Source organism: Oncorhynchus kisutch, linkage group LG22 (assembly GCF_002021735.2).
Source record: "Oncorhynchus kisutch isolate 150728-3 linkage group LG22, Okis_V2, whole genome shotgun sequence".
In the NCBI taxonomy this organism is placed as follows: Eukaryota; Metazoa; Chordata; class Actinopteri; order Salmoniformes; family Salmonidae; genus Oncorhynchus; species Oncorhynchus kisutch.
Window position 1 is genome coordinate 52,286,657 of NC_034195.2, and position 127,238 is coordinate 52,413,894.

At 45.2% G+C, this 127,238-nt stretch overlaps 2 protein-coding genes across 5 annotated transcripts; both read left to right on the plus strand.

The window, feature by feature from the left end:
- Positions 1-9,380: 9,380 nt before the first annotated feature.
- On the plus strand, positions 9,381-108,648 carry nptna (neuroplastin a). Of its 4 annotated transcripts, none has more exons than XM_031801585.1 (9): positions 41,676-42,099; positions 74,017-74,364; positions 82,065-82,239; positions 86,596-86,690; positions 92,000-92,133; positions 93,125-93,398; positions 104,778-104,799; positions 106,742-106,810; positions 108,192-108,648. In XM_031801585.1, the coding sequence occupies exons 1-8, from the start codon at positions 42,009-42,011 to the stop codon at positions 106,800-106,802; spliced, it is 1,200 nt and encodes a 399-aa protein (XP_031657445.1). In that variant the 5' UTR covers positions 41,676-42,008; the 3' UTR covers positions 106,803-106,810; positions 108,192-108,648. The 4 variants fall into 4 exon arrangements, with proteins under 4 accessions (XP_031657447.1, XP_031657445.1, XP_031657446.1 ...); XM_031801586.1 differs by having other exon boundaries at positions 41,678-42,099; positions 104,790-104,799; XM_031801587.1 differs by lacking the exons at positions 41,676-42,099; positions 74,017-74,364 and adding an exon at positions 9,381-9,685.
- Positions 9,574-14,836, plus strand: LOC116356321 (UDP-glucuronosyltransferase 2A1-like). Its single transcript, XM_031801569.1, has 3 exons — positions 9,574-9,685; positions 12,887-13,921; positions 14,153-14,836. The coding sequence occupies exons 2-3, from the start codon at positions 12,906-12,908 to the stop codon at positions 14,724-14,726; spliced, it is 1,590 nt and encodes a 529-aa protein (XP_031657429.1). The 5' UTR covers positions 9,574-9,685; positions 12,887-12,905; the 3' UTR covers positions 14,727-14,836.
- Positions 108,649-127,238: the final 18,590 nt, after the last annotated feature.

Genomic DNA, 127,238 nt, shown 5'->3' on the forward strand with positions numbered 1-127,238 from the left:
TGAAGAAGAAGAAGACCCAGCTCTTTTTCACAGAGGGATGAAAGGTTGGTCCTCAAAGCAATCGTCCTTTGTAAGTTATTTTGTTAATAACCACAGTGTTGGCTTTGAATTGCATTCAGAACTCCTACAGATATTGTTTGGCATGACAAACAGATCTGGGTCCCGGCTAGGTACATTCACTTATCTATGGTTTTGATCCTAATCATTAACCAGGGTTGGGGTCGGTCCTGTAAAAATCGAATCTAATCCAATTTTATTGGTCACAAACACATGGTTAGCAGATGCTAATGCGAGCGTAGCGAAATGCTTGTGCTTCTAGTTCCGACTGTAGTAATATCTAACAAGTAATCTAACAACAACTCCCCAACAACTACCTAATACAGACACATCTAAAAGGGTTGAATGAGAATATGTACATATAAATATATGGATGAGCGAGGACAAAGCGGCATAGGCAAGGTGCAATAGATGGTATAAAATACAGTATATACATATATGAGTAATGTAAGATATTTAAACAACATTAAAGTGGCCTTATTTAAAGTGGCATTGTATAAAGTGACTAGTGATCCATATGTTAATGCAGCCAGTGATTGGGTCTCAGTGTAGGCAGCAGCCTCTCTGAGTTAATGATGGCTGTTTAGCAGTTTGATGGCCTTGAGATAGAAGCTGTTCTTCTCGGTCCCAGCTTTGATGCAGCTGTACTGACCTCGCCTTCTGGATTGGAGCGGTGTGAACAGGCAGTGGCTCGGGTCGTTGTTGTCCTTGATGATCTTTTTAGGCCTTCCTGTGACATCGGGTGCTGTAGGTGTCATGGAGGGCAGGTAGGAGAGCCTTGCGGTTTAGGGTTACCGAATCAGGCTGAGATACAGCCTGACAGGATGCTCTCGATTATGCATCTGTAAAAGTTTGTCAGAGTTTTGGGTGACAAGACAGATTTTTTTAGCCTCCAGAGGTTGAAGAGGCGATGTTGTTTCTTCTTCACCACACTGTCTATGTGGGTGGACCATTTCACTTTGTCTGTGATGTGTATGCAGATGAACTTAAAACTTTCCACTTGCTGTCCCTTTGATGTGGATAGGGGGGTGCTCCCTCTGCTGTTTCCTGAAGTCCATGATCATCTCCTTTGTTTTGTTGACGTTAAGTGAGAGGTTGTTTTCCTGACACCACACTCGTGTGCCCTTGCTTCCTCCCTGTAGGCTGTCTCGTCGTTGTTGATAATCAAGCCCACTACTGTTGTGTCATCTGCAAACTTGATGATTGTGTTGGAGGCGTGCATGGCCACGCAGTCGTGGGTGAACAGGGAATACAGGAGGGGGCTGGGCACGCCCCCAGTGTTGAGTGTCAGAGAAGTGGAGATGTTGTTTCCTACCTTCACCACCTGGGCTTGGCCCGTCAGAAAGTCCAGGACCCAATTGCACAGGGTGGGGTTGAGACCCAGGGCCTCCAGCTTGATGATGAGCTTGGAGGGTACTATGGTTTTGAATACTGACCTGTAGTCAATGAATAGCATTCTTACATAGTTATTAATTTTGTCCAGATGGAATAGGGCAGTGTGATGGTGATTGCGTCCTCTGTGGACCTGTTGGGGCGGTATGCAAACTGAAGCAGGTCTAGGGTGGCCGGTAAGGTGGAGGTGATATGATCCTTGACTACTCTAAAAGCACTTCACGATGACAGAAGTGAGTGCTACGTGGCGGTAGTCATTTAGTTCAGCACATGCTCTGAGGACACGGCTAGGGATGCCGTCTGGGCCAGTAGCCTTGCGAAGGTTAACACGTTTAACTGTTTTACTCACGTAGGCCACGGAGAAGGAGAGGGGGGGGGGTGCGCAGTCCTTGTTAGCGGACTGCGATGTTGGCACTGTATTATCCTCAAAGCGGGCAAAGAAGGTATTTAGTTTGTCTGGAAGTGTGACGTCGATGTCTGTGACGTGGTTGGTTTTCTTCTCTCTGGAAGGCAACCCTTGCTCAAATTTTGTCTACCTTCTTGTCAAGAGACTGGACGTTGGCAAGTAGTATACTCGGGAGCGGAGTCTGACCAGGAGGCTGCTTTGTCTGTCCCATCTGCGGCCTGTTGTTTTGGATCGGCTTCTGGAATTAGATCCATTGCCCTGGGTGATGGTCTGAACAAAGGATCCGCTTCGGGAAAGTCGTATTCCTTGTCGTATTGATGGTATATCCAATAGTTGTTCCCGGTTGTATATAATAAGACTCAAGATTTCCTGGGGTAACAATGTAAGAAATAACCAGGGTCGGGGTCGGTCCAGTAGCTAAGTTTGTGGTCGGTCCAGCAACCAGGTTACGGGTCAGTCCAGTAACCAGGGTATGGGTCGGTCCAGTAGCCAAGGTCGGGGTCAGTCCAGTAGCTAAGGTTGGGAAAGCAATGTATGAGATCTCTCCACACCCTCTGATGGATCAGATGGATCAGAAGAAGGACGATGATGGAACTATTCAGTGCTACAAACAATGGGAGATCCTTGGAGCCTGGCTGTCACGTTTACTCCCGCTCCGGCGGTCGACGTCATTACGTGCACCTGACAACCCATCATTACGTACACCTGGCAAACCCATCATTACACACACATAGTTCCCATCCTTCTGCACACCTGGCAACCCATCATTATGCACGCCTGGCAACCCATATTATGCACACCTGGCAACCCTCATTACGTACACCTGGCAACCCATCATTAGACACACCTGGCAACCCATCATTACGCACACTTGGCAACCCATCATTACGCACACTTGGCAAACAATCATTACCCACACCTGGCAACCCAGCATTACGCACACCTGGCAACCCATCGTTACGCACACCTGGCAACCCATCATTACACCACCTGGCAACCCATCATTACCCACACCTGGCAACAATCATTACACACACCTGGCAACCCATCATTACGTACACATGGCAACCCATCATTACGCACACCTGGCAACCCATCATTACGCACACAAGGCAACCCATCATTACTCACACCTGACAACCCATCATTACCCACACCTGCCAATCATCATTACCCACAAATGGCAACCCATCATTACCCACACCTGGCAACCCATCATTACCAACACCTGGCAACCCTCAGTTTTTTGGTTTGCTGAATCTCGGATTGCAACTTTTTGAAGGGTTTCATAACATGTGTTATAAGTAGCACATAAGCACTGCATAAGAAGGTCACAAATGCTTAGAGTCAACAACTGATATTTTCTGTCTGCTATCCCGTCTGTGTCCGCAGCCCCTGCTGGGTCTCAGTAGGTGTACCAGGGCAGACGGTGTGTGAGGCCATCTGCTGTTTGGCAAAGAGAGGTACATGGCAAGACATCACTTATTGGAATCAACACATCATTTGTACCAATGTTTGTAAACGTTCCTATTTATAAATGATAGCTATGCTAATGATGTCAATAAAGCCTGATCCGATCAAACAAAGCTTGTAACGTTTGTTTTATTGGTTGCTATACCTTACATACAAACTTGATGTAACATTTTGACAGTGACGAGTACATTTGTAAGTGTTTAAAGCTAATTACGGACTCCTCTTTAAATCTGCGTATTCCTTCAAAGCTCAGTTGTCCTGAGTCTGCACAACTCTGCCAGGACCTAGGATCAAGAGAGACGCTCAAGTGTTTTAGTACTATATCTCTTGACACAATGATGAAAATAATCATGGCCTCTAAACCTTCAAGCTGCATACTGGACCCTATTCCAACTAAACTACTGAAAGAGCTGCTTTCTGTGCTTGGCCCTCCTATGTTGAACATAATAAATGGCTCTCTATCCACCGGATGTGTACCAAACTCACTAAAAGTGGCAGTAATAAAGCCTCTCTTGAAAAAGCCAAACCTTGACCCAGAAAATATAAAAAACTCTCGGCCTATATCGAATCTTCCATTCCTCTCAAAAATGTTAGAAACGGCTGTTGCGCAGCAACTCACTGCCTTCCTGAAGACAAACAATGTATACGAAATGCTTCAGTCTGGTTTTAGACCCCATCATAGCACTGAGACTGCACTTGTGAAGGTGGTAAATGGCCTTTTAATGGCATCAGACCGAGGCTCTGCATCTGTCCTCGTGCTCCTAGACCTTAGTGCTGCTTTTGATACCATCGATCACCACATTCTTTTGGAGAGATTGGAAACCCAAATTGGTCTACACGGACAAGTTCTGGCCTGGTTTAGATCTTATCTGTCGGAAAGATATCAGTTTGCCTCAGTGAATGGTTTGTCCTCTTACAAATGAACTGCACATTTCGGTGTTCCTCAAGGTTCCGTTTTAGGACCACTATTGTTTTCACTATATATTTTACCTCTTGGGGATGTCATTCGAAAACATAATGTTAACTTTAACTGCTATGTGGATGACACACAGCTGTACATTTCAATGAAACATGGTGAAGCCCCAAAATTGCCCTCGCTAGAAGCATGTGTTTCAGACATAAGGAAGTGGATGGCTGCAAACTTTCTACTTTTAAACTCGGACAAATCAGAGATGCTTGTTCTAGGTCCCAAGAAACAAAGAGATCTTCTGTTGAATCTGACAATTAATCTTAATGGTTGTACAGTCGTCTCAAATAAAACTGTGAAGGACCTCGGCGTTACTCTGGACCCTGATCTCTCTTTTGAAGAACATATAAAGACCATTTCAAGGACAGCTTTTTTCCATCTACGTAACATTGCAAAAATCTGAAACCTTCTGTCCAAAAATGATGCAGAAAAATTAATCCATGCTTTTGTCACTTCTAGGTTAGACTACTGCAATGCTCTACTTTCCGGCTACCCGGATAAAGCACTAAATAAACTTCAGTTAGTGCTAAATACGGCTGCTAGAATCCTGACTATAACCAAAAAATTTGATCATATTACTCCAGTGCTAGCCTCCCTACACAGGCTTCCTGTCAAAGCAAGGGGTGATTTCAAGGTTTTACTGCTAACCTACAAAGCATTACATGGGCTTGCTCCTACCTATCTCTCTGATTTGATCCTGCCGTACATACCTACACGTACGCTACGGTCACAAGACGCAGGCCTCCTAATTGTCCCTAGAATTTCTAAGCAAACAGCTGGAGGCAGGGCTTTCTCCTATAGAGCTCCATTTTTATGGAACGGTCTGCCTACCCATGTCAGAGACGCAAACTCGGTCTCAACCTTTAAGTCTTTACTGAAGACTCATCTCTTCAGCGGGTCATATGATTGAGTGTAGTCTGGCCCAGGAGTGGGAAGGTGAACGGAAAGGCTCTGGAGCAACGAACCGCCCTTGCTGTCTCTGCCTGACCGATTCCCCTTTCCACTGGGATTCTCTGCCTCTAACCCTATTACAGGGGCTGAGTCACTGGCTTACTGGGGCTCTCTCATACCATCCCTGGGAGGGGTGCGTCACCTGAGTGGGTTGAGTCACTGATGTGGTCATCCTGTCTGGGTTGGCGCCCCCCCTTGGGTTGTGCCGTGGCGGAGATCTTTGTGGGCTATACTCAGCCTTGTCTCAGGATGGTAAGTTGGTGGTTGAAGATATCCCTCTAGTGGTGTGGGGGCTGTGCTTTGGCAAAGTGGGTGGGGTTATATCCTTCCTGTTTGGCCCTGTCCGGGGGTGTCATCGGATGGGGCCACAGTGTCTCCTGACCCCTCCTGTCTCAGCCTCCAGTATTTATGCTGCAGTAGTTTATGTGTCGGGGGGCTAGGGTCAGTTTGTTATATCTGGAGTACTTCTCCTGTCCTATTCGGTGTCCTGTGTGAATTTAAGTGTGCTCTCTCTAATTCTCTCTTTCTTTCTCTCTCTCGGAGGACCTGAGCCCTAGGACCATGCCTCAGGACTACCTGATATGATGACTCCTTGTTGTCCCCAGTCCACCTGGCCGTGCTGCTGCTCCAGTTTCAACTGTTCTGCCTTATTATTATACGACCATGCTGGTCATTTATGAACATTTGAACATCTTGGCCATGTTCTGTTATAATCTCCACCCGGCACAGCCAGAAGAGGACTGGCCACCCCACATAGCCTGGTTCCTCTCTAGGTTTCTTCCTAGGTTTTGGCCTTTCTAGGGAGTTTTTCCTAGCCACCGTGTTTCTACACCTGCATTGCTTGCTGTTTGGGGTTTTAGGCTGGGTTTCTGTGCAGCACTTTGAGATATCAGCTGATGTACGAAGGGCTATATAAATACATTTGATTTGATTTGTGTGACGCCTCATTGTTAGGTTTCTGCCATATTCCTTCTCATTCTAGCCTCATTATTAATGGTCAGGTAATGACAATGTCTATTTTATTTAGTATGTAGCTAGTATAATTTGAGTTTTGCATTTTTAATTAAAAAAAATAAAAAATGCTTTGTTTAATTTGTAAGTGATAATGTCACCCAAAACCTATTACTCTGCAGGGATAAATCCATGCTGGATTAAGAATGACCGATTTCTCACATTCCGATGCGACCCAGAACTGTCAGGTGTTAGTGAATATGAACCGGCCCATCTATATAACCCATCTATATAACCCATCTATATAACCCATCTATAAGTGTCGCTGAACGCATCAGGTTCCTGGAGCCTGTGATACAGAATCCGTTACCTTTATTGTTGGTACTTTCGCTTTTAACTCTTTAAGTCTAGCCTTATTCTTCAGAATAACTGTTTCAAGTCAATTCTGATTTGTTGATTTCGATGGTCCATTGAACCTTTACAACACTTGTGTGAGGATCGCCTGTCTATGTCGTCGTTATGATTACCGGACTGTCTGCCTCTGCTTTTGTATCCTGATCTAAGGTAAGTTTACAGATGTGTCATTTCTTCCATTTGACATTTTTTGTTGTTGATGTTTCATTTAACATGCTGTAGTGGATCTAGCCTGGTCCCAGATCTGTTAGCTTCTTTGGTCATTACGATAGGAATTGGCAGGACAGCAGAAGCACTTCTGAAACCAGGCTAGAATTGATCCAACTTGAATATTGTCCAATGGGAAATGCAGTGTCTGGTTGAATATTATCTTCCCAGCAGGGTTGGAGTCAATTCCATTTTTAAGTTCAGTCAATTAAGGAAGTACACTGAAATTCCATAAGGGACATATAAAGGGGAGGTAATGATGAAGGTAATGGAGTCCAGGTGTGAATCATGATGATCTGCAGGTGAGAGTAAGGAAGGATGCCAGGTGTGTGTAATGATGAATCCCAGGACCGGCGACGTCGTGCGCCAGAGGGGAGGCGTGACAGTAGGCACGCCCGTCCCCCCTCACGGACGCACGGCTCCTGCTGCAGGACGACGCCGACCAGGGAGGTGACCCTGAGGACAAGGAGCGGGTCGGTCCGGGAGGCGAAGGTGGAAATCACAGATGATGTTGGAATCCAGAATGTCCTGGAATCCAGGTGGTACAGTGGTTAAGGGCGCTGTACTGCAGCGCCAGCTGTGCCATCAGAGACTCTGGGTTCGCGCCCAGGCTCTGTCGTAACCGGCCGCGACCCGGAGGTCCGTGGGGCGACGCACAATGAGACACATCGCGCACCAGCGACTCCTGTGGCGGGCTGGGCACAGTGCACGCTAACCAAGGTTGCCAGGTGCACGGTGTTTCCTCCGACACATTGGTGCGGCTTGCTTCCAGGTTGGTTGCGCGCTGTGTTAAGAAGCAGTGCGGCTTGGTTGGGTTGTGTATCGGAGGACGCATGACTTTCAACCTTCGTCCAATGCACGGAAAACCAAGCCAGCTCTATATTATCCGTGTCTCGGTGAAACATAAGATCCTACATTTTTCAATGTCCTGTTGGTAGGATAATCTCGAACGGAGATCATGCAGTTTATTTTCCAGTGATTGCACGTTGGCTAATAGAAGGGGTGGTAGAGGCGGGTTACCCACTTGCCGACAAATTTTCACAAGGCACCCCGATCTACGCCCCCCTGTATTTCCGTCTTTTCTTCAGGCGAATGACTGGGATTTGGGCCTGGTCTCGGAGAAGCAGTATATCCTTTGCATCGGACTCATTAAAGAAATGTCTAGTTTGAGGTGAGTAATCTCTGTTCTGATGTCCAGAAACTCTTTTCGGTCATAAGAGACGGTAGCAGCAACATTGTGTACAAAATAAGTTACAAACAATGTGGGAAAAACACATAAAATAGCACAGTTGGTTTGGAGCCTGTAAAACGGCAGCCATTCCATTCGGCGCCATTATTACGGGGGTCTGGACATTGACTAGGCCATTCCAAAACTTCAATTTTGTTGCTTTTTAACCATTTTCACGTAGACTTCAGAGATCTCTTCTATCAATTTATCCTCTGTGGGTGAATATTGAGAATGAGACACAGTAAAATGATTCATAGCTAATCAGAGAAAGAGAGAGAATTTGAGAGTTGACGTACTATACTATTGTTTTAAAGGCGTCACTCACTATTAACAATGCCCCACTTTTCACTATTAAATAATGGTAAACTATTCTGACTTTTTATTTGTATCGCCTTCACAATCCTTGTCTTACACTATTTGCAATGAAGTATACAGTAATTCAAAGTGTGTGCACTGCATTCTGTACCCTCTCTAAGGCCTCATTGAGACCGTCACATGGTAATACAAGGCATAGCACAGTCATGTCACTCACCTTTCCTCTACTACTCTTGTGTTTCAACCCAGTTCAACTATGTGTTTAACATGGTGCGTGCAATGCCCCTTGGCTATGTTATCTAACAGATTAAGATTATTTTGTTGGTCAATTGCAACACAAGGTCAGCCCAAATGTTACTTCCGCTTTTAATCCAAGACGCGCAACAGATAATTTTTTTCTCATCGGATCCTGGATTCGAACTGGCAAGTTTCCAGTTGCTGGCGTTCCTCTCTAACCACTTGGCTATCTGCCACCTTACAATTGCTACCAATGGCGAAGAGAGACATTTCTTAATGTATGGAACTGATTTTTAATTTTATTTAACCAGGCAAGTCAGTTAAGAACAAATTCTTATTTTCAATGACAGCCTAGGAACAGTGGGTTAACTGCCTTGTTCAGGGGCAGAACGACAGATTTTGTACCTTGTCAGCTCGGGGATTTGAACTTGCAACCTTTCGGTTACTAGTCCAATGCTCTAACCACTAGGCTACCCTGCCGATATGCTTATATGCATGCTTGTTGCAAATTGTGGGACTGAACATTTTCACTTGCGCGTGTGAGTCTCATGCAACAACAAAAAAACACACACAAAAAAAATGGTTGCAGAACTTGTTTGAACTTTGAACATGGTTTATGTTCCAAATGGCACCCTTTCCCCTATATAGATAGTGTACAGCTTTTAACCAGAGCCTTGGTCAGAAGTAGTGCACTATATAGGGAAAAGGGTACAATTTGGGACACAAACCATATCTAAAGTTCAAACAAATTCTGGAATGCAGTGTTACACACACTTAATGTATTAGACGATGGTTAAAAACAGTCCACTTGGTAGGGAATATGGTGCGATTTGCCACTGGTCACACAGAGATTGTGTAACCTCAAGACTCCCCAAGTCGTTTTGCGTTTAACAAGGCACTGTTGTAGTAGTGAGGAGGAACCTAACTTACCTTTATGTCACATGTCTGATACCAACAATCAGAGGACACAACCCTACTGGACTGCCTTTCAGTGAGATGTGAATGAATTTGAAGTCGTTGTCTGGGCAGTTGGACAAACTAACACTGAATTGGATTTTAGAGCTGCTTGTGGACTTGGCTGGTTTTGGTAGGTAATCTATCAGTGAGAACACTGTACATTAAGGGTTTATAAAGGCTTTATTTTTTACGTTAACAATGGTTACTTAAACATTTAGTTTAATTCGTTCAGATAGTTTGTTGGTAGTTAGTTAGTGGTTAGTTAGTAAGTTACAGTGCCTTCAGAAAGTATTCATACCCCTTGACTTATTCCACATTTTGCTGTGTTACAGCCTGAACATGTGTTTTGAAATGTTTGCACATTTATTGAAAGTGAAATACAGAAATAACTTATTTACATAAGTATTCACACCCCTGAGTCAATACTTTGTAGAAGCACCTTTTGCAGCGATTACAGCTGTGAGTCTTTCTGGGTACACCTCTAAGAGCTTTCCAAGCCTGGATGGTGCAAAACTTGCCCATGATCTATTTTCTTAATTCTTCAAGCTCTGTCAAATTTCTTGTTGATCATTGCTAGATTACCATTTTCAGGTTTTACCATAGATTTTCAAGCAGATTTAAGTCAAAACTGTATCTCGGCCACCCAGGAACATTCATTGGTTTCTTGGTAAGCAATGCAGTTTAGATTTGGTCTAGTGTTTTAGGTTATTGTCCTGCTGAAAGGGGAATTTGTCTCCCAATGTCTGTTGGAAAGCTGACTGAACCAGGTTTTCCTTTAGGATTCTGCCTGTGCTTAGTTCTTTTACGTTTCTTTTTATCCTTAAAAACTCCCTAGTTCTTGCCGATGACAAGCATACCCATAACATGATGCAGCCACCACCATGCTTGAAATTATGAAGAGTGGTACTCAGTGATGTGTTGTGTTGGATTTGCCCCAAACATAACGCTTTGTATTCAGGACATAAAGTTAATTTCTTTGCTACATTTTTTGTGGTTTTACTTTAGTGCCTTGTTGCAAACAGGATGCATGTTTTAGAATGTGTTTATTCTATACAGGCTTCCTTCTTTTCATTCTGTCATTTAGGTTGTATTGTGGAGTAACTACAATGTTGTTGATCCGTCCTCAGTTTCCCATCCTCAGTTTTCTATCCTATCACAGCCATTAAACTGTAACTGGTTTATGGTCACCATTGGCCTCATGTTGAAATCCCTGAGGGGTTTCCTTCCTCTCCGGCAACTGAGTTAGGAAGGACGCCTGTATCTTTGTAGTGACACGGTGTATTGATACACCATCCAAAATGTAATTAATAACTTCACCATGCTCAAAGTGATATTCAATGACAGCTTTTTAAAAAAAGATTGTTTTTTTAAGTTATATTTTTTTATAACCCATCTAACAATAGGGGCCCTTCTTTATGAGACATTAGAAAACCTCCCTGGTCTTTGTTGTTGAATCTGTGTTTGAAATTCACTGCCCGACTACAGGACCTTACAGATAATTGTGTGTGTGTGGTACAGAGATGAGGTGGTCATTCACAAATCATGTTAAACACTATTATTGCACACAGAGTGAGTCCATGCAATTTATTATGTGACTTGTTTAAGTACTTATTATGTGTGTGTAGAGGGGGGGGGGGGGCATTCCATTTGCATTATAAAGGCAATTCATTATGCAAAGATGGAAAGCAAATTGGAAAAATGATATGTGATCTGTGTAACCTGGAGAAATCTAGTCTCTTTGTGCTAAGATACCACTCCTTGTCATGCCAAACAATGACAAGGAGCACAAGAAGTGGAACGTTTGCACAAAACCGGTTCTGGATTTCTGAGGATGTAGTAAGCAATATGAGTTTCTCCATGGATGCTACTTCTTAGCCTCGTTCCAGGTCTGTTTGTGTTGCCTTGCCAACTCCTACACTTAGAAAAAGGGTTCCAATAGGGTTCTTCGGGTGCCCTCATAGGAGAACCCTTTTTGGACCCTCTGTGGAAAGGGTTCTACATGGAACCCAAAAAGGTTTTTACCTGGAACCTAAAGTGGTTCTTCAAAGGGTTCTTCTATCGGAACAGCCAAAGAACCCTTTTAGGTTCTAGATATCACCTTTTTTCCCCCTAAGACTGTATGGTGATTGTCACACCAAACAAACAGACTTGTCAAGACTGTACAAATAGATCTGGGACTAGAAGGCTTTTATTTTTTTTATTTTTTTTATGTAACTAGGCAAGTCAGTTAAGAACACATTCTTATTTACAATGACGACCTACCAGAAGGCAAAAGGCCTCCTGTGGGGATGGAGGCTGGGATTAATGAAATAGGACATAACACATCAAGAGAGACACCACAACACTACATAAAGAGAGACCTAAGACAACAACACAGCATGGCAGCAACACATGACAACATAGCATGTTAGCAACACATGACAACATAGCATGTTAGCAACACAGCTAGCTGCTCCTCCCATCCACAACCCATTCTATGCTTCCTAATGTGATCTGCAGCAGTCAGAATATTCTGATTGAACAATGAGGTTGCATAACCATAAACCCTCTCCCAGATCAGACCTGGGTTCAACCACCATTTGAAATTGTTTAAATAATTGAAGCGTTTGCTTTTGGAGTGCCTGTGTAACGGATGTGAAATGGCTAGCTAGTTAGCGGCGCTAAATAGTGTTTCAATCAATGGCTAGTTAGTTAGCGGCGCTAAATAGTGTTTCAATCAATGGCTAGCTAGTTAGCGGCGCTAAATAGTGTTTCAATCGGTGACGTCACTTGCTCTGAGACCTTGAAGTAGTGGTTCCCTTTGCTCTGCAAGGGCCGCGGCTTTTGTGGAGCGATGGTTAACGATGCTTTGTGGGTGACTGTTGTTGATGTGTGCAGAGGGTTTCTGGTTCGAGCCCGGGTAGGGGCGAGGGGACGGACTAAAGTTATACTGTTACACCTGCAATGCCAAGTTTGTGCTTTTTGTACTTTTCTACTGGTCCCATTGTCACAGCAAAACTCAATCACAGCTAAACTATTTGAATATGATATCAAATCGTTTTTGAACCCAGGTCTGATTCAGATGTATCAGATATGATCTTGTGCAACTATGAGTCCATCTGAATATGACCCTATTGGATTGGTATGACAGTATGCATTAGCTAGGTTACCTAGTAGATTCGTTGAATACCAACCAATTTCGCAACTTTATAAAAAGGGCCAGAGAGACAATTCAATTCTCTGATTCCTATACAATTGTCAGATGTTACAGAATGTGCTAAAAACTATAGCTGACGGCTAGTTAATTATTGTGATTGATTGTTTGACATCTACTTCCTTGTATCTAATTAAGGTTTCACTTGGACGGAAGGATGTATCAACCAACCCTTATCTCATTGGTCGTATTGCTCATCACCCTGTCCAATATTGTCTATGGCGGTAAAATATTAATCTACCCAATGGATGGAAGCCACTGGGTCAACATGAGAGTCATCATCGAAGAGTTGCATTCCAAAGGCCATGACATCACAGTGGTGCGAGCGTCAAACAGCTGGTACATCAAGGAGAATTCCCCCCACTACACCACCATTACCATCCCCAACACTGGTGGCTTCGATGAAAACTTCTTTGGTGAATTTATATTAAGTAAACATCTGAAGATTCAAAGGGAGCAGGGGAAAAGTTTTTGGACCGAACTCAAGCTTCAGTCATCAATGAAGGAGACTTTTTTCGAGTTCCACAAGAATATGGCTGAAATGACCACTCGTGTCCTTGAAGACAGAAAGTTGATCCAGTCTCTCCAGGATGCTAAGTTTGATTTGGTTCTGACAGATCCTGGGATTGGTGGAGGGACGATCTTAGCCCGCGTCCTCCACCTTCCTCTGGTTTACAATGTCAGATGGACCATTCAAGGTGAAGCTCATTTGGTCATCGCCCCGTCGCCTCTCTCTTACGTCCCATACACACCCACAGAGTTGACAGACAAGATGACCTTCCTCCAGAGAGTCACCAACATCTTAGCTTACATACTCGGGAGTTACACATTGGCATCTATCACAGAACCCAACTACAAACCGATAGTCCAGCGTTACTTTGGCCCTGACGTCGATTACAACGCATTCTTCCAGGAAGCAGATATCTGGCTCATGAGAAGCGATTTTGTCTTTGAATTTCCGAAACCCACCATGCCCAATATGGTCTACATTGGTGGGTTCCAGTGTAAGCCCTCCAAGCCTCTTCCACAGGACCTGGAGGAGTTTGTTCAGAGTTCCAGCGAGCATGGGGTTGTCATGATGACTCTGGGGACTTTGGTGGCAGAGCTTCCTGAAGATATCGCAGATGAAATCGCTGCCGCGTTCGCTCAGCTGCCTCAAAAGGTCATCTGGAGGTATGGATGGATGGATAGATCCTTTAATTAATTAATTAATTGATTGGACAAATTAAAAAATTGAGCCAGTTTTCCAAAAACAATAAGGCCTGGTCCTGGACTAAAAAACGATTTCAAATGTTATTCTCCATTGAGCATGCTTTTAGTCCAGGACTTTATCTGGGCCTAGACTTAAAAACAAAAGTGTCAGATTTCCATGTATATCCACTGTGGTTCTCTTGTGGTTCTCAGGTATACTGGACAGAGACCCTCTACCCTAGGTAACAACACCCTACTGGTGGACTGGCTTCCCCAGAACGACCTCCTAGGACACCCCAAGACCCGGGCCTTCGTAGCCCATGGAGGAACCAACGGTGTCCAGGAGGCCATCTACCACGGCGTCCCGGTAGTCGGCCTCCCTCTCGCCTTCGACCAGTCCGACAACCTCTCCAAGTTGAAGGAGAGGGGGGCAGCTAACACGGTGGATATCGTCACAATGGACAGAAATGTGTTCCTGGAGTCTTTGAAGGCTGTGCTGCATGAACCGTCCTACAGGGAGAACATGCAGAGGTTGTCCAGACTGCACAGAGACCAACCCATTAAACCACTGGACAAGGCAGTGTTCTGGATCGAGTTTGTTATGAGACATAAAGGAGCTCGTCACCTGAGGACAGAGTCCTATAAGATGTCCTGGATAGTATACCACTCGGTTGATGTGATAGCTACACTGCTGGCGTGTGCGTTGCTTGTAACGCTGGTTTGCCTGGCAGTCGTAAGATGTGTTTGGCGTAAGGTGTTTTGCAGGAACAAAGTGAAAAGTGAATGATAATGTGTTTTGAGATGTGAATATTCAAATATTATCTTATCATTGCTCAATCAGCAATTTATCAATAACATTTACATTTGATCAATAAAACATTGTTTTAGGGTATGTGATATCTTTGTCATTCAAATTAGTTTTTTAAATGGGTATGGGATTTAAATAATCTATGCAGTATACTCAGGAGATGGGGGAAGAGATCACGATGACTTTATCATGTCCATTTACGATTGGCCCGAAATTCTGTCACCAGTAAATAGGATCAGGATCATTGTAATCATATGGCTGCTGCAGAGGTAATGGAAAATCCATTTATTTTTTACCCAACATTGTAGAATCAGTAATACTATAAATCAAATTTTATTTGGTCACATACACATGGTTTGCAGATGCTAATGCGAGTGTAGCGAAATGCTTGTGCTTCTAGTTCCGACTGTAGTATTATCTAACAAGTAATCTAACAACAACTCCACAATACAGACAAATCTAAAAGGGTTGAATGAGAATATGTACATGTAAATATATGGATGAGCGAGGACCGAGCGGCATAGGCAAGGTGCAATAGAAGGTATAAAATACAGTATATACATATATGAGTAATGTAAGATATTTAAACAACATTAAAGTGGCCTTATTTAAAGTGGCATTGTATAAAGTGACTAGTGATCCATATGTTAATGCAGCCAGTGATTGGGTCTCAGTGTAGGCAGCAGCCTCTCTGAGTTAATGATGGCTGTTTAGCAGTTTGATGGCCTTGAAATAGAAGCTGTTCTTCTCGGTCCCAGCTTTGACGCAGCTGTACTGACCTCGCCTTCTGGATTGGAGTGGTGTGAACAGGCAGTGGCTCGGGTCGTTGTTGTCCTTGATGATCTTTTTAGGCCTTCCTGTGACATCGGGTGCTGTAGGTGTCATGGAGGGCAGGTAGGAGAGCCTTGCGGTTTAGGGTTACCGAATCAGGCTGAGATACAGCCTGACAGGATGCTCTCGATTATGCATCTGTAAAAGTTTGTCAGAGTTTTGGGTGACAAGACAGATTTTTTTAGCCTCCAGAGGTTGAAGAGGCGATGTTGTTTCTTCTTCACCACACTGTCTATGTGGGTGGACCATTTCACTTTGTCTGTGATGTGTATGCAGAGGAACTTAAAACTTTCCACTTGCTGTCCCTTTGATGTGGATAGGGGGGGTGCTCCCTCTGCTGTTTCCTGAAGTCCATGATCATCTCCTTTGTTTTGTTGACGTTAAGTGAGAGGTTGTTTTCCTGACACCACACTCGTGTGCCCTTGCTTCCTCCCTGTAGGCTGTCTCGTCGTTGTTGATAATCAAGCCCACTACTGTTGTGTCATCTGCAAACTTGATGATTGTGTTGGAGGCGTGCATGGCCACGCAGTCGTGGGTGAACAGGGAATACAGGAGGGGGCTGGGCAGGCCCCAGTGTTGAGTGTCAGAGAAGTGGAGATGTTGTTTCCTACCTTCACCACCTGGGCTTGGCCCGTCAGAAAGTCCAGGATCCAATTGCACAGGGTGGGGTTGAGACCCAGGGCCTCCAGCTTGATGATGAGCTTGGAGGGTACTATGGTTTTGAATACTGACCTGTAGTCAATGAACAGCATTCTTACATAGTTATTAATTTTGTCCAGATGGAATAGGGCAGTGTGATGGTGATTGCGTCCTCTGTGGACCTGTTGGGGCGGTATGCAAACTGAAGCGGGTCTAGGGTTGCCGGTAAGGTGGTGATATGATCCTTGACTACTCTAAAAGCACTTCACGATGACAGAAGTGAGGGCTACGGGGCGGTAGTCATTTAGTTCAGTTATCTTTGCCTTCTTGGGTACAGGAACAATGGTGGCCATCTTGAAGCATGTGGGGACAGTAGACTGGGATAGGGAGCAATTGAATATGTCCGTAAACACACCAGCCAGCTGGTCTGTACATGCTCTGAGGACACGGCTAGGGATGCCGTCTGGGCCAGTAGCCTTGCGAGGGTTAACACGTTTAACTGTTTTACTCACGTAGGCCACGGAGAAGGAGAGGAGTTGCCCAGTCCTTGTTAGCAGGCTAGGGATGCCGTCTGGGCAAGCAACCTTGCGAGGGTTAACTCATTTAAATGTTTTACTCATGTCGTCCACAGAGAAGGAGGGGGGGGGGGTGCGCAGTCCTTGTTAGCGGACTGCGATGTTGGCACTGTATTATCCTCAAAGTGGGCAAAGAAGGTATTTCGTTTGTCTGGAAGTGTGACGTCGGTGTCCGTGACGTCGTTGGGTTTTCTTTTTGTAGTCTGTGATTTCCTGTAGACCCTGCCATATACGTCTCGTGCCTGAGCCATTGAATTGCGACTCCACCTTGTCCCTGTACTGGCATTTCTCTTGTTTGATTGCTTTGCGGAGGGAATAACTAAACAGTTTATATTCAGCCATATTCCCAGACCTATTTCCATTGTTAAATGCGGTGGTTCGCACTTTCAGTTTTTCGCAAATGCCGCCATCCATCCACGGTTTCTAGTTAGAGTAGGTTTTAATAGTCACAGTCGGTACAACATCTCCAATGCACCTCTTTATGAACTCACTCACGAGTCAGCGTATAGGTCGATGTTGTTCTCTGAGGCTGACCAGAACATATTCCAACATGATCTAAACAATCTTGAAGCTTGGCTTCCGATTGGTCAGACCAGCGTTGACTGGTTCTCGTCACTGGTACATCCTGTTTGAGTTTATGCCTATAAAACAGTAGGGGCAAGATGGCGTCGTGGTCGGATTTGTCGAAGGGAGGGCGGGGGAGGGCTTTATATGCATCATGGAAGTTATAGTAGCAGTGATCCAGTGTATTAGTGCAGTCAATATGATGATGGAATTTAGGAAGCCTTGTTCTCAAATTTGCTTTGTTAAAATCCCCAGCTACAATAAATGCACCTTCAGGATATATGATTTCCTGTTTACATAAAGTCCAGTGAAGTTCCTTTAGGGCCGTCTTGTCTGCTTGAGGGGGAATGTAAACAGCTGTGACTATAACTGACGAGAATTCTCTTGGTAGGTAAAATGGCCGGCATTTGATTGTAAGGAATTCTAGTTTGGGTGAGCAGAAGGACTTGAGTTCCTGTATGTTATGATTACACCATGAGTCGTTAATCATGAAGCATACACTCTTCCCCAAGAGGTGTTCACCTCTGTTGGCGCGATGCATGGAGAAGCCCGGTGGCTGAACCGATTCCGACTACCTGTCCCGAGAGTGCCATGTTTCTGTGAAACAGAGAATATTACAATCTCTGATGTCTCTCTGGAAGGCAACCCTTGCTCAAATTTTGTCTACCTTCTTGTCAAGAGACTGGACGTTGGCAAGTAGTATACTCGGGAGCGGAGTCTGACCAGGAGGCTGCTTTGTCTGTCCCATCTGCGGCCTGTTGTTTTGGATCGGCTTCTGGAATTAGATCCATTGCCCTGGGTGATGGTCTGAACAAAGGATCCGCTTCGGGAAAGTCGTATTCCTTGTCGTATTGATGGTATATCCAATAGTTGTTCCCGGTTGTATGTAATAAGACTCAAGATTTCCTGGGGTAAGAATGTAAGAAATTACCAGGGTCGGGGTCGGTCCAGTAGCTAAGTTTGTGGTCGGTCCAGCAACCAGGTTACAGGTCAGTCCAGTAACCATGGTACGGGTCGGTCCAGTAGCCAAGGTCGGGGTCAGTCCAGTAGCTAAGGTTGGGAAAGCAATGTATGAGATCTCTCCACACCCTCTGATGGATCAGATGGATCAGAAGAAGTACGATGATGGAACTATTCAGTGCTACAAAGAATGAGAGATCCTTGGAGCCTGGCTGTCACGTTTACTCCTGCTCCGACGGTTGACGTCGCCGGTTTACTAACAACCGGCCCTGGCAACCCATCTTTACACACACCTTGCAACCCATCATTACGCAGACCTGGCAACCTATCATTACACATACATAGTTCCCATCATTATGCACACCTGGCAACCCATCATTACGCACGCCTGGCAACCCGTCATACACACACATAGTTCCCATCATTACGCACACCTGGCAACCCATCATTATGCACACCTGGCAACCCATCTTTACGCACACCTGGCAACCCGTCATTATGCACACCTGGCAACCCATCATTATGCACACATAGTTCCCATCATCATGCACACCTGGCAACCCATCATTACGTACGCCTGGCAACCCATATTACGCACACCTGGCAACCCATCATTACGCACACCTGGCAACCCGTCATTATGCACACCTGTCAACCCATCATTATGCACGCCTGGCAACCCATATTACGCACACCTGGCAACCCATCATTACGCACACCTGGCAACACATCATTATGCACACCTGGCAACCCATCATTATGCACACATGGCAACTCATCATTATGCACACATGGCAACTCATCATTACGCATACCTGGCAACCCATCATTACGCACACCTGGCAACCCATCATTACGCACACCTGTCAACCCATCATTACGCACGCCTGGCAACCCATATTACGCACACCTGGCAACCCATATTACGCACACCTGGCAACCCATCATTACGCACACCTGGCAACCCGTCATTACACACACATAGTTCCCATAATTATGCACATCTGGCCACCCATCATTATGCACACATAGTTCTCATCATTATGCACACCTGGCAACCCATCATTTCGCACACCTGGCAACGATCATTACACACACCTGGCAACACATCATTACACACACATGGCAACCCATCATTACACACACCTGGCAACCCGTCATTACACACACAAAGTTCCCATCATTATGTACACCTGGCAACCCATCATTATGCACACATGGCAACTCATCATTATGCACACATGGCAACTCATCATTATGCATACATGGCAACCCATCATTACCCACACCTGGCAACCCATCATTACCCACACCTGGCAGTCTATCATTACCCACACAAGGCAACCCATCATTACCCACACCTGGCAACCCTAGGTTTTTTGGTTTGCTGAATCTCGGATTGCAACTTTTTTAAGGGGTTTCATAACCCGTGTTATAAGTAGCACATAAGCACTGCATAAGAAGGTCACAAATGCTTAGAGTCAACAACTGATATTTTCTGTCTGCTATCCCGTCTGTGTCCGCAGCCCCTGCTGGGTCTCAGTAGGTGTACCAGGGCAGACGGTGTGTGAGGCCATCTGCTGTTTGGCAAAGAGAGGTACATGGCAAGACATCACTTATTGGAATCAACACATCATTTGTACCAATGTTTGTAAACGTTCCTATTTATAAATGATAGCTATGCTAATGATGTCAATAAAGCCTGATCCGATCAAACAAAGCTTGTAACGTTTGTTTTATTGGTTGCTATACCTTACATACAAACTTGATGTAACATTTTGACAGTGACAAGAGTACATTTGTAAGTGCGTACCTCTGTTCATACACCTTTGTTGGAGAGGGAGGTACCAGCAGCTGTTGTACTTTTCAAATGTCAATGGAAAGAGATTTGAAGTCTTGAGGGATTTGGAGAGGCGACCTTATACAATGTACTTTCTCCTTGGAGAGGACACATTATACAATGTACTGTCTCCTTGGAGAGGACACATCATACAATGTACTTTCTCCTTGGAGAGGACACATTATACAATGTACTTTCTCCTTGGAGAGGACACATTATGCATAATCTCTCCACATAGCTTCACTGTCACGTTCTGACCAGAGTTCTTTTGTGTTTTCCTTGTTTTAGTTGGTCAGGACGTGAGCTGGGTGGGCGTTCTATGTTTTGTGTGTCTAGGTTGTTTTTCTGTGTTCGGCCTAGTATGGGTCTCAATCAGAGGCAGGTGTCGTTAGTTGTCTCTGATTGAGAATCATACTTAGGTAGCCTGGGTTTCACTGTGTTTTTGTGGGTGATTGTTTCCGTGTCTGTGTTTTACACCAGACGGTACTGTGTGGTGTACTGTTGTTGTTTTTGTAAATTGAAGTGTTCAGTTTGGATTTATTATTAAATAAGATGAACACTAACCACGCTGCGCTTTGGTCCTCTCCTTCAACGGAAGAAAACCGGTACATTCACAAGACAGGTGTTGGCATAATGATCAAATCAAATTTAATTGGTCACATGTACATGGTTAGCAGATGTTAATGCGAGTGTAGCGAAATGCTTGTGCTTCTAGTTCCGACCGTGCAGTAATATCTAACAAGCAATCTAACAATTTCACAACAACTACCTTATACACACACAAGTGTTAAAGGAATGACGTTGTTGAAGTGATGTCATCTCATGCATCTCATAAAGTGTTGTTGACTTCCTGCAGGTCCTCTTCCTGCTGGCAGTTCCTCTTCCTGCTGGCAGTGCCTCTTCCTGCTGGCAGCTCCTCTTCCTGCTGGCAGCTCCCTCTGATCACGTACACTACGAGACAGATGAAGTTCAGCAGAGGAATACTAATAACCTTGAAGAAGGAGACTCCTCCACAAGATAGAATCTTGTGCAGAACTGACATGTGTTTATTTTATTTACAAATCAACTCTCCCAGGAAAAACAAGCCGCACACCCAGGGCTCAGCCATGGTGCAGTGAACCTGGAGAAATATTAGGGGAGCAGTGCACAAGTGCATTGCTCGAGGGCACAATGGCAGGAGACGTATCCTGTCGGACTTGGGGTTTGAAGCGAGAAAAAAAAACTCCAGTTGTCAGGCACCACCTATGCTACCTGCCACCCCATTTGTGCTACCTGCCACCCCATTTGTACTAAGGTCAAGGGTCATGGAGGATAAGCATTTACAGTATACACTTTTGATCATGAACACTTTGTTTTGTATATGACATTACATAGTTTTCTATTTTCCTTGTACTTTCTTTGCTTAATGCCGCAGACATCAATGATAACAACCAGGAGCCGGTTTCACAGACTCAGATTAAGCCTTGTTCTTGATTTAAAAATATATATATATCTCAATGGCATTTCTCCATTGAAAGTGTCTTTTAGTTGAGGACAAGGCTTAGTCTGGGTCTAGGAAACTGACCTCAGTTTAGTTTAGTTGAGGACAAGGCTTAATCTGGGTCTAGGAAACTGACCTCAGTTTATTTTAGTTGAGGACAAGGCTTAATCTGGGTCTAGGAAACTGACCTCAGTTTATTTTAGTTGAGGACAAGGCTTAATCTGGGTCTAGGAAACTGACCTCAGTGTATTTTCTCACCTGAGGCTCAACCCACTTCTGAGGAGCTGCCTTGTTAATGTAGTGGAAAATCGGTTCAAATATGACACAATGAAGAACTTTGAATTCAATTATAGACTTTTAATACAAGAGTATAACAAGCCGGAGTGCCCCACGGGACCCACCCCTTTTCCAGAGCCCTGGCTCCAGTATTTATCCACATATTGCATATGAGCCCATCCTACATGCAAATAAAGTTACATTCCAATCCGTGTATCCTGCTTGTTCAGCCCAATAACGCCCACATCTGCTTTCCATTAGATCCTAATGATGACAAGACCCTTGCTTTGACCCTTCACTCAGCTTAATGCGTTCTCCTGTTTGTGTGTTATCTAGGGTCAGCAGACTATGTGTCTCCGCTGTTTTTAGCGTGCTCAGCTATAATAAAAATACTATACATTCCTCTCTGCTATAGGCTTGCTATAGGCTTGTCTTTATCTCGGATCAAACAGACTTGTGTCTCCCCTGTGATGTGATTGATGTCTGTAATCCATCAGTTGGTCCTTTGGCTGACCCCCTCCTTTGTCTATCCCTCTTATCTTTGTATGTCCAGCTGCCCTAGGCGTCTATGTGTCTGCATTTTTTGTGTTACCAGCTGTCCCATACTCCCATGGCCTTTCTCTGCTTTCTGTCCTATACAATAGACAATACATTTTACCAGAACAGGAAATGAACCCATAAGTGTATCTTTCTCTTGTGTTACTATAGTCATGTATATATTTTCTCCCACGTATATAATTTCTCCCACATTAACAATCACAAACCTGCCGCTCCAGTCAGTCAAGTACTGTCCATCCAGGAAGAGCCGGATCAGTCAGACGATGGAGGGGAACCAGCCTGGAGATGGACACCGTCCTTGGGCCGCTGCCCAGGTTTTACCTGCAGTCCTGGATGACTAGCATCAGCATAAAGACCATGATGGCAGGAATCAGGAAAGAAGGTGGAGGAAAACAGTCCCATCCATTTGGGGGTCGCAGGGACACTCGATCTCTAGCTTCTTCAAGCCAGGACGAAGCCGAAAGCCACATTGGAGACCAGGGCGCTTTTGCCAAATTCACTCTTCAGTCAGGAGAGCCATTGTTGGCTCCTTTCCATACTAGATGACACCGCATAAAGTGTGAACAGAGACTAAGAAGTCGGAGAGAGGAGAATTTGAACACTTTTGAACAGACATGCAGATGTTCCAGTGATGCATGGTTCACACTGGTTTTGTGGGAAGGCTTTCCCCTCAAGGCACAGAGAACACTAATTAGTTGACATCAAAGGAAGGTGTAGCTGCTATGTCTGGGTCTATATGACCTATTGACCCTGTGGGGCTGACAGACATGGTGTCCATGGTATCCAGGGAGATGAACCCTCCCTGAGACCCTGAGAGAGGAAGGGTGCTATAGGGAAACTGGAGGGAAACACAAGTCCCAAAACATATCATTTAAAATGTCACAGGAAGAAATGGCAGCAGTTTTACGGGCGCGCAACCAATTGTACTATTATGTGAGGGGTTTTTCGCGTTATTTGTAACTTATTTTGTACGTAATGTTTTTGCAAACGTATCTTACGGCATAATAGAGCTTCTGGAAATCAAGACAGCGATCACTCACCTCGGATTAGACAAAGATTCTTTTCTACAACAAGCAGGACGCACAGGACATTCTCCAAACACCCAACAGGGCCGACATCCCCGTTATTTGCAAAAGGACGCGACGCAGGTACAGAGGACAAAGAGCCGGATGCCTCGTGAGGACCCGGATAAGGCAACTGGGAAAGAGAGTGGGAAAGCTGCCTTTACCGTCAATACCACTCGCCAACGTGCAATCATTGGACAATAAATTAGACGAGGTACGATCACGAATATCCTACCAATGGGACATCAAAAACGGCTATATCCTATGTTTCTCAGAATCGTGGCTGAATGGTGACATGGATTTTCAGCTAGCGGGATATACGGCAAGATAGAACAGCACACTCCAGTAAGGGGGCATATTTGTAACAACAGCTGGTGCATGAAATATAAGGAAGTCTCTAGATTTTGCTCGCCTGAAGTAGAGTATATTGTGCTAAATTGCAGGCCACACTACCTGCCTAGAGAGTTTTCAGCTATACTTTTTGTGGCTGTTTATTCACCACCACAGACATATGCTGGTACTAAGACCGCACTCAGACAGCTGCATAAGAAAATAAGCAAACAGGAAACCACTCACCCAGAGGCGGCACTCCTAGTGGCCGGAGACTTTAATGAAGGGAAACTTAAATCAGTTCTACCAAATCTCTATCAACATGTTAAATGTGCAACCAGAGGTAAAACAATTCTAGATCACCTGTACTCCACACACAGAGACGCGTACAAAGCTCTCCCTTGCCCTCCATTTGGTAAATCCGACCACAACTCTATCCTCCTGATTCCTGCTTACAAGCAAATATTAAAGCAGGAAGCACCAGTGACTCGGTCTATAAAAAAGTGGTCAGATGAAGCAGATGCTAAACTACAGGACTGTTTTGCCAGAACAGACTGGAACATGTTCCGGGATTCTTCCGATGGCATTGAGGAGTACACCACATCAGTCACGGGCTTTATCAATAATTGTACCGAGGACATCGTCCCCACAGTGACTGTACGTACATACCCCAACCAGAAGCCATGGATTACAGGAAACATTCGCACTGAGCTTGTCAGGTTCTCCCTAGGAGAGGTGGGTGTGGAGTCAGGCCCAGGAGAGATCGAATGCAAGAAAGGGTGTTTATTTACAAGTCCAAAGAACAGGAACAGGACCACAACAGTAGCCACAAAACTGAAAAAAACACCTGTTCAACAGAACAACCAAAACGCAACCCAAACAAAATGACAGCTACACGAACAAACCCGCACAAAACCAAAAGGGTAGGGCGAGATTAAATACCCCACTAATAACCTAAACTAGACATAGGTGAACAATAAGACAGACATAACGAAAAAGAAAAGGGATCGGTGGCAGCTAGTAGACCGGTGACGACGACTGCCGAGCGCCGCCCGAACAGGGAGAGGAGTCACCTTCGGTGGAAGTCGTGACAGAGCTAAAGGGTATAGCTGCCGCTTTCAAGGTGCGGGACTCTAACCCGGAAGCTTACAAGAAATCCTGCTATGCCCTTGTCACGAGAATTTGTATCCCAATGGTTGAACTCAACTATCCTCAAAAGGTTCTACAGCTGCAACATCGAGACGGTACGGCAATTGCACGGCCTCCGGCCGCAAAGCACTACAGGGAGTAATGTGTACGGCCCAGTTCATCACTGGGGCAAATCTGCCTTCCATCCAGGTCCTCTACACCAGGCGGTGTCAGAGGAAGGCCCTAAAAAGTGTCAAAGGCCCCAGCCACCCTAGTCATAGACTGTTTTCTCTACTCCGGCAAGCGGTACCGGAGTGCCAAGTCTAGGACAAAAAGGCTTTTCAACAGTTTTTACCCCCAAGCCATAAGACTCCTGAACAGGTAATCAAATGGCTACCCGGACTATTTTTGAACCAATCCATTGTAGATTTTGATTTATGTTTTGAATCATTGTCTTGTTGGAAGACAAATCTCCGTCCCAGTCTCAGGTTTTTTGCAGACTCCATCAGGTTTTCTTCCAGAATGGTCCTGTATTTGGCTCCATCCATCTTCCCATCAATTTTAACCATCTTCCCTGTCCCTGCTGAAGAAAAGCAGGCCCAAACCATGATGCTGCCACAACCATGTTTGACAGTGGGGATGGTGTGTTCAGGGTGATGAGCTGTGTTGCTATTACGCCAAACATAACGTTTTGCATTGTTGCCAAAAAGTTCAATTTTGGTTTCATCTGACCAGAGCACCTTCTTCCACATGTTTGGTGTGTCTCCCAGGTGGCTTGTGGCAAACTTTAAACGACACTTTTTATGGATATCTTTAAGAAATGGCTTTCTTCTTGCCACTCTTCCATAAAGGCCAGATTTGTGCAATATACGACTGATTGTTTTCCTATGGACAGAGTGTCCCACCTCAGCTGTAGATCTCTGCAGTTCATCCAGAGTGATCATGGGCCTCTTGGCTGCATCTCTGATCAGTCTTCTCCTTGTATGAGCTGAAAGTTTAGAGGGACGGCCAGGTCTTGGTAGATTTGCAGTGGTCTGATACTCCTTCCATTTCAATATTATCGCTTGCACAGTGCTCCTTGGGATGTTTAAAGCTTGGGAAATCTTTTTGTATCCAAATCCGGCTTTAAACTTCTTCACAACAGTATCTCGGACCTGCCTGGTGTGTTCCTTGTTCTTCATGATTCTCTCTGCGCTTTTAACGGACCTCTGAGACCATCACAGTGCAGGTGCATTTATACGGAGACTTGATTACACACAGGTGGATTGTATTTATCATCATTAGTCATTTAGGTCAACATTGGATCATTCAGAGATCCTCACTGAACTTCTGGTCCCACTTGTTGTTGATTCTTCACAAAAAAAGACAGTTTTATATCTTTATGTTTGAAGCCTGAAATGTGGCAAAAGGTCGCAAAGTTCAAGGGGGCCGAATACTTTCGCAAGGCACTGTATATGACAAATCCCCCTCTTCACATCTACTAGACGTGAAAACTATAGCAGAAAGGTGGTGGTTCTATTCGTGGGTATACATAAGGTGGTGCTTCTAATCTTGTCTGGTGTGCATGGTGGGTCTGTAGGTGTAGTCCTACGTTTGGTAAGATTGAAGGGAGTGGTGCTAGGAATGTTATCAGGGATATGGGTTGGGGTGAGAGGGGTTGATGCTTTAGTATGTGTTTGTTGTTCTATTAACCATGTGAGAGTGCCTAAGGACACCCCAAAGATCAGTAGGAATATCACAAACAAAGGGCCAGATATCCCCAGCCTCACCCAGGGAGGGAGAAATGTCCCTCTAACTGGGCGAGGTTCCTTTTTCAGGGGAGGCGGAGTTTGATGCCGCATCACCTGAGGAAGGAGTGTCTTTATTTGGAATCGAATTTAGGCCGCTCAAATCAGCTCTGACTTCAGTCAGTGTTCTGGAAGGAGTTGGGGCTAGGGTGCAATGTGTAAGGTGGTGCCAAGGTGCGCCTGATTTACCTTTGACCTGGACTGAGTGTGAAGTAACCTCCTTCACTTCGTACGGTCCAGTCCACCTGGGTTCCAGCCACTTTATCTTGTGGACTTTAACCCTCACCCAGTCACCAACCTTTACCTTCAGTGGTGGCGTGTCCCCCGGCAGCTCCCCCTCCTGGACCTTGTGAACCTGGGTAGAGAGTGCTGCAGAGAGAACCGTCAGTTTTTTCACATAATTAGACATTACAATTTGTTGTACATCAAGAGCGGGCATATGACCTCCCTCCCTTGGTGGACCAGGCATGACTCTTACCAGTCACTTTTGCTATCTTAGCTTTCAAAATCTGATTTAGCGTTCCACCAGACCTTGGGACCGGGGGGTGGTACACAGAACCGAATCTGTGTGTTATGCCAAATCCTTCTTCAACCAGTCTCAGGTGTTTGTTATTGAAATGTGAGCCATTTGTCAAATTAGATTTTTCTTTGGATGCCATACCTGGGTATTAGTTTGGTTTATTAGCCACTTAACGACTGACCTAGCATCCCCCTTCGCTGTTGGTATTGCTTCTACCCATTTGGAGAACCTATCTACCATAACTAGGAGATAGCATTTGTCTTTAGATACAGTTTGGGGGCCCATGTTGGTGTACTCTATACTAATGTCCTGAAAACATGCATTAGGTACTAAGTATGAACCCATTGGTGTTTGATATGGTTTCTTTGGGTTGTGTCTGTCACAAACATTGCATTCGTCATAAAATAAGTCATCGTCATAAAAATAAAAATACACATTTTTTTATTTATTTTTAAAGTCAGTCATATTTTCATGTGAGGGTGCCACTAGATGTGCGAGACCTTTTGAAGGGTCTTTAGTTTGCCTTCGTGTGTGGGGCCATGTGCTTCTCGTAAAAGTTCTGGGTCCATCAGTGTGGACTGCTCCATGGGCATAGGCTGAGTCTGTATAGATATTCACAGTCTTTCCTTTTCCTCTGATGAGGGCCTGCGTCAATCCGATGATTTCAGCTAATTGGGCCGATGCTGGTTGAGGGATGATGGCTGATTCAAGGGTAACATGTGAGCCGTCTAGGAGTTGCTGCACCATCGCATAGGCTGCTATGTTTCTCTTTCTCCTTTGTAGCAGCAGCCATCAGTGTACAGCCATTGGTCGGGATTGGTCAGTGGTTCATTCTTCAGGTCTGGTCTCAGTTTGACCTTGTAGCCCTTGGTGGCTAGGAAGTCTGGCAGTGTTTTTGTTATTTGTAGACAGAGGTCAGATGTAGGAGCACCTAGTAGTAGATCGTCAACGTATATGGAATCAGATGACAGCATTTGGGGGAACTTGATAGCAGAATAGGTGCATCCTGTGTCTACCAGGAACTGATGGGGGACATCCTCAACTTTGCACATCATTGTTGGTTCAGTGTGCTGTCGAAAGTGTTGTCTCTCTTCTCCTGCCGTGGGTGGTGGGCATCTTTATGGCCAGGGCATGGTGTTCCCTGCCATACTTTGGAACTGTGGTTGGTTGTAATCTTGCTGTTGCTGCTGCATGTGATTAGGAGAGGGTCCTCCTCTTCCTCTTCCTCTTCATTGCTGTTGCTGATGCATGGGTGTGGGTCCTGGTTGCTGATGTTCGTACTGTTGAGGTCTATCTCCACCCCTTCCCCTCCCATATGGACCTCTCGTAGAGTTCCACTGACGTTGTTGTGGTGTGAGTGGGTATGGGCACTCTCGTGAGTAGTGCCCTGGAGTTCTACAGTTGAAACAAACCCCTCCTCTGGGATGGCCTGGTATCCGTTGCGGCTGGTATGCAAGTTGTGGTTGCGGAGGATACCAAGACTGAGGAACTCCAGGTTGCCCCACTGGAGTAGGCCCCGGGTTGGCTGGTTGAGGACCGGCCTGCTGTTGAATCATCTGAGAGACAGTCTGTGCTACGATCTGAGTGATATCTGGCTGCTCCCCTTGGTCTTGAGTTTCTTCTGCAATCATTTGTTTTTTAGGTTTCTCCCCCTTTTGTGCATCTTTTATTTGGAGCTTTAACAGCTGCACCTGCAGAGACTGGACCTGGCTCTCAGCACCCCCTCTTCTCTTGTTGTGCTGGGTCACATGGTGGTGCACATGCGTAATTTTGAGTTTGGGCGTGATGGCTGCAGACATTTTATCTAATTCGTCTGATAATGTGTATAATGCGTTATCTAGGTTTTAGTCAGTCCTTTGTGTGGCTTATTTCTATCTTTGTATACTCAGCCCGTCCTTGGTCGAAACCAAGGATGTATTCGCGGTGCCGGGACAGACTGAACTTGTACCCCACCCTCGTATTCAAAGGTTCTATCGGTATGTGATTACAATTATGTGTGTGTTATTTTTTTTATGTGTTCAGTGTTTCATTCAGGTATTATCTAGAAATGATTCACTGATTTCCCTTTGGAACGATGTATCAGTAAATTTAGGCAATTCTATAACAATCGTCAGAATAATTCTAGTACTCTAGGAAATATGAAAAAATAGACAAATAAAAAATAAAAATCGTTCAGCGAACTATTTAAGTATTTTCAAAAAAATAATTGAGCAATCCCCTCTTGGGACAATATGTTAGCAAATTCAAGCGGTTCTATAACATTTGCAGGATAATTCTTTCTCTTTAGGAAATATCGAAAAATAGAAGAACTAAAAAAAAATCGTTCAAATTATTTAAATACTTTCTGTAAATAATTCAGTAACTTCCTTTATGAACTTATATCAGCAAATTCCAGCGATTCTATAGCAATCGTCAGAACAATTTTAAACTTTAGGCAATATCAACAGGAATGAAAAAAGCGAAAATCAGTGTTTGAGGCCAATGTCAATCAAAGTTGCACGGCGATTCGACTACTAAGGTAGCTTTGTCTATCAGCACGTGTGCGTAATAGCCCAGTTACGTATCTCAACCTAGCGGTTACTCCGCGACAAACGTTTCTCTCAATTTAATTTCCCCGGTCTCAAAATCATGGAACGTCAACTCTGGTTCATATGTTTTCTCAATACTACATTCATTCATGCGAAATTCACATTGAAATTCCAACATCCATAATTGTGTCCATCACGTGCTATAACACAGCCTCTTATTTAACTTCACCTCTATACACAACCTGATAAATATATAATCAGGACAGTTTTCCATGCAGATTTCAGAACAATTAGGGTCCCGAAGGAATTTAACACATTGGTCAATCACAATTCATTTCAGTATCCGTTATACACTAGAACACAGTCTCGGTTCAACACTTCACTTCGTACACAACCTATTCGGTAGGACAGTTTTCTATGCAGATTTTCATGAACGAACCAGATCCCAGGGGGAATCTAACGTATTGGTCAAACAATTCACTTATCCATTATACATAACTCAGTATAGACCAATTAATAAATATATAAAAATAAAAACTAGCAAAACGATCCTCGATCAAGGTTTTTATTTGGGAACGATTCATACTCACGCCCAGTACTTTCTGATAAAAATTTGGTTTAGGCTATAATACAATATGCAGATTTCGATTTAACAGGCTCTGCTTACCTTATTAGTAGAGCACTCTGATCAGATTTCCTGAGGCAAGATGAATGGCTGATTGTCTCCTGGACAGGTCACTATTCCGTCTGATTCGAACCGGATGATTTGTCTCGCCTCTCACACCAAGTTATCATGGATCGAATTTAGGAAAAACCATCCTCATGCTACCAAGTTTGTTGGTGTTCAAATACTGGAGAGTTGAGACCAAATCACGGACGCTGGACAGAGTGGATTTCAGTTGTAACAAAATGAGTCAAAGATATCTTGTCCTGCAGTTTTACGTGCACGGATCTAGTTCATTTAACTTGGTAAGGAGTCAGGTGAAAAAGAGACCTAGACATTGGTCACAGCAGATTTTATACATGGAATATGTAGGTGGAGTCTTGTCGTGTTGGTCTTCTGACTGGTCCCAAAGGGTTGGAGGCGGACCTGCTCTAGCCAGATCAGAAGCCCCATTGGTGCACAGCAGAGTCTTGTTCTGAGCACCCGACCAGTAGAGGGGGTGAGATGTGTGTTTATACAAGGAGATATTTGTGTGTCAGGAAATCTGATACAGGAGAGCAGAGGGGGTCGTGAAAGAAGAGAACAGAGGGGGTCAGTTTTATGGCTGGGTGTATGTGTTCTTGCGATGGAATGTCTTTGTTTCCTGGGGTGGTAAGACAACAGAGCTGAGGGGGGTTAGTTTTATTGCTGGGTGAGTGAGCTGGTTCCTGTTTTAGCAGGGGTAAGTAAGATGACTTGAGTCAGGCGGTTTGGCTTGGCGCTGTATAATATATGAGCTATGTGTATGAATGTTTACATATATATATATATATATATATATGACACCCCCCCCCCCCCAAACCCCTCTTTTACGCTACTGCTACTCTCTGTTTATCATATATGCATAGTCACTTTAACTATACATTCATGTACATACTACCTCAGTTGGGCTGACCAACCAGTGCTCCCGCACATTGGCTAACCGGGCTATCTGCATTGTGTCCCACCACCCACCACCCCCTCTTTTACGCTACTGCTACTCTCTGTTCATCATATATGCAGTCACTTTAACCATATCTACATGTACATACTACCTCAATCAGCCTGACTAACCGGTGTCTGTATGTAGCCTCTCTACTGTATATAGCCTCGCTACTGTATATAGCCTCTCTACTGTATATAGCCTCTCTACTGTATATAGCCACTCTACTGTATACAGTCTCTCTACTGTATATAGCCCCTCTACTGTATATAGCCTCTCTACTGTATATAGCCTCTCTACTGTATATAGCCTCTCTACTGTATATAGTCTCTCTACTGTATATAGCCTCTCTACTGTATATAGCCTCTCTACTGAATATAGCCTCTCTACTGTATAAAGCCTCGCTACTGTATATAGCCTCTCTACTGTATATAGCCTCGCTACTGTATATAGCCTCTCTACTGTATATAGCCTCTCTACTGTATATAGCCTCTCTACTGTATATAGCCTCTCTACTGAATATAGCCTCTCTACTGTATAAAGCCTCGCTACTGTATATAGCCTCTCTACTGTATATAGCCTCGCTACTGTATATAGCCTCTCTACTGTATATAGCCTCTCTACTGTATATAGCCTCTCTACTGTATATAGCCTCTCTACTGTATATAGCCTCTCTACTGTATATAGCCCCTCTACTGTATGTAGCCTCTCTACTGTATATAGTCTCTCTACTGTATATAGCCTCTCTACTGTATATAACCTCTCTACTGTATATAGCCTCTCTACTGTATATAGCCCCTCTACTGTATATAGCCTCTCTACTGTATATAGCCTCTCTACTGTATATAGCCTCTCTACTGTATATAGCCTCTCTACTGTATATAACCTCTCTACTGTATATAACCTCTCTACTGTATATAGTCTCTCTACTGTATATAGTCTCTCTACTGTATATAACCTCTCTACTGTATATAGCCTCTCTACTGTATATAGCCTCTCTACTGTATATAGCCTCTCTACTGTATATAACCTCTCTACTGTATATAACCTCTCTACTGTATATAACCTCTCTACTGTATATAGTCTCTCTACTGTATATAACCTCTCTACTGTATATAGTCTCTCTACTGTATATAATCTCTCTACTGTATATAACCTGTCTACTGTATATAGTCTCTCTACTGTATATAACCTCTCTACTGTATATAGCCTCTCTACTGTATATAGCCCCTCTACTGTATATAGCCTCTCTACTGTATATAGCCTCTATACTGTATATAGCCTCTCTACTGTATATAACCTCTCTACTGTATATAGCCTCTCTACTGTATATAGCCCCTCTACTGTATATAGCCTCTCTACTGTATATAGCCTCTCTACTGTATATAGCCTCTCTACTGTATATAGCCTCTCTACTGAATATAGCCTCTCTACTGTATAAAGCCTCGCTACTGTATATAGCCTCTCTACTGTATATAGCCTCGCTACTGTATATAGCCTCTCTACTGTATATAGCCTCTCTACTGTATATAGCCTCTCTACTGTATATAGCCTCTCTACTGTATATAGCCCCTCTACTGTATGTAGCCTCTCTACTGTATATAGCCTATCTACTGTATATAGCCTCTCTACTGTATATAGCCTCTCTACTGTATATAACCTCTCTACTGTATATAGCCTCTCTACTGTATATAGCCCCTCTACTGTATATAGCCTCTCTACTGTATATAGCCTCTCTACTGTATATAGCCTCTCTACTGTATATAGCCTCTCTACTGTATATAACCTCTCTACTGTATATAACCTCTCTACTGTATATAACCTCTCTACTGTATATAGTCTCTCTACTGTATATAGTCTCTCTACTGTATATAACCTCTCTACTGTATATAGCCTCTCTACTGTATATAGCCTCTCTACTGTATATAGCCTCTCTACTGTATATAGCCTCTCTACTGTATATAACCTCTCTACTGTATATAACCTCTCTACTGTATATAGCCTCTCTACTGTATATAGTCTCTCTACTGCATATAGTCTCTCTACTGTATATAGTCTCTCTACTGTATATAGTCTCTCTACTGTATATAGCCTCTCTACTGTATATAGCCTCTCTACTGTATATAGCCTCTCTACTGTATATAACCTCTCTACTGTATATAACCTCTACTGTTATTTTTCATTGTCTTTTTACTGTTTTACTGTTCTTTACCTACCTATTGTTCACTGAATACCTTTTTCACTGTAAGGTCTACTGCACCTGTTGTATTCAGCATTTCACTGTGAGGTCTACTACACCTGTTGTATTCAGCATTTCACTGTGAGGTCTACTACACCTGTTGTATTCAGCATTTCACTGTGAGGTCTACTACACCTGTTGTATTCAGCATTTCACTGTGAGGTCTACTACACCTGTTGTATTCAGCATTTCACTGTAAGGTCTACTACACCTGTTGTATTCAGCATTTCACTGTAAGGTCTACTACACCTGTTGTATTCAGCATTTCACTGTAAGGTCTACTACACCTGTTGTATTCAGCATTTCACTGTAAGGTCTACTACACCTGTTGTAATTCAGCATTTCACTGTAAGGTCTACTATACCTGTTGTATTCAGCATTTCACTGTAAGGTCTACTACACCTGTAGTATTCAGCATTTCACTGTAAGGTCTACTACACCTGTTGTATTCAGCATTTCACTGTAAGGTCTACTACACCTGTTGTATTCATCATTTCACTGTAAGGTCTACTACACCTGTTGTATTCAGCATTTCACTGTAAGGTCTACTACACCTGTTGTATTCAGCATTTCACTGTAAGGTCTACTACACCTGTTGTATTCAGCATTTCACTGTAAGGTCTACTACACCTGTTGTATTCAGCATTTCACTGTGAGGTCTACTACACCTGTTGTATTCAGCATTTCACTGTAAGGTCTACCCACACCTGTTGTATTCAGCATTTCACTGTAAGGTCTACTACACCTGTTGTATTCAGCATTTCACTGTAAGGTCTACCTACACCTGTTGTATTCAGCATTTCACTGTGAGGTCTACTACACCTGTTGTATTCAGCATTTCACTGTGAGGTCTACTACACCTGTTGTATTCAGCATTTCACTGTGAGGTCTACTACACCTGTTGTATTCAGCATTTCACTGTGAGGTCTACTACACCTGTTGTATTCAGCATTTCACTGTGAGGTCTACTACACCTGTTGTATTCAGCATTTCACTGTGAGGTCTACTACACCTGTTGTATTCAGCATTTCACTATAAGGTCTACTACACCTGTTGTATTCAGCATTTCACTGTAAGGTCTACTACACCTGTTGTATTCAGCATTTCACTGTGAGGTCTACTACACCTGTTGTATTCAGCATTTCACTGTAAGGTCTACTACACCTGTTGTATTCAGCATTTCACTGTAAGGTCTACTACACCTGTTGTATTCAGCATTTCACTGTAAGGTCTACTACACCTGTTGTATTCAGCATTTCACTGTAAGGTCTACTACACCTGTTGTAATTCAGCATTTCACTGCAAGGTCTACTATACCTGTTGTATTCAGCATTTCACTGTAAGGTCTACTACACCTGTAGTATTCAGCATTTCACTGTAAGGTCTACTACACCTGTTGTATTCAGCATTTCACTGTAAGGTCTACTACACCTGTTGTATTCATCATTTCACTGTAAGGTCTACTACACCTGTTGTATTCAGCATTTCACTGTAAGGTCTACTACACCTGTTGTATTCAGTATTTCACTGTAAGGTCTACCTACACCTGTTGTATTCAGCATTTCACTGTAAGGTCTACTACACCTGTTGTATTCAGCATTTCACTGTAAGGTCTACTACACCTGTTGTATTCAGCATTTCACTGTAAGGTCTACTACACCTGTTGTATTCAGCATTTCACTGTAAGGTCTACTACACCTGTTGTATTCAGCATTTCACTGTAAGGTCTACTACACCTGTTGTATTCAGCATTTCACTGTAAGGTCTACTATACCTGTTGTATTCAGCATTTCACTGTAAGGTCTACTACACCTGTTGTATTCAGCATTTCACTGTGAGGTCTACTACACCTGTTGTATTCAGCATTTCACTGTGAGGTCTACTACACCTGTTGTATTCAGCATTTCACTGTGAGGTCTACTACACCTGTTGTATTCAGCATTTCACTGTAAGGTCTACTACACCTGTTGTATTCAGCATTTCACTGTAAGGTCTACTACACCTGTTGTATTCATCATTTCACTGTAAGGTCTACTACACCTGTTGTATTCAGCATTTCACTGTAAGGTCTACTACACCTGTTGTATTCAGTATTTCACTGTAAGGTCTACCTACACCTGTTGTATTCAGCATTTCACTGTAAGGTCTACTAAACCTGTTGTATTCAGCATTTCACTGTAAGGTCTACTACACCTGTTGTATTCAGCATTTCACTGTAAGGTCTACTACACCTGTTGTATTCAGCATTTCACTGTAAGGTCTACTACACCTGTTGTATTCGGCATTTCACTGTAAGGTCTACACCTGTTGTATTCAGCATTTCACTGTAAGGTCTACTACACCTGTTGTATTCAGCATTTCACTGTAAGGTGTTGTATTCGGCGCACGTGACAAGTAAACTTTGATTTGATTTGATATAAATATGTATCTTGTTGATCCAACACATTTTTCAAGGAATGCTAACAGAAAATACTATTTAAATGTTACAGAAAGGCTAAAAAGGATTGTGGGAAAAAAAACATATGTGTAGACCAAATAACTGTCTAACAATAGACGTGTATTGTGTAATACAGATTTTAGAATGTGTATACATTAGTAATTACAATAACATTAAAACGAGTATATTTGAGTTCCATTCAAAAACACAGAAAATCTCATCTCTGAACCTGTATCGGAAGGAAACACCTTCTAGACCCTTCGAACACTACGACAGAGTCATTGCGGAAAATAGTACGCAGCGTCACCTGGATATGTGTGCAACAAAAAGTTCCACATTCACCTTTCTGCGACCATTTCTGTCGAGCCGTCTACGCGTACAGTTTGACGCGTAGGTTCGATAAATCCAACTTATGCACCACCCAGAACGCACTGCAACTGCCTCTGTAACGCAACGCTGCAAGGCAAACGCAGCGGTTTCATTGGAAATTAATGTAATTCTGGTGTACCAATATGCAATGACGCTGTCTCAGTGTCCGGGTCATCTACTGTATCTGTACTGTAGGGGGCAGCAGAGGAATGCTCCGGGTCATCTACTGTATCTCTACTGTAGGGGGCAGCAGAGGAGTGCTCCGGGTCATCTACTGTGTCTCTACTGTAGGGGGCACCAGAGGAATGCTTGGGTCATCTACTGTATCTCTACTGTAGGGGGCAGCAGAGGAATGCTCTGGGTCATCTACTGTATCTCTACTGTAGGGGCAGCAGAGGAATGCTCAGGGTCATCTACTGTATCTGTACTGTAGGGGGCAGCAGAGGAATGCTCTGGGTCATCTACTGTATCTGTACTGTAAGGGGCAGCAGAGGAATGCTCTGGGTCATCTACTGTATCTGTACTGTAAGGGGCAGCAGAGGAATGCTCAGGGTCATCTACTGTATCTGTACTGTAAGGGGCAGCAGAGGAATGCTCTGGGTCATCTACGGTGTCTCTACTGTAGGGGGCAGCAGAGGAATGCTCTGGGTCATCTACTGTATCTCTACTGTAGGGGGCAGCAGAGGAATGCTCTGGGTCATCTACTGTATCTGTACTGTAAGGGGCAGCAGAGGAATGCTCTGGGTCATCTACTGTATCTGTACTGTAGGGGGCAGCAGAGGAATGGTCCGGGTCATCTACTGTGTCTCTACTGTAGGGGGCAGCAGAGGAGTGCTCCGGGTCATCTACTGTGTCTCTACTGTAGGGGGCAGCAGAGGAGTGCTCCGGGTCATCTACTGTATATGTACTGTAGGGGGCAGCAGAGGAGTGCTCCGGGTCATCTACTGTATCTCTACTGTAAGGGGCAGCAGAGGAATGCTCTGGGTCATTTACTGTATCTCTACTGTAAGGGGCAGCAGAGGAATGCTCTGGGTCATCTACTGTATCTGTACTGTAAGGGGCAGCAGAGGAATGCTCTGGGTCATCTACTGTATCTGTACTGTAAGGGGCAGCAGAGGAATGCTCTGGGTCATCTACTGTATCTCTACTGTAGGAGCAGCAGAGGAATGCTCCGGGTCATCTACTGTATCTCTAATGTAGGGGGCAGCAGAGGAATGCTCAGGGTCATCTACTGTATCTGTACTGTAGGGGGCAGCAGAGGAATGCTCTGGGTCAACTACTGTATCTGTACTGTAAGGGGCAGCAGAGGAATGCTCAGGGTCATCTACTGTATCTGTACTGTAAGGGGCAGCAGAGGAATGCTCTGGGTCATCTACTGTATCTGTACTGTAAGGGGCAGCAGAGGAATGCTCTGGGTCATCTACTGTATCTGTACTGTAAGGGGCAGCAGAGGAATGCTCTGGGTCATCTACTGTATCTGTACTGTAAGGGGCAGCAGAGGAATGCTCTGGGTCATCTACTGTATCTGTACTGTAAGGGGCAGCAGAGGAATGCTCTGGGTCATCTACTGTATCTCTACTGTAGGGGGCAGCAGAGGAATGCTCTGGGTCATCTACTGTATCTGTGCTGTAAGGGGCAGCAGAGGAATGCTCTGGGTCATCTACTGTATCTGTACTGTAAGGGGCAGCAGAGGAATGCTCTGGGTCATCTACTGTATCTGTACTGTAAGGGGCAGCAGAGGAATGCTCTGGGTCATCTACTGTATCTGTACTGTAAGGGGCAGCAGAGGAATGCTCTGGGTCATCTACTGTATCTCTACTGTAGGGGGCAGCAGAGGAATGCTCCGGGTCACCTACTGTATCTCTACTGTAGGGGGCAGCAGAGGAATGCTCAGGGTCATCTACTGTATCTGTACTGTAGGGGGCAGCAGAGGAATGCTCTGGGTCAACTACTGTATCTCTACTGTAGGGGGCAGCAGAGGAACGCTCAGGGTCATCTACTGTATCTGTACTGTAAGGGGAAGCAGAGGAATGCTCTGGGTCATCTACTGTATCTGTACTGTAAGGGGCAGCAGAGGAATGCTCTGGGTCATCTACTGTATCTCTACTGTAGGGGGCAGCAGAGGAATGCTCCGGGTCATCTACTGTATCTCTACTGTAGGGGGCAGCAGAGGAATGCTCAGGGTCATCTACTGTATCTGTACTGTAGGGGGCAGCAGAGGAATGCTCTGGGTCAACTACTGTATCTCTACTGTAGGGGGCAGCAGAGGAATGCTCTGGGTCATCTACTGTATCTGTACTGTAAGGGGCAGCAGAGGAATGCTTTGGGTCATCTACTGTATCTGTACTGTAAGGGGCAGCAGAGGAATGCTCTGGGTCATCTACTGTATCTGTACTGTAAGGGGCAGCAGAGGAATGCTCCGGGTCATCTACTGTATCTGTACTGTAGGGGGCAGCAGAGGAATGCTCTGGGTCATCTACTGTATCTGTACTGTAAGGGGCAGCAGAGGTATGCTCTGGGTCATCTACTGTATCTGTACTGTAAGGGGCAGCAGAGGAACGCTCTGGGTCATCTACTGTATCTGTACTGTAAGGGGCAGCAGAGGAACGCTCTGGGTCATCTACTGTATCTCTACTGTAGGGGGCAGCAGAGGAACGCTCTGGGTCATCTACTGTATCTGTACTGTATGGGGCAGCAAAGGAATGCTCTGGGTCATCTACTGTATCTGTACTGTAAGGGGCAGCAGAGGAATGCTCTGGGTCATCTACTGTATCTGTACTGTAGGGGGCAGCAGAGGAATGCTCAGGGTCATCTACTGTATCTGTACTGTAGGGGGCAGCAGAGGAACGATCTGACACCATTCAGGCAGACTACAAATGTGTTCATTTTTTAAAAACCTGGATAACCTGAATTATGGCAGCAATGCATCGATTTATGCTTGACAGATGGCTACGTTTGTGTTGAAAGCTTTCTGGCATGCCTTTCAACCTACGTTTTCAACTTGACCTTGTTATCTGGAAATTGTACGCCTAATTCTTTCAGGGAAGGTTAAAAAGCATTACAAGGTGTCGTGTAAGGTGAACATGTAGGGTTTACAGTAGGCCTACTAGGGTTTATCATGAAGGGTTTACAGTAGGCCTACTAGTGTTTATCATGAAGGGTGTACAGTAGGCCTAGTGTTTATCATGAAGGGTTTACAGTAGGCCTAGTGTTTATCATGAAGGGTTTACAGTAGGCCTACTAGTGTTTATCATGAAGGGTTTACAGTAGGCCTGGTGTTTATCATGAAGGGTTTACAGTAGGCCTACTAGTGTTTATCATGGAGGGTTTACAGTAGGCCTGGTGTTTATCATGAAGGGTTTACAGTAGGCCTGGTGTTTATCATGGAGGGTTTACAGTAGGCCGAGTGTTTATCATGAAGGGTTTAGTAGGCCTACTAGGGTTTATCATGAAGGGTTTACAGTAGGCCTACTAGTGTTTATCATGAAGGGTGTACAGTAGGCCTAGTGTTTATCATGAAGGGTTTACAGTAGGCCTAGTGTTTATCATGAAGGGTTTACAGTAGGCCTACTAGTGTTTATCATGAAGGGTTTACAGTAGGCCTGGTGTTTATCATGAAGGGTTTACAGTAGGCCTACTAGTGTTTATCATGGAGGGTTTACAGTAGGCCTGGTGTTTATCATGAAGGGTTTACAGTAGGCCTGGTGTTTATCATGGAGGGTTTACAGTAGGCCTAGTGTTTATCATGGAGGGTTTACAGTAGGCCTACTAGTGTTTATCATAAAGGGTGTACAGTAGGCCTAGTGTTTATCGTGAAGGGTGTACAGTAGGCCTAGTGTTTATCATGAAAGGTGTACAGTAGGCCTAGTGTTTATCATGAAGGGTTTCCAGTTGGCCGAGTGTTTATCATGAAGGGTTTAGTAGGCCTACTAGTGTTTATCATGAAGTGTAGGAGAGTTCAGTTTGTGGGTCATTGTCGGTGTTCTTCCATTGCCAGGCTGCCATGTTCTCCTGCTGTTTGAGTTCACAGTGAAACAGGCCAACAGTATATATTAGGGTTTATCCTTTAGCCTTGGAGGGGAGATCATTTTGTGGCTCATTCAGACACAAGATAACTTGGCAAGCGTTGCCTGTCTGACTGCCACCTGTCCTACTGCTGTAGTATGAGGGAGTTGACAGTGAAATAGGATTAAAAGTCCCAGTAAAGCCTGGCTGCAAACTGAGGTCAGGGCTTAGCCAGGTGTCTGTGTGTCTGTCTGTGGGGTGGGGTCAGCTTGACCCATTGAACAAGGTAGGAATGAACCAGGTAGATTTGAACCAGGTAGCATTGAACCAGGTAGATTTGAACCAGGTAGCATTGAACCAGGTAGATTTGAACCAGGTAGAATTGAACCAGGTAGCATTGAACCAGGTAGCATTGAACCAGGTAGAATTGAACCAGGTAGCATTGAACCAGGTAGATTTGAACCAAGTAGTATTGAACCAGGTAGCATTTAACCAGGTAGCATTTAACCAGGTAGCATTTAACCAGGTAGCATTTAACCAGGTAGATTTGAACCAGGTAGAATTGACCAGGTAGCATTGTACCAGGTAGAATTGAACCAAGTAGCATTGAACAAGGTAGCATTGAACCAGGTAGAATTGAACCAAGTAGCATTGAACCAGGTAGCATTGGACCAGGTAGAAATGAACCAGGTAGCATTGAACAAGGTAGCATTGAACCAGGTAGAATTGAACCAGGTAACATTGAACCAGGTAGCAATGAACCAGGTAGCATTGAACCAGGTAGCTGGCTGCTGAACATATATGCCATTTAGCAGATGCTTCTATCCAATGCGATTTACCTACCAATACGTCATGTCACATGACCTATTGTATTCTATTCTAGGCTATATGTTTCTAATCTATTCTATTCTAAATCTACTATTTGTTTATTGAACGACCATAATGATAAGAGTGGCTTCTAAATAACTTGGAAGGCATGATATTCCCATCTGAACTGTCCTCTGGCTTTCAGATTCTATGAAAAAGCCCTATAGGGATGTACTAAATGATAATTATTCTACACTGTAGTGTACACAGCAACTAACATATATTGTTCTATCCATGCAGCCTACAAAATGTAATCTCGCGGGATTTGACACAGCAGATGAGAAAGGGTCCCTTCCCAATTGAAGTTGAAAAGTAAAATGGTTAGTGTTTGGTAGGGATTGTGGTTAAAGTAAGGGTTTTACGGTTAGGATTTAGGGTAGGGACGTACCAGGGATCCCAGATAGCACTAACCGACGAGAAAGGTGGTTCCTTCGAGTGATTTCATCACCACGCACCGCCACTGCACAGGTGGCGTGGCGTCATGCACTCGTCGGTTGAGCGAGCGCGCTGCGGTTTTGCGTGACCGGATTGGAGTATTAGAGGAAGCTTCCTTCGGTCAGATTGATATCTACCCGGTAACCTGGTCTCCCCACTCCACACCACCACTATCCCTATTACCGGCATCTACCACCCGAGTCGATGCTACCTGGAAAACGAAGTGCCGAAATTATGTCGGTTTCGGTGGCGTTCATTGGAGTACTGATGCTGCATTCGGTCTCCTCGCAGAACGGTAAGAATGTGAAGTGCACGGTTGCCCTGCCGCTCGGTAGAAATACCGGGACATCATGGCTCCTTGCGGGTTTTTGACTGGACGCTCAATGATCTTGCTTCAAATTCTGTCATAATATCGGGGCCCATGATTTAAATGTTGTGCGTCAAAATCCTTGCGGTGAATATTGATTTATAGGCTATCCACATGATTTTCAGTGGATGTAGTAGAAAATGGCAGCAAATTACAAGGACATATTTCGACCCTCTTATATTTATTTTATTGTATTAATTATGTTCATACCCGAGCAATGCGGTGAATAGAATTTCAGAATTAAGGCTATGAATTTAATAAAATTATTATCGAATAATAGCATATTAGCACCCATGCGAGTCATTTGTTACAAAGTGTCAATAAACCATGTATGGTCATTACTGTCAATTGGATGGATGGTTTCCCGTTATTAATACAGACCTACGATGAATTTATACATTCCTTTAAACTAGCCAAGGCCTATATGTTTATCTACGGCCACAAAATACATGTTTTATTTCCTAATGACATTACATCTTCATTAGAATGTATCAGGGACTTGACCATGAGGAGCCGTGTCTTGTTATAGGTGTACAGTAAGTTGTGATATCATCACATAGCCTATGTCCTACCCTATCATGGCCCTCTCAAATGTAAAAAACAACAACAACCGTTTAGTTCTCCCTCCTTGTCCTCTCTCAAATAACCCTACATGACTCAGGCATTCACCTGGTCTGGTCGTGGCTACATCAAAGCATAATTTCAACTCCTACAGGTTGAAATGAACACAGACAGACGTTGAGAACAGAACGCTATTCAGTCATGTTGTGTGTCCAGATGTAATTGTAAGATGCTTGATGATTGGTATATGCAGCTAGTCAGAGAAGCAGAGAGGCAGGCAGGCAGTCAGAGAGGCAGTCAGAGAGGCAGGCAGGCAGTCAGAGAGGCAGGCAGGCAGTCAGTCAGAGAGGCAGGCAGGCAGTCAGAGAGGCAGGCAGGCAGAGAAGCAGATGCAGGCAGTCAGAGAGGCAGGCAGTCCAGAGAGGCAGGCAGTCCAGAGAGGCAGGCAGTCCAGAGAGGCAGGCAGTCCAGAGAGGCAGGCAGTCCAGAGAGGCAGGCAGTCCAGAGAGGCAGGCAGTCCAGAGAGGCAGGCAGTCCAGAGAGGCTGGCAGTCCAGAGAGGCAGCGAGGCAAGCAGTCCAGAGAGGCTGGCAGTCCAGAGAGGCAGCGAGGCAGGCAGTCAGAGAGGCAGGCAGTCCAGAGAGGCAGGCAGTCCAGAGAGGCAGAGAGGCAGGCAGTCAGAGAGGCAGGCAGTCAGAGAGGCAGGCAGTCAGAGAGGCAGGCAGTCCAGAGAGGCAGGCAGTCCAGAGAGGCAGAGAGGCAGGCAGTCCAGAGAGGCAGGCAGTCCAGAGAGGCAGCGAGGCAGGCAGTCAGAGAGGCAAGCAGTCCAGAGAGGCAGCGAGGCAGGCAGTCCAGAGAGGCAGGCAGTCCAGAGAGGCAGCGAGGCAGGCAGTCCAGAGAGGCAGGCAGTCCAGAGAGGCAGGCAGTCCAGAGAGGCAGAGAGGCAGGCAGTCCAGAGAGGCAGGCAGTCCAGAGAGGCAGCGAAGCAGGCAGTCAGAGAGGCAAGCAGTCCAGAGAGGCAGCGAGGCAGGCAGTCCAGAGAGGCAGGCAGTCCAGAGAGGCAGCGAGGCAGGCAGTGCAGAGAGGCAGGCAGTCCAGAGAGGCAGGCAGTCCAGAGAGGCAGAGAGGCAGGCAGTCCAAAGAGGCAGAGAGGCAGGCAGTCAGAGAGGCAGAGAGGCAGAGAGGCAGGCACTCAGAGAAGCAGAGAGGCAGGCAGGCAGTCAAACCTAATCACATTTTATTGGTCACATGCAGATGTTATTACGGGTGTTGCGAAATGCTTGTGTTCCTAGCTCCAACAGTGCAGAGAAGCAGGCAGAAAGGCGGGCAGGCAGAGAAGCAGGCAGGCACTGACTGACTGTAAATAGCTCCACCAGTCCATTCTGCTGCATGTTGCTATTTTTAGACTGTAGATCACTCAGCACTGGGAACCATAGCTTTGATATGTCCTCTCTTCTCCTGGAACACACACACCACTATGCCTTTAATGTCCTCTCCTGGAAGAGAAGAATGGATCGGTTAACTCTTCACAGAGAGAGATGCAGAACAAGGCACTGTGGAATGCTATTGATTTAAAGTAACTGTCCAGTGTTTCCAGATGTCTATGAAATATGACCTATAATTACTTACAATATCAATGAAATAGTTTTCCTTCCAAAAAAATGGTATGGTAATTAAGTATGTTTATAAATTCTTGATTTGAGTTTGGGGGGGGTACCCCCCCATCCCTTCCACCCACACATAATTATTATTTTTTAAATAGAAAGTGACATATCGTATCAGGCCTAGTCTTTTTGGAAATCTAACTGAAATCTTACTGCTGGCAATGTCATAAAAATGCAACTCAATATTAGGAAGGTGTTCTTAATGTTTTGTCCACTCTGTGTTTATCATTCCTGTAAGACAAAAACAAACTTTTCACAGGCCCTGTGGTTTTAAATTGCGTTCCTAAGGGAATTTATGCATGTTTAGAGCACCACCATTAGGTAAGGAAAAATTTAAACAACAAAATGTTGCACAAAAATATCATTTTAGAACAGTAATTGGCGATAAAATATGTCACCAATCAAGACTTTTAAATCTCTTATCCCCCCCTCACCCCTGAGAAAAAACAACATCTATTGTAGTTTCTGAGACCTTTATCTGAATTCTGTAGTTCACACCTTTCTAACAGTACTAAGTATGTGTTTGTAGGACTTATAGTTTTGAAACCAAAATGTACTTTGTGAGGGTAGTATACAATATTACGTGAAGTTTTGAAAATGCCACAAGGGGGCGGTATTTTAACAGGTGTTAAAAAGCAGCTTTTCAGTGTTAGAATGGTGTGGGCATACAGAAGGGTGTGGGTTTATACCGGTCGTTACAAATATTAATGCAAGTAGACCGCTGATTGGCCAGCTCATCCACCTCAGGAGTATTCCTCATACTCTATGAGGAAATAGCAAGCATTTTTTAAATTGGTCTGTTTGAGATACATTTATTTTTTAAATTTATGCTTTGGTCACAAATAAGACAATAGGGTGAGTCAACAACAGTATTTGGCTATGAGTTAACAGAATATTAACTTTTGTAAGGGCGGCAGGGTAGCCTAGTGGTTAGAGCGTTGGACTAGTAACCGGAAGGTTGCAAGTTCAAACCCCCGAGCTGACAAGGTACAAATCTGTCGTTCTGCCCCTGAACAGGCAGTTAACCCACTGTTCCTAGGCCGTCGTTGAAAATAAGAATTTGTTCTCAACTGACTTGCCTGGTAAAATAAAATAAAAAATACAAAAAGTGAGATTTTCACAGGACAGTTACTTTAAATACACAGTGGAGACAAACTTGGTCTTCAGAATGTATTCACATGCCTTGATTTTTCCCCACATTATGTTACAAACTGGGATTAAAATTGATTTAATTGTCTTTTTTTTGTCAACAAATCTACACAAAATATATTAAAATGAATCCAATCGAGAATCTGTGGAAAGAACTGAAAACTGCTGTTCACAAATGCTCTCCATCCAACCTCACTGAGCTCGAGCTGTTTTGCAAGGAGGAAAGGGAAAAAAATTCAGTCTCTCGATGTGCAAAACTGATAGAGACATACCACAAGCGACTTACAGCTGTAATCGCAGCAAAAGGTGGCGCTATAAAGTATTAACTTAAGGGGGCTGAATAATTTTGCACGCCCAATTTATCAGTTTTTGATTTGTTAAAAAAGTTTGAAATATCCAATAAATGTCGTTCCACTTCATGATTGTGTCCCACTTGTTGTTGATTCTTCACAAAAAATACAGTTTTATATCTTTATGTTTGAAGCCTGAAATGTGGCAAAAGGTCGCAAAGTTCAAGGGGGCCGAATACTTTCGCAAGGCACTGTATATATATATATATATATATATATAGTACCAGTCAAAAGTTTTAGAACACCTACTCATTCAAGGGTTTTTCTTTATTTAAAAAAAACTATTTTCTACATTGTAGAATAATAGTGAAGACATCACAACTATGAAATAACACATATGGTATCATGTAGTAACCAAAAAAGTGTTAAACAAATCAAAATATATTTTATATTTGAGTTTCTTCAAAGTATCCACCCTTTGCCTTGATGCCAGCTTTGGACACTCTTGGCATTCTCTCAACCAACTTCATGAGGTAGTAACCTAGAATGCATTTCAATTAGCAGGTGTGCCTTGTTAAAAGTTCATCTTTGGAATTTCTTTCCTTAATGTGTTTGAGCCAATCAGTTGTGTTGTGACAAGGTAGGGGTGGTATACAGAAGATAGCCCTATTTGGTAAAAGACCAAGTCCATAAAATGGCAAGAACAGCTCAGATAAGCAAAGAGAAATGACAGTCCATCATTACTTTAAGGCATGGTCAGTTAATTCTGAATATTTCAAGAACTTTGAAAAATTCTCCAAGTACAGTCGCAAAAACCATCAAGCGCTACCATCAAGCGATGAAACTGGCTCTCATGAGGACCGCCACAGGAAAGGAAGACCCAGAGTTACCTCTGCTGTAGAGGATAACTTCATTAGAGTTACCAGCCTCAGATTGCAGACCAAATAAATACTTTACAGAGTTCAAGTAACAGACACAACATCAACTGTTCAGAGGAGACTAAGTGAATCAGGCCTTCATGGTCGAATTGCTGCAAAGAAACCACTACTAAAGGACACCAATAATAAGAAGAGACTTGCTTGGGCCAAGAAACACGAGCAATGGACATTAGACCGGTGGAAATAGACCGGTCTAATGAGTCCAAACGTGAGATTTTTGGTTCCAACCACTGTGTCTTTTTGAGATGCAGAGTAGATGAACGGATCATCTCCGCCTATGTGGTTCCCACCGTGAAGCATGGAGGAGGAGGTGTGATGGTGTGGGGGTGCTTTGATGGTGACACTGTGATTTATTTACAATTCAAGACATACTTAACTAGCATAGCTACCACAGCATTCTGCAGCGATACGCCATCCCATCTGGTTTGCACTTAGTGGGACTATCATTTGGTTTTCAACAGGACAATGACCCAACACACCTCCAGGCTGTGTAAGGGCAATTTGACTAAGAAGGAGAGTGATGGAGCGCTGCATCTGATGACCTGGCCTCCACAATCACCCGACCTCAACCCAATTGAGTTGGTTTGTGATGAGTTGGACTACGGAATGAATGAAAAGCAGCCAACAAGTGCTCAGCATATGTAGGAACTGCTTCAAGACTGTAGGAAAAACATTCCAGGTGAAACTGGTTGAGAGAATGCCAAGAGTGTCCAAAGCTGTCATCAAAGCAAAGCGAGGCTACTTTGAAGAATGTGTTTAACACTTTTTTGGTTAATACATGATTCCATGTTATTTCATAGTTTTGATGTCTTCAGTACTATGTAGAAAATAGTAAAAATAAAGAAAAATCCTTGAATCAGTAGGTATGTCTGAACTTTTGACTGGTACTGTGTGTGTGTATATATGTGTATATATTTAATTTTAATTTAATCTTTATTTTACTAGGCAAGTCAGTTAAGAACAAATTCTTATTTTCAATGACAGCCTAGGAACAGTGGGTTAACTGCCTGTTCAGGGGCAGAATGACAGATTTGTACCTTGTCAGCTCAGGGATTTGAACTTGCAACCTTTCGGTTACTAGTCCAACGCTCTAACCACTAGGCTACCCTGCCGCCCCAAATAAATAAACACTAGTACTACAGGGGCTTAAGAAAGTGTTCACCCCCTTGGCTTTTTAAATATTTTGTTGCCTGGAACAACCTGGAATTAAAATTGATTTTTTGGGGGGGATGTTGTATCATTTTATTTACACAACACACTTTGAATACGTTTTTTTTTCTTCTTGTGCAATAAACAAGAAATAAGACAAAAAAACATTAAACTTATTTAACTATTCACCCCCCCAAATTCAATACTTTGTAGAGCTACCTTTTGCAGAAGTTAGAGCTGCAAGTCTCTTTGTCACGCCTTGGTCATAGTGTTTTGTGTTTTCGTTATATATTTTGGTCAGGCCAGGGTGTGACAGGGGTTTATGTTATTGTATTTCGTATTGGGGTTTGTAGTATTTGGGATCGCGGCTGATTAGGGGTGTTGTATAGGCTTGGCTGCCTGAGGCGGTTCTCAATCAGGAGTCAGGTGATTCACGTTGTCTCTGATTGGGAACCGTATTTAGGTAGCCTGAGTTCGCTTTGTATTTCGTGGGTGATTGTTCCTGTCTCTGTGTAGTTTCACCAGATAGGCTGTAGTTAGGTTTCACGTTCCGTTTGTTGTTTTCGTATTTGTATTAGTTATTTATTGTATCGTCATTTTTCTCATTAAAATATCATGATTAACCACCACGCTGCATTTCGGTCCGACTCTCCTTCAACAAACGAAGAACGCCGTTACACTCTTGGGGTATGTCTCTATAAGATTGGTACATCTAGCCACTGCGATTTTTGCCCATTCTTCAAGGCAAAACTGCTCCAGCTCCTTCAAGTTGGATGGGTTCCGCTGGTGTATAGCGATCTTTAATTCATATCACAGATTCTCAATTGGATTGAGGTCTGGGCTTTGAGTAGGCCATTCCAAGACATTTAAATGATTCCCCTTAAACCACTCGAGTGTTGCTTTAGCAGTATGCTTAGGGCCATTGTCCTGCTGGAAGGTGAACCTCTGTCCCAGTCTCAAATCTCTGGAAGACTGAAACAGGTTTCCCTAAAGAATTTCCCTGTATTTAGCGCCATCCACCATTTCTTCAATTGTGACCAGTTTCCCAGTCCCTGCCAATGAAAAACATCCCCACAGCATGATGCTGCCAACCACCATGGGATGGTGTTACAGCATGATGCTGCCAACCACCATGGGAGGGTGTTCTTGGAGTGATGAGAGGTGTTGGGTTTGCACCAGACAGTGTTTTTCTTGATGGCCAAAAAGCTCAATTTTAGTTTCATCTGACCAGAGTACCTTCTTCCATATATTTGGGGAGTCTCCTACATGCCTTTTGGCAAACACCAAATGTGTTTGCTTATTTTTTTTCTCTAAAAAATGTTTTTTGTCTGGCAACTCTTCCGTAAAGCCCAGCTCTGTGGAGTGTACGGCTTAAAGTGGTCCTATGGACAGATATTCCCATCTCCGCTGGGGAGCTTTGCAGCTCCTTCAGGGTTATCTTTGGTCTCTTTGTTGCCTCTCTGATTAATGCCGTCCTTGCCTGGTTTGTGAGTTTTGGTGGGCGGCCCTCTCTTGGCAGGTTTGTTGTGGTGCCATATTCTTTCCATTTTTAAATAATGGATTTAATGGTGCTCCGTTGGATGTTCAAAGTTTCTGAAATCTTTTTTTAAAACCCAACCCTGATATGTACATCTCCACAACTTTGTCCCTGACCTGTTTGGAGAGCTCCTTGGTCTTCATGGGGCCGCTTGCTTGGTGGTGTTGCAGACTCTGGGGCCTTTCAGAACAGCTATATATACTGAGATCATGTGACACTTAGATTGCACACAGGTGGACTTTATTTAACTAATTATGTGAGTTCTGAAGGTAATTTGTTGCACCAGATCTTATTTAGGGGCTACAAAGCAAAGGGGCTGAATACATATGCACACACCACTTTTCCGTATTTTATTTTATAGAATTTTATAGTTATTTTTTTCATTTCACTTCACTAATTTGGATTATTTTGTGTATGTCCATTACATGAAATCCAAATAGAAATCAATTTAAATTACAGGTTGTAATGCGACAAAATAGGAAAAATGCCAAGGGAGATGAATACATTTGCAAGGCACTGTATATCTTGATTAGATCAGTATTCAACCCCTTGAGTCAATACATGTTAGAATCGTCTTTGGCAGCAGTAACAGAGGTGAGTGTTTCTGGGTAAACCTATAAGAGCTTTCCACACCTGGAGCGGTAACAGAGGTGAGTGTTTCTGGGTAAACCTATAAGAGCTTTCCACACCTGGAGCGGTAACAGAGGTGAGTGTTTCTGGGTAAACCTCTAAGAGCTTTCCACACCTGGAGTGGTAACAGAGGTGAGTGTTTCTGGGTAAACCTCTAAGAGCTTTCCACACCTGGAGCGGTAACAGAGGTGAGTGTTTCTGGGTAAACCTCTAAGAGCTTTCCACACCTGGAGCGGTAACAGAGGTGAGTGTTTCTGGGTAAACCTCTAAGAGCTTTCCACACCTGGAGCGGTAACAGAGGTGAGTGTTTCTGGGTAAACCTCTAAGAGCTTTCCACACCTGGAGCGGTAACAGAGGTGAGTGTTTCTGGGTAAACCTCTAAGAGCTTTCCACACCTGGAGCGGTAACAGAGGTGAGTGTTTCTGGGTAAACCTCTAAGAGCTTTCCACACCTGGAGCGGTAACAGAGGTGAGTGTTTCTGGGTAAACCTCTAAGAGCTTTCCACACCTGGATTGTGCATCATTTGTCCATTATTCTTTTTACAATTCTTCAAGCTCTGTCAAAATTGGTTGTTGATCATTGCTAGACAGCCATCATTTTTAGGTCTTGCCATAGATTTTCAAGCAGATTTAAGTCAAAACTGCATCTCAGACACTCAGGAACATTCACTGTGTGTCACCTGTCCTCGGTGGTTTAGATAGGTGTAAGGTATGGTTGTGAAGTAACATATGGGACTCCAAAGTTTCTAAGTGAATAGTGTAGGCCTATAAAGGCTATGTTATAGATGGCTTTTCTTCAACTGTCTCAAAACACATGGGAGGAAAAGGCCTAAGAACAGAACAGAACAGAGCAGAACAGAGGATAGTAGAGCAGAACAGAGCAACTACAGACCACAGGGGAGACACCATTTATATCAACTAATTGCTATTCATATTTGAAGCCTCGCCAGATTTAACCTACTGCTGAGATAGACTCCCCACTGTGCGTGTGTGCTTGCCTGTGTGTGTGTGTGTGTATGTGTTTCACTTGGCCTCAGTGCCACTAATGTATGATGTTTTCAGTCAGTGAGACAGGTTGTCTTTTAATAGATGAATACAACAGGACAGGACTGTTTCAATTCATTTCCCACTGGTGAGAGAATAACATATGATTTGAATATAACAAAGCAAAGTCACCTACAATACATCTAGTAGGTATGGGGGATTAGATGTAATAGAGTAGATATGGGGGATTAGATGTAATAGAGTAGGTATGGGGGATTAGATATCATGTAGTAGGTATGGGGGATTAAATGTAATAGAGTAGGTATGGGGGATTAGATGTAATAGAGTAGGTATGGGGGATTAGATGTAATAGAGTAGGTATGGGGGATTAGATGTAATAGAGTAGGTATGAGGGATTAGATGTAATATAGTAGGTATGGGGGATTAGATGTAATAGAGTAGGTATGGGGGATTAGATGTAATAGAGTAGATATGGGGGATTAGATGTAATAGAGTAGGTATGGGGGATTAGATATCATGTAGTAGGTATGGGGGATTAGATGTAATAGAGTAGGTATGGGGGATTAGATGTAATAGAGTAGATATGGGGGATTAGATTTAATAGAGTAGGTATGGGGGATTAGATATCATGTAGTAGGTATGGGGGATTAGATGTAATAGAGTAGATATGGGGGATTAGATGTAATAGAGTAGGTATGGGGGATTAGATATCATGTAGTAGGTATGGGGGATTAGATATCATGTAGTAGGTATGGGGGATTAGATATCATGTAGTAGGTATGGGGGATTAGATGTAATAGAGTAGATATGGGGGATTAGATGTAATAGAGTAGATATGGGGGATTAGATGTAATAGAGTAGATATGGGGGATTAGATGTAATAGAGTAGATATGGGGGATTAGATATGATGTAGTAGATATGGGGGATTAGATATCATGTAGTAGGTATGGGGGATTAGATATCATGTAGTAGGTATGGGGGATTAGATGTAATAGAGTAGATATGGGGGATTAGATATCATGTAGTAGGTATGGGGGATTAGATGTAATAGAGTAGATATGGGGGATTAGATGTAATAGAGTAGATATGGGGGATTAGATGTAATAGAGTAGATATGGGGGATTAGATATCATGTAGTAGATATGGGGGATTAGATATCATGTAGTAGGTATGGGGGATTAGATATCATGTAGTAGGTATGGGGGATTAGATGTAATAGAGTAGATATGGGGGATTAGATATCATGTAGTAGGTATGGGGGATTAGATGTAATAGAGTAGATATGGGGGATTAGATGTAATAGAGTAGGTATGGGGGATTAGATGTAATAGAGTAGATATGGGGGATTAGATGTAATAGAGTAGATATGGGGGATTAGATGTAATAGAGTAGATATGGGGGATTAGATATCATGTAGTAGATATGGGGGATTAGCGATCATGTAGTAGGTATGGGGGATTAGATATCATGTAGTAGGTATGGGGGATTATATGTAATAGAGTAGATATGGGGGATTAGATATCATGTAGTAGGTATGGGGGATTAGATGTAATAGAGTAGATATGGGGGATTAGATGTAATAGAGTAGATATGGGGGATTAGATGTAATAGAGTAGATATGGGGGATTAGATATCATGTAGTAGATATGGGGGATTAGATATCATGTAGTAGGTATGGGGGATTAGATGTAATAGAGTAGATATGGGGGATTAGATATCATGTAGTAGATATGGGGGATTAGATATCATGTAGTAGGTATGGGGGATTAGATGTAATAGAGTAGATATGGGGGATTAGATATCATGTAGTAGATATGGGGGATTAGATATCATGTAGTAGGTATGGGGGATTAGATATCATGTAGTAGGTATGGGGGATTAGATGTAATAGAGTAGATATGGGGGATTAGATGTAATAGAGTAGGTATGGGGGATTAGATGTAATAGAGTAGGTATGGGGGATTAGATGTAATAGAGTAGGTATGGGGGATTAGATGTAATAGAGTAGGTATGGGGGATTAGATGTAATAGAGTAGGTATGGGGGATTAGATGTAATAGAGTAGGTATGGGGGATTAGATGGAATAGAGTAGGTATGGGGGATTAGATATAATAGAGTAGGTATGGGGGATTAGATGTAATAGAGTAGATATGGGGGATTAGATGTAATAGAGTAGATATGGGGGATTAGATATCATGTAGTAGATATGGGGGATTAGATATCATGTAGTAGGTATGGGGGATTAGATATCATGTAGTAGGTATGGGGGATTAGATATCATGTAGTAGGTATGGGGGATTAGATGTAATAGAGTAGATATGGGGGATTAGATATCATGTAGTAGGTATGGGGGATTAGATGTAGTAGAGTAGGTGTGGGGGAATAGATGTATTAGAGTAGGTATGGTGAATTAGATGTAATAGAGTAGGTATGGGAGATTAGATGTAATAGAGTAGATATGGGGGATTAGATGTAATAGAGTAGATATGGGGGATTAGATGTAATAGAGTAGGTATGGGGGATTAGATGTAATAGAGTAGGTATGGGGGATTAGATGTAATAGAGTATGTATGGGGGATTAGATGTAATAGAGTAGGTATGGGGGATTAGATATCATGTAGTAGGTATGGGGGATTAGATGTAATAGAGTAGGTATTAGGGATTAGATGTAATAGAGTAGGTATGGGGGATTAGATGTAATAGAGTAGGTATGGGGGATTAGATGTAATAGAGTAGATATGGGGGATTAGATGTAATAGAGTAGGTATGGGGGATTAGATGTAATAGAGTAGATATGGGGGATTAGATGTAATAGAGTATATATGGGGGATTAGATATCATGTAGTAGATATGGGGGATTAGATATCATGTAGTAGGTATGGGGGATTAGATATCATGTAGTAGGTATGGGGGATTAGATATCATGTAGTAGGTATGGGGGATTAGATGTAATAGAGTAGATATGGGGGATTAGATATCATTTAGTAGATATGGGGGATTAGATATCATGTAGTAGGTATGGGGGATTAGATATCATGTAGTAGGTATGGGGGATTAGATATCATGTAGTAGGTATGGGGGATTAGATGTAATAGAGTAGATATGGGGGATTAGATATAATGTAGTAGATATGGGGGATTAGATATAATGTAGTAGATATGGGGGATTAGATATCATGTAGTAGGTATGGGGGATTAGATGTAATAGAGTAGGTATGGGGGATTAGATGTAATAGAGTAGGTATGGGGGATTAGATGTAATAGAGTAGGTATGGGGGATTAGATGTAATAGAGTAGATATGGGGGATTAGATGTAATAGAGTAGGTATGGGGGATTAGATGTAATAGAGTAGATATGGGCGATTAGATGTAATAGAGTAGGTATGGGGGATTAGATGTAATAGAGTAGATATGGGGGATTAGATGTAATAGAGTAGGTATGGGGGATTAGATGTAATAGAGTAGGTATGGGGGATTAGATGTAATAGAGTAGGTATGGGGGATTAGATATCATGTAGTAGGTATGGGGGATTAGATGTAATAGAGTAGGTATTAGGGATTAGATGTAATAGAGTAGGTATGGGGGATTAGATGTAATAGAGTAGGTATGGAGGATTAGATGTAATAGAGTAGATATGGGGGATTAGATGTAATAGAGTAGGTATGGGGGATTAGATGTAATAGAGTAGATATGGGGGATTAGATGTAATAGAGTAGGTATGGGGGATTAGATGTAATAGAGTAGATATGGGGGATTAGATATCATGTAGTAGGTATGGGGGATTAGATATCATGTAGTAGGTATGGGGGATTAGATATCATGTAGTAGGTATGGGGGATTAGATGTAATAGAGTAGATATGGGGGATTAGATATCATGTAGTAGGTATGGGGGATTAGATATCATGTAGTAGGTATGGGGGATTAGATGTAATAGAGTAGATATGGGGGATTAGATATCATTTAGTAGATATGGGGGATTAGATATCATGTAGTAGGTATGGGGGATTAGATATCATGTAGTAGGTATGGGGGATTAGATATCATGTAGTAGGTATGGGGGATTAGATGTAATAGAGTAGATATGGGGGATTAGATATAATGTAGTAGATATGGGGGATTAGATATCATGTAGTAGGTATGGGGGATTAGATGTAATAGAGTAGGTATGGGGGATTAGATGTAATAGAGTAGGTATGGGGGATTAGATGTAATAGAGTAGGTATGGGGGATTAGATGTAATAGAGTAGGTATGGGGGATTAGATGTAATAGAGTAGATATGGGGGATTAGATATCATTTAGTAGATATGGGGGATTAGATATCATGTAGTAGGTATTGGGGATTAGATATCATGTAGTAGGTATGGGGGATTAGATATCATGTAGTAGGTATGGGGGATTAGATGTAATAGAGTAGATATGGGGGATTAGATATAATGTAGTAGGTATGGGGGATTAGATATCATGTAGTAGGTATGGGGGATTAGATGTAATAGAGTAGGTATGGGGGATTAGATGTAATAGAGTAGGTATGGGGGATTAGATGTAATAGAGTAGGTATGGGGGATTAGATGTAATAGAGTAGGTATGGGGGATTAGATGTAATAGAGTATGTATGGGGGATTAGATGTAATAGAGTAGGTATGGGGGATTAGATATCATGTAGTAGGTATGGGGGATTAGATGTAATAGAGTAGGTATTAGGGATTAGATGTAATAGAGTAGGTATGGGGGATTAGATGTAATAGAGTAGGTATGGGGGATTAGATGTAATAGAGTAGGTATGGAGGATTAGATGTAATAGAGTAGATATGGGGGATTAGATGTAATAGAGTAGGTATGGGGGATTAGATGTAATAGAGTAGATATGGGGGATTAGATGTAATAGAGTAGGTATGGGGGATTAGATGTAATAGAGTAGATATGGGGGATTAGATGTAATAGAGTAGATATGGGGGATTAGATGTAATAGAGTAGATATGGGGGATTAGATATCATTTAGTAGATATGGGGGATTAGATATCATGTAGTAGGTATGGGGGATTAGATATCATGTAGTAGGTATGGGGGATTAGATATCATGTAGTAGGTATGGGGGATTAGATGTAATAGAGTAGATATGGGGGATTAGATATAATGTAGTAGATATGGGGGATTAGATATCATGTAGTAGGTATGGGGGATTAGATGTAATAGAGTAGGTATGGGGGATTAGATGTAATAGAGTAGGTATGGGGGATTAGATGTAATAGAGTAGGTATGGGGGATTTGATGTAATAGAGTAGGTATGGGGGATTAGATGTAATAGAGTAGATATGGGGGATTAGATGTAATAGAGTAGGTATGGGGGATTAGATGTAATAGAGTAGATATGGGCGATTAGATGTAATAGAGTAGGTATGGGGGATTAGATGTAATAGAGTAGATATGGGGGATTAGATGTAATAGAGTAGATATGGGGGATTAGATATCATGTAGTAGATATGGGGGATTAGATATCATGTAGTAGGTATGGGGGATTAGATATCATGTAGTAGGTATGGGGGATTAGATATCATGTAGTAGGTATGGGGGATTAGATGTAATAGAGTAGATATGGGGGATTAGATATCATGTAGTAGGTATGGGGGATTAGATATCATGTAGTAGGTATGGGGGATTAGATGTAATAGAGTAGATATGGGGGATTAGATATCATTTAGTAGATATGGGGGATTAGATATCATGTAGTAGGTATGGGGGATTAGATATCATGTAGTAGGTATGGGGGATTAGATATCATGTAGTAGTTATGGGGGATTAGATGTAATAGAGTAGATATGGGGGATTAGATATAATGTAGTAGATATGGGGGATAGATATCATGTAGTAGGTATGGGGGATTAGATGTAATAGAGTAGGTATGGGGGATTAGATGTAATAGAGTAGGTATGGGGGATTAGATGTAATAGAGTAGGTATGGGGGATTAGATGTAATAGAGTAGGTATGGGGGATTAGATGTAATAGAGTAGGTATGGGGGATTAGATGTAATAGAGTAGATATGGGGGATTAGATGTAATAGAGTCGATATGGGGGATTAGATGTAATAGAGTAGATATGGGGGATTAGATATAATGTAGTAGATATGGGGGATTAGATATCATGTAGTAGATATGGGGGATTAGATGTAATAGAGTAGGTATGGGGGATTAGATGTAATAGAGTAGGTATGGGGGATTAGATGTAATAGAGTATGTATGGGGGATTAGATGTAATAGAGTAGGTATGGGGGATTAGATGTCATGTAGTAGGTATGGGGGATTAGATGTAATAGAGTAGGTATTAGGGATTAGATGTAATAGAGTAGGTATGGGGGATTAGATGTAATAGAGTAGGTATGGGGGATTAGATGTAATAGAGTAGGTATGGAGGATTAGATGTAATAGAGTAGATATGGGGGATTAGATGTAATAGAGTAGGTATGGGGGATTAGATGTAATAGAGTAGGTATGGGGGATTAGATGTAATAGAGTAGATATGGGGGATTAGATGTAATAGAGTAGGTATGGGGGATTAGATGTAATAGAGTAGGTGTGGGGGATTAGATGTAATAGAGTAGGTATGGGGGATTAGATGTAATAGAGTAGGTATGGGGGATTAGATGTAATAGAGTAGATATGGGGGATTAGATGTAATAGAGTCGATATGGGGGATTAGATGTAATAGAGTAGATATGGGGGATTAGATATAATGTAGTAGATATGGGGGATTAGATATCATGTAGTAGATATGGGGGATTAGATGTAATAGAGTAGATATGGGGGATTAGATATCATGTAGTAGGTATGGGGGATTAGATATCATCTAGTAGGTATGGGGGATTAGATGTAATAGAGTAGGTATGGGGGATTAGATATCATGTAGTAGGTATGGGGGATTAGATGTAATAGAGTATATATGGGGGATTAGATGTAATAGAGTAGGTATGGGGGATTAGATGTAATAGAGTAGATATGGGGGATTAGATGTAATAGAGTAGGTATGGGGGATTAGATGTAATAGAGTAGGTATGGGGGCTTAGATGTAATAGAGTAGGTATGGGGGATTAGATGTAATAGAGTAGATATGGGGGATTAGATGTAATAGAGTAGGTATGGGGGATTAGATGTAATAGAGTAGGTGTGGGGGATTAGATGTAATAGAGTAGATATGGGGGATTAGATATCATGTAGTAGGTATGCAGGATTAGATATCATCTAGTAGGTATGGGGGATTAGATATAATAGAGTAGGTATGGGGGATTAGATATAATAGAGTAGGTATGGGGGATTAGATGTAATAGAGTAGATATGGGGGATTCGATGTAATAGAGTAGATATGGGGGATTAGATGTAATAGATTAGATATGGGGGATTAGATGTAATAGAGTAGGTATGGGGGATTATGCTGTGCTGGTTGATGCCTCTACTACGCTGAACTTCCGGCGCCGACAGAGATGGCCGCCTCGCTTCGCGTTCCTAGGAAACTATGCAGTTTTTTGTTTTTTTACGTGTTATTTCTTACACTAGTACCCCAGGTCATCTTAGGTTTCATCACATACAGCCGAGAAGAACTACTGAATATAAGATCAGCGTCAACTCACCACCAGTACGACCAAGAATATGTTTTTCGCGATGCGGATCCTGTGTTCTGCCTTACAACCAGCGCCACGGGATGGTTCCCATGCAGCGACCCAAAAAAACGACTCAGAAAAAGAGGGAAACGAAGCGGTCTTCTGGTCAGACTCCGGAGACGGGCACATCGTGCACCACTCCCTAGCATTCTTCTTGCCAATGTCCAGTCTCTTGACAACAAGGTTGATGAAATCCGAGCAAGGGTAGCATTCCAGAGGGACATCAGAGACTGTAACGTTCTCTGTTTCACGGAAACGTGGCTCACTGGAGAGACGCAATCCGAAGCGGTGCAGCCAGCGGGTTTCTCCACGCATCGCGCGGACAGAAACGAACATCTTTCTGGTAAGAAGAGGGGCGGGGGCGTATGCCTTATGGCCAACGTGACATGGTGTGATGAAAGAAACATACAGGAACTCAAATCCTTCTGTTCACCTGATTTAGAATTCCTCACAATCAAATGTAGACCGCATTATCTACCAAGAGAATTCTCTTCGATTATAATCACAGCCGTATATATCCCCCCCCCCAAGCAGACACATCGATGGCTCTGAACGAACTTTATTTAACTCTCTGCAAACTGGAAACGATTTATCCGGAGGCTGCATTCATTGTAGCTGGGGATTTTAACAAGGCTAATCTGAAAACAAGACTCCCTAAATTTTATCAGCATATCGATTGCGCAACCAGGGGTGGAAAGACCCTGGATCATTGTTACTCTAACTTCCGCGACGCATATAAGGCCCTGCCCCGCCCCCCTTTCGGAAAAGCTGACCACGACTCCATTTTGTTGATCCCTGCCTACAGACAGAAACTAAAACAAGAAGCTCCCACGCTGAGGTCTGTCCAACGCTGGTCCGACCAAGCTGACTCCACACTCCAAGACTGCTTCCATCACGTGGACTGGGAGATGTTTCGTATTGCGTCAGCCAACAACATTGACGAATACGCTGATTCGGTGTGCGAGTTCATTAGAACGTGCGTTGAAGATGTCGTTCCCATAGCAACGATTAAAACATTCCCCAACCAGAAACCGTGGATTGATGGCAGCATTCGTGTGGAACTGAAGGCGCGAACCACTGCTTTTAATCAGGGCAAGGTGTCTGGTAACATGACTGAATACAAACAGTGCAGCTATTCCCTCCGCAAGGCTATCAAACAAGCTAAGCGCCAGTACAGAGACAAAGTAGAATCTCAATTCAACGGCTCAGACACAAGAGGCATGTGGCAGGGTCTACAGTCAATCACGGACTACAGGAAGAAACCCAGCCCAGTCACGGACCAGGATGTCTTGCTCCCAGGCAGACTAAACAACTTTTTTGCCCGCTTTGAGGACAATACAGTGCCACTGACACGGGCTGCAACGAAAACATGCGGTCTCTCCTTCACTGCAGCCGAAGTGAGTAAGACATTTAAACGTGTTAACCCTCGCAAGGCTGCAGGCCCAGACGGCATCCCCAGCCGCGCCCTCAGAGCATGCGCAGACCAGCTGGCCGGTGTGTTTACGGACATATTCAACCAATCCCTATACCAGTCTGCTGTTCCCACATGCTTCAAGAGGGCCACCATTGTTCCTGTTCCCAAGAAAGCTAAGGTAACTGAGCTAAACGACTACCGCCCCGTAGCACTCACATCCGTCATCATGAAGTGCTTTGAGAGACTAATCAAGGACCATATCACCTCCACCCTACCTGACACCCTTGACCCACTCCAATTTGCTTACCGCCCAAATAGGTCCACAGACGATGCAATCTCAACCACACTGCACACTGCCCTAACCCATCTGGACAAGAGGAATACCTATGTGAGAATGCTGTTCATCGACTACAGCTCGGCATTCAACACCATAGTACCCTCCAAGCTCGTCATCAAGCTCGAGACCCTGGGTCTCGACCCCGCCCTGTGCAACTGGGTACTGGACTTCCTGACGGGCCGCCCCCAGGTGGTGAGGGTAGGCAACAACATCTCCTCCCCGCTGATCCTCAACACTGGGGCCCCACAAGGGTGCGTTCTGAGCCCTCTCCTGTACTCCCTGTTCACCCACGACTGCGTGGCCACGCACGCCTCCAACTCAATCATCAAGTTTGCGGACGACACAACAGTGGTAGGCTTGATTACCAACAACGACGAGACGGCCTACAGGGAGGAGGTGAGGGCCCTCGGAGTGTGGTGTCAGGAAAATAACCTCACACTCAACGTCAACAAAACTAAGGAGATGATTGTGGACTTCAGGAAACAGCAGAGGGAACACCCCCCCCCCATCCACATCGATGGAACAGTAGTGGAGAGGGTAGCAAGTTTTAAGTTCCTCGGCATACACATCACAGACAAACTGAATTGGTCCACTCACACAGACAGCATCGTGAGGAAGGCGCAGCAGCGCCTCTTCAACCTCAGGAGGCTGAAGAAATTCGGCTTGTCACCAAAAGCACTCACAAACTTCTACAGATGCACAATCGAGAGCATCCTGGTGGGCTGTATCACCGCCTGGTATGGCAACTGCACCGCCCTCAACCGTAAGGCTCTCCAGAGGGTAGTGAGGTCTGCACAACGCATCACCGGGGGCAAACTACCTGCCCTCCAGGACACCTACACCACCCGAAGCTACAGGAAGGCCATAAAGATCATCAAGGACATCAACCACCCGAGCCACTGCCTGTTCACCCCGCTGTCATCCAGAAGGCGAGGTCAGTACAGGTGCATCAAAGCTGGGACCGAGAGACTGAAAAACAGCTTCTATCTCAAGGCCATCAGACTGTTAAACAGCCACCACTAACATTGAGTGGCTACTGCCAACACACTGTCAATGCCACTGACTCTACTCCAGCCACTTTAATCATGGGAATTGATGGGAAATGATGTAAATATATCACTAGCCACTTTAAACAATGCTACCTTATATAATGTTACTTACCCTACATTATTCATCTCATATGCATACGTAGATACTGTACTCTATATCATCGACTGCATCCTTATGTAATACATGTATCACTAGCCACTTTAACTATGCCACTTGGTTTACATACTCATCTCATATGTATATACTGTACTCGATATCATCTACTGTATCTTGCCTATGCTGCTCTGTACCATCACTCATTCATATATCCTTATGTACATATTCTTTATCCCCTTACACTGTGTATAAGACAGTAGTTTTTTTTGGAATTGTTAGTTAGATTACTTGTTCGTTATTACTGCATTGTCGGAACTAGAAGCACAAGCATTTCGCTACACTCGAATTAACATCTGCTAACCATGTGTATGTGACAAATAAATTTGATTTGATTTGATTTGATTAGATGTAATAGAGTAGGTATGGGGGATTAGATATCATGCAGTAGGTATGGGGGATTAGATATAATAGAGTAGTTATGGGGGATGAGATGTAACAGAGTAGATATGGGGGATTAGATGTAATAGGGTAGATATGGGGGATTAGATGTAATAGAGTAGATATGGGGGATTAGATGTAATAGAGTAGATATGGGGGATTAGATGTAATAGAGTAGGTATGGGGGATTAGATATCATGTAGTATGTATGGGGGATTAGATGTAATATAGTAGATATGGGGGATTAGATGTAATATAGTAGATATGGGGGATTAGATATAATATAGTAGGTATTGTTGGATTAGACATCATGTAGTAGGTATGGGGGATTAGATATAATAGAGTAGATATGGGGGATTAGATGTAATAGAGTAGATATGGGGGATTAGATATAATGTAGTAGGTATTGTTGGATTAGACATCATGTAGTAGGTATGGGGGATTAGATATCATGTAGTAGGTATGGTTGATTAGATGTAATCGAGTAGGTATGGGGGATTAGATGTAATCGAGTAGGTATGGGGGATTAGATGTAATCGAGTAGGTATGGGGGATTAGATGTAATCGAGTAGGTATGGGGGATTAGATGTAATCGAGTAGGTATGGGGATTAGATGTAATCGAGTAGGTATGGGGATTAGATGTAATCGAGTAGGTATGGGGATTAGATGTAATAGAGTAGGGATGGGGGTTTAGATGTAATAGAGTAGAGATGGGGGATTAGATGTAATAGAGTAGAGATGGGGGATTAGATATCATGTAGTAGGTATGGGGGATTAGATATCATGTAGTAGGTATGGGGGATTAGATGTAATAGAGTAGATATGGGGGATTAGATATCATGTAGGAGGTATGGGGGATTAGATGTAATAGAGTAGATATGGGGGATTAGATGTAATAGAGTAGATATGGGGGATTAGATATCATGTAGTAGATATGGGGGATTAGATATCATGTGGTAGGTATGGGGGATTAGATATAATAGAGTAGGTATGGGGGATTAGATGTAATAGAGTAGATATGGGGGATTAGATGTAATACAGTAGGTATGGGGGGATTAGCTGTAATAGAGTAGGTATGGGGGATTAGATATAATAGAGTACCTTTGGGGGATTAGATATAATAGAGTACCTTTGGGGGATTATATGTAATAGAGTAGGTATGGGGGATTAGATATAATAGAGTAGGTATGGGGGATTAGATGTAATAGAGTAGGTATGGGGGATTAGATGTAATAGAGTAGGTATGGGGGATTAGATGTAATAGAGTAGGTATGGGGGATTAGATATAATAGAGTAGGTATGGGGGATTAGATATAATAGAGTAGATATGGGGGATTAGATATAATATAGTAGGTATTGTTGGATTAGACATCATGTAGTATGTATGGGGAATGAGATATAATAGAGTAGATATGGGGGATTAGATATAATATAGTAGGTATTGTTGGATTAGACATCATGTAGTATGTATGGGGGATTATATGTAATAGAGTAGATATGGGGGATTAGATATAATAGAGTTGATATGGGGGATTAGATGTAATAGAGTAGATATGGGGGATTAGATGTAATAGAGTAGGTATGGGGGATTAGATATAATAGAGTTGATATGGGGGATTAGATGTAATAGAGGAGATATGGGGGATTAGATATCATGTAGTAGATATGGGGGATTAGATATCATGTAGTAGGTATGTGGGATTAGATATCATGTAGTAGGTATAGGGGATTAGATATCATGTAGTAGGTATGGGGGATTAGATATAATAGAGTAGGTATGGGGGATTAGATACATTATAATAGAGTAGGAATGGGGGATTAGATGTAATAGAGTAGGTGTGGGGGGATTAGATGTAATAGAGTAGAGATGGGGGATTAGATGTAATAGAGTAGGTATGGGGGATTAGATGTAATAGAGTAGGTATGGGGGATTAGATGTAATAGAGTAGGTATTGGGGATTAGATGTAATAGAGTAGATATGGGGGATTAGATGTAATAGAGTAGGTATGGGGGATTAGATGTAATAGAGTAGGCATGGGAGATTAGATGTAATAGAGTAGGTATGGGGGCTTAGATGTAATAGAGTAGATATGGGGGATTAGATGTAATAGAGTAGGTATGGGGGATTAGATGTAATAGAGTAGGTATGGGGGATTAGATGTATAGAGTAGGTGTGGGGGATTAGATGTAATAGAGTAGGTGTGTGTCACGCCTTGGTCTTAGTATTTTGTGTTTTCTTTAATTATTTGGTCAGGCCATGGTGTGGCATGGGTTATTGTGGTGTGTTTTTGTCTTAGGGGTTTTGTGGGGTGTCTACGTAGTCTATGGCTGCCTGAGGCGGTTCTCAATCAGAGTCAGGTGATTATCGTTGTCTCTGATTGGGAACCATATTTAGGCAGCCATATTCTGTGAGTGTTTTCGTGGGTGATTGTTCCTGTCTTTGTTTTTGCACCAGATAGGGCTGTTTCGGTTTTCATTATTTCATTTAGTTTGTTTTGTAGTTTCTGTATGTATAGGTTTTCCTTCATTAAAATATATCATGAATCATCATCACGCTGCATTTTGGTCCGATCCTTGTTCTACCTCTTCGTCAGAGGAGGAGATAGAAGAGAGCCGTTACAGTGTGGGGGATTAGACATCATAAGGTAAATGAGAGCATTGAAAAGATCAGCCCAGTCACTTGTATTAATAAGGGGACGGGACACTACAGTGTTATATGGTTACGGAACATTAAACCGGATATGGTTACAGAGTAGGTCGACCGATTAATCGGAATGGCCGATTAATTAGGGCCGATTTCACATTTTCATAACAATCGGAAATCGGTATTTTTGGGCGCTGATTTCCGATGGAAAAAAATATATTTGTATTTTTTATTATGTTATACCTTTATTTAACTAGGCAAGTCAGTGCCAAGAACACATCCCTATTTTCAATGACGGCCTAGGAACGGTGGGTTAACTGCCTTCTTCAGAGGCAGAACGGCAGATTTTCACCTTGTCAGCTCAAGGGATGCAATCTTGCAACCGTACAGTTAACTAGTCCAACGCTCTAACCATTGCACTCCACGAGGAGCCTGCCTGTTACGCGAATGCAGTAGAAGCCAAGGTAAATTGCTAGCTAGCATTAAATTTATCTTATAAAAAAACAATCAATCATAATCACTAGTTATAACTACTAATCCAGTTTAGCAGGCAATTTTAACCAGATGAAATTGTGTCATTTCTCTTGGGTTCATTGCACGCAGAGTCAGGGTATATGCAACAGTTTGGGCCTCCTGGCTCATTGCGAACTAATTTTCCAGAATTTTACGTAATTATGACATAACATTGAAGGTTGTACATTGTAACAGGAATATTTAGACTTAGGGATGCCACCCGTTAGATAAAATACCGAACGGTTCCGTATTTCACTGAAAGAATAAACGTTTTGTTTTCCAAATTATAGTTTCCGGATTCGACCATATTAATGACCAAAGTCTCGTATTTCTGTGTGTTATGTTATAATTAAGTCTATGATTTGATAGAGCAGTCTGACTGAGTGATGGTTGGCAGCAGCAGGCTCGTAAGCATTCATTCAAATAGCACTGTCGTGCTTTTGCCAGCAGCTCTATGCAAGCACAGTGCTGTTTATGACTTCAAGCCTATCAGCCTAATGGCTGGTGTAATCGATGTAAAATGGCTAGCTAGTTAGCTGGGTGTGCGCTAATACTGTTTCAAACGTCACTCGCTCTGAGACTTGGAGTGGTTGTTCCCCTTGCTCTGCATGGGTAACACTGCTTCAAGGGTGGCTGTTGTCGATGTGTTCCTGGTTCGAGCCCAGGTAGGGGCGAGGAGAGGGACGGAAGCTATACTGTTACACTGGCAATACTAAAGTGCCTATAAGAACATCCAATAGTCAAAGGTAAATGAAATACAAATGGTATAGAGAGAAATAGTCCTATAAATACTATATTAACTTGGAATATTGAAGTTAATGTTGAAGTCTCATGTTAAAAGGAACCACCAGCTTTCATATGTTCTCATGTTCTGAGCAAGGAACTTAAACGTTAGCTTTTTTACATGGCACATATATTGCATATTGGCACATATTACTTTCTTCAACACTTTGTTTTTGCATTATTTAAACCAAGTTGAACATGTTTAATTATTTATTTGAGGCTAAATTGATTTTATTGATGTATTATATTAACTTCAAATGAGTGTTCATTCAGTATTGTTGTAATTATCATTATTACAAATAAATAAATAAAAATCATCCGATTTAATCGGTATCATCTTTTTTTGGTCCTCCAATAATCGGTATCTGCGTTGAAAAATCATAATCGGTCGACCTCTAATATAGAGCATTAAACCCTGATAAGGTTACGGAGCATTAAACCCTGATAAGTTTACAGAGCATTAAACCCTGATAAGGTTACGGAGCATTAAACCCTGATAAGGTTACAGAGCATTAAACCCTGATAAGGTTACAGAAACCCTGATAAGGTTACGGAGCATTAAACCCTGATAAGGTTACAGAGCATTAAACCCTGATAAGGTTACGGAGCATTAAACCCTGATAAGGTTACGGAGCATTAAACCCTGATAAGGTTACGGAGCATTAAACCCTGATAAGGTTACGGAGCATTAAACCGGATAAGGTTACGGAGCATTAAACCGGATAAGGTTACGGAGCATTAAACCGGATAAGGTTACGGAGCATTAAACCGGATAAGGTTACGGAGCATTAAACCCTGATAAGGTTACGGAGCATTAAACCGGATAAGGTTACGGAGCATTAAACCGGATAAGGTTACAGAGCATTAAACCGGATAAGGTTACGGAGCATTAAACCCTGATAAGGTTACGGAGCATTAAACCCTGATAAGGTTACGGAGCATTAAACCAGATAAGGTTACGGAGCATTAAACCCTGATAAGGTTACGGAGCATTAAACCAGATAAGGTTACGGAGCATTAAACCGGATAAGGTTACGGAGCATTAAACCCTGATAAGGTTACGGAGCATTAAACCCTGATAAGGTTACGGAGCATTAAACCAGATAAGGTTACGGAGCATTAAACCGGATAAGGTTACAGAGCATTAAACCGGATAAGGTTACGGAGCATTAAACCCTGATAAGGTTACGGAGCATTAAACCAGATAAGGTTACGGAGCATTAAACCGGATAAGGTTACAGAGCATTAAACATGATAAGGTTACGGAGCATTAAACCAGATAAGGTTACGGAGCATTAAACCGGATAAGGTTACAGAGCATTAAACATGATAAGGTTACGGAGCATTAAACCAGATAAGGTTACAGAGCATTAAACATGATAAGGTTACGGAACAAAAAAAATAAGAAAGAAATGTAAAAAATACACCACATGTTTTGGAGAAGCGAAGCATTTTTATTGTGTTTGCGTTGTTCTTCTTCCTGTAATGACTTTATTAACAGCATTCTATCCATATTCATCTTGTAAATATGTTCCTTTTTGTGATCAATGTTTTATTGACATTTTGCAGACACAACAACACTACTTATAACCCCCCCCCCCCCCCCCCCCAAAAAAAAACACCCAGCCGCACTACCCTCCCTTCCACCCTAGTGGTCCCAGTCCCCACCCAGTCCCCACTACCCTCCCTTCCACCCTAGTGGTCCTCCCCCTGCCCTCACGACCCTCCCTTCCACCCTAGTGGTCCTCACCCAGCCTCCACTACCCTCCCTTCCACCCTAGCGGTCCCAGTCCCCACCCAGCCCCCACTACCCTCCCTTCCACCCTAGTGGTCCCAGTCCCCACCTAGCCTCCACTACCCTCCCTTCCACCCTAGTGGTCCCAGTCCCCAACCAGCCCCCACTACCCTCCCTTCCACCCTAGTGGTCCCATCACCCACTCCCCTCCCTTCCACCCTAGTGGTCCCACTCCCCACCCAGCCCCCACTACCCTCCCTTCCACCCTAGTGGTCCCAGTCCCCACTCCCCTTCCTTCCACCCTAGTGTCCCAGCCCCCACTACCCTCCCTTCCACCCTAGTGGTCCCAGCCCCCACTCCCCTCCCTTCCACCCTAGTGGTCCCAGTAACACATGTCTCTGTATTATCATGTGATTATAATGCATTATAAGACTTATCATAAGCATGAATGAGCCCCTTATAATGTTTTATAATGATCTCCTAATGATCCTTGACTAAATAACAGCCAGCAAGAGTACATTTCCTTTACATAAAATACATGACATATTATAAGTCATACATGCTTATAACAAGTAGTGACGCTTTCTACCTGCAGGCCATTGGTTGTCCTGTTTATGCCAGAGGCAACTTGCTTGGTTGCTGTGGTGTTGCTTCTATGGAAACAGAGGGAATCTATCACCATGTGCCCACACACTCCCCAGAGGCACAGAACACTGAGCTGCAGCAAACTATACATCTCTCTGCTCTCTCTCTCTCTCACACACAAATGATCTCTTACTGTCTCGCTCTCATTCTCTCTGTCTTTGTCTCGCTCTTTCTCCATCTCTCAATTCAAATCAATTTCAATTTGAGGGCTGTATTGGCATGGGAAACATCTCTCTCTCTGTCTCTCTCTGTCTGTCTCTGTCTCTCTCTCTCTCTCTGTCTCTCTCTCTCTCTCTCTCTCTCTCTGTCTCTCCACTGTTCTCCCAGAACTCACAACATCTTCATATACAGTTGAAGTCGGAAAAAAAAAAAAAAAAACCTTAGCCAGATACATTTAACCTCAGTTTTTCACAATTTGTGACATTTAATCCTAGTAAAAAGTCCCTGTTTTAGGTCAGTTAGGATCACCACTTTATTTAAAAAATGTGAAATGTCAGAATAATAGTAGAGACAATGATTTATTTCAGCTTTTATTTCTTTCATCACATTCCCAGTGGGTCAGAAGTTTACATGCACTTAATTAGTATTTGGTAGCATTGCGTTTATATTATTTAAATTGGGTCCAACGTTTCGGGTAGCCTTCCACAAGTTGGGTGAATTTTGGCCCATTCCTCCTGACAGAGCTGGTGTAACTAAGCCAGGTTTGTAGGCCTCCTTGCTCGCACACGCTTTTTCAGTTCTGCCCACAAATCTTATATAGGATGGAGATCAGGGCTTTGTGATGACCACTCTAATAGAGTATACTATACAGAATATGCTATACACTATACATTGTATACAATCCACTCTTCCAAAAGGGTTCTGGGCTGTCCCCATAGGAGAACCCTTTAAGGTTTTAGATAGCACCTTTGTTTCCCTAAGGTGTATGGTGAGTGAATTTGCTAAAGCAGTATTTTATGTATAGGATGACAATGTCACTGGTTAAAATGAGTCGGCTATGAATCTCTCTCACCAGCAAAAAAAAATGAAAAAAGAAAGCGAAATCCTTTGTGTACGAGGCTACCGGAGATGGTGTATAATGTTATAGATCCTTTATGTACGAGGCTACCGGAGATGGTGTATAATGTTATAGATCCTTTATGTACGAGGCTACCAGAGATGGTGTATAATGTTATAGATCATTTATGTACGAGGCTACCAGAGATGGTGTATAATGTTATAGATCCTTTATGTACGAGGCTACCAGAGATGGTGTATAATGTTAAAGATCCTTTATGTACGAGGCTACCAGAGATGGTGTATAATGTTAAAGATCCTTTATGTACTAGGCTACCAGAGATGGTCTATAATGTTATAGATCCTTTATGTACGAGGCTACCAGAGATGGTGTATAATGTTATAGATCCTTTATGTACGAGGCTACCAGAGATGGTGTATAATGCTATAGATCCTTTATGTACGAGGCTACCAGAGATGGTGTATAATGTTAAAGATCCTTTATGTACGAGGCTACCAGAGATGGTGTATAATGTTAAAGATCCTTTATGTACTAGGCTACCAGAGATGGTCTATAATGTTATAGATCCTTTATGTACGAGGCTACCAGAGATGGTGTATAATGTTAAAGATCCTTTATGTACTAGGCTACCAGAGATGGTCTATAATGTTATAGATCCTTTATGTACGAGGCTACCAGAGATGGTGTATAATGTTATAGATCCTTTATGTACGAGGCTACCAGAGATGGTGTATAATGTTAAAGATCCTTTATGTACTAGGCTACCAGAGATGGTCTATAATGTTATAGATCCTTTATGTACGAGGCTACCAGAGATGGTGTATAATGTTAAAGATCCTTTATGTACTAGGCTACCAGAGATGGTCTATAATGTTATAGATCCTTTATGTACGAGGCTACCAGAGATGGTGTATAATGTTATAGATCCTTTATGTACGAGGCTACCAGAGATGGTGTATAATGTTAAAGATCCTTTAGTAGGAGAAAAGTATTGGTATTGCTGTCTGGCTGGCTGCATTGTAGATGTGAGCAGCATTACGATCCAGACGCAAGCCCAGAAACGTCATTAGAGGACAAATACTACGTTCCAAAATGACACCTAGTGTATTACATAAAGGGAATAGAGTGTCATTTGTGGATGTAGAAACGGTTTCCAAAGGAGATTCAATGCAAGATGACCAAATTCACCAGTTCAAATCTTGAGTCACTATGACACTACCAAATTTCTTTCATGAGCAAAGTACTAAGTACAGAGTACTAAAACACAAAGGCCAGAAAAGAGGCATTTGCTATGAAAATCATTGAGCTTTTGTGTATAAGGCCAGCAGAGATGGTCACTGATGTTGTATACACATTGTAATCGCCTAATTACTATTAGATAATAGTATTACTCTGGTGCTGTATTGTAAAGGTGAGCAGCATCGTAGGTGAGCAGACGGGTCATTCAAGGACAACGGCTACATTCCAGATGACACCCTGTCCCCTAGGGACCTCACGATAAGATATAATCTCCGTACTTAGGTGCCGAAACATTCCAATTCTATAGGTATCACGATGCGATCTTCCAAACGTAAGTAAGTAGCGTTGCACGAGCTAGAACGGCTCATAGGCTCCTTGTAGTGTTAGGAAGCTTCATGTACAAGTACATCCTCTGGATAGGACGCTAGTCTATCGCAGGGCCTTAGCCACAATCTCCTTAATGTTGAGTGCCAATTAGAGATGCATTACAGAGAGAGAGAGAGAGAGAGAGAGAGAGAGAGAGAGAGAGAGAGAGAGAGAGAGAGAGAGAGAGAGAGAGAGAGAGAGAGAGAGAGAGAGAGAGAGAGAGAGAGAGAGAGAGAGAGAGAGAGAGAGAGAGAGAGAGAGAGAGAGAGAGAGAGAGAGAGAGAGAGAGAGAGAGAGAGAGAGAGAGAGAGAGAGAGAGAGAGAGAGAGAGAGAGAGAGAGAGAGAGAGAGAGAGAGAGAGAGAGAGAGAGAGAGAGAGAGAGAGAGAGAGATATCTATCCTCAGAGTCAGGGGATGAGGATATTGATTGCCAGACATATTGGATTACAATTTACCAGAAATAGCATGAATGGAAGCTAGAGATTGTCCTAAGGTCACTGCCAAGGGATAGACATCCAGTGAATGTTTGCAGTAACACAATATGCCTGGGAAGTCTCTGGTTCTTCACTAACACAATGTTTACAGTTACACAATATCCCTGGGAAGTCTCTGGTTCTTCACTAATACTACAGTGTTTACATTTTAGCAGACGACTTACAGGACAAATTAGGGTTAAGTGCCTTGCTCAATGGCACCTGGGCACATTTGTCACCTAGTCGGCTCGGGGGAATCGAATCAGCGACCTTTCGTGTTAGTCGGCTCAACGCTCTTAACTGACAGGCTACCTGCCGCCAATGCTACTGCTCTATAGGATTTATAAAGCGCTTTACTAATAGAAAACGCCATAATAAGAACCTATTCACAATATAATATGCCTGGGAAGCCTCTGGGTGCTTTAAGAATGTTGCGTATGCTGTGAAATACTGTGTATGCAACATGGTGTGTATGCTGTGAAATTAATTGCCTCATTGAGGACATTAAAGTTCTCTAATCTAATATTAATAGACTATAGAGGATTCAGATTTGCACAGCAGTCTAACCCAAAGACGATATTTCCACCTTCAGAACATTTACAGTCGTGGCCAAAAGTTTTGAGAATGACTCAAATATTAATTTTCACAAAGTCTGCTGCCTCAGTTTGTATGATGGCAGTTTGCATATACTCCATAATGTTATGAAGAGTGATCAGATGAATTGCAATTAATTGCAAAGTCCCTCTTTGCCATGCAAATGAACTGAATCCCCCCCCCCCAAAAAAATCCGCTGCATTTTAGCCCTGCCACAAAAGGACCAACTGACATCATGTCAGTGATTTCTCACATTAACACAGGTGTGAGTGTTGACAAGGACAAGGCTGGAGATCCCTCTGTCAGGCTGATTGAGTTCGAATAACAGACTGGAAGCTTCAAAAGGAGGGTGGTGCTTGGAATCATTGTTCTTCCTCTGTCAGCCCGGGTTACCTGCAAGGAAACGCATGCCGTCATCATTGCTTTGCACAAAAAGGGCTTCACAGGCAAGGATTTTGCTGCCAGTAAGATTGCACCTAAATCAACCATTTATCGGCTCATCAAGAACTTCAAGGAGAGAGGTTCAATTGTTGTGAAGAAGGATTCAGGGCGCCCAAGAAAGTCCAGCAAGCGCCAGGACTGTCTCCTAAAGTTGATTCAGCTGCAGGATCAGGGCACCACCAGTACAGAGCTTGCTCAGGAATGGCAGCAGGCAGGTGTGAGTGCATCTGTATGCACAGTGAGGCGAAGACTTTTGGAGGATGACCTGGTGTCAAGAAGGGCACCAAAGAAGCCACTTCTCTCCAGGAAAAACATCAGGGACAGACTGATTTTCTGCAAAAGGTACAGGGATTGGACTGCTGAGGACTTTTTCTATGATAGGACATTTTCTATGATGAATCCCCTATCCGATTGTTTGGGGCATCCGGAAAAAAAGCTTGTCTGGAGAAGACAAGGTGATCGCTACCATCAGTCCTGTGTCATGCCAACAGTAAAGCATCCTGAGACCATTCATGTGTGGGGCTGCTTCTCAGCCAAGGAAGTGGGCTCACTCACAATTTTGCCTAAGAACACAGCCATGAATAAAGAATGGTACCAACACATCCTCCGAGAGCAACTTCTCCCAACCACCCAGGAACAGTTTGTTTGAAGAACAATGCCTTTTCCTGCATGATGGAGCACCTTGCCATAAGGAAAAAGTGATAACTCATTGGCTCGGGGAACAAAACATCAATATTTTTGGTCCATGGCCAGGAAACTCCCCAGAGCTTAATCCCATTGAGAACTTGTGGTCAATCCTCAAGAGGCGGGTGGACAAACAAAAACACACAAATTCTGACAAACTCCAAGCATTAATTATGCAAGAATGGGCTGCCATCAGTCAGGATGTGGCCCAGAAGTTAATTGACAGCATGCCGGGGTCGGATTGCAGAGGTCTTGAACAAGAAGGGTCAACACTGCAAATATTAACTCTTTGCATCAACTTCATGTAATTGTCAATAAAAGCCTTTGACACTTATGAAATGCTTGTAATTATACTTCAGTATTCCATAGTAACATCTGACAAAAATATCTAAAGACACCAAAGCAGCAAACTTTGTGGAAATTCATATTTGTGTCATTCTCAAAACCTTTGGCCACGATCTATACTAACGGACGATGTAACAGACAGTTATTCAGTTGAGTTCTTTTCTCCATCTAATCTCTCATTTTTATTGAACTCTGTTGACCATTGTTTTCCACCATCATATTATTTGCTATGTCAACTTCTGTTCTTAATATGATTCGTCTAATCTTTTCTTTTTCTTTTTCCAAACGGATTCCTTTTAATTCATCCTTTCATTCTCTTGCCTGTTCATCCATTCTACACCCTCACCCTGTTTTCCCTTCTCCACCTGCCAACGTGGACACGCCACACCGCTCCATACCGGAAACACTCCTCTCCTCCTCTCCTGTGGATGACTCCACTACTCCACCTCTACAGCTGGCTTTGTGAAGTCTCCCCTGTCTGAGACCAAACTAACAGGTGACACCTTTGAGTTGTACTGTGACGTGGTCGGTAGCCCGACCCCAGAGGTTCAGTGGTGGTACTCCGAGATCAACCGGGCCGACTCTTTCCGCCAGCTCTGGGACGGCGCCCGTAAACACCGTGTCTCCATCAACACGGCGTACGGAACCAACGGCGTGAGCGTTTTGGGCGTGACTCGTCTCGGCCTGGAGGATGCTGGGACGTATGAGTGCCGGGCCAGTAATGATCCAAGGAGGAATGATCTGCACCAAAACCCTGCCACCACCTGGATCAGAGCACAGGCCACCGTTACTGTGTTGCAGAGTGAGTGGTCAGAGTAGTAGATGACCCCTGAGTAGATGACCCCTTAGGACGAGGGGCAGCGGCTTTACTAGCTCTCTGTGTGTACACCAGACCCCTAGACTACATTCCCTGTCCAAAATCCCCAGCATTGGCAGCTCATTCATAGAAGCCATCACCTACCGTACATCCTGAAAATTAAGAACCCTATACCTCAGTACCTAGACAGCTCAACTACCTCTACCTCTACCTCAGTCCCTAGACAGCTCAACTACCTCTACCTCAGTCCCTAGACAGCTCAACTACTTCTACCTCAGTCCCTAGACAGCTCAACTACTTCTACCTCAGTCCCTAGACAGCTCAACTACTTCTACCTCAGTCCCTAGACAGCTCAACTACCTCTACCTCTACCTCAGTCCCTAGACAGCTCAACTACCTCTACATCAGTCCCTAGACAGCTCGACTACCTCTACCTCTACCTCAGTCCCTAGGCAGCTCAACTACCTCTACCTCAGTCCCTAGGCAGCTCAACTACCTCTACCTCAGTCCCTAGGCAGCTCAACTACCTCTACCTCAGTCCCTAGGCAGCTCAACTACCTCTACCTCAGTCCCTAGACAGCTCAACTACCTCTACCTCAGTCCCTAGACAGCTCAACTACCTCTACCTCCAGTCCCTAGACAGTCAACGACCTCTACCTATACTTCAGTCCCTAGGCAGCTCAACTACCTCTACCTCAGTCCCTAGGCAGCTCAACTACCTCTACCTCAGTACCTATGCAGCTCAACTACCTCTACCTCAGTCCCTAGACAGCTCAACTACTTCTACCTCAGTCCCTAGACAGCTCAACTACTTCTACCTCAGTCCCTAGACAGCTCAACTACCTCTACCTCAGTCCCTAGACAGCTCAACTACCTCTACCTCAGTCCCTACACAGCTCAACTACCTCTACCTCAGTCCCTAGACAGCTCAACTACTTCTACCTCAGTCCCTAGACAGCTCAACTACCTCTACCTCAGTCCCTAGACAGCTCAACTACCTCTACCTCAGTCCCTAGGCTGCTCAACTACCTCTACCTCAGTCCCTAGACAGCTCAACTACCTCTACCTCAGTCCCAAGACAGCTCAACTACCTCTACCTCAGTCCCTAGACAGCTCAACTACTTCTACCTCAGTCCCTAGACAGCTCAACTACCTCTACCTCTACCTCAGTCCCTAGACAGCTCAACTACCTCTACATCAGTCCCTAGACAGCTCGACTACCTCTACCTCTACCTCAGTCCCTAGGCAGCTCAACTACCTCTACCTCAGTCCCTAGGCAGCTCAACTACCTCTACCTCAGTCCCTAGGCAGCTCAACTACCTCTACCTCAGTCCCTAGACAGCTCAACTACCTCTACCTCAGTCCCTAGACAGCTCAACTACCTCTACCTCCAGTCCCTAGACAGTCAACAACCTCTACCTCTACCTCAGTCCCTAGACAGCTCAACTACTTCTACCTCAGTCCCTAGACAGCTCAACTACCTCTACCTCAGTCCCTAGACAGCTCAACTACCTCTACCTCAGTCCCTAGACAGCTCAACTACCTCTACCTCAGTCCCTAGGCTGCTCAACTACCTCTACCTCAGTCCCTAGACAGCTCAACTACCTCTACCTCAGTCCCTAGACAGCTCAACTACCTCTACCTCAGTCCCTAGGCTGCTCAACTACCTCTACCTCAGTCCCTAGACAGCTCAACTACCTCTACCTCAGTCCCAAGACAGCTCAACTACCTCTACCTCAGTCCCTAGACAGCTCAACTACTTCTACCTCAGTCCCTAGACAGCTCAACTACCTCTACCTCTACCTCAGTCCCTAGACAGCTCAACTACCTCTACATCAGTCCCTAGACAGCTCGACTACCTCTACCTCTACCTCAGTCCCTAGGCAGCTCAACTACCTCTACCTCAGTCCCTAGGCAGCTCAACTACCTCTACCTCAGTCCCTAGGCAGCTCAACTACCTCTACCTCAGTCCCTAGACAGCTCAACTACCTCTACCTCAGTCCCTAGACAGCTCAACTACCTCTACCTCCAGTCCCTAGACAGTCAACGACCTCTACCTCTACCTCAGTCCCTAGACAGCTCAACTACTTCTACCTCAGTCCCTAGACAGCTCAACTACCTCTACCTCAGTCCCTAGACAGCTCAACTACCTCTACCTCAGTCCCTAGACAGCTCAACTACCTCTACCTCAGTCCCTAGGCTGCTCAACTACCTCTACCTCAGTCCCTAGACAGCTCAACTACCTCTACCTCAGTCCCAAGACAGCTCAACTACCTCTACCTCAGTCCCTAGACAGCTCAACTACCTCTACCTCCAGTCCCTAGACAGCTCAACTACCTCTACCTCAGTCCCTAGACAGCTCAACTACCTCTACCTCAGTCCCTAGACAGCTCAACTACCTCTACCTCCAGTCCCTAGACAGCTCAACTACCTCTACCTCAGTCCCTAGACAGCTCAACTACCTCTACCTCCAGTCCCTAGACAGCTCAACTACCTCTACCTCCAGTCCCTAGACAGCTCAACTACCTCTACCTCCAGTCCCTAGACAGCTCAACTACCTCTACCTCCAGTCCCTAGACAGCTCAACTACCTCTACCTCCCTAGACAGCTCAACTACCTCTACTTCCAGTCCCTAGACAGCTCAACTACCTCTACCTCAGTCCCTAGACAGCTCAACTAAGTATCCATGTGTATCCTGTGTAGCTCAGTCCCCTTCCGAGATCTCCAGGACCACCAGTTCCCTCGTAGAAGCCATCACCTACCATACGTCATGGAAATGAATCATTAACACTTCTTTGATCTCCCTGTGTACCTCAGTCCCTAGGCAGCTCAGCTAGCTCTCCCTGTGTATTCTGTGTACCTCGGTCCCTAGGCAGCTGAACTAGCTCTCCCTGAGTATTCTGTGTACCTCGGTCCCTAGGCAGCTCCTCAACTAGCTCTCCCTGTCTATTCTGTGTACCTCAGTCCCTAGGCAGCTTAACTAGCTCTCCCTGTGTATTCTGTGTACCTCAGTCCCTAGGCAGCTCCTCAACTAGCTCTCCCTGTCTATTCTGTGTACCTCGGTCCCTAGGCAGCTGAACTAGCTCTCCCTGTGTATTCTGTGTACCTCAGTCCCTAGGCAGCTGAACCCGCTCTCCCTGTGTATTCTGTGTACCTCAGTCCCTAGGCAGCTCCTCAACTAGCTCTCCCTGTCTATTCTGTGTACCTCAGTCCCTAGGCAGCTGAACTAGCTCTCCCTGTGTATTCTGTGTACCTCGGTCCCTAGGCAGCTGAACTAGCTCTCCCTGTGTATTCTGTGTACCTCGGTCCCTAGGCAGCTCCTCAACTAGCTCTCCCTGTCTATTCTGTGTACCTCGGTCCCTAGGTAGCTGAACTAGCTCTCCCTGTGTATTCTGTGTACCTCAGTCCCTAGGCAGCTGAACCCGCTCTCCCTGTGTATTCTGTGTACCTCAGTCCCTAGGCAGCTCCTCAACTAGCTCTCCCTGTCTATTCTGTGTACCTCAGTCCCTAGGCAGCTCCTCAACTAGCTCTCCCTGTGTATTCTGTGTGCCCAGTTACCTTTCCAAAAATCCTTAGGACCACCAGTTTCCTCACAGAAGCCATCACCTACCAAAAGTCATGGAATTGAAGAAATAAGGCATCAGCTTCATCTAATCCGTCCCATAAGACCACAGTGTTCTGCAGAGACCCCTCCCACCATGTACACAGAACCCTGCAACTCTTGTAGATTCAAACTAACCCAGAGATCTTTAACTTCCTCCATTTTCTACATAGTCTAAACTTTAAAAATTTTTTTGTTAATCTACCCATCATCTCACATGTATTTCTTGTTGAATTCCCTTTTCTTTTGTTGTCTTTCAGATTTCTTTTGAATTGAGTTAACATTTTAATTCGTCACCAGCTTTCAGTATGAGCTGTAAAGTTAATTACGCTCTACATGGGTTTGGACAGAGATATTATATATATATATATATGTAGAGAGAGAGACATGTCCTGTATATTTACCTCCTGTTAGAAACCTATCAAACCCCGGCTTTAAATCACTACCCTGACCCCTGACCTCTAACCTCGAACCCCTACTTGAGAATGTTAACTCTACAAGCTTCTAAGCTGAATTACTGAATGCCTATTGAAATCATTGGAGGTATAGGCCTGCACCATTTATAGACACCCAGAGTGTATGTGTTTATGTACTGATCTGGTATGGGGAAAGTACTAATAAAGATTTAGGATCTGAATTTGATCACCTTGTTGCAGGAGAACTTTCCGGAACTGCAGGACATTTAAAACTTGTAGTGTTTTTGAGGTTTAAAAAGGTTTCTGAAGTTTGTCATTTCCATTGTGACATTTTTTTAAAACGTTATTTTCCCTTTAAGAAAAAATGTATTAACCCACTACAAAAATGTCCAATAATTATTATCCACATAATAATTCACATTTCCTGTTGCTGCAGGATTATTTTCCTGTTGTGGCAAACTGGCTCAAATTAAGATCCTACATCTGTCTATAGCCTACTCATTATGCTTGTCCAGCGTGAACTACAGGGTCATTTAGTAGTATGAGGTAAGTATGTATGTGCTACAGTACATGCATAATGTACTGATAATTGTTTGAAAACTAACATTTGTATTCAATCGTAAGAATATTGATACAGAAAAGCTCAGCAGATGTAACATCACACAGTCGTAACATTTCCTGTGCTTATCTATGTTCTTTCTAATCAGCGTTCTATGACAATAAATGAAGTCTTTGTTCATATCGTCCCGATGCACCACCTCAAACCCACACAGGTTACAATACTGAGAGAGAACACCACCCAGCTGTCACAATACAGGTTAGAATACTAAGAGAGAACACCACCCAGCTGTCACAATACAGGTTAGAATACTAAGAGAGAACACCACCCAGCTGTCACAATACAGGTTAGAATACTGAGAGAGAACACCACCCAGCTGTCACAATACAGGTTAGAATACTGAGAGAGAACACCACCCAGCTGTCACAATACAGGTTAGAATACTGAGAGAGAACACCACCCAGCGGTCACAATACAGGTTAGAATACTGAGAGAGAACACCACCCAGCTGTCACAATACAGGTTAGAATACTGAGAGAGAACACCACCCAGCTGTCACAACACAGGTTAGAATACTGAGAGAGAACACCACCCAGCTGTCACAATACAGGTTAGAATACTAAGAGAACATCACCCAGCTGTCACAATACTGGTTAGAATACTGAGAGAGAACACCACCCAGCTGTCACAATACAGGTTAGAATACTAAGAGAGAACACCACCCAGCTGTCACAATACAGGTTAGAATACTAAGAGAGAACACCACCCAGCTGTCACAATACAGGTTAGAATACTAAGAAAACACCACCCAGCTGTCACAATACAGGTTAGAATACTGAGAGAGAACACCACCCAGCTGTCACAACACAGGTTAGAATACTAAGAGAGAACACCACCCAGCTGTCACAATACAGGTTAGAATACTAAGAAAACACCACCCAGCTGTCACAATACAGGTTAGAATACTAAGAGAGAACACCACCCAGCTGTCACAACACAGGTTAGAATACTAAGAGAGAACACCACCCAGCTGTCACAATACAGGTTAGAATACTAAGAGAGAACATCACCCAGCTGTCATAACACAGGTTAGAATGCTAAGAGAACATCACCCAGCTGTCACAATACAGGTTAGAATACTGAGAGAGAACACCAACCAGCTGTCACAACACAGGTTAGAATACTAAGAGAGAACATCACCCAGCTGTCACAATACAGGTTAGAATACTGAGAGAGAACACCAACCAGCTGTCACAACACAGGTTAGAATACTAAGAGAGAACATCACCCAGCGGTCACAACACAGGTTAGAATACTAAGAGAGAACACCACCCAGCGGTCACAATACAGGTTAGAATACTAAGAGAGAACACCACCCAGCTGTCACAATACAGGTTAGAATACTAAGAAAACACCACCCAGCTGTCACAATACAGGTTAGAATACTGAGAGAGAACACCACCCAGCTGTCACAACACAGGTTAGAATACTAAGAGAGAACACCACCCAGCTGTCACAATACAGGTTAGAATACTAAGAAAACACCACCCAGCTGTCACAATACAGGTTAGAATACTAAGAGAGAACACCACCCAGCTGTCACAACACAGGTTAGAATACTAAGAGAGAACACCACCCAGCTGTCACAATACAGGTTAGAATACTAAGAGAGAACATCACCCAGCTGTCATAACACAGGTTAGAATGCTAAGAGAACATCACCCAGCTGTCACAATACAGGTTAGAATACTGAGAGAGAACACCAACCAGCTGTCACAACACAGGTTAGAATACTATGAGAGAACATCACCCAGCTGTCACAATACAGGTTAGAATACTGAGAGAGAACACCAACCAGCTGTCACAACACAGGTTAGAATACTAAGAGAGAACATCACCCAGCGGTCACAACACAGGTTAGAATACTAAGAGAGAACACCACCCAGCGGTCACAACACAGGTTCGAATACTGAGAGAGAACACCACTCAGCTGTCACAATACAGGTTAGAATACTAAGAGAACATCACCCAGCTGTCACAATACAGGTTAGAATACTAAGAGAGAACACCACTCAGCTGTCACAACACAGGTTAGAATACTGAGAGAGAACACCACTCAGCTGTCACAACACAGGTTCGAATACTGAGAGAGAACACCACCCAGCTGTCACAATACAGGTTAGAATACTGAGAGAGAACACCACTCAGCTGTCACAACACAGGTTAGAATACTGAGAGAGAATACCACTCAGCTGTCACAACACAGGTTAGAATACTGAGAGAGAACACCACTCAGCTGTCACAATACAGGTTAGAATACTAAGAGAGAACACCACCCAGCTGTCACAATACAGGTTAGAATACTGAGAGAGAACACCACTCAGCTGTCACAACACAGGTTCGAATACTAAGAGAGAACACCACCCAGCTGTCACAATACAGGTTAGAATACTGAGAGAGAACATCACCCAGCTGTCACAACACAGGTTAGAATACTGAGAGAGAACACCACCCAGCTGTCACAATACAGGTTAGAATACTGAGAGAGAACACCACCCAGCTGTCACAATACAGGTTAGAATACTGAGAGAGAACACCACCCAGCTGTCACAATACAGGTTAGAATACTGAGAGAGAACACCACTCAGCTGTCACAACACAGGTTAGAATACTGAGAGAGAACACCACCCAGCTGTCACAATACAGGTTAGAATACTGAGAGAGAACACCACTCAGCTGTCACAACACAGGTTCGAATACTAAGAGAGAACACCACCCAGCTGTCACAACACAAGCCCATGTGATGTCTATCAGGGTTCGGGTCAATTCCATTTCAATTCAATTCAGTCAATTCAGGAAGTACACTGAAATCACAATTAAATTGTCCTCGTTGCTTTTCAAGTCATTTTAAATTAACTACATTGAAAAGGAGAAAAAGAAAAACGAAGAGGAAACAATTTGAAGTGGAATTGACCCTAACCCTGGTGTCTTATTGGTCTTTCAGAACCTTCCATCCACTGAAATTCTAATTCAAATTCTCCTCATTTTTCAAGGAATTGACTGTATTGAAATGGAATTGACTATTGGAAGTGTCTTATTGGTGTTTCAGAGCCGTCAATCAACTCGTCGGACCATATCACACTGCCAGTTGATCACTACAGCCTGCCCCTCACCCTGCAGTGCAACCTAACTTCAGCCCACAGCGCCCACAGCGAGAGTTTCTGGATGAAGAATGGGGAGGAGATCAAAGAGACCCGCGGAGAGAGGGCCAACACCGAGTACTAGTATGTCCCCATCTAACACCCAGAACCCTGGCCCTAACCTTAACCAATCCCATCAACCCGAACCTCGTCTAACACCCAGAACCCTGGCCCTAACCTTAACCAGTCCCATCAACCCGAACCTCGTCTAACACCCAGAACCCTGGCCCTAACCTTAACCAATCCCATCAACCCGAACCTCGTCTAACACCCAGAACCCTGGCCCTAACCTTAACCAATCCCATCAACCCGAACCCCATCTAACACCCAGAACCCTGGCCCTAACCTTAACCAGTCCCATCAACCCGAACCTCGTCTAACACCCAGAACCCTGGCCCTAACCTTAACCAATCCCATCAACCCGAACCTCGTCTAACACCCAGAACCCTGGCCCTAACCTTAACCAATCCCATCAACCCGAACCTCGTCTAACACCCAGAACCCTGGCCCTAACCTTAACCAGTCCCATCAACCCGAACCCCATCTAACACCCAGAACCCTGGCCCTAACCTTAACCAGTCCCATCAACCCGAACCTCGTCTAACACCCAGAACCCTGGCCCTAACCTTAACCAGTCCCATCAACCCGTATCTCGTCTAACACCCAGAACCCTGGCCCTAACCTTAACCAGTCCCATCAACCCGAACCTCGTCTAACACCCAGAACCCTGGCCCTAACCTTAACCAGTCCCATCAACCCGAACCTCGTCTAACACCCAGAACCCTGGCCCTAACCTTAACCAGTCCCATCAACCCGAACCTCGTCTAACACCCAGAACCCTGGCCCTAACCTTAACCAATCCCATCATCCCGAACCTCGTCTAACACCCAGAACCCTGGCCCTAACCTTAACCAGTCCCATCAACCCGAACCCCATCTAACACCCAGAACCCTGGCCCTAACCTTAACCAACCCCATCAACCCGTACCTCGTCTAACACCCAGAACCCTGGCCCTAACCTTAACCAATCCCATCAACCCGTACCTCGTCTAACACCCAGAACCCTGGCCCTAACCTTAACCAATCCCATCAACCCGAACCTCGTCTAACAACCAGAACCCTGGCCCTAACCTTAACCAGTCCCATCAACCCGAACCTCGTCTAACACCCAGAACCCTGGCCCTAACCTTAACCAGTCCCATCAACCCGAACCTCATCTAACACCCAGAACCCTGGCCCTAACCTTAACCAGGCCCATCAACCCGAACCCCATCTAGCCAGTTGAGAACACCTTTATTTAACCAGGTAGGCTAGTTGAGAGCAAGTTCTCATTTGCAACTGCGACCTGGCCAAGATAAAGCATAGCAGTGTGAACAGACAACACAGAGTTACACATGGAGTAAACAATTAACAAGTCAATAACACAGTAGAAAAAAAGGGGAGTCTATATACATTGTGTGCAAAAGGCATGAGGAGGTAGGCGAATAATTACAATTTTGCAGATTAACACTGGAGTGATAAATGATCAGATGGTCATGTACAGGTAGAGATATTGGTGTGCAAAAGAGCAGAAAAGTAAATAAATAAAAACAGTATGGGGATGAGGTAGGTAAAATTGGGTGGGCTATTTACCGATAGACTATGTACAGCTGCAGCGATCGGTTAGCTGCTCAGATAGCAGATGTTTGAAGTTAGTGAGGGAGATAAAAGTCTCCAACTTCAGCGATTTTTGCAATTTGTTCCAGTCACATGCAGCAGAGAACTGGAACGAAAGGTGGTCAAATGAGGTGTTGGCTTTAGGGATGACCAGTGAGTAACACCTGCTGTATCTGTATCTGCCCCCTACACATATTCAATCTGCCCCCTACACATATTCAATCTGCCCCCTACACATATTCAATCTGCCCCCTACACATATTCAATCTGCCCCCTACACATATACAATCTGCCCCCTACACATATTCAATCTGCCCCCTACAGATATACAATCTGCCCCCTACACATATACAATCTGCCCCCTACACATATTCAATCTGCCCCCTACAGATATACAATCTGCCCCCTACACATATACAATCTGCCACCTACACATATACAATCTGCCCCCTACACATATACAATCTGCCCCCTACACATATTCAATCTGCCCCCTACACATATACAATCTGCCCCCTACACATATACAATCTGCCCCCTACACATATTCAATCTGCCCCCTACACATTCTGCCCCCTACACATATACAATCTGCCCCCTACACATATTCAATCTGCCCCCTACACATATTTAATCTGCCCCCGACACATATACAATCTGCCCCCTACAAATATACAATCTGCCCCCTACAAATATACAATCTGCCCCCTACAAATATACAATCTGCCCCCTACAGATATTCAATCTGCCCCCTACACATATTCAATCTGCCCCCTACACATATACAATCTGCCCCCTACACATATACAGTCTGCCCCCTACACATGTACATTCTGCCCCCTACACATGTACAATCTGCCCCTACACATATTCAATCTGCCCAGTACACATATACAATCTGCCCCCTACACATGTACAATCTGCCCCCTACACATATACAATCTGCCCCCTACACATTCTGCCCCCTACACATATACAATCTGCCCCCTACACATATTCAATCTGCCCCTACACATATTTAATCTGCCCCCGACACATATACAATCTGCCCCCTACAAATATTCAATCTGCCCCCTACACATATTCAATCTGCCCTCTACACATTCTGCCCCCTACACATATACAATCTGCCCCCTACACATATTCAATCTGCCCCCTACACATATTCAATCTGCCCCCTACACATATTCAATCTGCCCCCTACACATATACAATCTGCCCCCTACACATATACAGTCTGCCCCCTACACATGTACATTCTGCCCCCTACACATGTACAATCTGCCCCTACACATATTCAATCTGCCCAGTACACATATACAATCTGCCCCCTACACATGTACAATCTGCCCCCTACACATATACAATCTGCCCCCTACACATATACAGTCTGCCCCCTACACATGTACATTCTGCCCCCTACACATGTACAATCTGCCCCTACACATATTCAATCTGCCCAGTACACATATACAATCTGCCCCCTACACATGTACAATCTGCCCCCTACACATGTACATTCTGCCCCCTACACATATACAATCTGCCCCCTACACATATTCAATCTGCCCAGTACACATATTCAATCTGCCCCCTACACATATACAATCTGCCCCCTACACATATACAATCTGCCCTCTACACATATACAATCTGCCCCTACACATATACAATCTGCCCCCTACACATACAGTGGGGCAAGAAAGTATTTAGTCAGCCACCAATTGTGCAAGTTCTCTCACTTAAAAAGATGAGAGAGGCCTGTAATTTTCATCATAGGTACACATCAACTATGATAGACAAAATGAGAAAAAATCCAGAACATCACATTGTTGGATTTTTTATGAATTTATTTGCAAATTATGGTGGAAAATGAGTATTTTGGTCACCTACAAACAAGGACGATTTCTGGCTCTCACAGACCTGTAACTTCTTCTTTAAGAGGCTCCTCTGTCCTCCACTCGTTACCTGTATTAATTTCTGCTAATTGTTTACATGAATTGAAAGCAGTAACTCCACTCTACATTGTACATTTCATGGCACTTGGACCAAGAATATTTATTCAGAATAACTTCTGAAGTTTCATAATTGTATGTTCATTAATGTGAAAACATGGATGATCTGTTTTGGAGATAAGAGGTTTTCACCAGACAGCAACGATAATTATTTCCTTGCACATTTCCAAAAAAACAAGTGATTATTGGACGCAGGCAATGCCTCTGACATCAGAGTGCCTTTCATAGTTAGAACTAAATACTGTAGATCTGAACACAGTAGAACAAAACTTTGTAGAACTGAACACAGTAGAACTAAATACTCTAGAACTGAACACTGTAGAACTAAATAACGTTGAACAGAACACCGTAGAACAGAACACCGTAGAACAGAACACCGTAGAACAGAACACCGTAGAACTTAATACTGTAGAACAAAACTTTGTAGAACAGAACACAGTAGAACTAAATAACGTTGAACAGAACACCGTAGAACAGAACACCGTAGAACTAAATACTGTAGAACTTAATACTGTAGAACAGAACACTGTAGAACAAAACACTAGACCTGAACACTGCAGAAATAAATACTGTAGAACAGAACACTGTAGAACAGAACACTGTAGAACTAAATATGGTAGAACAGAACACTGTAGAACTAAATACTGTAGAACAGAACACAGCAGAACAGAACACAGCAGAACAGAACACAGTAGAACTAAACACTGTTAAACTAAACACTGTTTAAACTAGAGGATTGATTGTCTTGTGTTTGTTTTGTGTAAATACAGCCTGAAGAAGCCCAGAGGAGAGGATGCAGGGGAGTACATGTGTGTCTACACCTTTAAAATGGCTCCGCCTGCTAACGCCACCATCGAGATTAAAGGTACAGTACGACGCCCACACACCAGTGTTGAATAGTAATGACTAGGATTGATCCTAGACTGATGAATCATTCACATGAACCATTCAAGGATGCTATGATGACCTAATAGACTGCCCATGGCCACATTTATGTGTCATCTTTAAACAGCACTGTCATATCATCCTAGAAATGACACCTTCGATAGGACCCCCCCCCCCCCTGCCAACACCACCACTGAGATGAAAAGTCATATCAAAGAGCAGTATCAAATCCGGACTTCCATTACAGTAGAGGCCCTTCGATGTGACACAGTAGAGGCCCTTCGATGTGACACAGTAGAGGCCCTTCGATGTGACACAGTAGAGGCTCTTCGATGTGACACAGTAGAGGCCCTTCGATGTGACACAGTAGAGGCCCTTCGATGTGACACAGTAGAGGCCCTTCGATGTGACACAGTAGAGGCCCTTCGATGTGACACAGTAGAGGCCCTTCGATGTGACACAGTAGAGGCCTTCGATGTGACACAGTAGAGGCCCTTCGATGTGACACAGTAGAGGCCCTTCGATGTGACCAGTAGAGGCCCTTCGATGTGACACAGTAGAGGCTCTTCGATGTGACACAGTAGAGGCCCTTCGATGTGACACAGTAGAGGCCCTTCGATGTGACACAGTAGAGGCCCTTCGATGTGACACAGTAGAGGCTCTTCGATGTGACACAGTAGAGGCCCTTCGATGTGACACAGTAGAGGCCCTTCGATGTGACACAGTAGAGGCCCTTCGATGTGACACAGTAGAGGCCCTTCGATGTGACACAGTAGAGGCCCTTCGATGTGACACAGTAGAGGCCCTTCGATGTGACACAGTAGAGGCCCTTCGATGTGACCAGTAGAGGCCCTTCGATGTGACACAGTAGAGGCTCTTCGATGTGACACAGTAGAGGCCCTTCGATGTGACACAGTAGAGGCCCTTCGATGTGACACAGTAGAGGCCCTTCGATGTGACACAGTAGAGGCCCTTCGATGTGACACAGTAGAGGCCCTTCGATGTGACACAGTAGAGGCCCTTCGATACAGTAGAGGCCCTTCGATACAGTAGAGGCCCTTCGATACAGTAGAGGCCCTTCGATGTGACACAGTAGAGGCCCTTCGATGTGACACAGTAGAGGCCCTTCGATGTGACACAGTAGAGGCCCTTCGATGTGACACAGTAGAGGCCCTTCGATGCGACACAGTAGAGGCCCTTCGATGCGACACAGTAGAGGCCCTTCGATGCGACACAGTAGAGGCCCTTCGATGCGACACAGTAGAGGCCCTTCGATGCGACACAGTAGAGGCCCTTCGATGCGACACAGTAGAGGCCCTTCGATGCGACACAGTAGAGGCCCTTCGATGCGACACAGTAGAGGCCCTTCGATGCGACACAGTAGAGGCCCTTCGATGCGACACAGTAGAGGCCCTTCGATGCGACACAGTAGAGGCCCTTCGATGCGACACAGTAGAGGCCCTTCGATGCGACACAGTAGAGGCCCTTTTGATGTGACACAGTAGAGGCCCTTTTGATGTGACACAGTAGAGGCCCTTTTGATATGACCTCCTTCTGCCAAAGACTCCATCAGGTTTGAAGGTAGACGACAGCAGGCTACGACTCCCAACCAGCGTTGAATATCTACTTGTTGTTTTGAGTTGACACATTAACCTATCTACCACATAAGCCTTTGACCTCTTTGGTCTGTCATGTGAAGGCCTTGTAGTGATCTGAATTGTCCCTGCGTTCCAAATGGCAGCCTAGCTACAGTTTCTATCTAACCAGTAGAGGGACAGCTCAGAGGTAGCAGATGGTGGCTGGTCTATCTGATTGGAGGATTACTGTAAAGCTCTATCCATCTACTCTGCATCAGAATCAGAGAATCAGCCCTAGCTTGTTTCACTGGCAGTAACCAAAAGGTAATTGGTTTGAATCCCCGAGCCAACTATGTGATAAATCTGTCGATGTGCCCTTGAGCAAGCCACTTAACCATAATTGCTCCTGTAAGTCTCTTTGGATAAGAGTGTCTGCTCAATGACAAAAATGTAAAACAATGTAACTGGTAAATGGATGCCACAATACCGTGGGGAGAACAAGTATTTGATACACTGCTGATTTTGCAGGTTTTCCTACTTACAAAGCATGTAGAGGTCTGTAATTTTTATCATAGGTACACTTCGACTGTGAGAGACGGAATCTAAAACAAAAATCCAGAAAATCACGTTGTATGATTTTTTAGATAATTCATTTGCATTTTATTGCATGACATAAGTATTTGATACATCAGAAAAGCAGAACTTATTATTTGGTACAAAAACCTTTGTTTGCAATTACAGAGATCATAAATTTCCTGTAATTCTTGACCAGGTTTGCACACACTGCAGCAGGGATTTTGGCCCACTCCTCCATACAGACCTTCTCCAGATCCTTCAGGTTTCGGGGGCTGTCGCTGGGCAATATGGACTTTCAGCTCCCTGCAAAGATTTTCTATTGGGTTCAGGTCTGGAGACTGGCTAGGCTACTCCAGGACCTTGAGATGCTTCTATGATAAAAATAAAAAAAAATTACAGGCCTCTACATGCTTTGTAAGTAGGAAAACCTGCAAAATCGGCAGTGTATCAAATACTTGTTCTCCCCACTGTATAAGGACAGCAGCCTCAGTGAAGGCATGGACATGCTGTATGTATTTATTCACACAGAGATTTCAGAGCAGAGAAGTGTAGTCTGTAATCAATAACTGTAGTCTGTAATCAATAACTGTAGTCTGTAATCAATAACTGTAGTCTGTAATCAATAACTGTAGTCTGTAATCAATAACTGTAGTCTGTAATCAATAACTGTAGTCTGTAATAAATAACTGTAGTCTGTAATCAATAACTGTAGTCTGTAATCAATAACTGTAGTCTGTAATCAATAACTATAGTCTGTAATCAATAACTGTAGTCTGTATACAATAACTGTAGTCTGTATAGAATAACTGTATTCTTTATATAATAACTATAGTCTGTATACAATAACTGTAGTCTGTATACAATAACTGTAGTCTGTATACAATAACTGTAGTCTGTATACAATAACTGTAGTCTGTATACAATAACTATAGTCTGTATACAATAACTGTAGTCTGTATACAATAACTGTAGTCTGTATACAATAACTATAGTCTGTATACAATAACTGTAGTCTGTATACAATAACTGTAGTCTGTATACAATAACTGTAGTCTGTATACAATAACTGTAGTCTGTATACAATAACTATAGTCTGTATACAATAACTGTAGTCTGTATACAATAACTGTAGTCTGTATACAATAACTGTAGTCTGTATACAATAACTGTAGTCTGTATACAATAACTATAGTCTGTATACAATAACTGTAGTCTGTATACAATAACTGTAGTCTGTATACAATAACTGTAGTCTGTATACAATAACTGTAGTCTGTATACAATAACTATAGTCTGTATACAATAACTGTAGTCTGTATACAATAACTGTAGTCTGTATACAATAACTGTAGTCTGTATACAATAACTGTAGTCTGTATACAATAACTGTAGTCTGTATACAATAACTATAGTCTGTATACAATAACTGTAGTCTGTATACAATAACTGTATTCTTTATATAATAACTGTAGTCTGTATACATTAACTGTAGTCTGTATACAATAACTGTAGTCTGTATACAATAACTGTAGTCTGTATACATTAACTGTAGTCTGTATACATTAACTGTAGTCTGTATACAACACAAAGTGATAGCAGAGAGTGTACGTCTGCAAGATCGTGCAAAGGCTGATCATTACACTAAGTGGTATTCACAGTCGGGTTGCAACCCCTAGTGGGGTCACAGGGGAATTGCAGTGGGGTCAGCAAATTATATATATACAGTGGGGCAAAAACTTATTTAGTCAGCCACCAATTGTGCAAGTTCTCCCACTTAAAAAGATGAGAGAGGCCTGTAATTTTCATCATAGGTACACTTCAACTATGACAGACAAAATGATGAAAAAAAATCCAGAAAATCACATTGTAGGATTTTTAATGAATTTATTTGCAAATTATGGTGGAAAATAAGTATTTGGTCAATAACAAAAGTTTCTCAATACTTTGTTATATACATCCGACTGGATGTTTGTTGTTTGTCTCACCGTTCTCAGTAAAACCGTTAGACACCGTCGTGTGTGAAAAGCCCAGGAGGGCTCGTCCGTTTCTGAGATACTTGAACTGGTGCGCCTGGAACCGCTCTTAGTCACTTACGTCACTCGTTTGGTCCATTCTGACGTTCAATCAAACAAGTAACTGAATGCCTGGATGCCTGTCTGCCTGCTTTATATAGCAAGCAACGGCCACGCGATTCACTGTCTGTAGGAGCGAATCGATTTTCGTGAACAGGGTGGTGTACCTAATAATCCGTCCTGTAAATGTATATATCTAATAGGGCACTTCCTGTATTGACATTTTTCAAAATGAAAAGCCTATATAGTGCACTATGCCTCCCCAGTAGCACCCTATTCCCTATATAGTGCACTATGCCTCCCCAGTAGCACCCTATTCCCTATATAGTGCACTATGCCTCCCCAGTAGCACCCTATTCCCTATATAGTGCACTATGCCTCCCCAGTGGCACCCTATTCCCTATATAGTGCACTATGCCTCCCCAGTAGCACCCTATTCCCTATATATTGCACTATGCCTCCCCAGTGGCACCCTATTCCCTATATAGTGCACTATGCCTCCCCAGTGGCACCCTATTCCCTATATAGTGCACTACTTTTAACCAGGGCCCATAAAGTAGTGCACTATATAAGGAATGGTGTACTATTTGGAATTCAAACACTAAAGCATTATTATAAACTGGGTGATTTGAGCCCTGAATGCTGATTGGCTGACAGCCGTGGTATATCAGACTGTATACCATGGGTATGACAAAACATGTATTTTTGCTGCTCTAATTACATCGGTAACCAGTTTATAAAAGCAATAAGGCACCTCAGGGTTTTGTGATATATGACCAATATACCACACCCCCTCGGGCCTTATTGCTTAGTTATGTGATAACATTGTATTAATAGTGAAACTGGCATTGCCTTCATTCTGTGCATTCCAAATGGTGCCCGATGCCCTACATATTGCACTACTTTTGACCAGAGAGCCCTGTGGGCCCTTTTCAAAATAAATACACCATTTGGAACACTAGCCCTGAGACTTTTTTATGTGATAACATTGTATTATTAGTAAAGGTTATCATTGAATTCCTTTTGATTTACTTTGTTCTGATTTGGTTGTGCCCTCATTCCAGCTGGTCCTGACATCACAGGCCACAAGCGTAGTGACAATAAGAATGAGGGCCAGAAGGCCCTGCTCTACTGTAAGGCCACTGGCTACCCCTACCCTATCTGGACCTGGCACAAACTGGACAATGGGTTCTACGCGGTACGTCTTGTTGTTATGGTGGTTGTTGTGGTGGTTGTTGTTGTTGTGGTGGTTGTTGTTGTTATGGTGGTTGTGGTGGTGGTTGTTGTGGTAATTGTTGTGGTTGTGGTTGTTGTTGTGGTGGTTGTTGTGGTTGTTTTTAGTGGTTGTTGTTGTGGTGGTGGTGGTGGTGGTTGTTGTTGTGGGGTGGTGGTGGTTGTGGTTGTTGTTGTTGTGGTTGTTGTTGTTGTGGTGGTGGTTGTGGTTGTTGTTGTGGGGGTGGTTGTTGTGGTTATTGTTGTGGTTGTGGTTGTTGTGTTTGTGGTGGTTGTTGTGGTTGTTGTTGTTGTGGGGGTGGTTGTGGTTGTTGTTGTGGGGGTGGTTGTTGTGGTTGTGGTGGTTGTTGTTGTGGTTGTTGTTGTGGTGGTGGTTGTGGTGGTGGTTGTTGTGGTTGTTGTGGTTGTGGTTGTTATGGTGGTTGTGGTGGTGGTTGTTGTGGTGGTGGTGGTTGTTGTTGTTGTGGTGGTGGTTGTTGTGGTTGTTGTGGTTGTTGTTGTTGTGGTTGTTGTGGTTGTGGTTGTTGTTGTGGGGGTGGTGGTGGTTGTTGTGGTTGTTGTTGTTGTTGTTGTGGTGGTTGTGGTTGTTGTGGTTGTTGTTGTGGTGGTTGTGGTTGTTGTGGTGGTGGTTGTTGTGGTGGTTGTTGCGGTGGTTGTGGTTGTTGTGGTTGTGGTTGTTGTGGTGGTGGTTGTTGTGGTGGTTGTTGCGGTGGTGGTTGTTGCAGTGGTTGTGGTTGTTGTGGTGGTTGTGGTTGTGGTTTTTCTTCCCCCAGGACATTGGCACACTTGCACACACACACACACACACACACACACACACACACACACACACACACACACACACACACACACACACACACACACACACACACACACACACACACATACCATAATCACTTCTCTCTTTTTCTCTCTGCTCTCCCACCCTTGTCTTTCTCTTCTCCCCCTCCCCCCAGGACATTGAAAACTCCTCTGGCCGTTTCTTCATTAACAACAAAGACAACTACACTGAGCTGAGCATCATCAACCTGGACATCGGCTCCGACCCGGGGGAGTACCAGTGTAACGCCACCAACATGATCGGCACCACGTCCGTGGTGTCTGTGCTGCGGGTCCGGAGCTACCTGGCCTGGCTTTGGCCTCTGCTGGGCGTCCTGGCCGAGGTCATTATCCTGGTCATCATCATCGTGGTCTATGAAAAACGCAAGAAGCCAGACGACATACAAGACGGTGAGTGAGGAGTCTGAGACCATATCAGTCATGGCGGCCATTTTGATTTGTGGTTTGTTCTCATTTTTATGTTTTTATTGTTTTTGTGGTCAAGTATAGTTTGCAGATAGCCATTTCAAGTAGTTCATTGTTTTCAAAGTGGAGAAAAACAATAGTCGACGTTCTTCAATGCTACATTTTTAAAACATACTGTAGTTCTCTCTGTATATGTGAATCCTTGCCAACCAGCTGTTGACCTAACAAATAGTGATGTAGTGGAGGGCTAACCCAAGTAATTTTAGTTTACCCACAGCGTTCAGGGTTTACCCTACTATTAACCCACGGTGTTCAGGGTTTACCCTCCTATTAACCCACGGTGTTCAGGGTTTACCCACCTATTAACCCACGGTGTTCAGGGTTTACCCTCCTAATAACCCACGGTGTTCAGGGTTTACCCTCCTATTAACCCACGGTGTTCAGGGTTTACCCTCCTGTTAACCCACGGTGTTCAGGGTTTACCCTCTTATTAACCCACGGTGTTCAGGATTTACCCTCCTAATAACCCACGGTGTTCAGGGTTTACCCTCCTATTAACCCACAGTGTCCAGGGTTTGCCCTCCTATTAACCAACAGTGTTCAGGGTTTACCCTCCTATTAACCCACGGTGTTCAGGGTTTACCCTCCTATTAACCCACGGTGTTCAGGGTTTACCCTCCTGTTAACCCACGGTGTTCAGGGTTTACCCTCCTATTAACCCACGGTGTTCAGGGTTTACCCTCCTATTAACACACGGTGTTCAGGGTTTACCCTCCTATTAACCCATGGTGTTCAGGGTTTACCCTCCTATTAACCCACGGTGTTCTGGGTTTACCCTCCTATTAACCCACGGTGTTCAGGGTTTACCCTCCTGTTAACCCACGGTGTTCAGGGTTTACCCTCTTATTAACCCACGGTGTTCAGGATTTACCCTCCTAATAACCCACGGTGTTCAGGGTTTACCCTCCTATTAACCCACAGTGTCCAGGGTTTGCCCTCCTATTAACCCACAGTGTTCAGGGTTTACCCTCCTATTAACCCACGGTGTTCAGGGTTTACCCTCCTGTTAACCCACGGTGTTCAGGGTTTACCCTCCTATTAACCCACGGTGTTCAGGGTTTACCCTCCTATTAACACACGGTGTTCAGGGTTTACCCTCCTCTTAACCCATGGTGTTCAGGGTTTACCCTCCTATTAACCCACGGTGTTCTGTGTTTACCCTCCTATTAACCCACGGTGTTCTGGGTTTACCCTCCTATTAACCCACAGTGTTCAGGGTTTACCCTCCGGTTAACCCACGGTGTTCAGGGTTTACCCTCCTATTAACCCACAGTGATCAGGGTTTACCCTCCTATTAAACCACGGTGTTCAGGGTTTAACCTCCTTTTAACCCACGGTGTTCAGGGTTTACCCTCCTAATAACCCACGGTGTTCAGGGTTTACCCTCCTATTAACCCACGGTGTTCAGGGTTTACCCTCCTGTTAACCCACGGTGTTCAGGGTTTACCCTCTTATTAACCCACGGTGTTCAGGATTTACCCTCCTAATAACCCACGGTGTTCAGGGTTTACCCTCCTATTAACCCACAGTGTCCAGGGTTTGCCCTCCTATTAACCAACAGTGTTCAGGGTTTACCCTCCTATTAACCCACGGTGTTCAGGGTTTACCCTCCTATTAACCCACGGTGTTCAGGGTTTACCCTCCTGTTAACCCACGGTGTTCAGGGTTTACCCTCCTATTAACCCACGGTGTTCAGGGTTTACCCTCCTATTAACACACGGTGTTCAGGGTTTACCCTCCTATTAACCCATGGTGTTCAGGGTTTACCCTCCTATTAACCCACGGTGTTCTGGGTTTACCCTCCTATTAACCCACGGTGTTCAGGGTTTACCCTCCTGTTAACCCACGGTGTTCAGGGTTTACCCTCTTATTAACCCACGGTGTTCAGGATTTACCCTCCTAATAACCCACGGTGTTCAGGGTTTACCCTCCTATTAACCCACAGTGTCCAGGGTTTGCCCTCCTATTAACCCACAGTGTTCAGGGTTTACCCTCCTATTAACCCACGGTGTTCAGGGTTTACCCTCCTGTTAACCCACGGTGTTCAGGGTTTACCCTCCTATTAACCCACGGTGTTCAGGGTTTACCCTCCTATTAACACACGGTGTTCAGGGTTTACCCTCCTCTTAACCCATGGTGTTCAGGGTTTACCCTCCTATTAACCCACGGTGTTCTGGGTTTACCCTCCTATTAACCCACGGTGTTCTGGGTTTACCCTCCTATTAACCCACAGTGTTCAGGGTTTACCCTCCGGTTAACCCACGGTGTTCAGGGTTTACCCTCCTATTAACCCACAGTGATCAGGGTTTACCCTCCTATTAAACCACGGTGTTCAGGGTTTAACCTCCTTTTAACCCACGGTGTTCAGGGTTTACCCTCCTATTACCCCACGGTGTTCAGGGTTTATGCTCCTATTAACCCACGGTGTTCAGGGTTCAGGGTTTACCCTCCTGTTAACCCACGGTGTTCAGGGTTTACCCTCCTATTAACCCACGGTGTTCAGGGTTTACCCACCTATTAACCCACAGTGTTCAGGGTTTACCCTCCTATTAACCCACGGTGTTCAGGGTTCAGGGTTTACCCTCCTATTAACCCACGGTGTTCAGGGTTTACCCTCTTATTAACCCACGGTGTTCAGGGTTTACCCTCCTATTAACCCACGGTGTTCTGGGTTTACCCTCCTATTAACCCACGGTGTTCAGGGTTTACCCTCCTATTAACCCACGGTGTTCAGGGTTTACCCTCCTATTAACCCACGGTGTTCTGGGTTTACCCTCCTATTAACCCACGGTGTTCAGGGTTTACCCTCCTATTAACCCACGGTGTTCAGGGTTTACCCACCTATTAACCCACAGTGTTCAGGGTTTACCCTCCTATTAACCCACGGTGTTCAGGGTTCAGGGTTTACCCTCCTATTAACCCACGGTGTTCAGGGTTTACCCACCTATTAACCCACAGTGTTCAGGGTTTACCCTCCTATTAACCCATAGTGTCCAGTGTTTACCCTACTATTAACCCACGGTGTTCAGGGTTTACCCTCCTATTAACCCACGGTGTTCAGGGTTTACCCTCTTATTAACCCACGGTGTTCAGGGTTTACCCTCCTATTAACCCACGGTGTTCAGGGTTTACCCTCCTATTAACCCACAGTGTTCAGGGTTTACCCTCCTATTAACCCACAGTGTTCAGGGTTTACCCTCCTATTAACCCACGGTGTTCAGGGTTTACCCTCCTATTAAGCCACGGTGTTCAGGGTTTACCCTCCTATTAACCCACGGTGTTCAGGGTTTACCCTCCTATTAACACACGGTGTTCAGGGTTTACCCTCTTATTAACCCATGGTGTTCAGGGTTTACCCTCCTATTAACCCATGGTGTTCAGGGTTTACCCTCCTATTAACCCACAGTGTTCAGGGTTTACCCTCCTATTAACCCACAGTGTTCAGGGTTTACCCTCCTATTAACCCACGGTGTTCAGGGTTTACCCTCCTATTAAGCCACGGTGTTCAGGGTTTACCCTCCTATTAACCCACGGTGTTCAGGGTTTACCCTCCTATTAACACACGGTGTTCAGGGTTTACCCTCCTATTAACCCATGGTGTTCAGGGTTTACCCTCCTATTAACCCACGGTGTTCTGGGTTTACCCTCCTATTAACCCACGGTGTTCTGGGTTTACCCTCCTATTAACCCACGGTGTTCAGGGTTTACCCTCCTATTAACCCACGGTGTTCTGGGTTTACCCTCCTATTAACCCACAGTGTTCAGGGTTTACCCTCCTATTAACCCACAGTGTCCAGGGTTTACCCTCCCATTAACCCACAGTGTCCAGGGTTTACCCTCCTATTAACCCACGGTGTTCAGGGTTTACCCTCCTATTAACCCACGGTGTTCAGGGTTTACCCTCCTATTAACCCACGGTGTTCAGGGTTTACCCTCCTATTAACCCACGGTGATCAGGGTTTACCCTCCTATTAACCCACGGTGTTCAGGGTTTACCCTCCTATTAACCCACAGTGATCAGGGTTTACCCTCCTATTAACCCACGGTGTTCAGGGTTTACCCTCCTATTAACCCACGGTGTTCAGGGTTTACCCTCCTATTTACCCACGGTGATCAGGGTTTACCCTCCTATTAACCCACAGTGAGCAGGGACATGTGTTCCACATTTTTACCACTACTACCTTGCTAACATCGTCCCAGCTGGCCTAACATCGTCCCAGCTGGCCTAACATCGTCCCAGCTGGCCTAACCTCATCCCAGCTGGTCTAACATCGTCCCAGCTGGTCTAACATCGTCCCAGCTGGTCTAACATCGTCCCAGCTGGCCTACCATCGTCCCAGCTGGCCTACCATCGTCCCAGCTTGTCTACCATCGTCCCAGCTAGTCTAACATCGTCCCAGCTAGTCTAACATCGTCCCAGCTGGTTTAACATCGTCCCAGCTGGTTTAACATCATCCCAGCTGGTTTAACATCGTTCCAGCTGGCCTAACATCGTCCCACCCGGCTGGTTTAACATCGTCCCAGGTGGCCTAACATCGTCCCAGCTGGCCTAACATCGTCCCAGCTGGTTTTACATCGTCCCAGCTAGTCTAACATCGTCCCAGCTAGTCTAACACTGTCCCAGCTGGCTTAACATCATCCCAGCTGGCCTAACATCGTCCCAGGTGGCCTAACATCGTCCCAGGTGGCCTAACATCGTCCCAGGTGGCCTAACATCGTCCCAGGTGGCCTAACATCGTCCCAGGTGGCCTAACATCGTCCCAGCTGGCCTAACATCGTCCCAGCTGGTTTTACATCGTCCCAGCTAGTCTAACATCGTCCCAGCTAGTCTAACATCGTCCCAGCTGGCTTAACATCATCCCAGCTGGCTTAACATCGTCCCAGCTGGCCTAACATCGTCCCAGTTGACCTAACATTGTCCCAGGTGGCCTAACATCGTCCCAGCTGGCCTAACATCGTCCCAGCTGGTTTTACATCGTCCCAGCTAGTCTAACATCGTCCCAGCTAGTCTAACATTGTCCCAGCTGGCTTAACATCATCCCAGCTGGCTTAACATCGTCCTAGCTGGCCTAACATCGTCCCAGTTGGCCTAACATTGTCCCAGCTGGCCTAACATCGTCCCAGCTAGTCTAATATCGTCCCAGTTGAATTAACATCGTCCTAGCTGGCATAACATCGTCACAGCTAGTATAACATCGTCCCAGCTGGCCTAACATCGTCCCAGCTGGCCTAACATCGTCCCAGCTGGCCTAACATTGTCCCAGTTGGCCTAACATCGTCCCAGCTGGCCTAACATCGTCCCAGTTGGCCAAACATCGTCCCAGTTGGCCAAACATCATCCCAGTTGGCCAAACATCGTCCCAGCTAGTCTACCATCGTCCCAGCTGCTTTTACATCGTCCCAGCTAGTCTAACATCGTCCCAGCTAGTCTAACATCGTCCCAGCTAGTCTAACATCGTCCCAGCTAGTCTACCATCGTCCCAGCTAGTTTTACATCGTCCCAGCTAGTCTAACATCGTCCCAGCTAGTCTAACATCGTCCCAGCTAGTCTAACATCGTCCCAGCTAGCCTAACATCGTCCCAGCTGGCATAACATCGTCCCAGCTGGCCTAACATCGTCCCAGCTGGCCTAACATCGTCCCAGCTGGCCTAACATCGTCCCAGCTGGCCTAACATTGTTCCAGCTGGCCTAACATTGTCCCAGCTGGCCTAACATCGTCCCAGCTGGCCTAACATCGTCCCAGCTGGCCTAACATCGTCCCAGCTGGTTTTACATCGTCCCAGCTAGTCTAACATCGTCCCAGCTAGTCTAACATTGTCCCAGCTGGCTTAACATCATCCCAGCTGGCTTAACATCGTCCCAGCTGGCCTAACATCGTCCCAGTTGGCCTAACATTGTTCCAGGTGGCCTAACATCGTCCCAGCTGGCCTAACATCGTCCCAGCTGGTTTTACATCGTCCCAGCTAGTCTAACATCGTCCCAGCTAGTCTAACATTGTCCCAGCTGGCTTAACATCATCCCAGCTGGCTTAACATCGTCCTAGCTGGCCTAACATCGTCCCAGTTGGCCTAACATTGTCCCAGCTGGCCTAACATCGTCCCAGATAGTCTAATATCGTCCCAGTTGAATTAACATCGTCCTAGCTGGCATAACATCGTCACAGCTAGTATAACATCGTCCCAGCTGGCCTAACATTGTCCCAGTTGGCCTAACATCGTCCCAGCTGGCCTAACATCGTCCCAGTTGGCCAAACATCGTCCCAGCTGGTCTACCATCGTCCCAGCTGCTTTTACATCGTCCCAGCTAGTCTAACATCGTCCCAGCTAGTCTAACATCGTCCCAGCTAGTCTAACATCGTCCCAGCTAGTCTACCATCGTCCCAGCTGGTTTTACATCGTCCCAGCTAGTTTTACATCATCCCAGCTAGTCAAACATCGTCCCAGCTAGTCTAACATCGTCCCAGCTAGTCTAACATCGTCCCAGCTAGCCTAACATCGTCCCAGCTGGCATAACATCGTCCCAGCTGGCCTAACATCGTCCCAGCTGGCCTAACATCGTCCCAGCTGGCCTAACATCGTCCCAGCTGGCCTAACATTGTCCCAGCTGGCCTAACATTGTCCCAGCTGGCTTAGCGTCGTCCCAGCTGGCTTAACGTCGTCCCAGCTGGTCTAACATCGTCCCAGCTGGTTTAACATCGTCCCAGCTGGCCTACCATCGTCCCAGCTGGCCTACCATCGTCCCAGTTGGCCTAACATAGTCCCAGTTGGCCTAACATAGTCCCAGCTTGTTTTACATCATCCCAGCTGGCCTAACATCGTCCCTGCTGGCCTACCATCGTCCCAGCTGGCCTACCATCGTCCCAGCTTGTTTTACATCGTCCCAGTTGGCCTAACATCGTCCCGGCTAGTCTAACATCGTCCCGGCTAGTCTAACATCGTCCCAGCTAGTCTACCATCGTCCCAGCTTGTTTTACATCGGCCCAGCTAGTCTACCATCGTCACAGCTTGTTTTCCATCGTCCCAGCTGGCCTAACATCGTCCCAGTTGGCATAACATCGTCCCAGTTGGCCTGACATCGTCCCAGCTGGCCTAACTTCGTCCCAATTGGCCTAACATCGTCCCAGTTGGCATAACATCGACCCAACTAGTCTACCATCGTCCCAGTTGGCATACCATCGTCCCAGCTAGTCTACCATCGTCCCAGTTGGCATACCATCGTCCCAGCTAGTCTACCATCGTCCCAGTTGGCATAACATCGTCCCACCTAGTCTAACATCGTCCCAGCTGGCATAACATCGTCCCAGCTAGTCTACCATCGTCCCAGCTGGTGTTACATCGTCCCAGCTGGTCTAACATCGTCCCAGCTGGTCTAACATCGTCCCAGCTGGTTTAACATCGTCCCATCTGGTCTAACATCGTCCCAGCTGGTCTAACATCGTCCCAGTTGGCATAACATCGTCCCAGTTGGCATAACATCGTCCCAGTTGGCATAACATCGTCCCAGTTGGCATAACATCGTCCCAGCTGGCATAACATCGTCCCAGCTAGTTTAACATCGTCCCATCTGGCCTAACATCGTCCTAGCTGGGCTACCATCGTCCCAGTTGGCCTACCATCGTCCCAGCTGGCCTAACATCGTCCTAGCTGGCCTAACATCGTCCCAGTTGGCCTACCATCGTCCCAGCTGGCCTACCATCGTCCCAGCTGGCCTACCATCGTTCCAGCTGGCCTACCATCGTCCCAGCTTGTTTTACATCGTCCAAGTTGGCCTAACATCGTCCCGGCTAGTCTAACATCGTCCCGGCTAGTCTAACATCGTCCCGGCTAGTCTAACATCGTCCCGGCTAGTCTAACATCGTCCCGGCTAGTCTACCATCGGCCCGGCTAGTCTACCATCGTCCCAGCTTGTTTTCCATCGTCCCAGCTGGCCTAACATCGTCCCAGTTGGCATAACATCGTCCCAGTTGGCATAACATCGTCCCAGTTGGCATAACATCGTCCCAGTTGGCCTAACATCATCCCAGCTGGCCTAACTTCGTCCCAGCTGGCCTAACTTCGTCCCAATTGGCCTAACATCGTCCCAGTTGGCATACCATCATCCCAGCTAGTCTACCATCGTCCCAGTTGGCATACCATTGTCCCAGCTAGTCTACCATCGTCCCAGTTGGCATAACATCGTCCCAGCTAGTCTACCATCGTCCCAGTTGGCATAACATCGTCCCAGCTAGTCTAACATCGTCCCAGCTGGCCTAACATCGTCCCAGCTAGTCTAACATCGTCCCAGCTGGCCTAACATCGTCCCAGCTGGCCTAACTGAATGAGAAGCACGAGGACATGCGTTTCAAATGGTACTTTATTCCCTTTATAGTGCACTACTTTGGACAGTGGGCATATAGGGCTCTGTATAGAGAACAGGGTGCCATTTGGGGAGAAAGCCAAGGCACTTCGACAGTCGTTAATAATAGACACTTCCCTGTTGGCTACAGTTTCATACTACCCAAGAATATTCTATCCCTGAGATTGTCCTGACAAGGTGTCTCCTACAACAACTGAGTTGTGTGTGTGTGTGTCCGCCTGTTGGGTGAAGCTACTCAGACTTAATTATTGAGTGCAGGCGCAGCCAGCATAGTGTCAGGTAATGACAGAGCAGATGTCTACTGCGAAGGTGTGACACATGCACGCACACACACACACACACACACACCCACACCCTTAGTTAATATATATTAGCAGTGCTAAGACAAGTTTAGAGTATACAAGTAGGGTATTACTGTGTAATATTTTCCCCGCCTCTTTCCCAAATTGCATAACCCAACCTATGTTTGGTAAGTGAGAGACTCCTGCATGCCTCTTGAGTTTCAATCAGCATCTATAACATACTATGCCTGGCCCAAGAGCTGTTTGTGTTGTTCAGCTAACTCCTATGGTTGTTGTACCATAGGATATTGGCCAAGACAGCAAATCTGACCCCAGGACATATTCACACAACATTATCTACATGCATCTGTCCACAGTGGGCAAAATTTGGCACAAGACGTCAAACAGACGTAATTCTCTGGTTTTAAACTGATTTTTGTTGTTGGAAATATTGTCATATTACTGGTTTACAACTAAACGGTCTCTGTAAAGATGTTTTTCTTACTGACGGCATCGAGATGTCCTCAAGACGTCATATTTTGGTTGTCATCTGGTCATATTACCAGTTTACAACTAAATGGTCTCTGTAAAGACGTTTTTTTTTTTTTTACTGACGGCATAAAAATGTAATCAAGACGTCATATTTTGGTTGTCATCTGGTCATATCGCTCGTTTTGCACACTGGGTTTTCTTTAGAACCATAAAAGTGTAATGCATCCTAACTTGCTGCTTAGACTACTTCTCTATGGCGTTTCTCAGTCAAAGACTCTGAGCTTACATAAACAAAACAAATGGTATATTGTGCCACGGTCACCTTCAAGGTCACCTTCAAGGGTATCTGCAAGGTCACCTTCAAGGGTATCTTCAAGGGTATCTGCAAGGTCACCTTCAAGGGTATCTGCAAGGTCACCTTCAAGGGTATCTTCAAGGGTATCTGCAAGGTCACCTTCAAGGGTATCTGCAAGGTCACCTTCAAGGTCACCTTCAAGGGTATCTGCAAGGTCACCTTCAAGGTCACCTTCAAGGGTATCTGCAAGGTCACCTTCAAGGGTATCTGCAAGGTCACCTTCAAGGGTATCTTCAAGGGTATCTGCAAGGTCACCTTCAAGGGTATCTTCAAGGGTATCTTCAAGGGTATCTGCACGATCACCTTCAAGGGTATCTGCAAGGTCACCTTCAAGGGTATCTGCAAGGTCACCTTCAAGGTCACCATCAAGGGTATCTTCAGTTTTGAATGTTTTGTATTCTCTAGTTTATGCTAGGAGCATATATACCTTTTGTAAAGAGTCAATGAATATAATATAATACATGCCATGCAGCAGACGGTTTAATAAAAAGTGACATACAGTCATGTGTACGTACATTTTTTCGTATTGGTAGCCCCAGCAGGAATCGAACCCACACTCCTTGGCTTTGCAAGCACCATGCACTACCGATTTAGCATCACAGGACAACAATTGTTTTCTCTGTGCTGGTCAATTTCAATGGCAGTTCGTGAATAGACTTTTGTGCGCAGTCTGTCTGCCTATGCATGATACGGTATGTTTGTAACGAAAGTGAATTTTAAACTTGCATCTGCTCTGCTTGAATTTCATAATCACTTTGTCATCCCATGGTTCTTGTTGGTTTTATTGCTCTTTTTGACTGCATTTGGTGTTAATTGCTACTGTGATTTGTCCGTCTCACGCGAAGTTTTAAGATGGCTTCCATTCAGCATAGGTTCTATTCTCTATTTAACTTCTTCATCTGAGCTTCCATTCCATCAGCATGGTTATGAGGTTAAGTTTAGTTCATTCACTTATGGAATTTAACTGAATTCCACATATGGAATTTAACTGAATTCCACATATGGAATTTAACTGAATTCCACATATGGAATTTAACTGAATTCCACATATGGAATTTAAAGGGACATATAGAAAATGTTTCAACTTCATATTCATCATCTCCAGCACCACCCCAACATCAACATAGGTGAAAATGGCGTGTTTCTATGTTTTGTAGTTAAAAAGAGAGCGGGAAAGGGAGAGGGGGATACCTAGTCAGCTGTACCACTGAATGCCTTCAACTGAAATGTGTCTTCCGCATTTAACCCAACCCCTCTGAGTCAGAGAGGTGCGGGGGGGAGGGGGGCTTCCATAATCAAGATAAGTGTTTTGAATGACATCATTAACCAATATGTAGACATTTAGACAATTGTCCACATCTAGTGGACAATTCGTAGACAATTAGTATGCATTTAGTAGTCGATGCGTACTCATAATTGTTTAAAATCAAAAGATGTGCACCGGTGTCATTGGAAACAACTAATTTCCCAACTAATTTCCCTTTTTTTTTTTACTACTACAAAACATAAAAACGCTCCATTTTCACACACTGCATGTTAATGTTGGAGTGATGCTGGAGATTATGAATATGTGAAATTGCCCTTTTAATTCCACTTATGGAACTAAGTTCAATTCCAAAATGATGGAACTATGGAACTCGCTTTGAACATCGTTCGACCAAGCCTCCAACCAGGCAAGATGTTACAGTCATATTACCACCGTTAACACATTGCTTATTTTTAGACATACTTTCTACCATGACAATTTTCCATTCCACCATCAGCGTGCACCATTTTCTTAATTTGTCTTCATTTCTCTATGTTTTCCCTTTGTGCATCAGATGACGAACCAGCTGGACCAATGTAAGTACATCTATGTTACAATCATTTATTTAGTTAGAAGTCTATGTGTGGTGTTTTACTCTAGTATTTCCATACTGGACCTGTTTCTGTAAACCACTGTAAATCAGCGTTAGGCTCAATTCTATTTGAATTCAGAAAGTCAACTGAAATTGATCTTCAAATTCCAATGTTCCTAATTGACAGCAACAATGCCTCTGAGTCATCCATACGGCATGCTTGAAAAAAAACAACTTTGAATGATCAGTAAATGTAGGGTTCTAACCCTTTTTAATGGTCAGTAGATGTAATGTTCTAACCCTTTTTAATGATCAGTAGATGTAATGTTCTAACCCTTTTTAATGATCAGTAGATGTAATGTTCCAACCCCTTTGAATGATCAGTAAATGTAGGGTTCTAACCCCTTTGAATGATCAGTAGATGTAGGGTTCTAACCCGTTTTAATGATCAGAGATGTAGGGTTCTAACCCTTTCTTTTGAATGATCAGTAGATGTAATGTTCCAACCCCTTTGAATGATCAGTAGATGTAGGGTTCTAACCCCTTTGAATGATCAGTAGATGTAGGGTTCTAACCCTTTTTAATGATCAGAGATGTAGGGTTCTAACCCTTTCTTTTGAATGATCAGTAGATGTAATGTTCTAACCATTTTGAATGGTCAGGGATGTAGGGTTCTAACCCTTTTGAATGATCAGTAGTTGTAGGGTTCTACCCCTTTTAATGATCAGTAGTTGTAGGGTTCTAACCCTTTTGAATGATCAGTAGGATGTAGGCTTCTAACCCTTTTGAATGATCAGTAGATGTAGGCTTCTAACCCTTTTGAATGATCAGTAGATGTAGGCTTCTAACCCTTTTGAATGATCAGTAGATGTAGGGTTCTAACCCTTTTTAATGATCAGAGATGTAGGGTTCTAACCCTTTCTTTTGAATGATCAGTAGATGTAATGTTCTAACCATTTTGAATGATCAGGGATGTAGGGTTCTAACCCTTTTTAATGATCAGTAGATGTAATGTTCTAACCCCTTTTAATGATCAGTAGATGTAGGGTTCTAACCCTTTTTAATGATCAGTAGATTTAGGGTTCTAACCCTTTTGAATGATCAGTAGATGTAGGATTCTAACCCTTTTGAATGATCAGTAGATGTAGGGTTCTAACCCTTTTGAATGGTCAGGGATGTAGGGTTCTAACCCTTTTGAATGATCAGTAGTTGTAGGGTTCTACCCCTTTTAATGATCAGTAGTTGTAGGGTTCTAACCCTTTTGAATGATCAGTAGATGTAGGCTTCTAACCCTTTTGAATGATCAGTAGATGTAGGCTTCTAACCCTTTTGAATGATCAGTAGATGTAGGCTTCTAACCCTTTTGAATGATCAGTAGGATGTAGGCTTCTAACCATTTTGAATGATCAGTAGGATGTAGGCTTCTAACCCTTTTGAATGATCAGTAGTTGTAGGGTTCTACCCCTTTTAATGATCAGTAGTTGTAGGGTTCTAACCCTTTTGAATGATCAGTAGGATGTAGGCTTCTAACCCTTTTGAATGATCAGTAGATGTAGGCTTCTAACCCTTTTGAATGATCAGTAGATGTAGGCTTCTAACCATTTTGAATGATCAGTAGATGTAGGCTTCTAACCCTTTTGAATGATCAGTAGATGTAGGCTTCTAACCATTTTGAATGATCAGTAGATGTAGGCTTCTAACCCTTTTGAATTATCAGTAGATGTAGGTTACTAACCCTTTTGAATGATCAGTAGGATGTAGGCTTCTAACCCTTTTGAATTATCAGTAGATGTAGGTTTTCTAACCCTTTTGAATGATCAGTAGGTGTAGGGTTCTAACCCCTTTGAATGATCAGTAGATGTAATATTTGTGATCAGCAATAAGGTGCATTACAGTAGAATTATTTTGATGGTATCCCAGTCTAACGTGTGTTTATCCTATTGAAGGAAAACTAATTCCACCAACAATCACAAAGACAAGAACCTTCGTCAGAGGAACACAAACTGAGAACACTGGTACGTTTGATTTTTTTTTATTGGTAATGCCAAGATAAGAAACTAAAGCATCAAGCATCTGATTCAGGATCGTTTTTGCTTACAGAACACAATTAATAGGATCACATACATGGAGGGGTGGGGGCTGATCCTAGTTCAGCACTCCTAATCTGAGAAGCTTGATACATATGATCTGTTTATCCAGTTGTATGTTGTTGTTGTTTACTGCATCATGTAGCTACAGTATGTTATGAATAACCTGTCGATCACCACAGATAGCCACATGTTGTACAGGAGATCAATATTGAAAAACAAAGCTAGTCTACTTTATCAAATAAACTGTGACCACACTGTATCTCGTCAATACCACTGACAGATAGATATAATCCTGTCAATACCACTGACAGATAGATGTAATCCTGTCAATACCACTGACAGATAGATGTAATCCTGTCAATACCACTGACAGATAGATGTAATCTCGTCAATACCACTGACAGATAGATATAATCCTGTCAATACCACTGACAGATAGATGTAATCCTGTCAATACCACTGACAGATAGATGTAATCTCGTCAATACCACTGACAGACCGATGTAATCTCATCAATACCACTGACAGATAGATGTAATCCTGTCAATACCACTGACCGATAGATGTAATCCTGTCAATACAACTGACAGACAGATGTAACCCTGTCAATACCACTGACAGACAGATGTACACTGAGTGGACTAAACAATAAGAACGCATTCTCTTTCCGCAACAGACTGACCAGGTGAATCTAGGTGAAAGCTATAATCCCTTATTGATGTCACCTGTTAAATCCCCTTAAATCAGTGTAGATGAAGGGGAGGAGACTGGGTTAAAGAAGGATTGTGAAGCCTCGAGACAACTGAGACATGGATTGTGTCTGTGTTCCATTGATTTAAGTGCCTTTAAACGGGGTATGGTAGTAGGTTCCAGGCGCACCGGTTTGAGTGAGTCAAGAACTGGAAGCCTGCTGGGTTTTTCACGCTCAACAGTTTCCTGTGTGTATCAAGAATGGTCCGCCACCCAAAGAACATTCAGCCAACTTGACACAACTGTGAGAAGTATTGGTCAACACGGGTCAGCGTCCCTGTGTGGAACGCTTTGTCGAGTCCATGCCCCGACAAATCGAGGCTGTTCTTAGTTATATATTATAAACTGACAGATAGTTATATATTATACATGAAATCGCCCCCCTGAAAGTGGTGTGCAACAGCCAGGGTTGTGGGGTCAATTCCATTTCAATAAATCCAGGAAGTGAACCTAATGGACTGAATTCAAATGGAATTATCCCCAACCATGGTGTCATTACAACCTAAGCAATTGAACTTACACGCTAATGACTGACTTCCTGGTTTTCCTTCCACAGATAATACCATATTATACATGTATGTATCGACCATATGAAGGTAACCAGGAAAAGGGATTTATAGAAATGTGTTAATAAAGAATTTATCTGCCAATAAAACGACGTAGAAGAAGAAGAAGAGGAGGAGCTACTGTAAATGTCTGTATTGTATGATGAGGCATGCCTTCTGATTTTGATTATCTAGCTATCGTGTGACAAGGGTGAAGAATGTGATCAATGAACGTGATCCCATAACATTATGAATGATTTATGAAGTGTCTATGGGAAGCATTATAACCATTGTTTGCTGCATGCAGTTATTGATTGTCGCTGTTTATTGATTTGTTTTTGATTTGATTATTTATTCTGATCAAATTCTTATCTCTTTCCAATTTTTACTTAATTCTGAAGTAATGCATGCAAGGTATTCTAACATTCTGTTTGGTCCGGACCTGACATGGCTTTTTGGACTGTGTCCCAAATGACACTCTTTTTCACTATATCCTTCCCCCGCCCCCCCCCCCCCCCCAAAGGTATTTTCGTTGTTTCTACCTGTTAATGCATTTGACCTACCTGGTGTTCCAGGTCTAAACCAGGCCCCTGGATTAAAGAAAAAGAGTGGAAATGGTCTCAAAATCCAGATTTGAATGTGAATGGAATGATATGGAATAGGGTGTCACTTTAGACACAGGCTTGTTTTTTGTTTGTTTACTTAGATAATAGATAATCACTATTTGTGTTGACTATGAGAAGCTAAAGACTTTGCAATGTAAAAAGGGAGGAACCCCCCCCCACCCCACCCCCCCCCCCCCCCCCCACCGCCACCAATTATAATCTGGTATGACAGTAGATCTGTACAGTTTATCATTCTGCTACATACCATTTTATAAATTGGTTACTTAATTCATTCATATTTTATCAGATCACATCTGGTTTCGCATTTTAGTAAGGGCTTTGCAATGTCCCTGTCTTTTTGAATTTGATTGAAAATTCCTATATTTAACATGTACTGTACTGTATTGTATGTATCCAACCACCTTATATAACAATACATGTAGTAATATGAAGGATATTCATTCATGACATGCACTTACACTTTGGAAAAATCATGGAAATAAAAAAAGATCTCTATAAAGTTAATTTAGTATGTAATTGTAACAGCTCCTCCTAATCATTCTAACTGCTGTGTTTAACTGAAATAAAAGTGTGTATTGTGTATAGCATGGCTATTATCCTATGCAATAATAATCCATATGGATATTAATATATACAAATCCCTCTTAGCAGCTTTTAGATTCTCTATGTTGATCTAGAATGAGCTTTAGAGCATTGATAGATAGCGTACTGGACAGCTTGTTGATCTCTATAGTTGATAATGTTATACAGTATATCTATAAGTTGGAGCTAGGTAGGAGGCAGTGCGACAACAGGAACTATGTTATGTATGTCAAGATTGACACTTGTAAAGCAATCTCAAAATCAATCACAAGTCATTTTTAAAAATAAAAACTTAAAAAATAAATGGTTTGTTTCAGTTTGATGACATGATTTTCATCCATTTCTGAGCTTGCACACACACACTAATGCACACATACACTAATGCACACACACACTAATGCACACACACACTAATGCACACACACACTAATGCACACACACACTAATGCACACACACACTAATGCACACACACACTAATGCACACACACACTAATGCACACACACACTAATGCACACACACACTAATGCACACACACACTAATGCACACACACACTAATGCACACACACACTAATGCACACACACACACACACACGCACACACACACTAATGCACACACACACTAATGCACACACACACTAATGCACACACACGCACACACACACACACACACACGCACACACACGCACACACACATACACACACACACACACACATACACACACACACACGCACACACACGCACACACACATACACACACACACACATACGCACACACGCACACGCACACACGCACACACACACACACACACACACAAACACCTCTTCACAACCAGCGCAGGCATGGGCTGTGAACATTGTGCTGGCTTCTTTAGTGTTAAATGTGAAAACAGCACCACCTAGTGGTCACATGAGGAACCAACAACGCTGTGTGAGTAGAAAAGCTACAGGTAGTTAGTTACTGGTTGATGCAGGGAAAAGACTACCAACTAAATAAAGCTAAAACCTCCCAAGATAGGTGTTTTTTTACGGGGTGTGTACGCTGTGTGTACAATGTGTGCGCGGTGTATGTGTGTGTGTGACTATGTGCATCTTTCATTTCTCCATCATCGGGCTCATAATTCTCTCTCTGTTTTTAAGTTCAGAACTCTTCCATCCAGACCCGAACGGCAGAAGCACAACTGAAGGGGGCACTATTGTCTCATTGAACCACTATTGGACCATGTATCCCATATAGAGAGTCAGCTATCTGGCAGAACCATGCATCCCATATAGAGAGTCAGCTATCTGGCAGAACCATGTATCCCATATAGAGAGTCAGCTATCTGGCAGAACCATGTATCCCATATAGAGTCAGCTATCTGACAGAACCATGTATCCCATACAGCTATCTGACAGAACCATTTAATACAACGAAGCACAACATCTGGACTGAGGTTGTCACACAGTGGGCGGAACACACACAGACTGGAGAACAAAGCATAGCTAAGCAAATCTGATTTGTAATCAAGAAGTACCAGTTGGTTTATTCAAAGATAACATTTTAGTGTTTTCAGTAAATAAATAAACATTTATTTGACAGATGCCCCCCCCCCCCTCCCCCACAGACAGACACACACACACACACAGCACCAATACAATGACTCTATCAGACTGTGAGATACCATAATAACAGAAGCAGTTGTTGGAAAGCTAATTTCCCTTCTCTCTCTGCCCCTTAAGACAATTAAACAAAGCCATTTAGACCCTAAATAATGGTACCCTAGTCCCTATATAGTGCACTAGGGTCCATAGGGCTCTGGTCAAAAGTAGTGCACTATATAGGAAATAGGGTTCTATAGGGTTCTGGGTAAAAGTAGTGCACTATATAGGGAATAGGGTTCTATAGGGCCCTGCTCTAAAGTAGTACACTATAGGGCTCTGGTCTAAAGTAGTGCACTATATATAGGGAATAGGGTGCCATTTGGGACTGTCACTTTGTCTGCAATGAGATCATCAGGGATAACACTACCAGTCTCTTCAGTGTTCTCGGTTTATAGTAATCTATATTAGGGAGTAGGGAGCCATTTGGGAGGGATAATCTATATTAGGGAATAGGGAACCATTTGGGAGGAGGTCATTGTCTTTCTGTCACGGTCTTCCTCCTCTTCATCTGAAGAGGAGAGGCGAGAAGGATCGGAGGACCAAAATGCGGCGTGGTTTGTGTTCATCTTGATATTTAATAAAGCAAACGCTGAAACACACTATACAAAACCAATAAACTAAATAACGACCGTGAAGCTATAACGAGAACCGTGCTGACACAAGCAACTAACATAGACAATCACCCACAAAACCCAACACCAAACAGGCTTCCTAAATATGGTTCCCAATCAGCGACAATGACTAACACCTGCCTCTGATTGAGAACCATATCAGGCACAAACACAGAAACAGACAAACTAGACATCCAACATAGAATGCCCACTCAGATCACACCCTGACCAAACAAAACATAGAAACATACAAAGCAAACTATGGTCAGGGTGTGACACTCTCTGTATGACCAGCACAGTTGGATACATTTCATTTCAATTTAGGAAGTAAAACGGAAATGTTATTTGTGAATGTCATTGACCCATCAATTAACCCAGATAAATAACAGAAGTTCAGGTATGAACCAGTGTGTCTTTGTGTGTGTGTGTCTTTGTGTGTGTGTGTGTGTGCAGCCTATAGTTTATCATTTACAACAAAGTATATCATCAAGACTGTCAGGGAGTTTTTAAATCACACCCTCTTATCATCCAGCCTGACTCCTGCTGGACTGGGATGCTGAGAATAGTGTTCCTATGGCAACCCGGTAGATTAGCCCCATTAATATCTAGTTTATTAGAGAACTGCTGGACTGGGATGCTCAGAGCAGCTCCAATGGCAACCCGGTAGATTAGCTCCATTACTAATATCCAGTTTATTAGAGAACTGCTGGACTGGGATGCTGAGAGCCACACTCCTATGGCAACCCAGTAGATTAGCCCCATTAATATCCAGTTTATTAGAGAACTGCTGGACTGGGATGCTCAGAGCAGTTCCTATGGCAACCCGGTAGATTAGCCCCATTAATATCCAGTTTATTAGAGAACTGCTGGACTCGGATGCTGAGAATAGCGTTCCTATGGCAACCTGATAGATCAGTGATATCAGCACACACAGCAGCCAGCGGTATTTGAATGCAAGCTAGTTGAGACTGACTGACTCCGTGGAAGGCTGCATGTCATAATTTCCTATTGACAGCCAGCTAGCCAGGGCTTTAATATTTGGGGAGGAGAATCAGGAGAGAGAGGAGATCATGCTTTGTCATGAAGTACCACAGAGACACAAGCCAGCCAGCATCCTTCCTCACTCTGCCTCCCGACTGGCACGTCCGATAATTAGCGCAGACAGCATGCAGGCAGCATCAGTACCACTGATGTGTTGTCGTCATCTAGGCTACTACACTCTGATTTAGGAATAACTTAATAGCTGGATGTTATTCATTGAGTTCCCGGGCATGTAGGCCTACCGTAATATGACCGTCGCGCCAAAGCGGTACGAACTGTTGCAACCCGGAGCAGGCAGAAACACATTTCAAGTGTCAAGTAAGATTCGAACTGTCCCTGTTCTGCTGCAGATGCGCCGTCACTCTTTTCGGAACCCTGCGCCTTTTGAGTTTATGAAATACATGTTTTATAATCATCATAGCTTGTATATTTTTGTTTCTTTGTCCAACGCGTTTTTCTCATAGCCCAGACTAGTGCGTGTCTGTCGCATCTGTTCCTAAATACCATCATAATGGATACGTTTCATTCATCCATGCGCAAAAGGCTGTACAGCTTGCCGCAAAACATTGGTCAAAAAGGCTCTGTATCTGTGATGGTTGACGACGGAGGAGAATACGGTGGTGGCGACAAGGACACCAAGAAGAAAAGAACCGGTATCAGGCTGAAGTCTCTCCCTCCCCCTGGACCTTCATCCCCCACCAGCAGTTGGAAGAGCAACGGGGACCGGGACCCCAAGAGCGGAACCGCCGGAGACTTGGAAACGGACGTTGCCATCAAGACCAACTTGAATGGGGACTGTCGTCTGGTCAGAGGTCGCCTTTCCTCCATCACTGGCCGACACACTCTTGGGTCAGATCCAGCTGAGCAGCGGAGGCTGATCTCCGAGGCAGACACCGGTGCTAACGAAGAGAGTTACCCCGGAGGGGGCGAGCTGGGAGAGCATGGTGCCGGCGGTCGCAGTGCTAGTGCACATCGCCGATCGTCCGTCTTCGATCAGTCCACTTTCATCAAGTTAGAAGGAACCGAACCGATCATGTCAGACGAAGCAGAGCAGTTGTACCGGGCGGGCTTCATGCACCGGCAGTTCGGGGCGATGCTTCAACCAGGAGTCAACAAGTTCTCTCTGAGAATGTTGGGGAGCGAGAGGGCCGTGGAACACGAAAGGGAACGCGTCAAGTCTGCAGGATTTTGGATCATTCACCCATACAGTGATTTTAGGTAATTATTGTTCAGAGGATCTTTAGCAGTCATTAATTAGATTACTGAATAGTTTGACTGAAACCAGACAAGTGTCTGATTAGACAAGTTAAAGACCTCTCATAGTTTTCACACCCTCTCCGATTCATTGTTGTGATAATAGCCTAGAATAGTTTACTAGCTCACCAAGTTCAGCTTTCCCAGTAGCATACGAAGAAAAGTTTGTGGTCACCCTTGGAGTTATCTTCACAGGGTACAGTGTCCAAGCTAGGCTGTTTGAGATGGTGTCAGTGTAACAGTATAATTTTAGACCGTCCCCTCGCCCATACCCGGGCGCGAACCAGGGACCCTCTGCACACATCAATAACATGAAACCAATATGAGTCAAGGCTCTTTCTGTTTTTTTAATTTAAACTCAATGCTGTTGGGTCTTGTCTGAAGTAAAGCTCAAACAGAGATGCCAGTTCAATTTAAATACCGTTTTTAGATTTGACTACTGGCATGCATATTCATTTTGCAGTTCCAGGCATATTCATATCCAACTAATACTGCTGGTACTGATCTTTTAGGCTCAGTTTGTTTTGAGTCAATATGGATATGTCTGTGTGTGTGTACACATGTGTGCTCAGAGAGAGAGATCCTGTCTCACAACTATTTATTTCATACCACCAACACAAACAAGGGCATTCATTCCATCATGCCATCTGTTCATCACCACACACATAAAATGTTTTCTGTATCATTTTAACCTTGAGTTCTCTCTCTGCTGTCATCAACAGGACATGTCCACCGTCCTGGCATGTTGGGACTTATCCTCCAATCCTGATGTGTTACAGTGTCCCCCCCCCTACCCCCACACACATACACTCATCTGAATTACATTTAGTGAGGCCATGGGATTACAGAGAAAGAGAGAGAGAGAGTGTGCAGCAGGCCAGACCGCTATGAGCTAGGTCAGGGCTTTTTGAAATGGGGTAATTAAAATAGGGTAACATGACCATTCAAGATATTAGAAGCACACATCAGGCAGGATTATGACCTCACAATTAGGTTAATGGGAGGGTGTGTGGTGGGGGGGGGGGGGGGGAGTGAGGACAGGGGAAGGTAGGGGGAGAGAGAAGGTGGGGAGGACAGGGGAAAGAGGAGGAGGGGATGGGGGAGGACAGGGGAAGGTAGGGGGGAGAGGAGGAAGGGATGGGGGTAGGACAGGGGATGGGGTAGGACAGGGGGAGGAAGGGGAAAGATGAGGAGGGGGAGAGAGGAGGGGGGCCGTAGGGGAACAGAGGAGGGGAGGACAGAGGAAGGTAGGCGGACAGAAGAGGAGGGGAGGACAGGGGAAGGTAGGGAAGAGATGAGGAGGGGATGGGGGAGGACAGGGGAAGGTAGGGGGGAGGAGGAAGGGATGGGGTAGGACAGGGGATGGGGTAGGACAGGGGGGGGAAGGGGAAAGATGAGGAGGGGAAGAGAGGAGGGGGGCCGTAGGCGAAGAGAGGAGGGGAGGACAGAGGAAGGTGGGGGGAGAGAGAAGAAGGCGGGACAGGGGAGGACGGGGAAAGATGAGGAGGGGGGAGGGAGGGGGAGAGAGGATGGGGGAGGTAGGGGGAGAGTGGAGGAGGGGAGGACAGAGGAAGGTGGGGGGAGGTAGAGAGGAGGGGGGAGGTAGGGAGAGAGAGGAGGAGGGGAGGACAGAGGAAGGTGGGGGGAGGTAGAGAGGAGGAGGGGAGGACAGAGGAAGGTGGGGGGAGAGAGGAGGGGAGGACAGAGGAAGGTGGGGGGAGAGAGGAGGAGGGGAGGACAGAGGGAGGTTACCAGTGTTTTCTCAGGTGGAAGAGTAGTTAGTAACAGTGGTGATGAAGTTACATGTATATGAGCACAAGTTGTTTCTGTAACTGTACTGTGATGATAATCTAAAAAAAACCATTTTGAAATACTGATTTTGGGAACTGTCTTAATGTTACTAGGGAACTGTCTTAATGTTACTAGGGAACTGTCTTAATGTTACTAGGAAACTGTCTTAATGTTACTAGGGAACTGTCTTAATGTTACTAGGGAACTGTCTTAATGTTACTAGGGAACTGTTTTAATGTTACTAGGGAACTGTCTTAATGTTACTAGGGAACTGTCTTAATGTTACTAGGGAAGTGCACGGATCCCGTTACCGGGATCAAAATCGACAACATCCGGTGAAGCTGGAGCGATGCCAAATTCAAATGACAAAATCGTAATACTAAACATTCATGCAAATACGAGTGTCTTACATTGTTTAAAAGCTTAACTTCTTGTTAATCCAACCGCATTGTCATATTTCAAAAAGGCTTTACGGCGAAAGCATACCATGCGATTATCTAAGGACAGTGCTCCACACCAAAATACTTTTCCAACCCAGCACAGGTGTCACAAAATCCCAAATAGCGATAAAATAAATCACTTACCTTTGAAGATCTTCCTCTGTTTGCAATCCCAAACGTCCCAGCTACACAACAAATGGTTGTTTTGTTCAATAAAGTCCTTCTTTATATCCCAAAAATGTATGTTTAGTTGGCACGCTTGATTCAGTAATCCACTCTTTCAACATGCATACAAACAAATCCAAAAAGTTACCATTAAAGTTTGTCCAAACAAGTCAAACGATGTTTCTAATTAATCGTCAGGTACTCTAATATCTATATAAACGATACAATTTAAGATGGAGAATAGTATGTTCAACAGGGAAGATAAATAACGAAGAGTGCGCACCTCATTCACGCGCCAACAAGACTACTTTTCTAATGAGAGACATCTTGGAAAAACTACAAATACTCGGTCATTTTTCAAAAAACAACCCTGAAACCATTTCTAAAGACTCTTAGAATTCCTTTGAATATCCCATGGACAAGCATTGAAATGGACTGTGACCTCAAAAAAAACATTTTCTGATTTTCCTTGGGTTTTCGCCTGCCATATCAGTTCTGTTATACTCACAGACATTATTTTAACAGTAGTAAAAATGTCAGAGTGTTTTCTATCCAATGCTACCAATGATATGCATATCCTAGCTTCTGGGCCTGAGTAACAGGCCATTTACTTTGGGCACGTCATTCATCCGAACTTCTGAACACTGCCCCCTAGCCCTAAGAGGTTGTAATGTCACTGGAGATGTGCATCTTTCCCTTTCAAGATGATTCAATACGTATCTAGATACATGGGCTCCCATATACATCAATGATACGTTTTAATTTGAAACGAATCGATGCGATTCGGTTCGATGCACTAACATTCGTTACATAAACACGTACATTTTCTAAATAAAGAATCTGCAGCTGATAGAGCTCATGAGCTGGGCCTGTCTGAGCTGGGCCTGTCTGAGCTGGGTCTGTCTGAGCTGGGTCTGTCTGAGCTGGGTCTGTCTGAGCTGGGTCTGTCTGAGCTGGGCCTGTCTGAGCTGGGTCTGTCTGAGCTGGGTCTGTCTGAGCTGGGTCTGTCTGAGCTGGGCCTGTCTGAGCTGGGCCTGTCTGAGCTGGGCCTGTCTGAGCTGGGTCTGTCTGAGCTGGGTCTGTCTGAGCTGGGCCTGTCTGAGCTGGGCCTGTCTGAGCTGGGCCTGTCTGAGCTGGGTCTGTCTGAGCTGGGTCTGTCTGAGCTGGGCCTGTCTGAGCTGGGCCTGTCTGAGCTGGGTCTGTCTGAGCTGGGCCTGTCTGAGCTGGGCCTGTCTGAGCTGGGCCTGTCTGAGCTGGGTCTGTCTGAGCTGGGCCTGTCTGAGCTGGGTCTGTCTGAGCTGGGTCTGTCTGAGCTTGGGTCTGTCTGAGCTGGGCCTGTCTGAGCTGGGTCTGTCTGAGCTGGGTCTGTCTGAGCTGGGTCTGTCTGAGCTGGGCCTGTCTGAGCTGGGCCTGTCTGAGCTGTTGCCTGTCTGAGCTGGGCCTGTCTGAGCTGGGTCTGTCTGAGCTGGGCCTGTCTGAGCTGGGTCTGTCGGAGCTGGGCGTGTCGAGCTGGGTCTGTCTGAGCTGGGGCCTTCTGAGCTGGGTCTGTCTGAGCTGGGTCTGTCCTGAGCTGGGCCTGTCTGAGCTGGGCCTGTCTGAGCTGTGCCTGTCTGAGCTGTGCCTGTCTGAGCTGGGTCCTGTCTGAGCTGGGCCTGTCGGAGCTGGGTCTGTCCTGAGCTGGGCCTGTCTGAGCTGGGCCTGTCTGAGCTGGGTCTGTCCTGAGCTGGGGTCTGTTCTGAGCTGGGCCTGTCTGAGCTGGGCCTGTCTGAGCTGGGTCTGTCTGAGCTGGAGCCGTCTGAGCTGGGCCTGTCCTGAGCTGGGCCTGTCTGAGCTGGGTCTGTCTGAGCTGAGCTGGGCCTGTCTGAGCTGGGCCTGTCTGAGCTGGGCCTGTCTGAGCTGGGTCTGTCTGAGCTGGGTCCTGTCTGAGCTGGGTCTGTCTGAGCTGGGTCTGTCTGAGCTGGGCCTGTCTGAAGCTTGGGTCTGTCTGAGCTGGGTCTGTCTGAGCTGGGCCTGTCTGAGCTGGGTCTGTCTGAGCTGGGCCTGTCTGAGCTGGGCCTGTCTGAGCTGGGTCTGTCTGAGCTGGGCCTGTCTGAGCTGGGCCTGTCTGAGCTGGGCCTGTCTGAGCTGGGCCTGTCTGAGCTGGGTCTGTCTGAGCTGGGTCTGTCTGAGCTGGGCCTGTCCTGAGCTGGGTCTGTCTGAGCTGGGTCTGTCTGAGCTGGGTCTGTCTGAGCTGGGCCTGTTGAGCTGGTTCTGCTGGCTGATGCTGGGCCTGTCTGAGCTGGCTGTCGAGCTGGGCCTGTCTGAGCTGGGCCTGTCTGAGCTGGGTCTTGTCTGAGTCTGAGCTGGGCCTGTCTGAGCTGGGCCTGTCTGAGCTGGGCCTGTCTGAGCTGGGTCTGTCTGAGCTGGGTCTGTCTGAGCTGGGTCGGTCTGAGCTGGGCCTTCTGAGCTGGGTCCTGTCTGAGCTGGGTCTGTCTGAGGGTCTGAGCTGGTCTTCTGAGCTGGGGCCTGTCTGAGCTGGGCCTGTCTGACTGGGCCTGTCTGAGCTGGGCCTGTCTGAGCTGGGCCTGTCTGAGCTGGGTCTGTCTGAGCTGGGCCTGTCTGAGCTTGGTCTGTGTGAGCTGGCGTGTCTGAGCTGGGTCTGTCTGAGCTGGCCGGTCTGAGCTGGGTCTGTCTGAGCTGGGTCCTGTCTGAGCTGGGCCTGTCTGAGCTGGGCCTGTCTGAGCTGGGCCTGTCTGAGCTGGTCTGTCTGAGCTTGGCCTGTCTGAGCTGGGCCTGTCTGAGCTGGGCCTGTCTGATGTCCTGAGCTGAGCTGGGCCTGTCTGAGCTGGGTCTGTCTGAGCTGGGCTGTCTGAGCTGGGTCCTGTCTGAGCTGGGTCTGTCTGAGCTGGGTCTGTCTGAGCTGGGTCTGTCTGAGCTGGGTCTGTCTGAGCTGGGTCTGTCTGAGCTGGGCCTGTCTGAGCTGGGTCCTGTCTGAGCTGGGTCTGTCTGAGCTGGGTCTGTCTGAGCTGGGTCTGTCTGAGCTGGGCCTGTCTGAGCTGGGCTGTCTGAGCTGGGCCTGTCTGAGCTGGGCCTGTCTGAGCTGGTCTGTCTGAGCTGGGCCTGTCTGAGCTGGGTCTGTCTGAGCTGGGCGTGTCTGAGCTGGGTCTGTCTGAGCTGGGCCTGTCTGAGCTGGGTCTGTCTGAGCTGGGTCCTGTCTGAGCTGGGTCCTGTCTGAGCCTGGGCCTGTCTGAGCTGGGCCTGTCTGAGCTGGGCTGTCTGAGCTGGCCTGTCTGAGCTGGGTCTGTCTGAGCTGGGCCTGTCTGAGCTGGGCCTGTCTGAGCTGGGCCTGTCTGAGCTGGTCTGTCTGAGCTGAGCCTGGGCCTGTCTGAGCTGGGTCTGTCTGAGCTGGGCCTGTCTGAGCTGGGCCTGTCTGAGCTGGGTCTGTCTGAGCTGGGTCTGTCGAGCTGGGTCTGTCTGAGCTGGGTCTGTCTGAGCTGGGCCTGTCTGAGCTGGGCCTGTCTGAGCTGGGCCTGTCTGAGCTGGGCCTGTCTGAGCTGGGTCTGTCTGAGCTGGGTCTGTCTGAGCTGGGCCTGTCTGAGCTGGAGGGAGAGAGGAGGGAGGACAGAGGAAGGTGGGGGGAGAGAGGAGGAGGGGAGGACAGAGGGAGGTTACCAGTGTTTTCTCAGGTGGAAGAGTAGTTAGTAACAGTGGTGATGAAGTTACATGTATATGAGCACAAGTTGTTTCTGTAACTGTACTGTGATGATAATCTAAAAAAAACCATTTGAAATACTGATTTTGGGAACTGTCTAATGTTACTAGGGAACTGTCTTAATGTTACTAGGGAACTGTCTTAATGTTACTAGGAAACTGTCTTAATGTTACTAGGGAACTGTCTTAATGTTACTAGGGAACTGTCTTAATGTTACTAGGGAACTGTTTTAATGTTACTAGGGAACTGTCTTAATGTTACTAGGGAACTGTCTTAATGTTACTAGGGAAGTGCACGGATCCCGTTACCGGGATCAAAATCGACAACATCCGGTGAAGCTGGAGCGATGCCAAATTCAAATGACAAAATCGTAATACTAAACATTCATGCAAATACGAGTGTCTTACATTGTTTAAAAGCTTAACTTCTTGTTAATCCAACCGCATTGTCATATTTCAAAAAGGCTTTACGGCGAAAGCATACCATGCGATTATCTAAGGACAGTGCTCCACACCAAAATACTTTTCCAACCCAGCACAGGTGTCACAAAATCCCAAATAGCGATAAAATAAATCACTTACCTTTGAAGATCTTCCTCTGTTTGCAATCCCAAACGTCCCAGCTACACAACAAATGGTTGTTTTGTTCAATAAAGTCCTTCTTTATATCCCAAAAATGTATGTTTAGTTGGCACGCTTGATTCAGTAATCCACTCTTTCAACATGCATACAAACAAATCCAAAAAGTTACCATTAAAGTTTGTCCAAACAAGTCAAACGATGTTTCTAATTAATCGTCAGGTACTCTAATATCTATATAAACGATACAATTTAAGATGGAGAATAGTATGTTCAACAGGGAAGATAAATAACGAAGAGTGCGCACCTCATTCACGCGCCAACAAGACTACTTTTCTAATGAGAGACATCTTGGAAAAACTACAAATACTCGGTCATTTTCAAAAAACAACCCTGAAACCATTTCTAAAGACTCTTAGAATTCCTTTGAATATCCCATGGACAAGCATTGAAATGGACTGTGACCTCAAAAAAAACATTTTCTGATTTTCCTTGGGTTTTCGCCTGCCATATCAGTTCTGTTATACTCACAGACATTATTTTAACAGTAGTAAAAATGTCAGAGTGTTTTCTATCCAATGCTACCAATGATATGCATATCCTAGCTTCTGGGCCTGAGTAACAGGCCATTTACTTTGGGCACGTCATTCATCCGAACTTCTGAACACTGCCCCCTAGCCCTAAGAGGTTGTAATGTCACTGGAGATGTGCATCTTCCCTTTCAAGATGATTCAATACGTATCTAGATACATGGGCTCCCATATACATCAATGATACGTTTTAATTTGAAACGAATCGATGCGATTCGGTTCGATGCACTAACATTCGTTACATAAACACGTACATTTTCTAAATAAAGAATCTGCAGCTGATAGAGCTCATGAGCTGGGCCTGTCTGAGCTGGGCCTGTCTGAGCTGGGTCTGTCTGAGCTGGGTCTGTCTGAGCTGGGTCTGTCTGAGCTGGGTCTGTCTGAGCTGGGCCTGTCGAGCTGGTCTGTCTGAGCTGGGTCTGTCTGAGCTGGGTCTGTCTGAGCTGGGCCTGTCTGAGCTGGGCCTGTCTGAGCTGGGCCTGTCTGAGCTGGCCTGCTGGCTGGTCTGTCTGAGCTGGGTCTGTCTGAGCTGGGCTGTCTGAGCTGGGCCTGTCTGAGCTGGGCCTGTCTGAGCTGGGTCTGTCTGAGCTGGGTCTGTCTGAGCTGGGCCTGTCTGAGCTGGGCCTGTCTGAGCTGGGTCTGTCTGAGCTGGGCCTGTCTGAGCTGGGCCTGTCTGAGCTGGGCCTGTCTGAGCTGGGTCTGTCTGAGCTGGGCCTGTCTGAGCTGGGTCTGTCTGAGCTGGGTCTGTCTGAGCTGGGTCTGTCTGAGCTGGGCCTGTCTGAGCTGGGTCTGTCTGAGCTGGGTCTGTCTGAGCTGGGTCTGTCTGAGCTGGGCCTGTCTGAGCTGGCCTGTCTGAGCTGTGCCTGTCTGAGCTGGGCCTGTCTGAGCTGGGTCTGTCTGAGCTGGGCCTGTCTGAGCTGGGTCTGTCTGAGCTGGGCGTGTCTGAGCTGGGTCTGTCTGAGCTGGGCCTGTCTGAGCTGGGTCTGTCTGAGCTGGGTCTGTCTGAGCTGGGCCTGTCCTGAGCTGGGGCCTGTCTGAGCTGTGCCTGTCTGAGCTGGGCCTGTCTGAGCTGGGTCTGTCTGAGCTGGGCCTGTCTGAGCTGGGTCTGTCTGAGCTGGGCCTGTCTGAGCTGGGCCTGTCTGAGCTGGGTCTGTCTGAGCTGGGTCTGTCTGAGCTGGGCCTGTCTGAGCTGGGCCTGTCTGAGCTGGGTCTGTCTGAGCTGGGCCTGTCTGAGCTGGGCCTGTCTGAGCTGGGCCTGTCTGAGCTGGGTCTGTCTGAGCTGAGCTGGGCCTGTCTGAGCTGGGCCTGTCTGAGCTGGGCCTGTCTGAGCTGGGTCTGTCTGAGCTGGGTCTGTCTGAGCTGGGTCTGTCTGAGCTGGGTCTGTCTGAGCTGGGCCTGTCTGAGCTGGGTCTGTCTGAGCTGGGTCTGTCTGAGCTGGGCCTGTCTGAGCTGGGTCTGTCTGAGCTGGGCTGTCTGAGCTGGGCCTGTCTGAGCTGGGCCTGTCTGAGCTGGGTCTGTCTGAGCTGGGCCTGTCTGAGCTGGCCTGTCTGAGCTGGGCCTGTCTGAGCTGGGCCTGTCTGAGCTGGGTCTGTCTGAGCTGGGTCTGTCTGAGCTGGCTGGGCCTGTCTGAGCTGGGTCTGTCTGAGCTGGGTCCTGTCTGAGCTGGGTCTGTCTGAGCTGGGCCTGTCTGAGCTGGGTCTGTCTGAGCTGGGCCTGTCTGAGCTGGGCCTGTCTGAGCTGGGCCTGTCTGAGCTGGGCCTGTCTGAGCTGGGTCTGTCTGAGCATGAGGGGCTGGGCCTGTCTGAGCTGGGCCTGTCTGAGCTTGGGCCTGTCTGAGCTGGGTCTGTCTGAGCTGGGTCTGTCTGAGCTGGGTCCGTCTGAGCTGGGCCTGTCTGAGCTGGGTCTGTCTGAGCGGTCCTGTCTGAGCTGGGTCTGTCTGAGCTGGGCCTGTCTGAGCTGGGCCCTGTCTGAGCTGGGCCTGTCTGAGCTGGGCCTGTCTGAGCTGGGCCTGTCTGAGCTGGGTCTGTCTGAGCTGGGCCTGTCTGAGCTGGGTCTGTGTGAGCTGGGCGTGTCTGAGCTGGGTCTGTCTGAGCTGGGCCTGTCTGAGCTGGGTCTGTCTGAGCTGGGTCTGTCTGAGCTGGGCCTGTCTGAGCTGGGCCTGTCTGAGCTGGCCTGTCTGAGCTGGGTCTGTCTGAGCTGGGCCTGTCTGAGCTGGGCCTGTCTGAGCTGGGCCTGTCTGAGCTGGGTCTGTCTGAGCTGAGCTGGGCCTGTCTGAGCTGGGTCTGTCTGAGCTGGGCCTGTCTGAGCTGGGCCTGTCTGAGCTGGGTCTGTCTGAGCTGGGTCTGTCTGAGCTGGGTCTGTCTGAGCTGGGTCTGTCTGAGCTGGGTCTGTCTGAGCTGGGCCTGTCTGAGCTGGGTCTGTCTGAGCTGGGTCTGTCTGAGCTGGGTCTGTCTGAGCTGGGTCTGTCTGAGCTGGGCCTGTCTGAGCTGGGCCTGTCTGAGCTGGGCCTGTCTGAGCTGGGCCTGTCTGAGCTGGGTCTGTCTGAGCTGGGCCTGTCTGAGCTGGGTCTGTCTGAGCTGGGCGTGTCTGAGCTGGGTCTGTCTGAGCTGGGCCTGTCTGAGCTGGGTCTGTCTGAGCTGGGTCTGTCTGAGCTGGGCCTGTCTGAGCTGGGCCTGTCTGAGCTGGGCCTGTCTGAGCTGGGTCTGTCTGAGCTGGGCCTGTCTGAGCTGGGCCTGTCTGAGCTGGGCCTGTCTGAGCTGGGTCTGTCTGAGCTGAGCTGGGCCTGTCTGAGCTGGGTCTGTCTGAGCTGGGCCTGTCTGAGCTGGGCCTGTCTGAGCTGGGTCTGTCTGAGCTGGGTCTGTCTGAGCTGGGTCTGTCTGAGCTGGGTCTGTCTGAGCTGGGCCTGTCTGAGCTGGGCCTGTCTGAGCTGGGCCTGTCTGAGCTGGGCCTGTCTGAGCTGGGTCTGTCTGAGCTGGGTCTGTCTGAGCTGGCCTGTCTGAGCTGGGCCTGTCTGAGCTGGGCCTGTCTGAGCTTGGGCCTGTCTGAGCTGGGTCTGTCTGAGCTGGGCCTGTCTGAGCTGGGTCTGTCTGAGCTGGGTCTGTCTGAGCTGGGTCTGTCTGAGCTGGGCCTGTCTGAGCTGGGTCTGTCTGAGCTGGGCCTGTCTGAGCTGGGTCTGTCTGAGCTGGGTCTGTCCTGAGCTGGGGCCTGTCTGAGCTGGGCCTGTCTGAGCTGGGCCTGTCTGAGCTGGGTCTGTCTGAGCTGGGCCTGTCTGAGCTGGGTCTGTCTGAGCTGGCCTGTCTGAGCTGGGTCTGTCTGAGCTGGGTCTGTCTGAGCTGGGTCTGTCTGAGCTGGGCCTGTCTGAGCTGGGTCTGTCTGAGCTGGGCCTGTCTGAGCTGGGCCTGTCTGAGCTGGGTCTGTCTGAGCTGGGCCTGTCTAGCTGGGTCTGTCTGAGCTGGGCCTGTCTGAGCTGGCCTGTCTGAGCTGGGCCTGTCTGAGCTGGGCCTGTCTGAGCTGGGTCTGTCTGAGCTGAGCTGGGCCTGTCTGAGCTGGGCCTGTCTGAGCTGGGCCTGTCTGAGCTGGGTCTGTCTGAGCTGGGTCTGTCTGAGCTGGGCCTGTCTGAGCTGGGTCTGTCTGAGCTGGGTCTGTCTGAGCTGGGCCTGTCTGAGCTGGGTCTGTCTGAGCTGGGCCTGTCTGAGCTGGGCCTGTCTGAGCTGGGCCTGTCTGAGCTGGGTCTGTCTGAGCTGGGCCTGTCTGAGCTGGGCCTGTCTGAGCTGGGCCTGTCTGAGCTGGGCCTGTCTGAGCTGGGTCTGTCTGAGCTGAGCTGGGCCTGTCTGAGCTGGGTCTGTCTGAGCTGGGCCTGTCTGAGCTGGGCCTGTCTGAGCTGGGTCTGTCTGAGCTGGGTCTGTCTGAGCTGGGTCTGTCTGAGCTGGGTCTGTCTGAGCTGGGCCTGTCTGAGCTGGGTCTGTCTGAGCTGGGCCTGTCTGAGCTGGGCCTGTCTGAGCTGGGCCTGTCTGAGCTGGGCCTGTCTGAGCTGGGTCTGTCTGAGCTGGGCCTGTCTGAGCTGGGCCTGTCTGAGCTGGGTCTGTCTGAGCTGGGTCTGTCTGAGCTGGGTCTGTCTGAGCTGGGTCTGTCTGAGCTGGGTCTGTCTGAGCTGGGTCTGTCTGAGCTGGGTCTGTCTGAGCTGGGTCTGTCTGAGCTGGGCCTGTCTGAGCTGGGTCTGTCTGAGCTGGGCCTGTCTGAGCTGGGCCTGCTGAGCTGGGTCTGTCTGAGCTGGGCCTGTCTGAGCTGGTCTGTCTGAGCTGGGTCTGTCTGAGCTGGGCCTGTCTGAGCTGGGTCTGTCTGAGCTGGGCCTGTCTGAGCTGGGCCTGTCTGAGCTGGGTCCTGTCTGAGCTGGGTCTGTCTGAGCTGGGTCTGTCTGAGCTGGGCCTGTCTGAGCTGGGTCTGTCTGAGCTGGGTCTGTCTGAGCTGGGTCTGTCTGAGCTGGGTCTGTCTGAGCTGGGCCTGTCTGAGCTGGGCCTGTCTGAGCTGGGCCTGTCTGAGCTGGGCCTGTCTGAGCTGGGCCTGTCTGAGCTGGGCCTGTCTGAGCTGGGTCTGTCTGAGCTGGGCCTGTCTGAGCTGGTCTGTTGAGCTGGGCGTGTCTGAGCTGGGTCTGTCTGAGCTGGGCCTGTCTGAGCTGGGTCTGTCTGAGCTGGGCCTGTCTGAGCTGGGCCTGTCTGAGCTGGGCCTGTCTGAGCTGGGCCTGTCTGAGCTGGGCCTGTCTGAGCTGGGCCTGTCTGAGCTGGGCCTGTCTGAGCTGGGTCTGTCTGAGCTGAGCTGGGCCTGTCTGAGCTGGGTCTGTCTGAGCTGGGCCTGTCTGAGCTGGGCCTGTCTGAGCTGGGTCTGTCTGAGCTGGGTCTGTCTGAGCTGGGTCTGTCTGAGCTGGGTCTGTCTGAGCTGGGTCTGTCTGAGCTGGGCCTGTCTGAGCTGGGTCTGTCTGAGCTGGGTCTGTCTGAGCTGGGTCTGTCTGAGCTGGGTCTGTCTGAGCTGGGTCTGTCTGAGCTGGGCCTGTCTGAGCTGGGCCTGTCTGAGCTGGGCCTGTCTGAGCTGGGCCTGTCTGAGCTGGGTCTGTCTGAGCTGGGCCTGTCTGAGCTGGGTCTGTCTGAGCTGGGCGTGTCTGAGCTGGGTCTGTCTGAGCTGGGCCTGTCTGAGCTGGGTCTGTCTGAGCTGGGTCTGTCTGAGCTGGGCCTGTCTGAGCTGGGCCTGTCTGAGCTGGGCTGTCTGAGCTGGGGTCTGTCTGAGCTGGGCCTGTCTGAGCTGGGCCTGTCTGAGCTGGGCCTGTCTGAGCTGGGTCTGTCTGAGCTGAGCTGGGCCTGTCTGAGCTGGGTCTGTCTGAGCTGGGCCTGTCTGAGCTGGGCCTGTCTGAGCTGGGTCTGTCTGAGCTGGGTCTGTCTGAGCTGGGTCTGTCCTGAGCTGGGTCTGTCTGAGCTGGGCCTGTCTGAGCTGGGCCTGTCTGAGCTGGGCCTGTCTGAGCTGGGCCTGTCTGAGCTGGGTCTGTCTGAGCTGGGTCTGTCTGAGCTGGGCCTGTCTGAGCTGGGCCTGTCTGAGCTGGGCCTGTCTGAGCTGGGCCTGTCTGAGCTGGGTCTGTCTGAGCTGGGCCTGTCTGAGCTGGGCCTGTCTGAGCTGGGTCTGTCTGAGCTGGGTCTGTCTGAGCTGGGTCTGTCTGAGCTGGGCCTGTCTGAGCTGGGTCTGTCTGAGCTGGGCCTGTCTGAGCTGGGTCTGTCTGAGCTGGGTCTGTCTGAGCTGGGCCTGTCTGAGCTGGGCCTGTCTGAGCTGGGCCTGTCTGAGCTGGGTCTGTCTGAGCTGGGCCTGTCTGAGCTGGGTCTGTCTGAGCTGGGCCTGTCTGAGCTGGGTCTGTCTGAGCTGGGTCTGTCTGAGCTGGGTCTGTCTGAGCTGGGCCTGTCTGAGCTGGGTCTGTCTGAGCTGGGTCTGTCTGAGCTGGGTCTGTCTGATCTGGGCCTGTCTGAGCTGGGCCTGTCTGAGCTGGGCCTGTCTGAGCTGGGCCTGTC

Bases quoted from the DNA above. Each gene is read 5' to 3' on its own strand.
- nptna (XM_031801585.1), top strand. From the start codon at position 42,009: ATGCTACCTGGAAAACGAAGTGCCGAAATTATGTCGGTTTCGGTGGCG. The intron at 42,100-74,016 runs GTAAGAATGTGA...CCACCTCTACAG, and splicing joins TTCGGTCTCCTCGCAGAACG to CTGGCTTTGTGAAGTCTCCC. The intron at 93,399-104,777 runs GTGAGTGAGGAG...TTTGTGCATCAG, and splicing joins GCCAGACGACATACAAGACG to ATGACGAACCAGCTGGACCA.
- LOC116356321 (XM_031801569.1), top strand. From the start codon at position 12,906: ATGTATCAACCAACCCTTATCTCATTGGTCGTATTGCTCATCACCCTG. The intron at 13,922-14,152 runs GTATGGATGGAT...TGTGGTTCTCAG, and splicing joins CCTCAAAAGGTCATCTGGAG to GTATACTGGACAGAGACCCT.